The sequence below is a fragment of the Salmo salar genome, chromosome ssa03, assembly GCF_905237065.1.
Source record: "Salmo salar chromosome ssa03, Ssal_v3.1, whole genome shotgun sequence".
NCBI lineage: Eukaryota > Metazoa > Chordata > Actinopteri > Salmoniformes > Salmonidae > Salmo > Salmo salar.
This window is the reverse complement of record NC_059444.1, coordinates 61,126,830-61,269,858: the sequence shown is the minus strand read 5'-3', so window position 1 is coordinate 61,269,858 and position 143,029 is coordinate 61,126,830. Positions and strand designations below refer to the sequence as shown.

Here is a 143,029-nt window from a genome sequence, read left to right as displayed (position 1 = left end):
CAATAATAACCATTCAATGGACAATAACAATGGCAAAGAGGACAGGTTGGTTTGTCTGTCAGAAACTGCCCCTTATTTTATGGTGGGCAGCAATGTAGTGTGCTGCCAACCCACAGCTCTGTACGTCCTCCCCCAACAGCACGGGTAGCCTCTTCTCATCAGAGAGGTCTTTGGAACCTTGAATAATGGCTTCATATTTGGGGAAAGGACAGTGACTATGTGTTTTATGGTGGTTATACAGCCTTTCCTCTACAGGGAGCCAGGTTTTCCTGTGTCTACCCTTCTCAATGGCAACCTTTCTCCTCTCTCTCTCTCTCTCTCTCTCCCTGCATATTCTCTGGCCTCTCACTACGCTATGCAACAAAGAGCCTTTTCATCACCAATTTCTCTTCCCTTTCTCATTGCTCCATGATTACACTTTAGATTTGGTGGCCTTAAAAACATGTGAGCCCTTTTTGGAATATAGGACATCAAACAACCTACTACCATGAAAGTTAAAACAAATGCCAACAAAGTCCTATTATTAAAGTACCACAAAAGAATAGGCCTATTCTTTACATAATTCAACCCTAATCTAGCCTCCCCCATATTCTAACCTACATGGGACACAATGTGCATGAGGAAGAACTAACCTGTTTGTGTATCCTACCATGATAGCACGTCCAGTGACACCATGATACTGTTGGCGTGGGATGAAGGCCCATTGTTTTTTTATTAGTCTCTCTGGGGGTGATTAAATTGTGGCCTTCAGTTAACTCACCCAAGAGATGCTCTCTGAATACTAAACCTACTGAGCACAGAACGTTGGCCAACTATTGCTCAGTCAGGCCCTGGCTAATTGGATTACAGCAAGGGCAGAATGTCTAGCAGTTGTATACAGTACGTACGCTTCGAGATTCAGGTGGCTAGACATTCACAAATGCTTTAGTCAAGATATGGTTAGTGGGTTGTGAGTCAGTTACTTGATAGACTCCATTCTAACGGGTCAGAGAAAGCTTGAACTGTGCTATTAGAGTTTTATTCGGCTGTTTACTGTGTCGATCTACATCCCCTATCTCTCACCCCCTCATTTTCTCTCCCTCCCTCCTTCTCTAGGACATTAGGGATAAGAACAGAATAGGATAGATGGGTCGTTCCACCAATTCGGTGCCTTTTGAGATGCTTAACTTGGTCAACAACAACAAAAAATGTTTGATATCACCGCATTTTAATATTCTGTCATAAAGAAAAACAGGTTCAACTTCCTTAAATAAAAAATGACTATAGTAAGTGCATATTAAGTGCCATATAAAGTAAAAGGGTTGACCATAACAGGTTTGACGATTTCCTCTTAAAATCAGCCCCTTGTGACAGTGAGAATGGAAGCTTGTTGTGTGCAACAGGGAGCGGCAATTGAATGCAAGCTTTGCAAAAAAATGAAATTGTATAAACATTCTAGCTTGTTTGTCAATGGGTAACAGGGTTGACGTGTTATGCTCGACAGGCTCAGTTTTCCACCACTAAACACCAGAAAAGGTCCAAAAAGAACCAGCTCACCTGCTTTTACACTATGATTTGACTATTAGACGTCCAAAGCTTCTTCCGAAAAAAAGAATTAAAAAGGAATAGTTTCACCATATTAAAACGAGGGTTCAGTTCAGGTAACAGGGTTGACTTTAAAATGAGGGACAGGATTTTTTTTCTCCTTAAAACGAATCACTAATAACATTAAATAAATTATATTTATAATAAATTATAAATGATGACTTTGCAACAAAATAAACTAGGGCTTTACAATGATGGTGAAAACTTTGAGAAATGTTGGGGTTAAGTGGGTTAAAATCTAACAAGAAGGACATTTCAAAATGCAGAATTTTGGCACTTTAACAAGTCTTGATTCATATTAAAAATCAGATTTATTAAATTCTCCGTGTGGTCTATAAAGGGCACTTCAGTGAATATAACAGACTTTTAAAATTCAATATTGGTGCACAATTGCAACCTAAAATATCAAAGGGACACAAAAGGCACTCATTTTGTGGAACGACCCAGATAAATATTTTTGCATCCTATACAATTATCTCCCATTTCATGCAATACAATGCAAAAAACACAAAAAGGCTGGTTTATTTAAAACTGTCTCTCTTAGTGGGAGATAGATTTTTGGCTTCTCTATGCAGCAGGCTTCTTCTGTAAATCGGCTTTCTGTGGCCGTGACAGTCATTAGCCTTGGCCCTGGCAGTAATCCTCTGGTTTTCTGTCTCTAATAGAGGCAGAGAGGGTTAGCCCGGCACCACTCACTGCACCGTTCCATAGCCCACCAGGGAGCGGAGGCACAGGCAGGCAGAGCCCGTCCAAGGACTGATGCATGTTATTGAGTTCTTTCTTCATTTTTTTCCTTCTTATTTTTTTATACATAGTTCTGTTCCTTCTTTCTTTCTTTCATACTGATACTGTCTTGAAACATTGTCTCTCTAATTCTCCATGGCATTCCATGCATGTTCTGTTTGCATGCCTACCTGTCCTTCTCTCTGTCAGGCAGTCTGCTTGTCTTTTCTTTGTTCACTTTCTTTTATCCAGATCACCTCTATTCTCTCATCTCCTGGCTCTCTGTGTACCTCTCCTCTCTCTTGGTGAACTCCCTTAATCTCCTTCAGTTCAGCACCGTTGTGAAAAATGTCTGCATCTGTAAAGAATTCTTTGTCAGACTTTGAATGCCATCGGCCAGGTTTGTACAACAGCTTCCAGGCGGGTACAGGACATACAGAGCAAATCACACCCACGCATGCACACACCTACAGACGTAATGGTGGCGGTGAAGATGAGAGAGAGAGATGCAATCACAAACGAAAGAGCTCTAGCTAGAGAGAGAGAACACAAGAGTTCACCTCTTGCCCTGTGTGCCTCAGACGCCCCGCAGTCAAGGCCCACAATTAATCAATCAATTAAAAGCCCACACAAAGCCACACTCCCGTAATCAATCAATCCCAGCCTCCACGGAGGCCCTAGTGAAAGCACACCCTCAGATCTATAAGCTTCAACCCCATGTGTACCAGGCAGCTCAGAGAAAAAGGAGGCTGAGACTGAGTCGTACCAGCACAGGAGAGAGAGAGAGAGAGAGAGAGAGAGAGAGAGAGAGAGAGAGAGAGAGAGAGAGAGAGAGAGAGAGAGAGAGAGAGAAGGGCTGAGACAGTGAGGCTGACTGTCCCACCACAGACTAGGGCAGAGGCCCCACTGGCCTCCATCAGCCCCAGTCAGAGCCTGAATATTCATGTGGAGGATTCGGATGGCGTGGAGGTACTCAGTTATTCATTATCCCTCTGTAAAAAGAAATACACCGTAATCCCACTGCGATGGAATATTAATAGCTGCCATTAATAAAATATCCCCCCTCCTTACTTAAAGCCTTGTCGCAAAGTTTTGGGGCCGTCTCACTTTTCCAGGTACCGGGTTCTCAGGGTGGGACCCATGAAAGGGATGCGGAAGAATTGTGTTAAGGTACAACTGTAGACTAAAGTCCCCAAACCATATGCCACCATCACCAGGTCCATTGGGACTGAGAAGGTACACTCATTGCTCGATTGACCAATGTGTGAAAAGGAGGAGAGGAGAAACGAAAATAGTCCTACACTCAGAGAGGATTAATGTTTAATTCTGAGCTGCCTGAAAGTCTTCTGACATTTCCTCATTGTTTTAAAAGCTGAGTACATGGCACTCTGTCTAGGGTAAAAACTGCCACTGGATCTATGCTCAGCACACAGTGCCTTCATAACCCAATAACCCCATCCCTAGCTATTGCAGTAACTAACAATAAAGTCCTTAGCTTAATCATCATATTAACGTGAATCCTTATCGATGCCCTCACTAAGACAAGCAACACCATGACTCCAGTTCATCCATAACCAAAGCCTTAACCCTAACAGTGACCCATAACCTTAACTGTAATCAATATTTTAGTTTCATCCTCAAATCATACTGACCTTGATTCCGAACCCAACCCTAAGTTAAACTGCATCTTGAGGCTCTAACCTCCACAGTAATACATGCAGAAGTAGAACAGCGACGGTAGACTGCGCACGGAGGCCTGAGAGACAACAACAAAAAACATGTCCTTCGCATGGCTTCCACCCCACGGATGGAAAGGTCAGAGAAAACAGAGTGAATAAACAAACAATGAAAAAGCACTAGCACACCACCATGTCACGGACCAGGAGTCTATTAGATCCCTGACAATACCCAGTGGGCCAGGAGTGGGGAGAGCACTGTGCCTGTGGTGAGTAAGTGAGATGGAGAGGAGCTAAAGAGAAAGGGAGATGGTGAGAGAAATCTTGAGAGAGAGAGAGAGAGAGAGAGAGGTCAACTACCTGTTCCTCCTGTCAAACACTTCCTGTCAGAGCCCAGACGCGGCAGGGTGGTGGCAGTAGCCACGTCTGCTTTCGGGGGCGAGGGGACAGGTGAAGAGTGGATAGTCTTCCTGGCGTTACAGCCTCTGTCATAACACATCCCAGAGGACCTCTAGGACTCTCTGCATCTGCTGCTGTTCAGGGAGAAAAACCACAGCAGTCACAGGCCCAGGAACTACTATTCCGAGGCACAGTCTCAGGGACTACAAGTCTGAGGCACAGTCTCAGGGACTACTAGTCTGAGGCACAGTCTCAGGGACTACAAGTCTGAGGCACAGTCTCAGGGACTACTAGTCTGAGGCACAGTCTCAGGGACTAATATTCCGAGGCACAGTCTCAGGGACTACAAGTCTGAGGCACAGTCTCAGGGACTACAAGTCTGAGGCACAGTCTCAGGGACTACTAGTCTGAGGCACAGTCTCAGGGACTACTATTCCGAGGCACAGTCTCAGGGACTACTATTCCGAGGCACAGTCTCAGGGACTACTATTCCGAGGCACAGTCTCAGGGACTACTATTCCGAGGCACAGTCTCAGGGACTACTATTCCGAGGCACAGTCTCAGGGACTACTATTCCGAGGCACAGTCTCAGGGACTACTATTCCGAGGCACAGTCTCAGGGACTACTAGGAACACTAGACATGTGGGTGAGTGTTTCTTTTTGTGATCCTCATGGAGCACAGTACTTGAACTTGTGCCATATATTCTGCTTGATTACTCACTTTTGAAGATTTTTTTTAATAGAAAACAACAGGTAATTGCACTCCTGTCTATTTGGTGGTGAGTTGAGGTGAGGAGTGTTGTGTTGCTTTACCTTGGTTTCTGTGGCGATGCAGGAGTGAGCAGCATTATCACCCCAGAAACAGGCCTCACCTGCAGGCAGCAGCAGTAGCTAGAGCGAGGGGTGCGACCAGCTCGATCTGGATCAGAGGGAGAGAACAGAGGGAAAAACAGACATGGATGGGGATTTGGAGTTTAGAGAGTTGAGAGAAACATCTGTGTGTCTGAGGAACATGAAGAAACCATGGAGGAAGGAGCTCGAGCATGACCGTTGGAGTTCAGGAGGCCAGAGACAGATACAGACCAGCGATCTGTGACAGAGCTGGCTTTCGCAGAGCTGAGGCCGGAGCATAGCCATGGTAATACACTACACTAAGCCACGCCAACCGACTCATGGAAACAGGATCAGTCTCTCTGGCCCCAAGGGGGGTCCACTGAAGAAGGAAGCATTGCCATGCCTGCATCCAGTATCCCCACCTCGCTCTGGGGTAAGAGCATACAGAGAGATTAGGGATTGAATTGTGCTTTGGTTGGTTTGTTGTTGTTTACATTTTTTTGCCGCCAACCAACTGAGGTTCCAGGCAGGCAGGCAGCATATAGCTAGCTCTCAGAGGTAGTTCCAGGTCCTCTCATCCTTAACCCTCCCCCTGGGGGCGGGCTGGGGGGGGGGGGCAGAAGCACCTGGCACCTCCATCAAACAGGCAGGCAAACTGAAATAGCAGCACCAGGGACTGGGAGTGGGAAAAAAGCACAAGGATATCTACAAAGAATGGTCTGGAATTCCTGGGCTTATTTCCACTCAGAACATGGGCATGTAGGATATGGCAAGGAGGAAGGATGGAAGGGTTGATGTAAGAACTGGTGGTTTGGAAGATAAGAATCTGAATTGGGACCCTTGTCCTAAATCAGCACTATAGAAAAAGAATGGTTATCACAATGTGCAGATTCTCTCTCTGACTTTCTGTCTCTCAGTTCCTTCCCATTCCTAGGGGCCTTAATGTCCATGGGCCATGCTTGCTTGCGACTTGACTTCTATTCTCTAAACTGACTGACAAAGGCTCCGAAAGCCTTGAGATTGAAACTTTTAAAAGGAGAAACCCAATTGCATAGCACTCTCTCTCTCTCTCTGCCTCTATCCCTCATTTTGTTTCTACAAAACGCTTGAGTTGTCACCACAGTCTCCCGGGCCTCTTTAATAAACGCTACAAAACGAAAAATGTCTCGCTTCTGTGTCACCGACTGTGAATGGTTTAAAACTATCGGGATTCTGGTGTAATCCTGTAGACTCAAACTTAACCCAACGTTAAAGTCTTCTGCCTTGTCATTCTGCAGCCAAGTGAGGGAACCTATAGAAGATAAACTAAGTAGCGTGAATAAGCAATGGCAACCGAAAGAACCACAGCACATCGTATCTTTTTCAGAGGCCTACCTCATACATATGGGAGTGGGAGACCCATGTATTTCAGTAAACCTCTATTTATGACATGAATCCTAAAATAGAGTGAAATTTGGGTTACTTCCACTGAGGGGTCTTCTCAAATATGGATGGATCAAGGGAATTGGCAGGCTGTCACGATTTAGGCTTGTTTCAAGTGAACAGGTTGTGCAGGAACCCCAGAGGAAACTCAAGCAACTTCTGACATCAGGGAAAATCTCAGGGAAAATCTCTGATTCATGTCAACCTTGTCTCCGCAATGAGAACAATTCCAGGAACACATTTTACAGTAATTCCAAATTCAGGCTCCTGACCCCTCACATATTGTGGAATGGTCAAATATCTTTTTTTGTTGAACCTCAAAATAAAAACGGAGCAAAATGCTTCTTAGTGGGTCTCAGATATACTAAAACGGCGAAAGAAAATGACTCTATAAACTTTTCTCCTTCTCTTGTTTTTTTATTTTTTTTATTTGTATTAATTTTTTTACCCCCTTTTTCAATCTTCTCATCACTGCAACTCCCCAACAGGCTCGGGAGAGGTGAAGGTCGAGTCATGTGTCCTCCGAAACATGACCCTCTAAACCGCATTCCTTAACACCCATCCACTTTACCCGGAAGCCAGCTGCACCAATATGTCGGAGGAAACACCGTTCAACTGACGACTGCAGTCAGCTTGCGCCCGGCCTGCCACAAGGAGTTGCTAGAGTGTGATGAGCCAAGTAAAGCCCCCCCGGACAATACTCCCCTAACCGGATGACGCTGAGCCAATTGTGCGCCACCCTATGGGACTCCCGGTCACGGCCGGTTGTGACACAGCCTGGGATGGAACCTGCGTCTGTAGTGATGCCTCAAGCAGTACGATGCAGTGCCTTAGACCGCTGCGCCACTCGGGAGGCCTCCTCTTGTTTCATTTTAAACGTATCTTTTAGCAGACAGCTGTCTGAGACAAGATGCTGCTTCCGCTGGAGACCCTGCTCCTTTCGCTCACTCGCCGGCTTGTTGCCATGGAAAAGTCCATAAATGGGGGCAGATAACAGTTCAATGAGGGAGCAGAGACTTTGGAGGGTCTGGAGGGAGGCAGCAAGTTTCCGGGGCCCCTTCTGTCAAACCGTCAATCTCTTTTGATGCATGAAAATGGAAAAAGAGAGAGGAGCTAGAGCGAAATAAAAATAAAATGAGAGTAGGGAATAAGGTAAAGTGGGGGAGAGGTGGAAAAGAAAAACTACGTCAAGTGAGAAACATGTACTATCTCGATGAAGAAAGCTAAATCAAGCTACTTTTTAAGCTCTCTGACTCTGCTGGTGATCCTTCTACATTTTGGAAAACATTAAATACACTGAAGTGTACAAATTATTCTTCTTCCCTGCCTAAGCAAGTTCTGTCTGACTCTGGCATCCTAACGGAGAAGAATGTGATAAGTGATGCTTATAATCATCATTTTATCTCAGCAGGCTTTTTATTTGAGAGAAACGGTAGTTTAATTGACCCTGGTGAGTCAATTGACTGCTTCCCTCAGTCAGCCTCTAGCTGACTCAGCGGTTAACCCGTCAACTTCTAGTGAAACTTTGTTTTCATTTCAAAATGTACTATCTGTGATGTGCTAGATGCCTTGCTTAAGATTGATGTAAAATAAAAAATCCACTGTGGTTGATATGCTTGATATATTTTTGCTGCAGCTCTCTGCCCCCCTGATAGCTGAATCATTAACCCATATGTTTAACCTGATGATTATATCTGGTACTATCACCAAGGTTTGGAAGGCAGCCCATGTACTCCCCCTTCACCAAGGTGTTGACCCTTGTGACCTAAATAATTATCAGCCTATTTCTAAACTTTCTTGCCTCGCTAAAATATTAGAATCCTTGATTAATTCTCAGCTAAGAACTTTCTTATCTTTGAAATGTATTCTAAATGTACATCAGTTGGGTTTTAGACCAGGTCGTAGCACTATCTCTGCTGCATCCCTAGTTATAAATGATGTGGTTAACTGTATGGATAAAAGGCAACATTGAGCTGCCCTCTTCACTGACCTTTTGATACTGTTGATAATTCACTGCTAATTCAGAAGCTTTCCTCAATTGGTCTAGACCAGGCTGAATGTAACTGGTTTAAAAATTACTTGAAATAACTCAATGTATATCTACTGATGGAGCTAAATCAGCTTTCCTGGATACTATGAAAGATGTCCCGCAGGGGTCGATTTTGGTCCTGTACTTTGTACATTAACAATATCTGCACTTGTCTTCTGATGATACTATTGTGTATGCTATTGCCCCCACAGATGACCAGGCTCTATCTATCTGAACTACAGTCTGCCTTCCTTGCATTGCAGAAAAACTTTATTGATCTGAAATTAGTATTGAATGCAGGAATATGTTGTTCTCTAGGGCACATAAAAATAAGTCTAATGACTTATGCATATGCACTTTGGATGTGTCCCTATTTATCTGGGCATCTGGATTGATGAAAACTGTATTTAAAAAGCATATTGATGAGTTAGTAAGAAGCTTCTTCTATAGAAATATAATGGGCTTCTTCTATAGAAATATAATGGGCTTCATCTATAGAAATATAATGGACTTCTTCTATAGAAATATAATGGACTTCTTCTATAGAAATATAATGGGCTTCTTCTATAGAAATATAATGGACTTCTTCTATAGAAATATAATGGGCTTCTTCTATAGAAATATAATGGGCTTCTTCTATAGAAATATAATGGGCTTCTTCTATAGAAATGTAATGGACTTCTTCTATAGAAATATAATGGACTTCTTCTATAGAAATATAATGGGCTTCTTCTATAGAAATATAATGGACTTCTTCTATAGAAATATAATGGGCTTCTTCTATAGAAATATAATGGGCTTCTTCTATAGAAATATAATGGGCTTCTTCTATATAGAAATATAATGGGCTTCTTCTATAGAAATATAATGGGCTTCTTCTATAGAAATATAATGGGCTTCTTCTATAGAAATATAATGGGCTTCTTCTATAGAAATATAATGGGCTTCTTCTAAAGAAATATAATGGGTTTCTTCTATAGAAATATAATGGGCTTCTTCTATAGAAATAGGTCCTGCCTCTCGCTAAATAGTAGAAAGCAGATTCTTCAGTTGACGTTCCAATTGTTCCTAGACTATAGCAACATCATCTACATGAACGCAGCTCCCACTTCATTATAGCCATTAGATACCGTTTAACATAGCGTACTACGCTTTATTACGGGCGACAATTTTAGTACTCATCACTGCATTCTCTACCAAAAAGTTGGTTGGCCCTCTTTGATGTCACATAAGTTGATAAATTGCTATGTTTTAATTTATAACATCATTAATAAACTTTAGACATACGAGTTAGCACACCCGGTCTCAGGGATGGTTAACTCTGGGAATTCCTTTGGTCTCTACTGAGTCAGGTAAATCAGCTTTTAGTTTTCTTGCACCTTATTTCTGGAAAAATCTTCAAAACGTTCTTCAATTGGATGTTCAGGTGCCTCTGGGGCAATTCAGAAAGCTGATTGAGGACCTTATTACTGAAGAATGTGTTTGGTTTTTATGACTGTGTTTTTCTTTCTCCTTGTATTTTGTATTTATATTTTCGATGTCTGTATTTTCTGTAATTTATGTCATTCAGGGCTCTGTAAAAAGAGACCTTGGTCTCAGTATGACTCCCTGATAAAGTAAAGGTTAAAAAAATGTAAAGTGTCAGTTTGTAGTAAGAGTGGATGGGTGTTGGATGATTTTTTGGTTGAGGTGAATGACCTAAGTTGAATCTTGCACTTGTACATTACATTAAGTTGAGATATCAAACAAAATAAATTGTGCAGAAAAAAGTTTGATTCATTCAATGTATTATATCATCAAGACTGTCAGCTTTTCAGGGCAGAAATGAATGAATGACTGACATACATCAACATTTGCCATAATAACGTGTTGTCCTGTGCTGTGCCCCGATACAGTGTATAGCACCAACAACCCTGTGGGGAGGGCTCTGTGATTAACTGTGCTGGACAGTCACTCCGGGCAGAGCAGAACTGGGGCTCTTTCATACCAAACAGCCGTCCACCCAACCATCCAACAAATCAAAATGCAATTTTAAAAAGAAACAGGACAGAAAATATGATGCATCCTGATCCTCTTTTAAGGTCATCAGATTTAGCATCTCAAATGTAACATCTCCCATCCCATCCCCTTCTTCCAAGAAATTGGGAAATACAAAAACACAAATTTCCACTATGAAGGTTGCTGGAAAACCAAGCATAGGAAAAGTAGGAGAGATGAAATATGCAAACAAACAGATGTGGATAAATAAGTAAATACTTACGAGCTTGAAGCTTGTCGACAGATCAGCAGGGGAAATTGTGCTGACACCTCCACCTCGTGTGATGTGAGAAGTTGATCCTCTCTCTTCCATTCTCGTTTCATTGGGGGGCCTTGATGTGGCACTGTCAGGAGAGAGGCCCTCTCTGAGGTGCCTGACTAAAACGCCTGTCTGAAACCCAATCTCTTTTCATTTCTCTGCCTGGTTTTGACTGATGCTGCTGTTGATGAGGGACTCTATTGCCTGTCTGTGACAAACACAACCAGGCAGTGTTGAGTCAGTGTGAAGCGAACACAAATGAATGGCAGCCATTTTGTCCAATTGGATCCTATTTCCAAAGAAAACAAATAGATGCAAATAAAGGGCCAAATCCTAACTCGAGATACACAAGCTTAACTTTTCACTTGAGTCTTCCATTGACATCAATTCATGATAAGTCAGAGTTAAGCATGTGCATCTCAAGTTAGGATCCAGCCCAAAGGCTTTAAAGTTAGGACAGAGAGTGGGTGGAAAAGGAAGGATTATTAGATTAGTCTTTGTCAACCCTATATCAGGCATTTACAGTGGCACAGTGACAGCCTAGCCTAGAACCCATCGGGATAGATCACAAGTACAGCATCTGATTTCATATTTCTCTCATTGTTAAGTAGTAAAAAATGAATTGGTGACATGCTGTTTCTACCACATAGCAGTCAGAACAGCGGCATTGCCCATCAGAGGAAGAGGTCAAAGGGGACAGGCTGTAGAAAAAACATGGCTGACAGATGATGACATCAGAAGAGTGAGGGTGTTTATGAGCAGCATGGAGAGATTAATCCTTTCAGGACGCTGACTGCAGAGAAACAGGCAGGGTTACTGTGGAGGAGACATTTTGGATCCTGACATCCTGCCATCCTGCCCTCCCAGCCCCTCTCCCTCTACCAGGACAGCAGTCGCCGTGATTGACATCATCCCAAGCCCTCTCTGATTACAGCACGTCTCCCTTCCCGCCCATCCGCTATCTGTCTGCTATCAAACCCTGAACAGTAACACAGCTGTCTGACACACGCCCTCGCCACTCAGTCTCTGAGGAGCCAGCCAGAGAAGGATTGTTTTAGGGAGGGGCAGGAGATGTCACCATCAGAGAGGCTGGAGAGATAGAGGGTGTTATTTCATCAGAGAGGCTGGAGAGAAAGAGGGTGTTATTTCATCAGAGAGGCTGGAGAGAAAGAGGGTGTTAATTCATAAGAGAGGCTGGAGAGAAAGAGGGTGTTATTTCATCAGAGAGGCTGGAGAGATAGAGGGTGTTATTTCATCAGAGAGGCTGGAGAGAAAGAGGGTGTTATTTCATCAGAGAGGCTGGAGAGATAGAGGGTGTTAATTCATCAGAGAGGCTGGAGAGAAAGAGGGTGTTAATTCATCGGGAGGCCGTGCCTTGATTTGTCACCATCACCGACAGTATACCCTGACCTGACCTCCAAAACTGAGGTACACTGGTGTATGTTTTGAAGCAAAATAGCCCATGAATACAACAAACATCTTCTGTATGTCCTCCCACTATCTGCCTGCCTCTCGCTCTCTCTACTGTCTGGTATAAGTTTGAGAGCTCCCAAGTGGTGACAGGGAGGGTTAGAGGCAAGATGGACAGAGTGTGTGATGAAAGAGCGAGGAAGAAAAGAGATGATATGAAAATAAAATATCACATTCAACTTTCAGGGGACTCCCAAGCAGTGGCCAGCAGGCCCAATGTTCTATCTGAGAACATGACGGAGTGCAACACTGGCCTCCAAGGAGTAGCAGACTCAGAGGGCAAGTTCAACAGCATGGCTAAATCCCATAAGACACTCCCGCAAAACTCTTCTCCCTGGCCAGTCCAGCCAACAGGCAAGGCTGAGCTATTGACAGAAATAAAGTGTGCATTAGAAACCAGCCACTATCTCTTCCTGGCTTTCACCGTGGTTCTTAATCTTTTTGTGAAGAAAAGGTCAGTCGGTAGCTCCCTCTTCTAAAGACTAAAGGCTGGTAGAGAATGGTATAGTGACTGAAGAGAAAGGGTGAGAGAGGAGCCATTTCAGAGATGCACTGCATTCTGTGTTGAATATAACCTTAACTGGCATCGACCAATGGGAAATCAATGGGCTGACTGATGCTGTGAGTGCCATCCAAAATACACCTACAGTTGAAGTCGGAAGTTTACATACACTTAGGTTGGAGTCATCACAACTCATTTTTCAACCACTCCACAAATTTCTTGTTAACAAACTATAGTTCTGGCAAGTCGGTTAGGACATCTACTTTGTGCATGACACAAGTAATTTTTCCAACAATTGTTTACAGACAGATTATTTCACTTATTATTCACTGCATCACAAGTCCAGTGGGTCAGAAGTTTACATACACTAAGTTGACAGCAAGGAGGAAGCCACTGCTCCAAATCCACCATAAAAAGCCAGACTAGTTTCCAACTGCACATGGGGACAAAGATTGTACTTTTTGGAAAAATGTCCTCTGGTCTGATGAAACAAAAATAGAGCTGTTTGGCCATAATGACCATCGTTATGTTTGGAGGAAAAAGGGGGAGGCTTGCAAGCCGAAGAACACCGTCCCAACCATGAAGCACGGGTGTGGCAGCATCATGTTGTGGGGGTGCTTTGCTGCAGGAGGGACTGGTGCACTTCACAAAACAGATGGCATCATGAGGGAGGAAAATTATGTGGATATATTGAAGAAACATCTGAAGACATCAGTCAGGAAGTTAAAGCTTGGTCGCAAATGGGTCTTCCAAATGGACAATGACCCCAAGCATACTTCCAAAGTTGTGGCAAAATGGCTTAAGGACAACAAAGTCAAGGTATCGGAGTGGCCATCACCACGCCTGACCTCAATCCCATAGAAAACTTGTGGGCAGAACTGAAAAAGTGTGTGGGAGCAAGGAAGCCTACAAACCTGACTCAGTTACACCAGCTCTGTCATGAGGAATGGGCCAAAATTCACCCAACTTATTATGGGAAGCTTGTGGAAGGCTACCAGAAACGTTTGACCCAAGTGAAACAATTTAAAGGCAATGCTACCAAATACTAATTGAGTGTATGTAAACTTCTGACCCACTGGGAATGTGATGAAAGAAATAAAAGTTTAAATAAATCATTCTCTCTACTATTATTCTGACATTTCACATTCTTAAAATAAAGTGGTGATCCTAACTGACCTAAGACAAATCATTTTTACTTGGATTAAATGTCAGGAATTGTGAAAAACTGAGTTTAAATGTATTTGGCTAAGGTGTATGCAAACTTCCAACTTCAACTGTATATTGTCTCTCACACAGGCCAACTAACCCGCACAGCCGACACACAAACAAACACAAGACTTCAATGAAGTAAGAGGAGAAAAAATACAACTGGGTGCGTTTAATTTTATTGCTAGAGTGCCAGTGTTTGTCCCTCCAACTAACCCATGGGACATGTTATTGGGAGTTGAAATGATGCTATCAAGTCTGAAGGTGAAATTTAGGCAAATGGGAAGTTCAAGAAGTTACTTCTTTTGACTTCAAATGAAAGTTCAAGAACATTGGGAAACGGCGGCACTCCGAAAAGTGTTTAAAAAAGACAAAAAGTCTAATTTTGCCATAACTGCGTTTCGGCCTTCATGCCTTCATCAGAGCATCAAGAGATGTGCCAAAGCCATTGTTTTTTTATGCAGGTGCCTAGGTGAAAATCACAATTGCCCCCTCCTGTGCGAGGGCGGTACAGAGTGATAATAAAAACATTAGTGAACCAACGATTGTTAAATACATACACAAATCCACAGAATAAACTCAATAAATAGCATTTAGGTGTCATGAAATGTTGGCTCATTTAATTACTTCCTATTGCACAGTAAAGCATACAAAATAGATACTTTGCAAGCCCCCTCAATCTTTCATTCATTTAAACAGCCTTGATATAGCCATGTCAATGGACAAGAAAGTGAAAGAAAAGAACATAACAATATGTTAACAGCTCACAGGGATATGAATACTGCACCACATTTATAAACATCTCAACAACGTCCTACAGTGTCACTGTGACGTCAAGGATTGGCTGAGTGTGGGTTAGCAGATAACGCCACAAATGACCTTAGAGGGGCTAGTACGGTGGTGTGAGTCATGTTCCTCCAACCCCCTTCTGATATTAACACAATCCATCCCAACAGCTCTCTAACACCCCTCCATCCCCAGGGCAGACCACACTGTCAACAGGGTCCTCCTCCACACCGGAACCGAGAGAGGGAAAAATAGTCGCTTAAAATATTATCATTATAGATACAGACATGAGGGATAGATTGAAGAGGGAGGATGTTGGAGAGAAGAGGAGGAGCACAACCAGAAAGAGACAGGGTGAGCGAGACCCCTTGAAGAATCATTTCTCAGATCTCCAACATGCTCTAAATGCCGGACGAATTCCACTGTGAATCAAGTTAGGCCTTAATTTAGACCGAATTAAACCCAGAAACACTGTATTTTATAGAACTGAGCCCACCGGGGTTATCAGAGAGAGGAGCGGGATCAGGAGAAATTAGTCGCTGCACCTGTGGAACACTTCCCTCTGTAATAACCTGGTGGAAAATAAAAACCTGTGGAACACTTCCCTCTGTAATAACCTGGTGGAAAATAAAAACCTGTGGAACACTTCCCTCTGTAATAACCTGGTGGAAAATAAAAACCTGTGGAACATTTCCCTCTGTAATAACCTGGTGGAAAATAAAAACCTGTGGAACACTTCCCTCTGTAATAACCTGGTGGAAAATAAAAACCTGTGGAACACTTCCCTCTGTAATAACCTGGTGGAAAATAAAAACCTGTGGAACACTTCCCTCTGTAATAACCTGGTGGAAAATAAAAACCTGTGGAACACTTCCCTCTGTAATAACCTGGTGGAAAATAAAAACCTGTGGAACACTTCCCTCTGTAATAACCTGGTGGAAAATAAAAACCTGTGGAACACTTCCCTCTGTAATAACCTGGTGGAAAATAAAAACCTGTGGAACATTTCCCTCTGTAATAACCTGGTGGAAAATAAAAACCTGTGGAACATTTCCCTCTGTAATAACCTGGTGGAAAATAAAAACCTGTGGAACACTTCCCTCTGTAATAACCTGGTGGAAAATAAAAACCTGTGGAACATTTCCCTCTGTAATAACCTGGTGGAAAATAAAAACCTGTGGAACACTTCCCTCTGTAATAACCTGGTGGAAAATAAAAACCTGTGGAACACTTCCCTCTGTAATAACCTGGTGGAAAATAAAAACCTGTGGAACACTTCCCTCTGTAATAACCTGGTGGAAAATAAAAACCTGTGGAACACTTCCCTCTGTAATAACCTGGTGGAAAATAAAAACCTGTACCTTTTTTCATGCACCACATTATTTTCTTTTTCCCCTCCCACTCCAGAGCGCAGGTGGATTAGTGGAAGAACATAGCCCAGGGGGCACTCGGCTATTACACGATGGAGACAGGCCAGAGAGGCAGGCCAGAGAGTGAGAGGGGAACAGGGGGTAAATCAAGATGCATCCCTGGGCTGATAGAGGCTGAATGGAACAGATAGAGTACATGGAGGAAGGTCTGCATTGCTCTGATTCACAGAGCGAGAGAGAGAACAAGGAGCGCCAGGTCAGCCTGTTGGTTGGTGTGCTGCTGCTGCCTCATACACTGTACGGCTGACTGAGGCCATCTGATCTGACAGAAACTGGCACCAATAGTGTTTCCTGGAGAGAGGAAACAGGGACACACCCTTCAGTCACACTGACATACACGGACTACACACAACAATGCTTTTAAAAGAACATTGTATATGTGCATTTGCATTATACACACACACGCACACAGACAACAATTCAACAAGGCATCAGGAAAGGCCTGACATCATAGTTAGAGAATGTTCTGATGTGGCAGTGGCACTTCTCTCTTGCTGATGGGAGGGAGCACTGCTCTGCTCTTGTTTTTAACCAGAGCAAAAAATGATAGCACCGCAACTGTTTGGTGAAGCCCCAGTGCAGCAGTAATGTCACAGGACAAGTAAAGTCACAGGACCAGTAAAGTCACAGGACCAGTAATGTCACAGGACAAGTAAAGTCACAGGACCAGTAAAGTCACAGGACCAGTAATGTCACAGGACCAGTAAAGTCACAGGACCAGTAATGTCACAGGACAAGTAAAGTCACAGGACCAGTAAAGTCACAGGACCAGTAATGTCACAGGACCAGTAAAGTCACAGGACCAGTAATGTCACAGGACCAGTAAAGTCACAGGACCAGTCACAGGACAAGTAAACTAATACAAAATAGAACCTGGTTGTTTTCCGCACTAAAACAGTTTGTCTTTTTTAAACATATGTCACAGGACCAGTAAAGTCACAGGACCAGTAAAGTCACAGGACAAGTCAAGTCACAGGACCAGTAAAGTCACAGGACCAGTAAAGTCGCAGGACCAGTAATGTCAAAGGACCAGTAATGTCACAGGACCAGTAATGTCAGAGGACCAGTAATGTCACAGGACCAGTAATGTCACAGGACCAGTAATGTCACAGGACCAGTAAAGTCAGAGGACCAGTAATGTCAGAGGACCAGTACAGTCACAGGACCAGTAATGTCAGAGGACCAGTAAAGTCACAGGACTAGTAATGTCAGAGGACCAGTAAAGTCAGAGGACAAGTAATGTCAGAGGACCAGTAATGTCACAGGACCAGTAATGTCACAGGACCAGTAATGTCAGAGGACCAGTAAAGTCACAGGACCAGTAATGTCACAGGACCAGTAATGTCACAGGACCAGTAATGTCAGAGGACCAGTAAAGTCAAAGGACCAGTAATGTCAGAGGACCAGTAAAGTCACAGGACTAGTAATGTCAGAGGACCAGTAAAGTCAGAGGACAAGTAATGTCAGAGGACCAGTAATGTCACAGGACCAGTAATGTCACAGGACCAGTAATGTCAGAGGACCAGTAAAGTCACAGGACCAGTAATGTCACAGGACCAGTAATGTCACAGGACCAGTAATGTCAGAGGACCAGTAAAGTCAAAGGACCAGTAATGTCAGAGGACCAGTAAAGTCACAGGACTAGTAATGTCAGAGGACCAGTAAAGTCAGAGGACCAGTAAAGTCAGAGGACCAGTAAAGTCACAGGACTAGTAATGTCAGAGGACCAGTAAAGTCAGAGGACCAGTAAAGTCACAGGACCAGTAATGTCAGAGGACCAGTAAAGTCACAGGACCAGTAATGTCAGAGGACCAGTAAAGTCACAGGTCCAGTAATGTCAGAGGACCAGTAAAGTCACAGAACCAGTAAAGTCACAGGACCAGTAATGTCAGAGGACCAGTAAAGTCACAGGACCAGTAATGTCAGAGGACCAGTAAAGTCAGAGGACCAGTAATGTCACAGGACCAGTAAAGTCAAAGGACCAGTAATGTCAGAGGACCAGTAAAGTCACAGGACCAGTAATGTCAGAGGACCAGTAAAGTCACAGGACTAGTAATGTCAGAGGACCAGTAAAGTCAGAGGACCAGTAAAGTCACAGGACCAGTAATGTCAGAGGACCAGTAAAGTCACAGGACCAGTAATGTCAGAGGACCAGTAAAGTCACAGGACCAGTAATGTCAGAGGACCAGTAAAGTCACAGAACCAGTAAAGTCACAGGACCAGTAAAGTCAGAGGACCAGTAATGTCAGAGGACTAGTAAAGTCACAGGACCAGTAATGTCAGAGGACCAGTAAAGTCACAGGACTAGTAATGTCAGAGGACCAGTAAAGTCAGAGGACCAGTAAAGTCACAGGACCAGTAATGTCACAGGACCAGTAAAGTCAGAGGACCAGTAATGTCAGAGGACTAGTAAAGTCACAGGACCAGTAATGTCAGAGGACCAGTAAAGTCACAGGACTAGTAATGTCACAGGACCAGTAATGTCACAGGACCAGTAAAGTCACAGGACCAGTAATGTCAGAGGACCAGTAAAGTCACAGGACCAGTAATGTCAGAGGACCAGTAAAGTCACAGAACCAGTAAAGTCACAGGACCAGTAATGTCAGAGGACCAGTAAAGTCACAGGACCAGTAATGTCAGAGGACCAGTAAAGTCACAGGACCAGTAAAGTCACAGGACCAGTAAAGTCACAGGACCAGTAATGTCACAGGACCAGTAAAGTCACAGGACCAGTAATGTCACAGGACCAGTAATGTCAGAGGACCACTCCAATCCACAACTGCAACATTCTTAAATCGAATGTGCCATTCCCTGAGCAATTGCGACGCCAATGTCGCACTGTCATCTGAGCAGGACCAATTATCACACAGGCATTCTTAATAGCGCTATAGATTAAACTGCAGAGGAACAAGACGCCAACAGATTAAAAAGACAACGATAGGCAGTGGAAGATAAATGGCTTCCGAACGCCAGGCAATCATGCATAAATTACTAGGATGTGCTTACGTACAATAACCAGCCTCTTTTCATTTCTAAATGATCGCTCACTCTGGGTGCTGTCGTGTAGGAAAGAGGGTGGAGGGGAGGGAGTGATGTTGGAAAAGAGAGGAGATGAGGAGAGGGTCGCTGCTGTCTACTCGATCACATCAGCGTCAAGGGTATTGCCCTGACACTGCCCCACCCCGGCCCACTCCCTATTCCCCCAGCAGCTACACAAATCTCCTGACACCAGAGGACCCTGCCTACACAGCACCACCCACTGTAGCCCTCTGGGGACGTCTCTGTCTCTCTCTATCTCTTGCCCTGGTCTGTTTGCGTTGGTGAGTCGTGACAACAAATGATTATTCAGGAATTAACCGGTCTGTGACGGTAAAAGCCAGCGTTAAGACCTGTAAACTCCTGAACACATCACAGGTCAAAAGGAACACTTGATCTATAGTTTGCCTCCTGGTGCTCAGTAAACATACAGCAGCTTTCAGTTGGTGCTAAAAAAACACCCATTTACAATGCCTTTACTGAAAGGGAATACGCCAGAGAGCGATTACAAAACAGATCAAATACCTCAGATACATGATACATGATTCTCTTCATTGTAATACAGACTATTGTTTTAACAATTTGATTCTCTTCATTGTGATAAGGACTATTGTTTTAACAATTTGATTCTCTTCATTGTGATAAGGACTATTGTTTTAACAATTTGATTCTCTTCATTGTGATAAGGACTATTGTTTTAACAATTTCTCCTACACAGATTATGATTATGAACACTATATCCAAACCCTAACCATACACTACCTTAGTACCCTTAACACCTACATTCTCTGTGCCCTCTACAGTGACCCCAGGGTGAGTGTGTGTGGTGGTGGTGTGCCTGTGATGTACAACCTTGTTTCCTCACCGTGCTGGTCAGTAATTATTCTGACTGGTTATTCTGGAGGGGCCATGCTGTTTGTCCACACGGCTCAGTTCGCCAGGGTCATAGGTGCCATAGCGTGAAACATGCAGAGTTTAGCTTTTACTTCCCTTCTGCTCCCACAGGGTTATGAATGGATATTGTATGGAATTGGCATCCCTGTCTCTACTCTGCTGTAAGAGTTGACAAGACCTGTAAAAGTTTGAATGGACCTTTCTTTGACCTCGGGGACCGGTATCCCCATTCGAATAATAATAACAATAACAATAATAATATACTCTCAACACACCCAATCTTCCACCATCTCCTCCCCCTGGAACAGACACACATCCTCTGAAAACATCTATTTGTTATTCCATAAGATAAATAAGTGGATCTCTATGCTTCTCCCCCCGTCTTTACCCTTCTGCACCCTCACCCCATCTTCCTCCTATGACCTCTGCCCTCTGACCTGCCACATCAGTGCTACTCCCTGCCATCTGTGACAGCCCGATTGGGCAGTAGACCTGGCAGGGGCTCATCAGCCAATCCATGACCTGTACCATTGGGCCTCCCAAGGCGGCCATTTATGGCGACTGGCTGGCATGACATGCAAAGCTGTTGAAGAATGCCAAGGCTTGAGCCAAGTATGAAAATTAGTCTCTCCCCACAGCTCCTGCTCTCTGCTTCATCAGCATCCAATATGTTCCTCACAGGCTACTGCAATGTCTCGTTCCCCTGATACCTCTCACAGGAACGCTTACAGGGCTAGTGTTATAGTAGTGCTATGCTATAGCCGCATCAGGGGTTTAGGACACAACATAAAACAGACATGCCTCAGTTCCCCCTCTCACCCAATGGTACATTCACTACGGCATCACAAACAATTCGAATCAGAAACACACACTCCCACACTCATGTAGGTACACACATAGACACACACGTACGGAACACACACACACACACACACACGAAACACACACACACCTCACTGCTGAATTAATCTGAACTTAAGGAACTCCTAGTACACTCCTCTGAGACTCATTAGAGAGCAGAGAATCAGGAGAAATATAGGTGAATGGGCACAATAAAAAAACACACTGGTTAATATTTACCAAGGCACTTTGTCACCATCATACACGGTGGGGCGATGATTAAAATGATACTCTTTTTTAAGTGCTGAGAGAGGAGAAAGAGAAAGAAAGAAAGAAAGAGAGAGAGAGAGAGAGAGAGAGAGAGAGAGAGAGAGAGAGAGAGAGAGAGAGAGAGAGAGAGAGAGAGAGAGAGAAAGAAAGAAAGAAAGAAAGAAAGAAAGAAAGAAAGAAAGAAAGAAAGAAAGAAAGAAAGAAAGAAAGAAAGAAAGAAAGAAAGAAAGAAAGAAAGAAAGAAAGAAAGAGAAGGATGGGGAGAGGGAAGGGGAGGTGACGATACAGTGGTCTAATAGTCACATGCATCCTTTAATAGCTGCTGTGATCTCCTCCCCTTTATCCAGAACGTATATAGTATATGGAGCAAGCTCTCTCTCTCTCTCACACACACACACACACACACACACACACACACACACACACACACACACACACACACACACACACACACACACACACACACACACACACACACACACACACACACACACACACACACACACACACACACACACACAAGCTTTCTCTCTATCACCAGTCTCCCTCCACCCATTTTATGAGTGCAGGGAAACAGAGTATGGAGAGATAGTTGGTTGTGCAGATGGGGTTTGACTAGTGCATGCTGCGTAGAGCCCATGTCTTGGGGGTTGGAAAGGGCAGGCCTCGTCACTAAATAGCAGGTGGCACAGAGAGAGAGGGAAAGAGAGGAGGACAGTCACTATGCCAGAACAGCCGCAGCCTTAGGGACAGGGCAGAAAGAGCAGGGAACTCACACACAAAAACACTCCTTCTCTTCCTCTCAACTCAAAATACGCACTTACAGAGAGAGAGAGAGAGAGAGAGAGAGAGAGAGAGAGAGAGAGAGAGAGAGAGAGAGAGAGAGAGATCATCTGGTCCAGCCACAGTCAGCAAGCCTGAGTGACATGGAGAGCCCGAGGTCTGTCTTACTGTAGCTTAGCAGCATACCAAGGCCCAGCCAAGTCCAAGCATAGATAATTCATCAGGTCTGCATTCCAGCTGTATCATACACAACCTCATTCTGATGCACTACATAGCAATGGTAAACCTTGGTCCAGTGTCCAACTACACCCAGCATGGACAAAATACCTTGCCTGAAGTCCAAGCTTGGCATAGCGTTATCAGCGGCATGGCTAACGTAAGCTAGCCTAAAGCTCGCCACAGCATGGCTAATCCACCAGACCTGCACACCAAGCGTCTCATGGAGAAGCGGCTAACGCTAACCTGAGAGTCTTAAGCCTGTCCCCAGGGTAGACAATGCACCATGCTCTCCTCGCACACCACCACACAGGCCTAGAATGTGCTATGCAGATGAAAGTAAAGGAAGTCAAAGGGATCTAGGGACCCATGCAGAGGACACACTCTGCAGTACTGTAGGCTACTTGGGAAAAAAGCGCATTTTGTACTCCTACTCTATGGATCTAAATACTCTTTCTTTTCACCACCATAATTGTTCTTTTTCATTTTTGTCTAAGATCTCTTGGCTGGCCACACAATGCAGACACAGAGCGGCGCTCAATGTGGTAGAGGGGGATGGTGTATGAAGGGTGGAGAAGGACCGGGGAGGTAGAGAGAGGATGCCCTGGTACCCTTGTTGAGAGAATGTCCAGAGGGGCTGAATCGATAGATGTGTATGGAGCACGTACGGCCTTGTTTCACACAAACAAATAACAAGGAAGTGAGAGGAGAGAAGGGGTTCAACAATTCACAAATTATTTTATTTGACTCGGCAAGTCAGTTAAGAACAAATTCTTATTTACAATGACGACCTATCCCGGCCAAACCCGGACGACACTGGGCCAATTGTGCGCCACCCTATGGGACTCCCAATCACGGCCAGATGTGATGCAGCCTGGATTGCAGTGACGCCTCTTGCACTGAGATGCAGTGCCTTAGACCGCTGCGCCACTCAGGAGCCCTTGTTCCCCACTCTGTAAAGACGGGGCTTGTTTTTGTTATCTGGGAGGTCCCTTCCACCCACCACCCACTAACCCCCCCCCCCCGCCACACACACACTCAGTCAGCCGTGCTGCAGGCACTAAAGGACAGAGGGGATTCAGCTTCGAAAGGGTGAGCTTGTTAGTACAACGCCGAAGGAGGCAGCGTCGAAAGGGATTGTTTAGCTGTTCAGTTTAGCCTTGCTTTTCACACACGCACAAAACAAAGGCCTACACACACTTCACACACACCCACACACCTCATAAAGACACACACCTCACATACACACACCATCACTCTCTCTGTTAACCCCAGGTCTCCACTTGGTTTCAGTAACGTCGATACAACTCTAGAAGTTAACGTCGTAGGCAACGCCATTTACTCTCCTGCCATTGTCCTTCTCCCCCCGCCCTCCCTCCTGCCCTCCACCCCTCCATCCCATACAAAGAGCCTTTCACTGCTACTTGCTTGTGAGAGGGAGTGGGCTGGAGGATGGCGGGAGGACTGGGAAAGGGGAGAAGAAAAGAAAAACAAAAGCGATTGATATAAACGATCTGCCGGCCACGAGAGCCGGGCAGGGGCAGACGGAGGTCCGCTCGATACAAATTGATCGTGGGAGGCCCAGGCATTCGTCTTAATTCTGACTAATTAGGGCGCGGCTGACTGAGTGGGGGGGGTGGGGGGGGGGAGGGGTGGTGGTGGAGAGAGAGGTGTTAATGCTGGTGGATGGTGTGTGTTAGTGGGTGGTGGGTGGAAGGGGTTGGAGGGACCTCCCAGATAGCAAAAACAAGCCCCCGTCTTTACAGAGTGTGGAACAAGCGGCGGATTAAGGAAATCAGTTTAGGAAACAACAACCGTCGCCACATTAGTGTCACTGCCAAGATAATTCCCCTGCATGCTTTTGCTGCTGCTACTCGCAGCGCTCCCCGACAGGCAGGAGGATAGGAGGGAGTAAATCTCTCTTTCTCTATCGCTCTTCTCTCTCTCTCTTTCGCTCTCGCATCCTTTTCTATTTTTTCTTTCTGTTCTATTGGTGTGAGAGCTGCTGATTATCTCCCACCAATTGATGAGACCCAGGCCTCGAGGAGACAAACCGGGAGGCGGAGCGGAGGAACGTAGAGACGCTGCTTCTTTCCCATTCTCCCCTATTTCCACAGATATATATCACGGGATTTAATTGGCTGGGAAGAAAAGTTGAGTTCGAACACTGGAACGATTGGAAAAAGCATGATTAATACGAGCGCAGTGGGGTAATACCATGTGAAAAATGAACGGATGGAAGACTCCAATGTAGGGATGAGAGGAACAAAGCTGTGGACACTTGAGGCAAATTGCCTCCATGTGCAATAGCAGCCGAGAAAAGAGAGAGAGAGAGAGAGAGAGAGAGAAGGGAGGGGAGAGACAGAGAGAGGGAATGGGGGAGAGAGAGGGAAAAGGGGAGAGAGGAGAGAGAGGGAGAGAGAGGTAGAGGGGGAGAGAGAAGAGACAGAAAGAAAGAAATATAGAGGGAGAAAGAGAGAGAGGGAGAAAGAGAGAGGGGGGAGAGAGATAAAGGTGGGAGTGGGGTTTAGTGGTAAAGCCCTTTTAAGGGATCGCTCTATTATGGAGCAGACAGTGGGGTAGCAGGCTGCAGAGAGGCTGGCTCAGATCTCTATCTCTCTCTGCGGGTGATACAGCGCGTGTCAGGGGTAGTGTTATGGAGACAGAGGGGCATCGGAGGGACTAGCCTAGCCGTCAGCAGATCAGTATCTCAACACACACACAGGTATGCACTCTAAAGCAAATTCACAGGCCACATACACACACACACACACACACACACACACACACCTTTGCCCAAGCGAGTGCGCAGGCCATGGAAACACTATGGTATATTAGCCATTTAAACAAAAGAACGGAAAATATCAGTGTTAAAGTGACAGACAGGAAGCGTATCTATATCTGACAAGACAGAGCTATTGTGAAGGGAACAAAAAAGCCAGACAGACTGTAGTGGCCTGTGACTCTGTCACTCACTCATAAGGCCAGGAGGTGAGAGATACACTGGCATATCAGCCACACACCCTCACACTGTGACGCATAAACCTACCCTAATCCTGGCCTCCCACCCTTGCCCCCCAGCCCCCCCAACCCTGGCTGCCTCCTCTCCTCCACCACCAGCCTCTCAAAGCTGTGCTCCATTAGAACCTCATGTATTAAGAACCAAGCCAACCGGGTCCTGTCTGGAGAACTTACTCAACCCAGCCAGCCTAGCCGACTATAAATAAACGCATCATCGTCTCCCACCACCCTCCCGCCATGTCACTTGGCTCCACTCAAATCAAATTAACCAATCGAAGTGAAGTGTGAAGTTCTAATAACTGCTGGGCCCGGGCTGCCTGCCATCGATAGATACCAGTCCATATGACAGTACGTCCTGAGGGGAACAATTAACCAGAAGGAGGTGGGAGGAGAGAAAACAAGATGTTTTCCCTGATAACATTTGTCACCACTTGGTATCGGAACTAGTAAGCAGTAATTAAGACAACCGTGGCATCACAGTCGTTAATGCCACACTTTTGAAGTTAGACGACAAAACTAGGCTCCCACAAATGTAAAGGCAACAGCGGCTAGGAGAAAGGTCTGGTAGGCAGACACATTCACTCACCCACAGATAGTACATAAAGCAAGGCGATCTTAAAATAAATATCAGACCTTGCACAAAGCAAGTATTGGCTTTAAAAATGGAGCACTGTAGGGGCTAAAAAAAGGTTAGGGTTGATGAATGTAATCGTCTTTGTTAAATGCTCCACTATTAAAATTCAGAGAGAGAGATGAACTTCCCCTCACCAGAGAGCAAACCCTCCTCTCATTGGCTAAGTGCAGTTGACGAGGAAGTAGTGAGGCTGTAGAGACAGATCAGCTCAGATAAAACGTCACCCACAACACAGGTGGTGTGAGACTGCGCAGCGCTGCGTGTGTGTGAGTGACGGCCACCAGTAGCGCAGGGTTGACTGAGCCCGGGAGCAGACGTGACAGACAGGCCAGACTCAGACAGACAATACACTGCAGCATGCACTAACACTCACCACTCACCCAGTGGAACTGTAGACAGAAGCTACATCAATCCCACCTGCTTCTCTTCCAACTCCCTCTTTAACCTTGGGCTCTCCTGTTCTGTCTAGCTGGGAGAGGTTAGAGGGTGAAGGTCTAAGGGTCGTCTGGTCCCTCCCTGTATAGCCCTGGAAGAAGATAGCAGCTTGTTACGAAATAAAATGGAACCATCATAGCACATATCTTCTGTATTGCAAAGTCAAGGTTAAATGACCTCTGATTTGTCTAGCTTCTTCGGGAGGCGTTTCCTACTCGATCATCTTCTCATCCAGGAAACATATTCAGATTCAGATGATGGAAATCTTAAGACCTTAAGGCAGATGCAGGCCCCCGTGGCAGAGCAAAGCTGTGATGTGCAACACATCAGGGTAAATATTTGCACGTGTGTGTAAACAACTGCGGAGTCGTGAGATGTCACCGTGACCCTGTCTGTCTGTGTCTGTTAGCTGCTGTCTTTTTGCGAAGAAAGCACGACGTAAGCAAAATGCATTTAGCAATCCACTGTGCAAAGACAATCACCGTTGTAATGAGTCGGCTTGTGTGTGTTCATGATAAATCAGAGAGGCATTACAGAATGTCAACAGTTTTTTGCGTCCGTAAACTGAACTGATGAGTGTGGCGATGTGTAGTTTTCTCCAGTCATACTCAGATGAGGGACTTGTCTGTCTATCCCTATAGGTGTTTTGAGTCCAGTGGACTACTGAAGTTTAGGTAAACCTGACATTTTGTCTCTTTTGTCATTTTTGTGCAATGTGGAACTTTGGATGCATTCATCAAAGCTTCTTATACCTAAATATTGGCGTTATCAGGGGCTGCACTGTAAATAAAACCGTACATTTTGCACCATATTTTGATCTCTGGCTACTCCGGGTGCTTAAACCCTCCTAACCATTATAGTATAACAATGAGTGTGGAAAATGGTCACCCTTTAGCCTTTTTCTGGACCATACAATTTGGGTGACATTTGCAGAAATCACTTCACCAAAACCCCCTTACCATTATATAAGCACAACCTTTCCCTTCCCGCTCTCCTAGCCTGCCCTTTCCACCTACCCTCTGCCCCATTGCAAGCCAGGTCTTCATTTTAATTCCACATCTGTGGCCTGCTTGAAATATTACCCCCAGAAATGAGATCCGTGACTCTGAATACAGAGTGAGGAGCACCAGGGGAGAGACAGGGGGTACATGGCCTGATCCTTGGCCTACAGGTACACCTCTGCACTGGGAAGGCTGTCTCTACCTGGACCCCCCCACCACCACCACCATCACCCCCAACCCCCTCCTCTTCCAGTGGCAGGGCTAAATATTTGCCCTCTTCCTCTTGGTTATCTAGGTCTAGAAATGTCCACCCTGTTTCCGGCCCCTAGACCCCCAATAGGGGTGCGGTAGGCAGGAGTTCACTTGGCATGGCCAGCGAGGCAGGCTGCCAAAGCCACGACGACAAAAAGTTTCCTCTCACTCTGGGAGGTCACGAAAGTTCACCAACCAGTTCGGGGCGCCACACGCACAAAACGGGAGGGAAGTGCTGTCAACTGGTCTTTATGCGTCCTAATGACTTGAAGAAAGGAAACCTCAGAACTCTAAGAGAGGTCTCCCTGGACGACGTCCAGTTAGTGTTGCATATTCATGATCTATCACTCTCTCTGCTTTCTCTCATGTGATGGGTTTTTAATTGCTATAATTCAGAGTAAAGAGCTAGCTGGAGGGAACCATAGACAAACAGACAGACAGACAGACAGACAGACAGACAGACAGGCAGACAGACAGACAGACAGACAGACAGACAGACAGACAGACAGACAGACAGACAGACAGACAGACAGACAGACAGACAGACAGACAGACAGACAGACAGACAGACAGACAGACAGACAGACAGACAGACAGTGCAGACGTGTCCCTCCAGGGGTGATGGGGGTGGACTGCCAACAACATCAGCCTCAACCTCACAACAACTACTAACAACTGCCCTCATCATCACATACTGTCCTACAGCTAAACGTTCCTGTGAACGTATCTGCTCTAGGCTACCATTTGATCTACCAAAGAGCTACTGAGCCACAGAGCAACAGGACAGGAGTGACACAGCAACCAGCACTGCCTTTCTGTGGCCAATCCAATCAAACCTGCACTATGGTACACCTGTCCTGCAGATAAATGACACTATTCCGCCAAAATCTCGTCTATACCATACCAAAGCACATTTTAAGATCATCACAATAACATGACTAATGTATATCATCTCAAACTAAATCCACAGGCCTATACCACGAAGAACGGAGTAACTTAGCCCATTGGTATGTTATTTACTAATGTTGTAAATTGGCTGTTGTTTTTACCGTTTTTTTTATCGCTTTAGTTACATTTTCACAAGTATATGGTTAATTTTCAGAACTCTTAGAACAAAACTCAAAACAGATCATCAAACAGGCAGTTGTTTCAAACTCTAAGCACATTTTCAACTGACTAAGCACAACACACAAAATCATACGGACACCTTTTCACCAATCTTAATTGGTGTTTCATCTAAAAATACATGTTTCATATTGCTATATATAGTTGAAGTCAGAAGTTTACATACACCTTAGCCAAGGATAATTGAATTCGGAAGTTTACATACACTTAGGTTGGAGTCATTAAAACTCGTTTTCCAACCACTCCACAAATTTCTTGTTAAACTATAGTTTTGGCAAGTCGGTTAGGACATCTACTTTGTGCATGACACAAGTCATTTTTCCAACAATTGTTTAGAGACAGATTTCACTTATAATTCACTGTATCACAATTCCAGTGGGTCAAAACTTTACCTACACTAAGTTGACTGTGTGCCTTTAAACAGCTTGGAAAATTCCAGAAAATTATGTCATGGCTTTAGAAGCTTCTGATAGGCTAATTGACATCATTTGAGTCAATTGGAGGTTTACCTTGTGGATGTATTTCAAGACCTACCTTCAAACTCAGTGCCTCTTTGCTTGACATCATGGGAAAATCTAAAGAAATCAACCAAGACCTCAGAAAAAGAAACTGTAGACCTCCACAAGTCTGGTTCATCCTTGGGAGCAATTTCCAAATGCCTGAAGGTACCACATTCATCTGTACAAACATTAGTACGCAAGTATAAACACCATGGGATCACGCAGCCGGCATACCACTCAGGAAGGAGACGTGTTCTGTCTCCTAGAGATGAACATACTTTGGTGCGAAAAGTGCAAATCAATCCCAGAACAACAGCAAAGGACCTTGTGAAGATGTTGGAGGAAACAAGTACAAAAGTATCTATATCCACAGTAAAACGAGTCCTATATCGACATAATCTGAAAGGCCACTCACTCCTACCCTCCACTGCTCCAAAACCGCCATAAAAAAGCCAGACTACAGTTTGCAACTGCACATGGAGACAAAGATCGTACTTTTTGGAGAAATGTCCTCTGGTCTGATGAAACAAACAAATAACCGTTTGGCCATAATGACCATCATTGTGTTTGGAGGAAAAAGGGGGAGGCTTGCAAGCCGAAGAACACCATCCCAACGGTGAAGCACGGGGATGGCAGCATCATGTTGTGGGGGTGCTTTGCTGCAGGAGGGACTGGTGCACTTCACAAAATAGATGGCATCATGAGGGAGGGAAATTATGTGGATATATTGAAGCAACATCTCAAGACATCAGTCAGGAAGTTAAAGCTTGGTCGCAAATGGGTCTTCCAAATGGACAATGACCCCAAGCATACTTCCAAAGTTGTGGCAAAATGGCTTAAGGACAACAAAGTCAAGGTATTGGAGTGGCCATCAAAGCCCTGACCTCAATCCCATAGAAAATATGTGGGCAGAACTGAAAAAGCTTGTGCGAGCAAGGAGGTCTTATAAACCTGATTACTTGTCATGCACAAAGTAGATGTCCTAACCGACTTGCCAAAACTATAGTTTGTTAACAAGAAATTTGCGGTGTGTAAAGTTTGTGCCTTTCACAATGCAATGCTCCAATTACTTTTGATATGATTCTCTTCTCTTTTGTTAAAATACATTTGCTATTATGTGGCTCTTCATACTCTACCTGCATACAGGTTCAAAATAGCAGATATGGACACTAAGCGCCTAAATTGGAAAGCTGTGGCTGTACAGTAACATGCTATTCATGACGTCAGAGCTCTGGCTCTGCGCTTCATAGTGCTTTTTTCCATTCTGTTTTAACTCAACTTACTCCTGAAAGTTGTAATGGTAGAATGTACAAGGTGCAATTTCGAAATTGGGTAGTGCATCATCAGTTAGCTGCACCACATGACAAAAGTATTAGAATTGCAGGAAATAAGGGGGGGGACTGCACTTAATTGATGATCACTTAAACATTTGGTAAACCTATAGATTCGACATGTATACTGGTTTGTCTACTACAGATTTTGAGAACTACAATAGATAATAAAAAATGTATGTCTCTAAAGTAGAAACATACATAGTATGATATATACTCAAATGTACTACTATGATGATGACTAATGATTTTACGTCACAGTAAATTTCGAAAAAATCTGATATTGATGTATTCAAATCAAAGTGTATTGGTCGCGTACACAGATTAGCATGTTACACCAGGTGCAGCAAAATGCTTTTGTTTCTAGCTCACACTTAACCCTAATTGCTCCAGAGGTGATGTACAATGGTGACCCTGGCCGTGACCCCACTCCCTGCGGGTATCTCAGGGGGAGTTGGGATATGCAAAAATCACATTTCCATTACAGACTGTGTAACAGGACAAATATAAGCACCCCCCAAATTATTATTATATATATTATTATTTACATAGCAGATACTTTAATCCAAAGTGGCAACAGTCAACATATTTTGGTATGTGACCCCAGTGGGAATTGAACCCACATCTCTAGTGTTGCTAATGTCATACTCTTATGAACTGAGCCACATACAGGACCACTACAATACAGAAGTACAACACAATACTGTAAAATACAATACACGATTACAATACAGGTGGAAGATGTACGATTGCGATCTCCATAAACATACCACCCTCCTTCAGGGCATCGGTGAGGCATGAAATAACATCAACCCAGACCTATGTCAGGCTTGGATTCGCCATACCAACATGTTTTTCCCCAGGTGCATGAATAATAAGGATATTTACTACGATTTCGATGACAACCTATGGCCAAATGCTCAAGACAGGCGTGACGCAAAATAGTGCCTGCTAAACATGATGCTTGTCATTTATTTCATTTGTTACATTGGGAAAGATGTCTTTAATGATCACACCTTTGATCACACATGGGATAGAAATGATGGAAATTTGATGTTCAGTCAATTTTAATCGGTAGTGCAAGTGTATTGCCTAATGTGAAAACAGTGTAATGTACTGTAATTTACAGTACTGTAGCATACTACATTCAAATAGCGATTTTGAAACATGTATCTAAAAAATTGCTATTGGATTAACTGGTTGTTAAGATAACTAAATTGTGTTTTGATGATTAAACCAAAGTACTCATTATATTTTGCAGTAAACTTATATTTTGGATCAATGGCTGTGAGGTGAAAGATGTCTCCAAACAAAATGAATGCACAATGAAAGGTTTTGAATGTAAGACTGGCTGCGTATCAAGTGGTAACAGGTTGGGGTATTGTTCTAAGAGTTTTTAAAATGCAACACATACTTAAGAAAATAGTACTAAAATGCTAAATACTGTAGTAGGGGCTGGATTGTGCTGTCACATTGACATCGGGGCAGAGAAGATGTTGGCAGGGAGGACATTGCAAATTATGACCATAGGGCTTTTTTAGGCCGATGGCATTGGGGGGAGGGATGAAGATAGGAGAGTGTGTGCTCGCATGAGTGCGTATGTGTGTGTGTACTTGCCTCCGTGTGCATGCATGTCGGTGTTTGTGCGTGTGTGTGGTGTGTGTGTGGGGTGTCTGTGGAGGGAGTTTGCCTGTGGAGCCGAGCATGTGGGTGCCCACCCACTCAGCGGCTCGCGGCCCTCGTCACTTCGCATCAATCCACAGCCCCTCGATATAAATAGGACAGCCGTCCTTAAGCTACGTGGTACTGTGGAGAGCGGCATGGGCCGACTTTGGGCCTCTCTGGCTCAGATGAGACTGAGACAGTGCCAGTCTGTTGTCATGCCAGCCACGTTGTCATGTCTCCTCTCTCAAAAATACACACTGTTCCATAGCATCTCAATCTCTCTTGACCTTGTCTTCAGTTACAGCACACAAACAACCACAAGTGTATTAACTATAGAACACATAGAACACAACAGTTGCAACAACACACTTGTGTAACCAGTCTACATCAGTGACCTCTCCAAACCAAACCAGACCACAACACTTGCTACTCCCAATTTCCAATAAAAATGCATGTTGCATGTTGAATTTAAACTTCGCTAACATCAATGTCAGGATCTGGCTAAATGTATATAGGCCATGAGGAGATGGATGCAGAGGATGGAAATAAAGGGTGCAGTTGTACATGGCAGCACAGAAGCTTCACACTTCATTATTACAAGACCAGTGACGTGTGAAACCATTATAGAGAAGCAGGGAGAGAAGATAAGGGGCAACTGATACCCCAAACACAGTGAGGCCTCTCTGGATGCAGGGGGAGACCATCCCCTTGGAAACCCTCCTTAATGTATTCAACAGCTGGGAGGCGTTACTTGTCCCACTATCAACAGAGAACAGTACTAGTTAGTGTGACTGGGAGCAGCTACTCATGATCAGGAAATAATGTCCAAAGTCAGGGATACATTTAGATGCACAACAATCTTTCAGCATATCCAGGTGATGGTCAAGCAGGTGAGATAATTTATTTTTTGAGGCAAATATAAACTTTTTTAGGCTGTAGAACTGGAGAAAAAATATACTTGACTAAAAAGTCAGACTATGTCTTATACTCCCACCCAGTGGTGAAAAGTAGAGAATCACATCTGTGTCCACGTCACCTGAGTCAGGGCGGGGGGAGGCTCTTGAATCTCACAGAATACTATGATGAAATCTCATGAACATTTTATTATAGGGGTGTGTTAACTACGTCCGTTTGATTCACGGATATAATTTAAATGTATCAATTGGTCACATAATCAGGCATGAAGATTTTTAAAGAATTCTAACGTCTATGAACGAAAGAATAACATTTCAAATGGATTATGTTGTTGATTAATTATCCCTCCTTAAATGCAATAATGTAAATTATTAATTATTTCCTGGCAATCACTAAAACAAAGTACGAGGCAGCAACCATATTCTGCTAAAGTTTTATCTAGCAGGCAATACACGCAGATAGTCGTAGGGTGTGGAAGACCCCGAACGGCCAAGATGGCGGCGTCCATGGCAGATGCCGGGGAGTTTGAGAAGTGGCTGAATGATCGACTAGACTCCTTGGAAGTGGACCAGGAGGTGTATGGAGCTTATATTTTAGGAATACTTCAAGAGGAGGAGAGTGACGAAGAGAAGGAGGACGCACTGCTAGGAATTCTATCTGCGTTTTTGGTAAATATAGAGGGCAGACATGCCATGCTTGCGCCGCGGTAAGTTAGTCAATAGCTGGCTAACGTGCTCAATGGTTACAAGTGGGTGTTAACTACGCTAACTAACAACTGAGTGACTACAATCGATCTGTTCCCATATAACTAACTGGTAACAACGTTAGCGACATGTGCCAATCTACCATTAGCCATATTTGGAGATGGGGGTTAGGCGAATCAAACCTGAAGTTATCCAGACCCGTTCTATTATTAGCCGGCTAGCCCATGTTGAGACTTCGGTGGAACTCTCCAGACAAACAGATGGTTATGACATACAGCAGGGTGGCCATGTCTCGAGAGCTACTGGGTACCGACCCATTTGCAGGATTTAGTTTTTTTCACTAATCAGCTGCTCGTCAGATTCAGTTGGAGAAAGCCTACATGCTCAGTAGGCTACTCCAAAAGTTGGCAACACCTGACATAACACATTATACTAACTGATGGTTCACTGACACTACGTCCTTACCACTTGCTCTCAAAGGAGAAAGGGGTATCTGCAGCTCAGTGTGGCAGTCTCGAAAGATGAGTAGTGGCCCTCTTTCAGCATTGTGGAACAATGCGCGTGAGCGCCACATCTATTTCTATGGGCACAAGCACTGTTCATGACACAAACTGTTCACCCCTCTTGTTGAGAGAAAATTTGGAAGGTTGAACGTTTATTTCCTTAAATTCTACACATTTTGTCATGACGTGCAGATAATATTTTGCCGTTTTAAAGCTCATTGTCTTGCAATTCTATACATTTTGCCATGTCTAATGTAAATTCAATTGATATTTGAGTGACATACAACATTTATTGGCTAAATACAACCTAGCTAAAAAACGTTTGCTGACATGGGCTAGTACAGGTATTCCCAAACTGGGGTGTACACGCAATGCCGTCAGGGGTATGCCAAATAAAAATGTGATTAATAACATAAAAAAATATCACAGTTGTCTGTAGTTTACATACACCTTAGCCAAATACATTTAAATTCCTGACATTTAATCCTAGTAAACATTCCCTGTTTTAGGTCAGTTAGGATCACCACTTTATTTTAAGAATGTGAAATGTCAGAATAACAGTAGAGAGAATGATTTATTTCAGCTTTTATTTCTTTCCTCACATTCCCAGTGGGTCAGAAGTTTACATACACTCAATTAGTATTTGGTAGCATTGCCTTTAAATTGTTTAACTTGGGTCAAACATTTTGTGCAGCCTTCCACAAGCTTCCCATAATAAGTTGGGTGAATTTTGGCCCATTCCTCCTGACAGAGCTGGTGTAACTGAGTCGGCTTTGTAGACCTCCTTACTCGCACACACTTTTTCAGTTCTGCCCACAAATGTTCTATTGGATTGAGGTCAGAGCTTGTGATGGCCACTCTAATACCTTTGCTTTGCTGTCCTTAAGCCATTTTGCCACAACTTTGGAAGTATGCTTGGGGTCATTGTCCATTTGGAAGACCCATTTGCGACCAAGCTTTAAATCCCTGACTGATGTCTTGAGATGTTGCTTCAATATATCCACATCATTTTTCTCCCTCATGATGCCATCTAGTCCCTCCTGCAGCAAAGCACCACCACAACATGATGCTGCAACCCCTGTTCTTCACGGTTGGGATGGTGTTCTTCGGCTTGCAAGCCTCCCCCTTTTTCCTCCAAAAATAATGATGGTCATTATGGCCAAACAGTTCTATTTTTGTTTAATCAGACCAGAGGACATTTCTCCAAAAAGTACGATCTTTGTCCCCACCTGCAGTTGCAAACCGCAGTCTGGCTTTTTTATGGCAGTTTTGGAGCAGTGGCTTCTTCCTTGCTGAGTGGCCTTTCAGGTTATGTTGATATAGGACTCGTTTTACTGTGGATATAGATACTTTTGTACCTGTTTCCTCCAGCATCTTCACAAGATCCTTTGCTGTTTTTCTGGGATTGATTTGCACTTTTTGCACCAAAGTATGTTAATCTCTAAGAGACAGAACGCGTCTCCTTCCTGAGCGGTATGCCGGCTGTATGGTCCCATGGTGTTTATACTTGTGTACTATTGTTTGTACAGATGAACGTGGTACCTTCAGGCGTTTGCAAATTGCTCCCAAGGATGAACCAGACTTGTGGAATTCTACAAAAAAAAATTCTGAGGTCTTGGCTGATTTCTTTTGATTTTCCCATGATGTCAAGCAAAGAGGCACTGTGTTTGAAGGTAGGCCTTGAAATACATCCACAGGTACGCCTCCAATTGACTCAAATGATGTCAATTAGCCTATTAGACGCTTCTAAAGCCATGACAACATTTTCTGGAATTTTCCAAGCTGTTTAAAGGCACAGTCACCTTAGTGTATGTAAACTTCTGACCCACTGGAATTGTGATACAGTGAAGTAATCAGTCTGTAAACAATTGTTGGAAAAATTACTTGTGTCATGCACAAAGTAGATGTCCTAACCGACTTGCCAAAACTATAGTTTGTTAACAAGAAATGTGTGGAGTGGTTGAAAAACGAGTTTTAATGACTCCAAACTAAGTGTATGTAAACCTCCGACTTCCAGTGTGTGTGTGTGTGTATACACACACACACTCTACCGTTCCAAAGTTTGTGGTCACTTAGAAATGTCCTTTTTTATCCATTAAATTAACATCAAATTTATCAGAAATACAGTGTAGACATTGTTAATGTTGTAAATGACTATTGTAGCTGGAAACAGATTTTTAATAGAATGTACAGCTATGTAGATAGAGGCCTGTTATCAGCAACCATCCCTCCTGTGTTCCAATGGCACATTGTGTTACCTAATCCAAGTTTATCATTTTAAAAGGCTAATTGATTATTAGAAAACCCTTTTGCAATTATGAAAACTGTTGTTCTGATTTAAAGAAGCAATAAAACTGGCTTTCTTTAGACTAGTTGAGTATCTGGAGCATCAGCATTTGTGGGTTCGATTTACAGGCTCAAAATGGCCAGAAACAAAGAACTTTCTTCTGAAACTCATCAGTCGATTCTTGTTCTGAGAAATGAAGGCTATTCCATGCGAGAAATTGCCAAGAAACGGAAGATCTCGTACAACGCTGTGTGCTACTCCCGTCACAGATCAGCGTAAACGGGCTCTAACCAGAACAGAAAGAGGAGTGGGAGGCCCCGGTGCACAACTGAGCAAGAGGACAAGTACATTAGTGTCTAGTTTGAGAAATAGACACCTCACAAGTCCTCAACTGGCAAATGAACCCACAACTGCTGATAGTCTAAAGGCCAGGTTTATTGCTTCTTTAATCAGAACAACAGTTTTCAGCTGTGCTAACATAATTGCAAAAGGGTTTTCTAATAATCAATTAGCCTTTTAAAATGATAAACTAACACGTGCCATTGGAACACAGGAGGGATGGTTGCTGATAATGGGCCTCTGTAAGCCTATGTAGATATTCCATAACAAATCAGCCATTTCCAGCTACAATAGTCATTTACAATATTAACAATGTCTACACTATTTCTGATCAATTTGATGTTATTTTAATGGACAAAAGCTACTTTTTTTCTTTCAAAAACAAGGACATTTCTTAAGTGACCCCAAACCTTTGAACGGTAGTGTATGTAAGATGGCTAAATAAAAAGCTAAATTATTTATTATTATATTATTTGTGCCCTGGTCCTATAAGATCTCTTTGTCACTTCCCACTAGCCGGGTTGTGGCAAACTCACACTCATTCTTTTGTTTAATAAATGTATTGTATAGTGTGTGGCAGGCTTACAATGATGGCAAAAAAACATTTGAGAGTGCACTGACCATGGTGCTAGAGGGGTTACGCATCTGGAAGTTAAATGTCTGAAGGGGTACGGGACTATAAAAAGTTTGAGAACCACTGGGCTAGTTGATCTGGACATTTCTGACAAGTGATAAATATCTCTAATGTATGCAATGACTGACATGACAAGAGGAAAACTGATGATGCACTACCAAATTTATAAATTGCACATTGTACAATCTACTATTACAACTTTCAATAGTATGTTGAAACGCCAGACTGCCGACCTTTTGCGCCCCCCATAGTTTGTGAACCACTAGGTTAGACCATTTGTACCAATCCGGCCCGGGAGCCCATTCAATCTGGCCCGGCGGGAGGTTTGAGTAAAAAAAAATATATATATATATATATATATATATATACTGCTCAAAAAAAATAAAGGGAACACTTAAACACAATGTAACTCCAAGTCAATCACACTTCTGTGAAATCAAACTGTCCACTTAGGAAGCAACACTGATTGACAATAAATTCCACATGCTGTTGTGCAAATGGAATAGACAACAGGTGGAAATTATAGGCAATTAGCAAGACACCCCCAATAAAGGAGTGGTTCTGCAGGTGGTGACCACAGACCACTTCTCAGTTCCTATGCTTCCTGGCTGATGTTTTGGTCACTTTTGAATGCTGGCGGTGCTTTCACTCTAGTGGTAGCATGAGACGGAGTCTACAACCCACACAAGTGGCTCAGGTAGTGCAGCTCATCCAGGATGGCACATCAATGCGAGCTGTGGCAAGAAGGTTTGCTGTGTCTGTCAGCGTAGTGTCCAGAGCATGGAGGTGCTACCAAGAGACAGGCCAGTACATCAGGAGATGTGGAGGAGGCCGTAGGAGGTCAACAACCCAGCAGCAGGACCGCTACCTCCGCCTTTGTGCAAGGAGGAGCAGGAGGAGCACTGCCAGAACCCTGCAAAATGACCTCCAGCAGGCCACAAATGTGCATGTGTCTGCTCAAACGGTCAGAAACACTCCATGAGGGTGGTATGAGGGCCCGACGTCCACAGGTGGGGGTTGTGCTTACAGCCCAACACCGTGCAGGACGTTTGGCATTTGCCAGAGAACACCAAGATTGGCAAATTCGCCACTGGCGCCCTGTACTCTTCATAGATGAAAGCAGGTTCACACTGAGCACGTGAGTCTGGAGACGCCGTGGAGAACGTTCTGCTGCCTGCAACATCCTCCAGCATGACCAGTTTGGCGGTGGGTCAGTTATGGTGTGGGGTGGCATTTCTTTGGGGGGCCGCACAGCCCTCCATGTGCTCGCCAGAGGTAGCCTGACTGCCATTAGGTACCGAGATGAGATCCTCAGACCCCTTGTGAGACCATATGCTGGTCCGGTTGGCCCTGGGTTCCTCCTAATGCAAGACAATGCTAGACCTCATGTGGCTGGAGTGTGTCAGCAGTTCCTGCAAGAGGAAGGCATTGATGCTATGGACTGGCCCGCCCGTTCCCCAGACCTGAATCCAATTGAGCACATCTGGGACATCATGTCTCGCTCCATCCACCAACGCCACGTTGCACCACAGACTGTCCAGGAGTTGGCGGATGCTTTAGTCCAGGTCTGGGAGGAGATCCCTCAGGAGACCATCCGCCACCTCATCAGGAGCATGCCCAGGCATTGTAGGGAGGTCATACAGGCACGTGGAGGCCACACACACTACTGAGCCTCATTTTGACTTGTTTTAAGGACATTACATCAAAGTTGGATCAGCCTATACAAAAAATAGCATTTAGGCTGCTATCCTACTTGAAATAAAATCAGTGGAGGGAATGGCCATGTTATCTACCACCGGCGACACGACCGTGATACAGCTGCCCAGATGGAAGCACTTTAGGTCGGCAGGCTGGTCGATACAACACCTGTACACTGGTCGCCGGCTTATCGACTCGTCGTGCAGCCGTCAGCAACGCAAAATGGTCTTCAGTGGCAACAAATCTGCCCAATTAGCTGATTCACTTTCCATACACCCACTCGTCCATACTAAAGTTGCCATATTGGGCTGCATCTAACCATACTTGTCTCAAAGTAGTGATGTTCAAATTCACTAATTGCATCTCCAAATTCAGTAATTCACTAATTCCATCTCCATACTCCTGTCTTCCATGCACAGGAGGATGAGAAACTTGAAGATGTCTGCAAAGAGATCATTAGTCAGTGGGCTGAGAGCTGTGCCCGGTCGGCAACCAAAAACAAGGAGGATGGTATGAACATAAATCAAAAGCTAGAAACTTAAAATACAGAAAATTATTCTAGCTGTACTTTCAGACATGAGCTAATAGCTGGAGCAGCCATTGTATGAATTATCTGTTGAATTTCCTCTCTCTCTAGCTGAGGTACTGGCCATTGCCAATCTGATAGAGAAGCAGGCACAGATTGTGGTGAAACAGAAGGAAGTATCTCAGGAGTCCAGGAAGAGGAAAGAAGCTAAAGAAGCAGTCCTGGCTCAATATGCCAATATCACAGATGATGAGGAATATCCTTGGCTCAATATATTGCAACTATTGTGTACCCCTACCGTTATGCTTTGCTCCTTGTTAAACCTATACAGCTCTAAAGATCTTAAGTGTTTATTTCTGTAATGTATAATGCAAGCAGTCTCCCAAAATGTTCATTTTTATGTGACTGCAATGAAGAGTACTATTTTTCAAGTTTCCTTGACATCAACACTGAAGCTGAAGAGGAGGAGCAGGCTTTCCCCCCCAGTGGTGATAAATGTATCCTGTCTATGCCTCCTATTGCTCCTCCTATAACTCCTATTGAGGAAAAATGTACTTACTGTGATATGTGGTTGTCCCACCAAGCTATGTTAAGATGAATGCACTAACTGTGTCACTCTGGATAAGAGTGTCTGCTAAATGACTAAAATGGAATGCAAATGTATTGTTTTCTGCATTAAGTAATATTTAACCAGTACTATATTTTTAAAAGACCACTTATGGCACCATCAACTTCGAAACCCAGGTTCTAGTACATGTTGGTCTGTATTTGTAAAGCGCCTTGGAATAAGAGTGCTGATCCAGGATCAAATGATTAAATGTATAGGGGAAACCTGATCCTAGATCAGCACTCCTACTATGAGACGCTTTATGAATAGGGGCACTGGTTTTGCTGTGAAACTCCTTTACTGGTCGCCTCAGCCCTGTTTAAGAACACCAACGTGGAGGAGGTTCTGAGCAGGAAGAAACAGCAGAGGGACCAGGCTAAGGAAGACTCGCATAAGAAGAAAGAGACGGACAAGATGCAGCGTGAGAAGGATAAACTAGCCAGGCAGGACAGGAAGGACAAGGAGAAGAAACGCACACAGAAAGGGGAACGCAAAAGATGAGAAAAACAAATGACACTTTGGGACATTGTCACATTAAATGTTTTGTTACTGGATAAAAAAACTGAAATCAACATTATTTTTACCTATCCCTTATTACCACCCTTATGATTGTAACATACATTGACATTGTAACAAGAACTTGTCTGGACATTAATTGTTTTAACCAATTACCATTTGTTTTCTATTGGTTTCAGTCATCAAGCTTTATCTAAAGCTGGGAAACAGTCCATCTATCTACAATGTGTTCTTTCTCCTCAACTGTGATTAATAAAGTAAATCAGTGACTCTATGAAAAGCCAACATTAATAGTCTATCTCTACTTGCTATGATCAACCTGCACAAGCTCTTGCCTGTATCTGTCATCCTACCATATTGAAACTAAGGAGGCGGATGTTTCTGTATCATTGCTGTCCCTGCCTCCTTTTCAATATGCCTCTACTAATAGGGAGACTGTCTCTGAAAATGAATAGTCATTCACTAGATGTAGCATGCTCTAAAAAAAATGTTCACTCTAAAATGTTTGCCCAGTTTAAGTAATAATTTTCCAAGATAAATGTTTTTAAATGGCATTCAAATGTTCTGCAATTACTATAGGGGATATTGTAGTAAAAGGAAGGGGAAGTGCCCTATGGGATCTTAACTCGCTCAAAGATTGAACCACTGCTAGTATGTGCCAATGTGTTGCAAATGCTTTTCCTCTTTGGAGATGGATTTACTCAAGGCTCACACTCATGTTAGTCATATTAAATACATTCAGTTTGGCACCCCAGTCTTCATGTACTGTCTATGCACTCTCTTGTATGAGAATCAGAACAACGTGGTGGTTGATACTGTATACCTCGATTATATCATATACAATGTTTGCAGAATGGCAATGGGGTTCATTTTCAACATATGTTTTGAATAAATAAATGCCATTTTAAAGAGCTTTATTGTTTTTTTGATTTAATAAAACAAACAATTATCGTGAAACATACAGTTTCAAACAGGAACATTAAAAATACAGGGGTTTGAACATGTTTGCCACCTGTCTTACGAGTGTGTATTATGTCATTGATAGTATGGGTCCAAACTTAATTCTTATGTTTTTGAAATGAGCTGTAATGCAGCGTGATTAACATTCAGAGAACTAAATTCTAAATAAGAATAACATAAAATTTAATTAACATCAATGGATGACCAGTCCAAATTTCTAACCTACTGAGAGTATGTTGCTTTTCAGGTAAACCGAGGAAACACGAGGCTTCAAGTTGACGATTGATTGGTATGTTAACATGGAATATGACAGAAAAGTGGTTCCCATTGCCATATCCACTCAACTTAAGCGGAGGCAATGACCACTTATCCACAATTATTGGTTGTTAAGAAGCATATTAGAGAACTGAATGTCAAATCACATTCAAATAAATAAGTTAAACATTCAGGAAAACATTCAAATGATTGCCATGTTTTAATAATTATAAATAGTGTCTTTAAATAATATTCGGCCTTTCCAAGATTCCCATTATTTTCGATGACCCTAATCACAAAATGTGGTGATTTTGAAGATAAATTAAGCCTTAACACATTTCATATTATGAATTCCCCTAGCCCAAGAGCAACTATCAATCAAATTGTATTAACATTTGTGGCCACTAAGGTAAATTAAACTCATTTTCCTTGCAATGATTACAAGGAACCTAGCTCTAAGGGAGTTGACAATACTGATGAATGTAATACTGTATATTCTCCTACAGTTATCACCACCACCATATCTGATCAGGCTCTGCTCTCTCATGTTCCTAATAGAAGCTCGTTAACGGAATTACTGGGGCTGAAGGGATTATGGGGATTCTCAATTCAACAGCATAATAGAATTGTACTGCCATTTAAAATAAATGCACCCTTGGTTATCCCATTACATTGTTCTGAACCACCTGCTTTAGGATACATTTTCAATAAGACTGATAATCTCCAAAAATAATAAATGTCCTCTATTTGCTCAAACTGAGCCTACATACAAGAATTCCTTCTGTTCTGTCTAATAATGTGATCAAAATGTAATCTGGCCTAATGCTCCTCACTGGTCTTGCTCTCAGCAACATCTATAGCATAAACGTGAGTGAGTGTCACATGTGAACCATAGGGTGGCTCAGTGGCATCAGAACTGGATAAGTGTTCTCCCTGGGCTGGTCTCCTCAGAGGTGCTCTGCTCATCCAGCTTGTCCGTGTTGGACTTGGGTAGGGTCATCTGTAGGGCACACCACAGGGCAGTGCGGGACTTCCTTGTGGTCAAAGACAGATCCCTCAGTGCTGTAGCAAGCAGCAGGATATCTAGCAGGAATACAGGCAAAAAAATAAGACAGTAGTGGTGTAAAGTAATTAAGTAAAAATACTTGAAAGTACTACTTAAGTAGTTTTTTGGGGTATCTGTACTTTACTATTTATATTTTTGACTACTTTTACTTTTACTTCACTACATTCCTAAAACAATGATGTACTTTTTACCCCATACATTTTCCCTGACACCCAAAAGTACTCGTAACATTTTTAATGCTTAGCAGGACAGGAAAATTGTCTAATTCACACTTATCAAGAGAACATTCCTGGTCATCCCTACTGCCTCTGATCTGGCAGACTCACTAAACACATGCTTCCTTTGTAAAATATGTCTTGAGTGTTGGAGCATGCCACTGGCTATCTATTATAAAAAAGAAAATGGTGCCGTCTAGTTTCCTTAATATAAGAAATTTGAAAGGATTTATACTGTTCCTTTTGATACTTAAGTATATTTAAAACGAAATACTTTTAGACTTTTACTCAAGTAGGATTTTTACTGCGTAACTTTCACTTTTATTTGAGTCATTTTCTATTAAGGTATCTTTACTTTTACTCAAGTATGACAATTTCCACCACTGGTTTTTAGGCCTCATCATCAGAGCTGACAAATGCTGCTCATCCCTAACACGAAAAGGCAAACGTAGAAGATAAGCTCTGTTATTTGCTCTTTCAAGGAAATAAAATATAAAAGGCTCTACAGAATAAAAAATGGCAGCCATATTTCCAGAATAAATCTAAAATAAAATTGGAAGACAAGCATAGACAAATGCTTGGGGATTCAGTTGTTTAGAACTTGCTGCGGCTCATTAATGACTTAGTGTTGAGTTACCTCTGTCCTCTCTGAAATGTGCACTGGCCTGTCTCTGACGGTTTGAAGTGTTGACAAATTCCTCCTTGCGTCTGGCCTGGGTAATGTAAATAGCCTCGAGGTGTCTGTCCAGCGCTGAACAAATATTGGCATGGAGGGGGAAGCTACGCAGACACTCCATTTTACCCAGAAGGCTCACCACCTATGATATAAGAGGAAAATAAATTCCATCAAAAATTCTTCAAATGCATTTTGAAACACTTGCAGAACTTGATGGGTGTTCATCTAGCCTAAAGCAACTGGTATTCATGTATTGGTCTTATTTAACTCTTCTATCAACACTCATGCCAACTTGCATGGAATTAGCCATCATCCAATCCTAAAATTCCAAAGTGGACATTTAACCTCCTAGAGTCGATTCACGCACCGGTAAAAAAAATCCCCATTAAAATCTGTCAGTTTAACCTAGAGATATCTGCATTGGATGCGTCTCTTTCCACCACATCTGCCGATGTCGCACTTCCACATTTGCGTTTGGCCTACAAACTAATGCGGCCCCAAGTGTCACGGGACTCGTCTGTAGGAAACTGGTACTGGTTTTAAAAATGTATGGAAATATGATGGTAGTTTTGTGCCTACCCAAAAAAGGGGTTAAAAATGTGTAATAAATATATACAGTTGAAGTCGGAAGTTTACATACACCTTAGACAAATACATTTAAACTCAGTTTTCACAATTCCTGACATTTAATCCTAGTAAAAATTCCCTGTCTTCGGTCAGTTAGGATCACCACTTTATTTTAAAAATGTGAAATGTCAGAATAATAGCAGAGAATAATTTATTTCAGGCTTTTATTTCTTTCATCACATTCCCAGTGGGTCAGTTACACTCAATTAGTATTTGGTAGCATTGCCTTTAGATTGTTTAACTTGGGTCAAACGTTTCGGGTAGCCTTCCACAAGCTTCCCACAATAAGTTGGGTGAATTCTGGCCCATTCCTCACGACAGAGCTGGAGCAACTGAGTCGGGTTTGTAGGCCTCCTTGCTCGCACACACACTTTTTCAGTTCTGCCCACAAATTTTCTATGGGATTGAGGTCAGGGCTTTGTGATGGCCACTCCAAATGCTTGACTTTGTTGTCCTTAAGCCATTTTGCCACAACTTTGGAAGTATGCTTGGGGTCATTGTCCATTTGGAAGACCCATTTGCGACCAAGCTTTAACTTCCTGACTGATGTCTTGAGATGTTGCTTCAATATATCCACATAATTTCCCTCCCTCATGATGCCATCTATTTTGTGAAGTGCACCAGTCCCTCCTGCAGCAAAGCACCACCCCAACATGATGCTGCCACCCCCGTGCTTCACGGTTGGGATGGTGTTCTTCGGCTTGCAAGCCTCCCCCTTTTTCCTCCAAACATAACGATAGTCATTATGGCCAAACAGTTCTATTTTTGTTTCAGCAGCCCAGAGGACATTTCTCCAAAAAGTACGATCTTTGTCCCCATGTGCAGTTGCAAACCGTAGTCTGGCTTTTTTATGGCGGTTTTGGAGCAGTGGCTTCTTACTTGCTGAGTGGCCTTTCAGGTTATGTCGATATAGGACTCATTTTACTGTGGATATAGATACTTTTGTACCTGTTTCCTCCAGCATCTTCACAAGGTCCTTTGCTGTTGTTCTGGGATTGATTTGCACTTTTTGCACCAAAGTATGTTCATCTCTAGGAGACAGAACGCGTCTCCTTCCTGAGCGGTATGACGGCTGTGTGGTCCCATGGTGTTTATACTTGCGTACTAATGTTTGTACAGATGAACATGGTACCTTCAGGCATTTGGAAATTGCTCCCAAGGATGAACCAGACTTACATTTTTTTTTCTGAGGTCTTGGCTGATTTCCTTTGATTTTCCCATGATGTCAAGCAAAGAGGCACTGACTTTGAAGGTAGGCCTTGAAATACATCCACAGGTACACCTCCAATTGACTCAAATGATGTCAATTAGCCTATCAGAAGCTTCTAAAGCCATGACATAATTTTCCAAGCTGTTTAAAGGCACACTCAACTTAGTGTATGTAAACTTCTGACCCACTGGAATTGTGATACAGTGAATTATAAGTGAAATAATCTGTCTGTAAACAATTGTTGGTTAAAATTACTTGTGTCATGCACAAAGTAGATGTCCTAACCGACTTGCCAAAACTATAGTTTTGGCAAACTATAGTTTGTTAACACTCCCAGAGTGCTAAGAGCCTTGGCGTGACCCTGGACAACACCCTGTCGTTCTCCGCTAACATCAAGGCGGTGACCCGATCCTGTAGGTTCATGCTCTACAACATTCGCAGAGTACAACCCTGCCTCACACAGGAAGCGGCGCAGGTCCTAATCCAGGCACTTGTCATCTCCCGTCTGGATTACTGCAACTCGCTGTTGGCGGGGCTCCCTGCCTGTGCCATCAAACCCCTACAACTCATCCAGAACGCCGCAGCCCGTCTGGTGTTCAACCTTCCCAAGTTCTCTCACGTCACCCCGCTCCTCCGCACACTCCACTGGCTTCCAGTTGAAGCTCGCATCTGCTACAAGACCATGGTGCTTGCCTACGGAGCTGTGAGGGGAACGGCACCTCCGTACCTTCAGGCTCTGATCAGTCCCTACACCCAAAGAAGGGCACTGCGTTCATCCACCTCTGGCCTGCTCGCCTCCCTACCTCTGCGGAAGCACAGTTCCCGCTCAGCCCAGTCAAAACTATTCGCTGCTCTGGCACCCCAATGGTGGAACAAGCTCCCTCACGATGCCAGGACAGCGGCGTCAATCACCACCTTCCGGAGACACCTGAAACCCCACCTCTTTAAGGAATACCTGGGATAGGATTAAGTAATCCTTCTAAACCCCTCCACCCTCCCCCCCAAAAAAGATAGATGTACTATTGTAAAGTGGTTGTTCCACTGGATATCATAAGGTGAGTGCACCAATTTGTAAGTCACTCTGGATAAGAGCGTCTGCTAAATGACGTAAATGTAAATGTAAACAAGAAATTTGTGGAGTGGTTGAAAAAAGAGTTTTAATGACTCCAACCTAAGTGTATGTAAACTTCCGACTTCAACTGTATATATATTTCTTGAGCTTTCTTATATCTACTAGATATAGGACAAACACTTCAAAATCTTGTTTCTTATGATTTCTTTTTTGACTGTCTTTTTTGCCATTTACAGTGCATTCGGGAAGTATTCAGACCCCTTGACTTTTTCCACATTTTGTTACGTTAAAGCCTTATTCTAAAATGGATTAAATCGCTTTTTCCCCCTCATCAATCTATACAATACTCCATAATGCCAAAGCATGAAAAGGTTTTTAGAAAGGTTTGCAAATTTATAAATTAAATAAAAAGTTCAAAAATAACATTTACATAAGTATTCAAACCCTTTACTCAGTCCTTGTTGAAGCACCTTTGGCAGCGATTACAGCCTTGAGTCTTCTTGGGTATGACGCTACAAGCTTGGCACACCTGTATTTGGGGAGTTCTTCTCTGCATATCCTCTCAAGCGCTGTCAGGTTGGATGGGGAGCGTTGCTGCACAGCTATTTTCAGGTCTCTCCAGAGATGTTCGATCGGGTTCAAGTCCGGGCTCTGGCTGTGCCACTCAAGGACATTCAGAGACTTGTCCCGAAGCCACTCCTACGTTGTCTTGACTGTGTGCTTAGGGTCGTTGTTTTGTTGGAAGGTGAACCTTTGTCCCAGTCTGAGGTCCTGAGCAGTCTGGAGCAAGTTTTCATCAAGGATCTCTCTGTACCTTGCTCCATTCATCTTTCCCTCGATCCTGACTAGTCTCCTAGTCCCCGCAGCTGAAAAGCATCCCCACAGCATGATGCTGCCTGTCACGCCCTGATCTGTTTCACCTGTCCTTGTGCTTGTCTCCACCCCCCTCCAGGTGTCACCCCTCTTCCCTATTATCCCCTGTGTATTTATACCTGTGTTCTCTGTCTGTTTGTTGCCAGTTCGTCTTGTATGTTTTTCAAGTCAACCAACGTGTTTTCCCGTACTCCTGCTGCTATTCTCTTTTTGCTAGTCCTCCCAGTTTTGACCCTTGCCTGTCCTGACTCTGAGCCCGACTGCCTGACCACTCTGCCTGCCCCTGACCCTGCCTGCCGACCTGTACCTCTGCCTCCCTCTGGATTACCGGCCTCTGCCTGCCTTGACCTGTCTACTGCTTGCCTCTGTTGGAACATTAAACATTGTTACTTCGACAGTCTGCATCTGGGTCTTACCTTGATTCGTGATACTGCCACCACCATGCATCACCGTAGGAATAGTGCCAGGTTTCCTCCAGAAGTGGCACTTGGCATTCAGACCAAAGAGTTCAATATTGGTTTCATTAGGCCAGAGAATCTTGTTTCTCATGGTCTAACAGTCCTTTAGGTGCCTTTTGGCAAACTCCAAGAGGGCTGTCATGTGGCTTTTACTGAGGAGTGGTTTCCGTCTGGCCACTCTACCATAAAGGCCTGATTGCTGGAGTGCTGCAGAGATGGTTGTCCTTCTGGAAGGTTCTCCCATCTCCACAGAGGAACTCTGGAGCTCTGTCAGAGTGACCATCGGGTTCTTGGTTACCTCCCTGACCGAGCCCTTCTCCCCCGATTGTTCAGTTTGGCCGGGCGGCCAGCTCTAGGAAGAGTCTTGGTAGTTCCAAACTTCTTCCATATAAGAATGATGGAGGCCACTGTGTTTTGGGGGACCTTTAATGCTGCTGAAATGTTTTGGTACCCTTCCCCAGATCTGTGCCTCGACACAAGGGTCTGAATACTTATGTAAATAAGGTATTCATGTTTTTTTATTTTTAATCAATTTGCAAACATTTCTAAAAACCTGTTTCTGCTTTGTCATTATGGGGTATTGTGTATAGATTGATGAGGGAACATTTTTTCCCAATCAATTTTAATAAGGCTGTAACATAACAAAATGTGGAAAAAGTCAATGGATCTGAATACTTTCTGAATGTACTGTATGAATGTGATGTGTTATTCAATGCGTATCTATAGTAGTAAAGGCCAAATTCAATATTTTATCAAATCTTTAAAAATATATATATTGATACCTAAAGGGGTCCTAAAATTCTAAATCAAATAGCTAAATGATCCATAGCATGACCATCTTAAAACAATTCCATATGTCATCTTAGAATCCCCTCCCGGCTTAGACTTTTAAGAATGAACATTTCTCACCTTGGCTTGTTCTCGGATCTGGTCCACAATGAGACGGTCCACTCTGGAAGGGTTAGGTGGGATTTTGGGGAGGGCACTGCTGGTCACCACAGAAATCCGCTTTCCAGGATAACTCATGGTAAGGACGTCCTCTGTCTAAAACACATAATATAAAAAAACACTTAATGCCAACCAGTCGAACTATACATTTTAATCCTAGTTTGGGAGTCATTCTTACCAAGTATTGTATTGCAGCATAATCAGATAAATAATAAGGATTTCAAGATGATCACAAGAAACAAAAATATTCCCACTAAATGAACCACTCATTTTTATTGCTCACCTTCTTCCTCTCCTTCTCCAGGACTCTCCACTGCTCATAGCACTCCTCCAGGTGGAAGTGGAGCTGGCTCATGGGTCCTCCCCGGTTCCTCACTATCATCGGGGAGCGGAGGCCTCCCATCATCCCTGGGTAGGGGTTCTCTCCACTGGAGCCCATAATGTCATTGAGGTAAGGGTTGAAAGCTGCAAACTCCCCATCTGGCAGCAGGTCACATAGGTCCATGGGGGGGATGGAACCGCCGTAGGGGAAGGAGGATCTGGAGTTGAATCTGGCAGAGTTCAGAGACATGTGGCAGGAGTTCTGTCTGGGGTCATTCACAGCCTGATACATGCAAGGCAGAAAGGCTGGGTTCTTCCCTGTGTTGACCGTGCCATTTCCTCCGCCGAATCTCTGAGAGCCATACATGCTGCCGAGTAGGTCGAGGTAAGGGTTCTGCAGGAGCCCCTGCTTCTTGTCCCCGTCTCCTGTCATGTGAGTGCTGGTCTGGGGCCTTGTCTTCCCATCCAAGCGCTGAGTGGAGGAGCAGCCATCAGCTACCAGCCCAGCCATGTGCATCCTGCTCTTGTCCAGCTGCATCTCAAAGTCACTGTCGCTGGCTCCCCTCCTCAGCCCACCCATGCCCATCCTGACCTGGTTCTGTCCTGCCCTGCTGCTGTGGAGGCTGGGCCCGTCCCCCTGACTGTAGTCCTGGATGCACGGTGGTGGTCCTCTCTGCATCTGGTGGGAGTGCTGAGGTACAAACTCAGACACAGAATGGGACAGCATATTGGACGGCCTAGAGGATAAACAGTTTCCCATTGGCTGCTGATGCTGCTGCTTGAGTTTGTTCTGCAACTGGTTCTGCTGGCTATAATGGTACTGGTTCAGACTCAGGCCCATAGAGAGGGGTATGCTTCCTTTCTGGACAGCCATCTTGTTTTGGTGAGAAATTGTAGGATTGAAAGACGCTGAGAGTGATTTTGTTTTTTGGAAATACTCAACGTGTTGTGGACCAAATCCAGATAAGTCTTTGGAATCAAAGTCACTCTGTAGCAGCTCTTCGCTCTTCATTCCTCCATCAGTCTCCCTCTGCATGGCTCCATACTCCCCTCCTAGTTCCTTCTTAAACTGCATGGCTTGAGTGCTTTGCCCAGGCATCCTGGTGTTGGAGAAGTTCCTCTGTTCGGCCATGATGTCGTCATACTGCATCTGCACACTCTGCCGGTTCTGGGGCTCCCTACCACATGTGTTGTCCTGCTCACCAACCATCAGAGTCTGGATGTTGCTGGCCAGCTTGTTGACCTCTTGCATGGTGTACTGCTTGGTCCGTCTGGGCTTGGCGCTGATCTGGCCTGGGAACTCTTCATAGTAGTGGTCAAAGCACTGGCTGTTAATCTTGCTCTGGGGGCAGAAGGATGGTGCAAAAGCATCCATGTGGTCAGAAAGAGTGTTCCCAGACCCACAGAACCCTCCAACCTTCTCAGCTGTGTTGTACTCGTGTATACTTGTCCTCGTGTTTGAACGATAGGCGTTCCCCTCATTGGGCAGTGGTAGCCCCGGCGGCTTCGGCAGCTCTTGGGTCTGTAGAGAGTATCTAGTGTCCATGTCTCCATTGCAGGAAGAGAGGAGCCACTGCTGATCACTGGTATCAAAGCCATTGAAACGCTGGTAGAACTCTTCGGAACCTCTGTTCATTGGCCACCCTTGTGCTTTACTGAAAGACTCAGGGTAAACATGGTTCGGCAGAAAGTTGGACTGCACTTTGGACTCTGATTGGAAGTACTGCTGGCAATCGTCGCTCATTGACTTGGGAGACCAGACAGATTTCAGTTGGGATAATGTCCTGAAAGGAGAGTTGAAAAGTTAAAGGTTAAATACAGTTTTTTAAACAAAATTGAAAGTCTCAAAGTCATTACTGGCAAACGTTGCGGTTTCCATTTTCAATTCCCATTAATTTGTCTCCCAATACAATGAAATGAGCTCATATCACTGAAGACAAAAAAATACCCTCCTAATGAATAACTTACTCTTCAGTATAGTAACTCTCCATTTGATCAGCCTCCTCCAAGATATTTGACACCAGCCCATAGAGATCAGCTTCACTTCCACAGTCATTTAGATCTGGGAGATTCCTTGGAGATTTAAAACATAAGCATTTCAAAACACATGAACAAAAAGACCATTTACATTTCAAATGGAGTGGGACATATATGAAATGTCTAGTGGTAATTAGAAGTTCAACTTCATTTCAAATGGACAGTGTATTCATGATCACCTTGTGTCTTAAAATCACCTAAGATTTCAGTACAATAAAATTATAATAAACAAAAATATAAACGCAACATGCAACAATTTCAAATATTTTACTGAGCTACAGTTCATATAAGGAAATCAGTCAATTTAAATAAATTCCTTAGACTCTAAACTATGGATTTCACATGACTGGGAATACAGATATGCATCTGTTGGTCACAGATACTGTACCATAAAAAAAAGTAGGGGAGTGGATCAGAAAACCAGTCTGTATATGGTGTGACCACCATTTGCCTCATGCAGCGCGACAAATCTCCTTCGCATAGAGTTGATCAGGCTGTTGAGTGTGGCCTGTGGAATGTTGTCCCATTACTCTTCAATGGCTGTGCGAAGTTTCTGGATATTGGCAGGAACTGGAAGACACTGTCATACACATTGATCCAGATCATCCCAAACATGCTCAATGGGTGACATGTCTTGTGAGTATGCAGGTCATGGAAGAACTGGGACATTTTCAGCTTTCAGGAATTGTGTACGGGTCCTTGCAATATGGGGCTATGCATTATCATGCTGAAACCTGAGGTGATGGCAGTGAATGAATGGCACAAAAATGGATCTCGTCACGGTATCTCTTTGCAGAACATGGTCCAATTCACACACTTATTAAGAGGACATCCCTGGTCATCCCTACTAGCACTGATCTGGCGGACTCACTAAACACAAATACTTTGTTTGTAAATGATGTCTGAGTGTTGGAGTGTGCTCCTGGCTATCTGTAAATAAATAAAAAACACAGAAATTGTGCCTACTGGTTTGCTTAATATAAGTAATTAGAAATGATTCATACTTTTACTTTTGATACTTAAATACATTTACTTTGATACTTATGTATACTTAAAACCAAATACTTTTAGACTTTTACTCAAGTAGTATTTTACTGGGTGACTTTCTGTCACGTCCTGACCAGTGTAGGGGTTATTTGTGATTGTAGTTTGGTCAGGACGTGGCAGAGGGTATTTGTTTTATGTGGTTCAGGGTGCTGGTTTGTTTAGAAGGGTGTTTGATTTATTATTTACGGGTTTTGGGTTATGTTCTATGTTTTTGTATTTCTATGTTCTTTCTAGTTTAGTATTTCTATGTTAGGTAATTGGGTGTTGGACTCTCAATTGAAGGCAGGTGTTTGTAGTTGCCTTTGATTGAGAGTCCTATATATAGGGATGTGTTTTGTTTGTTAATTGTGGGTAGTTGTTTTTGCATTGCGTTGGTGTAGCCTGCAAAACTGTTTCCTGTCGTCGGTTCGTTGTTTATTGTTTTTTTGGTGTTCACATTCAATAAATATAATGATGAGCACGCAACCCGCTGCGCCTTGGTCCTCTCTTCACGAAGACAGCTGTTACACTTTTACTTGAGTCATTTTCTATTAAGGTAGCATTACTTTTACTAAAGTATGACAATTTGGTACTTTTTCCACCACTGCCATAACCCCACTGCCACCATGGGGCACTCTGTTCACAACATTGACATCATCAAACCGCTCGCCCACACGACGCCATACATGTGGTCTGCGGTTGTGAGGCCGGTTGGAGGTACTGCCAAATTCTCTAAAACAACAGAGACGGCGTATGGTAGAGAAATTAACATGAAATTCTCTGGCAACAGTTCGGGTGGACATTCCTGCAGTCAGCATGCTAATTGCACGCTCCCTCAACTTGAGACACCTGTGGTATTGTGTTTCTCCTGGCAAAGCAGAAATGCTCACTAACAGGGATGTAAACAAATTTGTGCCCAAAATTTGAAAGAGATAAGCTTTTTGTGCATATGGACATTTTCTGGGGTCTTTTATTTCAGCTCATGAAACATGGAACCTACACTTTACATGTTGCGTTTATATTTTTGTTCAGTATAAATTAAGACTTGGTCTTCCTTTTCCCAATACATTCTTCAGACTGTCAATGTTAAATACTGGTATGACAAAACACAGTATGGACCAGGTCAGTATACAATTCTGAGAGTTGCATTTGAAGTAGTTAGTTTAGGTACCTGCTTTTAACATTGTTCTGGGTGCAATTAATGAGTTGGTATGGATCATCCTGTGCAGACCAGGGTGTGTAGGACATGGGAGGTTCTTCTGGCAATGATAATTCGTGTAAGGGGATGTATGGCTGCAAGAGTCTTTCATTGTCCGCAGTTCCACAGGTCTGTGAGACAATAAAAAAGGAAATTCATGAACCCTGGTGAAAACGTCTGCCAGTCACTGGTGAGATATAGCATTCTGATTCTGTTTTGCCTACAATAGACAATTCATACCAATTCATACTTAAAAATACTAGCTACTTAATATAAACCATTAATAAACATACCGCTTGAATTATTTATCATCTATAGCCTACATTGTAATGAACTGCAATCTAGAAAAGTAAAACATTTCTTTTGAATGTCTCACCTGATGCGTATTTGAGGAAAAGAATGAGTCTGAACCTGATGATGCACTCTGGAATCGATCAAACGCCATTCTCACTCCTCTTGAACTTGCACTTATTCTATTCTTCACTGCATTATTAAACTAAACATTACAAAGATATTCATACAAACATTCAACAGAACAATACATTTTCATTGACTAGCTATCTTCATTATTAGATATACAGCTAGCAGGGTAATAACATATTGTATTGCACATGGCTAACTCGGCCCAAGTCAAATTGTAATTAAATGTACGTTAGCTAGCAACAGTAGCGAACGTTAACTAGCTAAGTTAGTTACAAAGATAGAAAGGATGCTCAACAGGTGTCTAGCTAGCTAAGCCAGCTAAACCCAAAACCCCCCACACAAACCACTTTTATGAGTTCAATCAACAACGTATTCTGAAAAACACAGTAATAACAGACAGTTTCACTTTTGTTCTAAGTTAGCTTTTGTGTCCCTTGTCTCCCTCAGTCACACGATTTATGTCTAACTAAATTTAGCTAGCCAACTGGGCTAGCTAGCTAGCTACTTACCTCCATAAATTCACTTGTAAACAACGTTTCTGTAGGGAATTTTCCCAGATTAAATGTTCACGATTTAAAAATCTAACTTAAAAAAAAAAAGAATGAAATCAAACGGACTTTAAACAATGACGGGGGAAATCACTAGTATATTGTGGCTAGCTACAGAATTATTGATCTCGAGCTTGCCAGTTGCTCTTCTCGCTTTTGTAAACTAGTGTCACGAGCAAGACCTTCAGCAGACATCTCACTCAAGATCTTCACATCAACCCCCGCGAATAAAATTCTCTTCTTTTATCACTAACTGTCTCAAAGGTGATGATTGGTCCATAAGAAGCTTTTTCACCCAATGGGTTCCAATAGGGATTGTACACATAAAGGGCATAGCAACCAATAATTTTCAGAAAATTAAAAGATGGGGGAATCCTATTTTACTATCAATGAGGGACCATATCATGAGGCTTTTTCATGCATAGTGAAGGATTCTGTTGAACATGTATTGCTCTTCTTGAATCATCTTCATGGAACTTTTTTTTAATAAGTAAACATGTGGTCGGCTACATCCTAATAAAGTATACAATCATGTGTTACATTAAATACTAATAACTAAGTCATAGCAAAAATAGTGCTTAGTCAAGTCCAGGGCCTCAATTTATTCAACCAACTATGAATAAACTTCCCTTGTACAAGTAGTTGGAGACTGGACATCTTTGGTTGCAAATGCATTGTCCTACAATACCCACAAGATGTCGCTATGTCTATAGTTTTTTTTGCGTTGGCCTTCTAGATAGACTTGATAGATAGATTAATATTGATGTTACATTGAACTGGGTGAATGGAATATGAATGACAGTTATCCAATATGCTGTAATAGAAATAAGGCCATGTCCATAAAAAAAAATTAAAAAAGCCCTTCCTCCTCTTAAACGTCACTAACTGCCACAGCCCTACATAGAGTGGTGAGGATGGCCCAGCACATCACTGGGGGTGAGCTCCCACCCATTCAGGACGTACATACCAGGGGTGTCTGAGAAAGACCCAGCCAATCGAGACATGGACTTTTCTCCATGCTTCCGTCCAGCAGGCGGTACCGGTGCATCAAGGCTCAGACCAACAGACTCCCCCTTACGAAAAAAGATTGCAGTCATACTACACTGTAGTATAACTGTTAGAATGCAGAATAACTGCAGTATGCTGCAAATACTGCATCCAATATCACAATTGTTTTTACTGCAGTAATTTTGCAGTGTAACTGAAGTTACAGTGCAATTACTGCGTCCAAAATACCACAGTTGACTGCAGTTACTGCACTTTTACTGCAATTTCAAAACCACTATCTGTTTTGGTAAGGGCCTAAGCAGTGTCTATCCCCTGGCCATAAGACGGTTACATGGCTACAACTATTACTTCTCTCCCTCTCCCACAGACTATCCACACTGATTCAATTCCCATCCACAGGTCTCTACCCACTCTGACACACACACCTTCACTGTCACTTTTACTCACACTCACACACACACACACACACACACACACACACACACACACACACACACACACACACACACACACACACACACACACACACACACACACACACACACACACACGCACACACTCACATCCACACACTCACAATCATTACTGATGCCACACCCTCACACCTACAGTGCTGCTAAATAATTATTACTACCTACTACCATTACGCTGCGGTTCATTGCTCATTGATTATTGATTGCATCCCCATTAATATCGTCCAATTTATCCTGCTACTGGTCATTATTAATACTGATTACATGTTGATATTACCATTAGTATATTACCATAGTATTTAAATATTCCTGCTACCAGTCACTTTTCAGCCCAGTGTACACTGCTATATTGTTTATTGTTATTAATATTATTATTATTTATCCAGCTACCAATCATGTTTTCCTCATCTATGCCTGCCTACATGTACATATATAGTACTTCATGCCTCGAGTATCCCTGCTCACTGTAAATTTGGTACTGACACTGTTTTTCGTCTTCCATTCTTATCTCTTATTTCTCGTGACAAATAAAACTTGAAACTTGATAGATAGATAGATAGATAGAGAGATAGATAGATAGATAGATAGATAGATAGATAGATAGATAGATAGATAGATAGATAGATAGATAGATAGATAGATAGATAGATAGATAGATAGATAGATAGATAGATAGATAGATAGATAGATAGATAGATAGATAGATAGATAGATAGATAGATAGATAGATAGATAGATAGATAGATAGATAGATAGATAGATAGATAGATAGATAGATATCTGCACATTTTGGAGTTGTGAGCGAGGCTACACTACAATATGGTTCATTCGTGGGGCGCATGTTGTACTGAAGTTACTCAAACTCTCCCAAGTTGATACTGCTCTGCAATTCCATTGGCCAGCAACACACTGGGAAGGGGTGGGAATCTGTTTCCAGAGCCCCCTTATCCCCATCCCTCCTCCTCTCGACATTACTTTGAAACCAAACTACAGAAAGTTGCAGGGGGAACTTGAAACTGTCTGATTGGGCCATCCATGCAAGTTGCACAAAGGAAAAGTCAAGCAGCCTCTTGCAGGCAGGCAAACAGCAACAGTTTTTAGCTCACCGGGACCACTGCATAAGTTTTATCACTTATTCCATTATTTACAGCCAAAATACCGATGTTACGGAATATAAAAAGTATCTGTAAATTGCATTACTTTATCAGGTTAAATAGAGGAGATTTTTTATTGATCAGCTCACAATGAAAATGGATTTTCAAACGAGTTATGCGACTTTTTTCGCACTGATCATGCCGTCATTGATGGTATCAGCGCAAGGGGATAATGGCATTGCTTTCCCGGACCACGGATTTTGCCAGCCTATTTCAATCCCACTATGCACGGACATCGCCTACAATCAAACTATCATGCCCAATCTGGTGGGACATTACAACCAAGAGGACGCAGGACTGGAGGTGCACCAGTTTTACCCCTTGGTAAAGGTACAGTGCTCGCCCGAACTTAAATTCTTCCTATGTTCAATGTATGCGCCTGTTTGTACAGTTTTGGAAAAGGCCATTCCACCCTGTCGCTCAATTTGCGAGAGGGCAAAGCACGGCTGCGAGGCGCTCATGAATAAATTCGGGTTCCAATGGCCAGAACGCCTCCGGTGCGAGAATTTCCCCGTGCTTGGAGACGGGCACATTTGCGTGGGTCAGAATGAATCTACTGCCACTGCCCCGCCCGTACACATGCCAGTCCCTGGAACCCCTGGCGTCCATGTCTACTCCACTTCAGACAGGCCTTTCCGCTGTCCATCTGTGCTCAAAGTCCCCACTTATCTGAATTATTCGTTTCTGGGGGAGCTGGATTGTGGAGCACCATGTGAACACTACAGGAGCAGTGGAGGCTACATGTTCTTCAATGATAAAGAGATTTATTTTGCACGCATATGGATCCTCATCTGGTCGTCTCTGTGCTGTGCCTCCACCCTATTCACCGTCACCACCTACCTAGTGGACATGCAGCGCTTCAAGTACCCGGAGAGGCCCATCATCTTCCTTTCTGGCTGCTACACCATGGTCTCCATAGCCTATATCGCTGGCTACTTTCTGGGGGACAAGGTGGTGTGCAATGACAGCTTCACCCCAGACGGATATAAGACCATAGTCCAGGGGACCAAGAAGGAAGGCTGCACCATCCTCTTCATGATGCTGTATTTCTTCAGCATGGCCAGCTCCATCTGGTGGGTCATCCTGTCTCTCACCTGGTTCCTGGCAGCGGGGATGAAGTGGGGGCATGAGGCTATTGAGGCCAACTCCCAGTACTTCCACCTGGCAGCCTGGGCTGTGCCCGCCGTGAAGACCATCAGCATCCTGGCCATGGGGCAGATCGAGGGGGACGTGCTCAGTGGGGTGTGCTTTGTGGGCCTCAACAGCCTGAACCCCATACGGGGCTTTGTCCTGGCCCCCCTCTTCATCTACCTCTTCATCGGTACCTCCTTCCTTCTGGCCGGCTTCGTGTCCCTGTTCCGCATCCGCACCATCATGAAGCACGACGGCACCAAGACGGAGAAGCTGGAGCGCCTGATGGTGCGCATCGGGGTATTCAGTGTGCTCTACACCGTCCCCGCCACCATCGTCATCGCCTGCTTCTTCTACGAGCAGGCCTTCCGCCACCACTGGGAGAGAAGCTGGGTCAGCCGTAACTGTAAAGGCTTAGCCATCCCCTGCCCCATGCAGTACACCCCCCGCATGACCCCCGACTTCACCGTCTACATGATCAAGTACCTGATGACCCTCATAGTGGGCATCACCTCCGGGTTCTGGATCTGGTCTGGCAAGACACTCCATTCCTGGCGCAAGTTCTATACCAGACTCTCAAATCGTAGGCATGGAGAGACCACTGTCTAGGGAGGGAGGCCAAAACATGGGACTTGTTTTTGGACATTCTTTTGGATGTTTTACAGTGTGTTTTTCTCCCTGCTATTTGTTTACTCACTGTCAGAGACTCAGTGGTACTTTTATACATTGATCATCAGATACTGTCAGTATTTTTATGGAACATTGACAGAATTTTTAAGAAGTCAAATATTGCATGCCAAAAACAAGCATTAAGAGTCCGGGGGCGGGGGTCTTGACCAAAGGACAAACTGTTGCTCACCTGAAGAATGGCCAATCCTCAGAATGAACAAACAACAAAGATGTTCAGTGGATGCCATGTGCTGAAGTGCTCTCTCTCTCTCTTCCCCCACTCTCTTCCTACTCCCTTTTTAAGTTATCAGCCATAAAAACTCTCCAGTGTGAGTGAGAATCCAGCTGGGAATACAGTGAGCGGGGGAAGGAAGGAGGCCTGAAAGGACTGGCTGCCATTTTAAGACTTTATTTTCACTCTGTGAACGTGTGAGATGTAATTAAATGCAACTGTAAATAGGAATTGTAAAATATAAAATTATATATTTGTATTTAAAGAACGGACATGTTTTGTTTTGTCTTCCGACAGCCGTAGTGCCTGGTTAATTCTAGCACCCCTTCTGAAAGGAGCCGTAGATATACACACTGTCTGTCTCTTAGTGCTGTTTTCACTGGCAGTATGACACACACACATTTGAAGTTTCTCCTGTCAAACCCAGATCTGTAATCATTTTCCTTCTGATGTATCAGATCAGGGAAGCTGGGTTGTAGTAAAGTCAGTCTTTGGCTGTGCACTTTCCCTACTTAGCCCTTCTCCTTCCTCTCGTCTCCCCCCCACCAATTAAATCCCTTGGAGCTGAGCTGAGCAGCAAGAGAAGCTGGGTGGTAGGGGTGAAGAGAATGCTGTAAGGACACTGTGGTCATGCCTCCAGGGTGGGAAAGCTAGCCCTAATTGTCAGTACTACGCTGCATTACCAAAAAGTAACACCAAAAAGATCCACTTCTGGAGACTGTTGCTCAAACTGTTCAAATAAAAAAACAAAGTATTTTGAAAAACGGAATCAAAGAAGAATGTGGTATTTTAATGTTGTCACGTGAAAAGTGGTGTGAATCTGGCAACCACTAATTAACAAATGTATCTCACGTGATTTGCTGGGGGGGGTTTGGGGATGGGAAGGTGACGACAAAATAAAAGCCACATGATTTGATATTGTTTTTGTATTGCTGTGTGTGTGTGTGTGTGTGTGTGTGTGTGTGTGTGTGTGTGTGTGTGTGTCCTGTGTTATCTTGACTAGCAGGATTATTTTCTTGAACTTGTCTATTTCGTTTGTCTTTGAATTGAGAAGTGATGTCGTTACCACTACAGTACAGCTCAGAGTGTGCTAATAACATAGTTATAGTATGGAAATGATAACAATACAAATATGGTCGCTGTCTGAAAGTAAGGGTTTGTCGGTGAGGGTTAGAGAAGTGGTTCCCTGTTACTATATTGTTCTATACTACAGCACAAACTATGCGGTGTCATTTCAAGAGCTACTGTTATTTCTTATAACTGAGTGGCAACATGTTAATGCACAAAGATGTAAGTGAAGTTACAAAATGGTGGTCTCTGCCCAAGTTCACCAGGTTCATCATAAATTCCCAGTTCCCTAATTAAATGACCATAAAAAGGATTTCTACATCATGTTATAAAGTTATGGTTCAACAAAAATGTGATAGGGTTGAAACCTGTATGTCTTATGGCCTTGGTTGGAGGGGGCTTAGCTGCTGGGCATTATAAACATCACTGCGCCTCTGTTGAAGAGGGGATCACATTTGGGCTCTAATGTATGTCCTGAGGCCACGCCGTTTTACGGGCTGGACCCAATACAATGGCCTCCTTCACTCCAAAGTCATTCAATTATGATGATGAGGCGCTGTAAGAAGCCCTACTTTAACGTGCACAACGCGTGGCCGTATGTATGTGAGCCTTGTCTGTCGGTAGACTTGCCTGTCTGTCCGCATCTCTCTCTCAGCTATCTCTCTCTTGCTCTCTCATGATGTGTGGCTAAAATAGGCCTACTCAGAGAAGTCTCCATCACGCTGCCCTCGCCAATGTGTTGACAGTTGAGTCATACCTCAACATCTGTTAGCTTTCAGACTGTGTGGCGACTGCCACGAGGATGCATTACCCTGACGTGGCTCTCCAAGGTACAGGGGGTGAGGTAACACTGGATAACTGGAATGATATACCCTTAGATGGAATATAAGCTTCTATGCCAATAAGAATTTGAGTGTGCTACTTTGTGTGTGTGTGTGTGTGTGTGTGTGTGTGTGTGTGTGTGTGTGTGTGTGTATTTCTTTGTGAACATGGTGTTCGTCTCTACATGCGAGTGAAGCAAAGGAAAATAATGGTATTTGGCTTCACAGAGTACTTTATCTTTCAAGAAACTTTTTAAAGTAAACACTTAAAATTGAGCTGGAATCCACCAAGTGATGCATGGCTGAGACTGAACAACCTCTGTGGTGATGTAATGAAATAAATGTAGTGCTGCCCGGAGAAAGTGGATACTCCCCGGATCCCCAACACCTCCAGCACTGAGGCTATGAGGAATACTTCCAAAACATACTGTAAGCATACAGTGCCTTCAGAAAGTATTCACACCACTTGACTTTTTCCTTATTGTATTGTGTTACAGCCGGAATTTAAAAAATTTAATTGGGATTTTGGGTCACACAATTTTGGGTTACACACAATACTCCATAATGTCAAAGTGAAATTATGTTTTTAGAAATGTTTACAAATTAATTAAAAATGTGAAGCTGAAATGTCTTCAGTCAATAAGTATTCAACCCTTGTTATGACAAGCCAAAATAAGTTCAGGAGTAAAAAATGTGCTTAACAAGTCACATAATAAGTTGCATGGGACTCACTCTGTGCAATAATGGCGTTTAACAGGATTTTTAAATGACTACCCCATCTCTGTACCCAACACAAACAATGATCTGTAAGGTCCCTTAGTCGAGCAGTGAATTTCAAGCATGGATTCAACCACAAAGACCAGGGAGGTTTTCCAATGGTTCACAAAGAAGGGCAGCTAGTGGTAGATGTAAAAAAAATAAAAATAAAGAAGCATACATTGAATATCTGTTTGTGAATGGTGAAGTTATTAATTACACATTGGATGGTGTATCAATCCAGTCACTACAAAGATACAGGTGCCCTTCCTAACTCAGTTGCCGAAGAGGAAGGAAACCGCTCAGGGATTTCACCATGAGGCCAATGGTGATTTAAAACAGTTACAGAGTTTAATGGCTGTGATAGGAGATAACTGAGATGGATGAACAACATTGTAGAAGTTACTCCACAATACTAACATAAATCACAGAGTGAAAATAAGGAATCCTGTACAGAATAATCCTGTTTGCAATAAGGCACTAAAGCAATACTTTAGAAAAATGTGGCAATAAATTCACTTTCTGTTCTGAAAACAAAGCTTTATGTTTGGGGAAAATCCAACACATCACTGAGTACCACTCTTAATATTTTCAAGCATGGTGGTTGCTGCATCATGTTATGAGTACGCTTGTCATCGAAAAGGACTAGGGAGTTTTTTTTACGATAAAAATAAATGGAATAGAGCTAAGCACAGGCATAATCCTAGAGGGAAACTTGGTTCAGTCTGATTTCCAACAGACACAGGGAGACAAATTCACCTTTTAGCAGGACAATTACCTGAAACACAAGGCCAAATATACACTGGAGTTGCTTACCAAGACGACATTGAATGTTCCTGAGTGGAATTGTTACAGTTTTGACTTAAATCATCTTGAAAATCTATGGCAATACTTGAAAATGGCTGTCTAGCAATGATCAACAACCAACTTGACAGAGCTTGAAGAATTTCTTAAAGAATAATGGGCAAATATTGTACAATCCAGGTGTGCAAAGCCCTTAGAGACTTACCCAGAAAGACTCACAGCTGTAATCACTGCCAAAGGTGATTCTAACATGTATTGACCGAGAGGGTTGAATACTTATCTAAATCAATACATAGTGTTTTATTTTCCATTAATTAATTAATACATTTTAGAATTTTTATTCCACTTTGACATTATAGAGTATTTTGTTAAGATAGTTGACAAAAAAAGACAATTAAATCCATTTGAATCCCACTTTGTAACAACAAAATGTGGAAAAAGTCACGTGGTATGAATACTTTTTGAACAGCTCCTGCATGTAAGAAAGGGATAGAATTGGATTACCATTTTCTCACCTAATCTACAACAAGAAATCGACAGAGGTAGACTTGACGATATGCAGGGCTTGAACAGTTTGTACTCGCTGAAGACCACTGAATATTTCCCCTTGTTATATAAGATCTATCGTTTGTCTGTCTTGTAGAGAAAGAAGGGGCAGTGTATGGCATGGTACAGTATAAGTACCAGGGTTGTAACAACTGACAGGTACAGTATGTGGGATTTAGGACAGCAAAAGAGACCATGCCTCTACCTCTACCTGATACATAAATATACCTGTTCCACTTATGTTCTGCTCCTCCACACCTCTTTGTGCCTCAGCCCTAGCTCCCCCTGTCTTTCTCCTCCCTGCCCCCCTCTACTCTTCCCCTCTTCACTCAGATGAATGGGGGGAATGCAGTGAGTCAGTGGAGCAGCGCCGGGCCTTGGCCCAGTGACAGTCTCCTGTGAGCTGCCTCACTTCAAAGGGCCGCAGAAACCCGACTAGCTCCTTGTAAACAGGGCTGCCTGGCCTGAAGGCCCGCTTCCTGCGCTTAACTCAACTTAATGGCTGGCTTGTTTGGCTTTTCGCTGAAGCAGAGAGAGAGACGAATGAGGAGAGAGAAAAAAGAGAAGGGGGGAGGTGGGCAGGGTGGGTTGGTGGCAGGTAGAGTCTAAGATCTGTTACAAGGGGTGGGCGGGGAGGGGGTTTGGAAGGTATTTTGGAAAATTCACTTTAATAGGGGTGCTTTTTTCTTCCTCTCAAGGTAAAAAAGAAGGGAATAAAAGGAGTATCAGGATAGGGAAAGATGTTGCTGCCATATTGTAAATCTGTAGAAGAAAAAAAAAAGTGTATTTTCGGAACCTGAAAACTAAACAGAAACAGATGCCCAGATTCACTTTTCAGAATGTTTGAGTTTCGCCAGCAAAGTTCTGTTCACTTGATATTCTCAGTCAGGAAACCTGAAGTCTGATAGCATGACCCAGCAGGGAGACTGTAGACCTTTACATGGTTTATACCTGATAGCTATTGCACATTTGTCCTTTTGTACTATATGTAGAGGTATGATGACTATCACCCTGTACACAGGTCTCACATTTATTGCATAGAGACACATCTGTCAAGCTAAATATATTACCGGGGAAAAAAGTTGCTATCTATGTAGACCAGATATTGTCTGTTTTCTCCGTGCTATTGACCAAGTCTCTTCTAGGTGGTCTCGGCTAAGCTTGTCTATGCTGTGGATTAGCTCTCTCTCTTTGTTGGTCTGAGATCTGCCATGCTGCCATATTCTCTCCTCGAGGGCAAGAAGGGACAAGCAGAGGATTGGGCAGAAAGAGAGAAAGAATGCTCTTCCAGAGAATGTTAATAATGTGATCTCATATCACCCTGATTGAAAGAAGCCCTCAGAGGCTGTTAACAAAGATGGATCATGTTGTTGGTCTGAAAAAAAAGAGACAAGTAAGGGGAGTGAAAAAAGTTGCTCTCTGTGAAAGTTAGCATGAAAAAAGATGAAGGTTAAATTTTTTTTAAAAGACCCAGACTTCGGTCTGTTACTAATCAAGTCTTGCTCTGATCTCAGAGAACAGTATCATGCTCTGAGCGCTTATACTCAGTTAGTCAGACATTAGCCCTGCTAAATCAGGGCAGTTTAGATTTTCCAGCGCTCTCCATATCTTTGGATCTCGTTTTCCCCTCAAAACAGGAAGTCCAATATGTTCCCTCTCCTCCTATGCCCTGCATGGATTGCTTCCCGAGGCCACCGTATAGATTTGGGGGAGGGGAAATCAGAGAGTTGGCAGGAGAAAGGAGGTTAAAATGTGCATTTTCAGTTTCTATGTTACAGAGGCCCTCCGCTACAATATGGTGATATCCTGCTCGGTCACAGTGCTTCTCTTCGGGCAGACCCATTGCAAATGGCCATGAAATGCATTTCAACATGAGTGTTTTTATTGTCCTGTCCTGGTTGTATCAGTATGCTGTGAGAGTCTTTGTGGACATAGTTCTAGATTTATTAGGCAGCAGTTGAAAAGTTCACAGATCCCTTGACTGGACACTATCAGGGGAAAAGATACACAGAAAGAAAAGGGAATGGATATTTGGAAAGCCTACTCTCAACTCCTCGACTTTGGATGATCTTACTAACTGGCCACTCAGTCAAGATAGTCCATGGTCTGTTCTGGGGCTCAGAGGATTTGTAAGTTAACTACAGCAGTAGGGAAGGGAACGGAACAGAAGCAGACAACAACTGTGGTGGCAGAGCCTCTGTTACAGCCAGCCTCACTTGCTCCACCCCCTCCTTGGCTCACTCTCACGCCCCACACACACCATTTGTCTGGGGTTTTATGACCCACAGAGCACACACAGGCCATTCAGAGGTGGCTTCAGTGAGATAGACGGGTGGGGCCCAGGCTAGGCAGGCACACACACACACACACACACACACACACACACACACACACACACACACACACACACACACACACACACACACACACACACACACACACACACACACACACACACACACAGGGGCTAACTATTCTTCTGTGCATGCTTGGAGTAAACCGCTCAGGTCCCAGGCCCTATCGTAGAAAACCATGGGGTGTGTGGTAAAGAGAGAGGGAGTGTTTGTGCTAGAGAGAGAGAGGGAGAGCGAGAGGGAGTCTGGGTGTGTGTGGTAGAGAGCGAGAGGGAGTCTGGGGGTGTGTGGTAGAAAGAGAGAGAGAGCGAGAGGGAGTCTGGGGGTGTGTGGTAGAAAGAGAGAGACAGTGAGAGGGAGTCTGGGAGTGTGTGGTAGAAAGAGAGCGAGAGGGAGTCTGGGTGTGTGTGGTAGAGAGAGAGAGAGAGAGGGAGTCTGGGTGTGTGTGGTAGAGAGAGTGTGAGTCTGGGGGTGTGTGGTAGAGAGCGAGAGGGAGTCTGGGGGTGTGTGGTAGCGCGAGAGAGAGAGGAAGTCTGGGTGTGTGTGGTAGAGAGAGAGAGAGAGTCTGGGTGTGTGTGGTAGAGAGCGAGAGGGAGTCTGGGGGTGTGTGGTAGAAAGAGAGGGAGTCTGGGGGTGTGTGGTAGAGAGAGAGGGAGAGGGAGTCTGGGTTTGTGTGACAGAGAGTGTGTCGAGAGAGAGAGAGAGAGAGAGTCTGGGTGTGTGTGGTAGAGAGAGAGGGAGAGAGAGTCTGGGCGTGTGTGGTAGAGAGGGTCGAGGGAGAGGGAGCGCCCCTGAGCTGCTCCAGCTGTTGCCCAGAGTGGTGCTGACAGCTGCGTTACGGATATTTTGGGAGCCTGGAGTTCGCCTGGGATAATAATGGGCTTGATTTGGAGGAGAGAGGGGGGTTGATACATAGCCAGACACCACACTGTGTACACAACCATGCCACTCCTCGGGCCATGGCACGAGTATAGGGTAACAATCTGGTGATGAGAATACAAACAGAGCACTGGGGGGAATTCTTCTAGTCAATGTCATCATCTTCTATTGTGTTAGTGCAACTGACTGTGAATGATCTCCTATAATAAGAAACTCCGGCAACTGTTGTGCTCCAGGCAGTACATGAAACAGTCGATTACAAATCTAATCCAACCTGTATACGACCCAGCCAGTTCTGTTTGATTAGGTTTCCAGCTATTGTTGTTCTGACTCCCGTGGCACAGAGCCCTTGCTAAGACAAACACATACACCGGTGGTCAGTTAGGTTGAAGGATTGGGGTGAAAGCACTTACTGTCCCACCTCAGTGCACAGGGAGCCCCCTGTCTGACGTAGCTGTGTTCACTGGTTAGAGCTCGCTGCCTGGCCTTCTGAATCAGCCCCGGTCTGTATAGTAGCTGTGTGGTACAGCACAGAGAGCTCCTATGGCAACTCAGCTGACCTGCAGACCTGAAACTGAGAGAGGGCAGGGTTCACGGGCTAGAATAGACCTCCACGACTGATGTTAAGATTTAGTGGTTAGTTAGAACCCTAAGCCTAAACCTACACTCTACAACATAGGAAACTAGCAGCACTAGCCTTAGGGTTCCAAAACATATGAAATGGAGCAAAGAGAAGATATATTTTTTGTTATTGAATATATCCAAATAATTAAATGAGAAAACATAGAAATTTGACATGGTAGTTAAATATCACAATTATAACGCTCATGTCATCTAATCACATTGCTTCCTTGGCATCTCAACTTAGTTGACCTAAGTTGTATACATCTGAAATGAAAGATACAGTATGTTCTATCCGTTCTATTTCTACAGTTCTTCTCCTCTGTGGTTCTGCAGGTTCTGGAACTCTTCAGGCTCCGGGTGATGACTCATTTCTTCGGCTCCTTTCTGGCGAGCGTCAATCCCCGTTTTAATGGGAGCCTTCTTAACTGCTCTTTCAGAGGAATTTACAACCCTGGCCCTCACCGCTCGCGCACTCACTCGGCCCACGAGAGGGGAGGGAGGGGAGCACACTGGCGCATTGTCCTGACACAGCCAGGAGTGGAAATGTACCACCAGAAGCAAGGTGGTGGGACTGGCGGCAGGGCATGTGTTCCTGTGCATGTGATTGCGTGCATGTATGTGTAAGTGAGTGAATGAGTGAGTGAGTGGATAAAGGAGAAGGGCTGGAGCTCTGTAGGTTTTCTCTGTAATTTCTCTCTCCCTGTGCAGCGTAATCACTTCCATCTGAGCCCTGCCCAAAGAGAGAGAGAGAGAGAGAGAGAGAGAGAGAAATGGTGGAGGGGCCTCGTCAAGGAGGTGAGAGTTAAACACACACACCCATATCATATGCACACACTCATAAATAACCCATATTCTAGCAGACACACAACACCCACTAATATACACATCCAGTCTACATATTCTCATTCCAAAAACATACTAACAGTAGAACAGTCATATTCGACAAAGCTTTCAGACAAGCAAGAACACCCTAACAGTCATGTCCAGTCTCGCACCACTCATCAAATCCTTCTGGGACATTATTACATTTGCTACCTCTAGCCCTCTAAACCAGTCATATCAGAAAAAGAAAAAAACATTTCATCTCATTGAAAACTTTAGCCCACACTATCAATAGAAATTGATTGAGCAACTCTTAGCATTGTGTGGTTATGGTAAGGGCATAAGACCGCATTTTCTAATTTCCTTCCTTCAATCCTGAGGTTTTTTCTTCCTCTTTTTGTTGGGGGTGGTTCCATCTGTCCTGCTGCACATGTTGAGCTGTATGTTGGAAGGCCTTGGGGAGAGACAGACAGGCTCTCCAGACCAGACGTTCATGGTCAACGTGCAGCGTAGCTAATAATAATCAAATAAAAAAAACAGGCCCTTCTGCACAGCAAACCCTCTGCCAAGCGGACCGCTCAGCTAGATCTCCGCTGAACCGCTGACCACAGGGGCAACTAAAGTAGGCCAATCCTAATGCCGAATGAGGTCTTATCAGTTCTATGTCGTCCTTTACCATCCTTCAGACCAGAGGCTGAATGAGAAGATGAAAGTAAAAAGAGAAAAATAAAAGGTGAAAGGAGAGATGCCGTGTGATCTTATCAGAGAGAGAGAGAGAGAGAAAAAATTCCTGAAGCGACTGCAGGCCACAGACAGACAGTGAATAGAGGCCCCAAAGGCTTAGATTTAGTGGTGTCTGCTGCCTGCCAGTGCTGCTGGTTTGAACATTTCCTCTGTATCACCAGAAAAAGTATCCTAAATTACACCATGCCCCCTTGGCACACATTACAGTATTAAACATTCTGAGAAGAAGAGGAGAGGAGGTGCATGACTTTACATAAGAGTTCTATCTCTAGTGATCAACATCCTCTGCTGCTCTTCCATCCCCAGTCACTCACACTGGGTTAGCTCACTTCTACATGTCCTGCTATCCTGGGTGACACAGGGCAGCCACTCTGTCATGGTTTTAGCACAGTTACAAATGTCTGCTCGTGCTAAATATTTATTTTCTTCTACTGGGACAATATGTCTAATAACTAATACGGGTCCTGAAATCCTACAAATTGGGGTTGCTGACCTGGATGTTGGCTGAATTAGGGATTGACAACACAATCCTCAATAACAGAAGACTTGCTGGGAGCCCATCTAATTTCCTGGGGATGTTGAGTACTACTACTGACCTAGTTACTGACATTACAGGGGCCGGGGCCGGGCCAGGTATAGGAGCAGGCAGGCCCCACAGCAGACAGGCAGCAGTCTCCTGTCTCCATCGAAGCCAGCCAGAGGCCCAGTGAGCCTGTTTCACTGTAGGCCAGGGAGACCAGCCTTCAGCCCAGCCCGCCGCCATGGGTCCAGCGTCCGGCTGACGTGTTCCATTTTTCCCGGCACCTCAGATACACTTGGATCCACTAACAGGCCGGGTGGGGTGCAGTAAGAGGGCTCGTAAAACACTGGGCATAAAATGTGAGTTTATCAATAAGGCTTGCTGTTCAGATGGGAGGGAATGTGCTTGGATGGAGAGCAATGGAGGTGGTGGAGCTGTAGCCTTAGCTGATCCCAGCTGTCTGAATAAACTCTAATTAGCACCACCATACCCTTATCGCTTGGAGGTGACGGGAGCAAATGTTCCTAGTGAACCACCCAGGAACAACAGCCTAAATAACATGGGACAATGACTGTGTGTGACAGGTGACCGCCTCACCTCCTGGACCAAATGGCCTGGTGAAACATGGCAGACACAGAATGCAGACATTCAAAACCACAACAAAAACAGATCAACTCAACAATGCGTGAATTCAAGCTGCAGTGTTATTCCTACACCCTTGCCTCCACCACCATAAAAATGCTGAACATTCCAGAAAAAAAACAACAACAAAACAACCAATCACTGATAACAATTTAATATTGGGAAAGACAATAGGCTGCACAGGATCTAAACTGCATTATGATGAGAGTCACAGCATTCTCCCCCAATTTACGATAGAATGGCGTGGGCATTGTCTTGACCGAAGCCGTTCCCTCCCTCCTTAACCCAAATTCTCATACACCTCTCTCTTCTTGACATCTCGAAAGAGCTCAATTCCCATGATGCATCCCACTAACTGATAAAATGATAATAACACAGTAAGTACACCGATGCAACATGTGACCTAAGTAGGACACCTGATATGTTGTTTACCTCTATGAGACCCAGAACGATGCAGGCGGCACCCAGCCACACCAGGTTCCTATTCAGGGACTCTTTCATCACCTGCACAAAGCCCTGGAGGGACGACACACACACACACACACACACCCACACACTAGCACAGAGTGTTGTGAATCCTCTCTTCCTGTGACTAAATGAGCTGTTAATGAACTGTCTGGCCTCCAGGGGCCACAGTGTCTGCAGTCAGTCACTCAGAGAACCAGCTGATATATATTGACCGTGTTTAACTTTATCCTCTCAAGTCCCTGCTTGTCTTACTTGCTGAACTGCAGACCGACCAGGATCTGAGCTAAGCATGACTAAAAGCTTGTTATTATAGGTTTTAGTGAAAAGACTCAGGGCATTTTAGATAAAGCCTCATTACTCTTTAGGGCCCTTAAAACCTCTCATCATTGTCACAGCAATTCCCATGTAGGGAATCATGATCACCTTTTTCCTAACCTCATCTAAGGCCTTTGTAACCCTCTCGCCCTTCCCTGTGCTGGTTAACATTGACCCTCTGGTAGATGTCTGTGGTGACGACTTTCACACAGGCCACAGAATCCACATGGCAACAGGAGTGTGGCACAAAACTAATATTCCCATGAGAGCTCTGCAGGAGCCAGTCAGTGTAGTTCTCTGCACCACAACAACGGAACTGAAACGCACATACACTATCAAAGTTTGTTTATCTCACAGAGACCATTCCCCTGGTAAGGAGTGAATAGCATGCTACTTACTGCATGCTGTAGGTCAACGATGGCAACCTTATCCCTGGGGCTGTGCTGCACGGTCACCTCGTTGACTTTCAGTGTGATCCTTCTCTCCACCTGCAGAGGGTGCAGAGGACACACAAAGCATTTTCACCCTTGTCAATCAAGCAATACTAGTTGAATTCCCTGGAAAACACACAGTGATCATCCAAGACTGCAGTAGGTTGAGACAGCCGAGCAGAGTCACGTTTACCTTGTTTCTGAAGACACTACCAGACACTATCTGCAGACTGAGGATCAGCATTAGGAAGTGTGTGAACTACAGAGTACAAAGAACTTAGATGTTACTCTCCAAAAGCGAAATGCAAGTGTGGCAGAGCTCGGACAGGTTATGATTCAGTATGTGAAGATGGAACACGGCATATTAACTGTTCTCCAAAACATAAAGCGCCAAGTTACCATATCTCACACTGTGCTGTACTACCCACCAATCCAAGGAGCAGATGGCTGTCGGACCACGCCCCAATGCTACCCAGGAAGGCCAGCAGGGAGACGATGATGCCCACCACTATGAGGAGGATGGAGGTGTGAGACATGCCCTGGGATGTGTGGGTGAAAGACTCTATTTCTGTGTAGGTGGGCCGAGACATAGCCCCGACCAGGACCAGGGCCAAGCCAGACACCTGGTAGAACATTAACACATGCCATACAAATCACAGGTTAGTCAAACAACTGTAGTTTTCTCAATATAACCTTTTAGACCTTTTTAATGGTTCACTCTAGAGCAATTGGAGTCAGTCAGACACATATGTGTTCTATGAAAGTGCCCCTGGAGTGATCAGGACAGGTAATGGTGTATATTTGAGGACATTGTGCATGTAAGAGGTGAATGTATGACTTACCCAGAATAGAGTGTTTAGGAGGATAAAGAAGAACTTAACCATTCTTCAGAAATATTTTCTTAGTATACAGGAATTTACAGGATCCACATTCAATATTTCTCATTTTATAGTCACTTCTCTATATTTGCATAATTTATAAAACTTTGCCTATACCTACATTTTTTTTTTGTACTAATAGCCTAAAGAAAATATCAGTTAGGGTAGGTACACGGCAACATTTTGTACTTCATTTAGCGTTTTGACCAATATGCATACCAGTATAGATCTAACACACCAAAACCATGAGACTCATCTGAAATGTGTACAAACACCTGGAATTCTTGAATAGGCGGCTCAATTAACACAGCATTTCTATAGCTCCAAATGTCTATATTACTTGTCAGAGAGAGAGAGAGAAGCAAAATAAGTTATCAGCAACACGATTTAGATAAAGCAAGTGGACTGCATCAGCTAGGCCTATCCTTGAAATGATTCCGTTGACATCACTACAATGAACTGTAAAACATACAGGATATGATGGGTGTAGTTTCATGCGTTTACCCAGTTATTGGGATACTGTAACACTGTTACATGTCAGAGAGAGCTCTGAGTCTCGAGACGTTGATCTAATTGAATTGAAAAGAAATAGAAGCAAACGGGAACTAGGAAGGGTATTCACGATTGTTCCCCTCTCTCGTTTAATCTCGGACTGTTATTTATGACGGACTTGTTTTTGTCAACAGTCCATGATGTCCTATCGAAACAAACAGCTTAGGCCGGGTAAAGTTGCCCCTAGACGTTGATCTTGGGCCAGATTCGCATTTCCCCTACTAATGGTTAATGTTAGGATTGGGGAAGGGGAAACTGTTGATCCTACACCAGCGATGTAGCCTACTGAGCGATGCAAAGCGCTTTTAAACAGTTTCACCAGGCACTAAGTAAGTCGGACGCAGAACGGCAGAAAATAACCATACGAGATGCGGTGCGACATTGTTTCTACTTGGGTCACAGTTGTTGCGCGTCATATTCCCCACACACGGAGCAGTACTATTGGTTACATTTTCACTTGGAAATTCCATCCTCTTTCCATTTGGTACAGGGTGGAATTCGGGATCAGAGGCCCTGCCACCTCTGGTGCCTGAGGTTTGGTTCTTTTTCCATCTCTGGCCTATGGCCTATTGGTGATCATGCTCTTTTAAGAGGTTGGTTAAAGCTATTTATTGTATAACACTAACCCCCCTTGTTGCACAATAACATATTCATTTACCAATTCCAAACATATCTTCAAAGTGTTATTTTGGTAAATTCAGGAATTTGTTTGGTAGTGGTATTTGGTTATGTGAGATTTTAAATGAGATCTTCCCCCCTCTTGTTTTATATCCATCTGGCTGGATCCACCACCACTGTCTGGGTTACCAACTCAGTTCTTAATGCCTTCATGCTTCATACCTATTCTCTGAGGGCACCACCTGAAGCCTTCCAGTTTAGTATAGGCCTATCACTTTTTAGTCCAGCCCTCAGAGGCAGGTGCAGCTTGACTTTTTTTCTGCCAAGCAGTCATATCATCAAACAATGGAGAAAGATTGGAGCTGGAAAGAGGCAAGTCAAGTCACATACTACTTGAGTAAAAGTCTAAAAGTATTTGGTTTTAAATATACTTTAGTATCAAAAGTAAATGTAATTGCTAAAATATACTTAAGTATCAAAAGTAAAAGTACAAATCGTTTCAAATTCCTTATAGTAAGCAAATCAGACGGCACCAATTTACAGATAGCAAGGCGCACTCTCCAACACTCAGACATCATTTACAAACGAAGCATGTGTTTAATAAGTCCATCAGATCAGAAGCATTAGGGATGACCAGGCATGTTCCCTTGATAAGTGTGTAAACTAGACAATTTTCCTGTCCTGCTAAGCATTCAAAATGTAACGAGTACTTTTGGGTGTTAGGGAAAATGTATGGAGTAAAGAGCACATTATTTTCTTTAGGAATGTAGCGAAGTAAAAGTTGTCAAAAATATACAGTTGAAGTCAGAATTTTACATACACCTTAGCCAAATACATTTAAACTGTCACGTCCTGACCAGTAAAGGGGTCATTTGTCATTTAATCCTAGTAAACATTCCCCGTCTTCGGTCAGTTAGGATCACCACTTTATTTTAAGAATGTGAAATGTCAGAATTATAGTAGAGTGATTTATTTCAGCTTTTATTTATTTAATCACATTCCCAGTGGGTCAGAAGTTTACATACACTCAATTAGTATTTGGTAGCATTGCCTTTAAATTGTTTAACTTGGGTCAAACCTTTTGTGCAGCCTTCCACAAGCTTCCCACAATAAGTTGGGTAAATTTTGGCCCATTCCTCCTGACAGAGCTGGTGTAACTGAGTCAGGTTTGTAGGCCTCCTTGCTTGCACAAGCATTTTCAGTTCTGCCCACAAATGTTCTATAGGATTGAGGTCAGGGCTTTGTGATGGCCACTCCAAAAGCTTGACTTTGTTGTCCTTAAGCCATTTTGCCACAACTTAGGAAGTATGTTTGGGGTTATTGTCCATTTGGAAGACCCATTTGCGACCAAGCTTTAACTTCCTGACTGATGTCTTGAGATGTTGCTTCAATATATCCACATAATTTCCCTCCCTCATGATGCCATCTATTTTGTGAAGTGCACCAGTCCCTCCTGCAGCAAAGCACCACCACAACATGATGCTGCCACCCCCGTGCTTCACGGTTGGAATGGTGTTCTTCGGCTTGCAAGCCTCCCCCTTTTTCCTCCAAACATAACGATAGTCATTATGGCCAAACAGTTCTATTTTTGTTTCATCAGACCAGAGGACATTTCTTCAAAAAGTACGATCTTTGTCCCCATCTGCAGTTGCAAACCGTAGTCTGGCTTTGTTATGGCTGTTTTGGAGCAGTGGCTTCTTCCTTGCTGAGCGGCCTTTCAGGTTATGTCGATATAGGACTCGTTTTACTGTGGATATAGATACTTTTGTACCTATTTCCTCCAGCATCTTCACAAGGTTCTTTGCTGTTGTTCTGGGATTGATTTGCACTTTTTCGCACCAAAGTACATTCATCTCTAGGAGACAGAACACGTCTCCTTCCTGAGCGGTGTGACGGCTGCGTGGTCCCATGGTGTTTATACTTGCGTACTATTGTTTGTACAGATGAACGTTGTACCTTCAGGTGTTTGGAAATTGCTCCCAAGGATGACCCAGACTTGTGGAGGTCTACCATTTTTTTTCTGAGGTCTTGGCTGATTTCTTTTGATTTTCCCATGATGTCAAGCAAAGAGGCACAGAGTTTGAAGGTAGGCCTTGAAATACATCCACAGGTACAACTCCAATTGACTCAAATGATGTCAATTAGCCTATCAGAAGCTTCTACAGCCATGACATAATTTTCTGGAATTTTCCAAGCTGTTTAAAGGCACAGTCAACTTAGTGTATGTAAACTTCTGACCCACTGGAATTGTGATTTAGTGAATTTATGGAGGTTTTAGAAAAATCTTACAAATCTTAAGTCCAGACATCTCTGTTCATTGCACTATGTTCAACTTTCGCTCCAGAAATATGTCCAGCTGTGGGCCTGGTGAATAAACGGGTCACCATGTCTATATTTTGGGATGGTTCTTAATGGCTTCAGGGGGGTGATGGAGCACACTATAGGCGCCCCCCCCCCTGGGATTGTCCACAAGAGGGCGCCACTGGACATTTTAAGTTGATTTAAAGTATCAATGTAAGTTATTATAAGTGAAATAATCTGTCTGTAAACAATTGTTGGAACAATTACTTGTGTCATGCACAAAGTACATGTCCTAACCGACTTGCCAAAACAATAGTTTGTTAACAAGAAAGTTGTGGATTGGTTGAAAAACAAGTTTTAATGACTCCAACCTAAATGTATGTAAACTTTCGACTTCAACTGTGAAGTACAGCTACCCCAAAAAATGTCTTATAGTATGTTGAAGTATTTTTACTTCAGTACTTTACACCATTGAGGTTTACTTTGCTAGTGACATTGGAGGGTTTTGTTCTCTCATGAGGCCCAGAAGAAGGTGTCAAGGTTCCTAGTGAAGCTGAGGCTGAAGAGTCCTTCTCGGAGCTCTGATGACAGGTCCAGTTTGGAGTCAGAGCGAGCTAACGCTGAAGTCCACCAGGGGGCAGTCATGCAGTCTTCGGGAGAGGGCAAAGCTCTCCGCAGCTTGCATGGAACTATCCATAATAACTCACCGCAGCACTCCCCACCCACTGGCACTAATAAGAGTTGCAGAGGGGCAGAGGGATCTACGTCCCCAGATAACATTGACAGCGGCAGGAAGAAGATCAAGTTCCCACTCCTCTTCACCAAGACAGCTGTGGCTGTGACCACCACCAACCCCCTTCTCACTCAGAATGACTGGCCCAGCGTGAAGCTTTCTGCCGAGGCAGAAAAGGCACATAAGACTGTGAGGGTGGCCGGTATCCCAGAGGAGATTGGTGTTGGAGCTAAGGTCATGCAGAAAAACTTACCGGCCATACCCAAGTTCAGCTGGTCATGGCCCAGTCCAAGTGAAGAAGATGACAAAGTCCAGGGCAAAGTCAAAGACTTCCGCAAGACCAAACTAGGTAAACAGAAAGAAGATAACATCCCGCCAATAGCCAAAGAACCCTGGAGAAAAGGGTCCTTCCATGGAGCAGAACAAGGCAGAGGCAGGGACTATAGCAGGAGGAAGGCGCCCCTCTCCTACGACATCCAGCGCAGACTCAACCAAGCCATGACAGATTCAGACAGACTCAAAGCTAGAGAGGTCACCAAGAGAAGCGGAACCATCCGCTTTGAGAATCTCCAGCAAAGGCCTAACCGACAGATGCCAGAGTTGGAGCAATTCAGACCCAGGGATATCACCAAGAGGAGGGGCATCATTCCCTGTGATGAGCTGCAGCAAAGGCCCAACCAGCCAATGCCAAAGCTAGATAAAGCTGCCCTGGTTAAACTCCCGACGATTCCACGGCGGAGGGGCTCCATCTCATATGAGGAGTACCAGAAGCTGAACCAGAAGATGCCAGACAGCACCATCAACACAGAGCACCTGGAGGAGTTCCTATACTCACTGTCAGTACCTACCCTCTGCTATATACTTACCATTCATACCTGTTCTATTCCCCACAACTGTCACTGTTGTTCCCTAACACCACTATCTGCTTGTGCCTGTTTGCCTGTAGGGGCATTACTCGTATTGAAGACCTGGCAACTATGGTACCTGACGATCCCCTGATCGATGCCCAGTCTGATGGTAAGTAGCATGCACACAGTTAGCCTGTCTTATATTGTGAACTAATACTACCTACCAATACAAAACCAAAATGTTATAAATTGATTTGCATTTTAATGAGGGAAATAAGTATTTGACCCCCTCTCAATCAGAAAGATTTCTGGCTCCCAGGTGTCTTTTATACAGGTAACGAGCTGGGATTAGGAGCACGCTCTTAAAGGGAGTGCTCCTAATCTCAGCTTGTTACCTGTATAAAAGACACCTGTCCACAGAAGCAATCAATCAGATTCCAAACTCTCCACCATGGCCAAGGCCAAAGAGCTCTCCAAGGATGTCAGGGACAAGATTTTAGACCTACACAAGGCTGGAATGGCCTACAAGACCATGGCCAAGCAGCTTGGTGAGAAGGTGACAACAGTTGGTGCGATTATTCGCAAATGGAAGAAACACAAAAGAACTGTCAATCTCCCTCGGCCTGGGGCTCCATGCAAGATCTCACCTCGTGGAGTTGCAATGATCATGAGAACGGTGAGGAATCAGCCCAGAACTACACGGGTGTCATAGGCGTCGAAAGGGACAGACCAAGGCGCAGCGGGTATAGTGCTCATCTTCTTACTTTATTTTGATTAAAGTGAACACTTAAACAAAAATACTAACAAATGACAAAACGACAGTTCCGTAAGGTACAAGACTATAATGGAAAACAACCACCCACAAACCCAAAGGAAAAAACAGGCGGGAGGATCTTGTCAATGATCTCAAGGCAGCTGGGACCATAGTCACCAAGAAAACAATTGGTAACACACTACGCCGTGAAGGACTGAAATCCTGCAGCGCCAGCAAGGTCTCCCTGCTCAAGAAAGCACATATACATGCCCGTCTGAAGTTTGCCAATGAACATCTGAATGATTCAGAGGACTACTGGTGAAAGTGTTGTGGTCAGATGAGACCAAAATGGAGCTCTTTGGCATCAACTCAACTCGCTGTGTTTGGAGGAATGCTGCCTATGACCCCAAGAACATCATCCCCACCGTCAAACATGGAGGTGGAAACATTATGCTTTGGGGGTGTTTTTCTGCTAAGGGGACAGGACAACTTCACCACATCAAAGGGACGATGGACGGGGCCATGTAGCGTCAGATCTTGGGTGAGAACCTCCTTCCCTCAGCCAGGGCATTGACAATGGGTCGTGGTTGGGTATTCCAGCATGACAATGACCCAAAACACAGCCAGTCTCCAGACCTTAATCCCATAGAAAATCTGTGGAGGGAGCTGAAGGTTCGAGTTGCCAGACGTCAGCCTCGAAACCTTAATGACTTGGAGAAGATCTGCAAAGAGGAGTGGGACAAAATCACTCCTGAGATGTGTGCAAACCTGGTGGTGAACTACAAGAAATGTCTGACCTCTGTGATTGCCAACAAGAGTTTTGCCACCAAGTACTAAGTCATGTTTTGCAGAGGGGTCAAATACTTATTTCCCTCAATAAAATGCAAATCAATTTATAACATTTTTGACATGCTTTTTTCTGGATTTTTTTGTTGTTATTCTGTCTCTCACTGTTCAAATAAACCTACCATTAAAATGATAGACTGATCCTTTCTTTGTCAGTGGGCAAACGTACAAAATCAGCAGGGGATCAAATACTTTTTTCCCTCACTGTATATGTGTGTGTTGCCTGGATGTTGTGTCCAAACAGTCATTTCCAATAACTCCCACGTCAAGAGCCACTTCTCCCCTCTAGACATTCCACATTGACATCAGTCTATGTCTAAATCTAAGGGTCCTACAAGGCCAAGGAATGGAGCCTAGGAGGAGAGCCAGAACTACTCATCCCCTTGGCCTTCCCCAACTGGTTGGGTTACACTATAGTCTGCTGATTAAGTCCCTGACGGGTCCAGGTCCTGATAGGGTTGAGGACCCTGATATCAGGCCCAATTGAGGAAGGGATCAGTGCTGGTCTGATCCATTCATTATGAACAGTCTCAGTCTGATGTTAACCAGACATGCCTGAGACACACACAGAGACATAGTGTACGTTAGCCCTCCGCCTGGCTCCCATTAAGAAGATGACGGGTAATAAAATAAACCACAGTGAAACAGGGAGCTCTGTTGTTAAAGCTGTTGTGCTTGAATGTGTCTGTGCATTTGGCGATATCATAAATTAGCAGTGACACTGTTTACTCAAACTAAGCATACTTGGCCTGATGGCCCCTGTCATCCTGTAAACCAGATGCTTTAGCCTCAGCAGTTTCCCTTTCCTCTCTTCTGTATGCTGAGACCAGATAAGCGCTATTGTGGCAAATACAACAGTTTGGGCTCGATATTTTCTCAGCTAATTGGATAGTAGGACATTGGTCCTGCCTGGGACCATTTTTTTCTTATTTTTCTCCAAACAAATCTATCATTATTTGGAAATGTTAAACTAGGTAAGGCTGGCCTGTGTCTGTTTCTCTGGATGTCATGGGGAAAGAGAGAGGGCCCCCTAGTGCCTTTGACTGGTTCCTAAAGGATTATTGTTGTTTGACTGAGACCGCCTCTTCAGATGGTTTACCACAAGGTGGTGCCAGTGTATCAGCCCTTATTGTCTGGTTCAGTCGCTTCACTTCCTCAGATACGCTCGTTGACTTGATAATGACTTACATTTTTCTCTGTCTTGTTATAAAGAAGATATACATTTTAGGTATAATGAATCTACACTTTAGTATAGTAGTTTATTACTGTTGATATGAAGTAATAATATACTGTAGTAGTAGTCCTCAAAGCTCTTTAAAATGCAACGCTTCATCAAACTCCTGATGTCAGATCTGTCAATATAATTTTTTTATATTTCACTTTTATTTAACCAGGTAGGCCAGTTGAGAACAAGTTCTCAGTTACAACTGCGACCTGGCCAAGACAAAGCAAAGCAAAGCAGTGCGACAAAAACAACAACACAGAGTTACACATAAACAAACGTACAGCCAATAACACAAAAGAAAATAAAAATAGAAAAAATCAATGTACAGTGTGTGCAAATGTAGAAGAGTAGTGAGGTAGGCAATAAATAAGCCCTAGAGGCGAAAATAATTACAATTTAGCATTAATACTGGAGTGATAGATGTGCAGATGATGATGTGCAAGTAGAGATACTGGGGTGCAAAAGAGCAACAGGGTAAGTAATAATATGGGGTTGAGGTAGTCGGGTGTGCTATTTACAGATTGGCTGTATACAGGTACAGTGATCGGTAAGCTGCTCAGACAGCTGATGCTTCAAGTTAGAGAGGGAGATATAAAACTCCAGCTTCAGAGATTTTTGCATTTCGTTCCAGTCATTGGCAGCAGAGAACTAGAAGGAAAGGCGGCCAAAGGAAGTGTTAGCTTTGGGGATAACCAGTGCAATATACCTGCTGGAGCGTGTGCTACGGGTGGGTGTTGCTATGGTGACCATTGAGTTGAGATAAGGCGGGGCTTTACCTAGCAAAGACTTATAGATGACCTGGAGCCAGTGGGTTTGGCGGCGGATATGTAGTGAGGGCCAGCCAACGAGAGCATACAGGTCGCAGTGGTGGGTAGTATATGGGGCTTTGGCGATAAAACGGATGGCACTGTGATAGACTACATCCAGTTTGCTGAGTAGAGTGTTGGGGGTTTTGTAAATGACATTGCCGAAGTCAAGGCTCGGTAGGATAGTCAATTTTACGAGGGTATGTTTGGCGGCATGAGTGAAGGAGGCTTTTTTTGAGAAATAGGAAGCCGATTCTAGATTTAATTTTGGATTGGAGATGCTTAAGTCTAACCAGACACCTAGGTATTTGTAGTTGTCCACATATTCTAGGTCAGAACCATCCAGAGTAGTGATGCTAGTCGGGCGGGAGGGTGCGGGCAGCAATCGGTTGAAGAGCATGCAATTAGTTTTACTAGCATTTAAAAGCAGTTGGAGGCCACGGAAGGAGTGTTGTATACTGTTGAAGCTCGTTTGGAAGTTAGTTAACACAGTGTCCAAAGAAGGGCCAGAGGTATACAGAATGGTGTCGTCTGCGTTGAGGTGGATCAGAGAATCACCAGCAGCAAGAGCGACATCATTGATATATACAGAGACAAGAGTCAGCCCGAGAATTGAACCCTGTGGCAACCCCATAGAGATTGCCAGAGGTCTGGACAACAGGCCCTCCGATTTGACACACTGAACTCTATTTGAGAAGTAGTTGGTGAACCAGACGAGGAAGTCATTTGAGAAGTCAAGGCTATTGAGTGTGCCGATAAGAATGTGGTGATTGACAGAGTCGAAAGCCTTGGCCAGGTCGATGAAGACAGCTGCACAGTACTGTCTTTTATCGATGGCGGTTATGATATCATTTAGGACCTTGAGCGTGGCTGAGGTGCACCCATGACCAGCTTGGAAACCAGATTGCATAGTGGAGAAGGTACGGTGGGATTCGAAATGGTCGGTGATCTGTTTATTAACTTGGCTTTCAAAGATTTTAGAAAGGCAGGGCAGGATGGATATAGGTCTATAACAGTTTGGGTCTAGAGTGTTTCCCCCTTAGTAGAGGGGTGACCGTGGCAGCTTTCCAATCTTTGGGGATCTCAGACGATATGAAATAGAGGTTGAATAGGCTAGTAATGGGGGTTGCAACAATTTCGGCTTTTATGTTTAGAAAGAGAGGGTCCATATTGTCTAGCCCAGCTGATTTGTAGGGATCCAGATTTTGCAGTTCTTTCAGAACACCAGCTGTCTGGATTTGGGTGAAGGAGAAGCGAGGGGGGGCAAGTTGCTGCAGGGGGTGCTGAGATGTTGTCCCTAAGGTAGGGGTAGCCAGGTGGAAAGCATGGCCAGCCGTGGAAAAAGGCTTATTGAAATGATTGATTATCGTAGATTTATCGGTGGTGACAGTGTTTCCAAGTCTCAGTGCAGTGGGCAGCTGGGAGGAGATGCTCTTATTCTCCATGGACTTTACAGAGTCCCAAAACTTTTTGTAAATAGTGCTACAGGTAGAAATTTTCTGTTTGAAAAAGCTAGCCTTAGCTAGCTAACTGACTGGGTATATTGGTTCCTGACTTCCCTGAAAAGTTGCATATCGCGCAGGGTATTCGATGCTAATGCAGAACGCCACAGGATGTTTTTGTGCTGGTCAAGGGCAGTCAAGTCTGGGGTGAACCAAGGGCTATATCTGTTCTTAGTTCTACATTTTTTGAAAGGGGCATGCTTATTTAAGATGGAGAGGAAAGCACTTTTGAAGAGCAACCAGGAATCCTCTACTGACGGGATGAGGTCAATATCCTTCCAGGATACCCGGGCCAGGTCGATTAGAAAGGCCTGCGCGCAGAAGTGTTTTAGGGAGCGTTTGACAGTGATGAGGGGTGGTTGTTTGACCGCGGACCCAGTACGCACACAGGCAATGAGGCAGTAATCGCTGAGATCCTGGTTGAAGACAGCAGAGGTGTATTTAGAGGGCAGATTTGTCAGGATGATATCTAAGAGGGTGCCCGTGGTTACGGATTTAGGGCTGTACCTGGTAGGTTCCTTGATGATTTGTGTGAGATTGAGGGCATCTAGCTTAGATTGTAGGATGTTTGTAACAGGATCTTAATGTTGTCAATGATGTTCACACCAGGCTGTTGGCTTCTGAAACCACTTCCTTATCCTCACCAGATGTTATTTCCACAGAGGAAACTTCTATTGATATGGTGTTCAGTAATCAGAGGAGAAGTCCAAGCAACAGCACCATTGTGTCATTCTTCCGGCTATTCATCGGTCCTTTCTCAGCTTTCATTATTACACTCTGTAGGGAGGAAGGTTTCAGATCTTTAGTATTATTCTGTTTCTCTCATTTTCAGTTCTCAGTTCTCTCTCTGTACCTATTTAGTTAGCTCATTTTTTTTTGGTGGGTGTTCCATGACTTAGTAAATGGCGACGACGTATATCAGGTACACATTTCCAAAAATGTGAAAATGACATGAAGGCTATTACCCGATTCTTAACCTCAGCTGCATATCTGGCATCTCTCTTTAGAGACGTTCCTTTCAAAGTGACTGAAAGCATCTCCAGCTGCATGTTTATCTCCAGCCACATCTAGAGGATGTTTAGACTGAGGAGTCACACTCAGCCACCCCAGGAGAGATATAAAGGCCATTTAGACGTATCACTGGAACCCTACATTTAGAGTGAACGTTAAGACCCCGCGTGCCAGGTGGGTGAGACAGAGTAGGCCTCACTAAGGACAAACACAACAAATGTAAACCATTTAAGTCATTCAGTCAATTGGTGTCATTGGTGCTGTAAAGTTTATATTGTCTGTATGGATGTGGTTCCTCCCATGAATCACCCAGGAGCTTCTCTGTCCTGTCTGTCGTTAGAGGCTCCCGCTGATGAATGAAGCATTATCACCCTGTTTCCTCGTAACGAGCTGCTCTCAGCATGACTTGCCAAATGTTTATCCAACTCTGTACTGTATGCTGTCCGTCTGTCAACACTGCTCTGATTCAAACTCCTGTGTAGGCTTTTGTTAGGCAGTACAAATAGTTTTTTGGGGGCGGGATTCTGTCCTGCATAATAGGGCCTATTTGAATGGTCCTGTGTTAGCAAAATTGAGCACTTCTCGCTCTAGCGTCTATTTCGGATGCCAAATTAGACGTGTGGGTGTGTGCACGGTCTACTCTGGTGTGTGTGTGTGTGTGTGTGTGTGTGTGTGTGTGTGTGTGTGTGTGTGTGTGTGTGTGTGTGTGTGTGTGTGTGTGTGTGTGTGTGTGTGTGGCCTCATACTGAGTGTGTTGTAGCTGTGTTGTTGTTGGACGAGGTAATAGGTTTAGGCATGAGGTTACCTTATGGATTTATCAAAGAGCCCCTATTACCTGGTTGACTCACACTCTGGAATCTGCCTGCAATCTGGACTCAGGGGTAGACGTAACATAGTAAATGAAAATCCGGGACACTCAAATTAATATGATATGTTACATTTGGTATGGTAAGTATTCATTTGTTGATGTCCATCATCCATTTCATATTATATGTTCCGAATTACAATTCATATTATATGTTTCCGAATTGCAATACATATATGTTACGAATTCCAATTTGTTGTTGCTAATGTTATCTAGGTGGGTAGGTGGCTTACACTGATGTTAGCTAGGCTAGGGTTTAGGGTTAAGGTTAGGAGTTAGGTTAAAAGTTAGGGTTAGGGGAAGGGTTAGCTAACATTCTAAGTAGTTGCAAAGTAGCTATAAACTAGTAAATAGTTGCAAAGTTGCTAATTAGCTAAAATGCTAATGTCCGTGATGAGATTCAAACACGCAACCTTTGAGTTACTAGACGTTAGCGTTATATGCCAAACCATCCACCCTCCTTTTGTTTTTCCTTAAGTAACCTTCTGTCTTATGTAGCCACACCAAACATAACAAATCATACTAATTTTAGTGTCTCGGATTTTCGTTAGTCTATTAGACCAGCCTGGGAATCTTTAGTGTCCTTCTAGTAAAGCGTCTCAGCTTCATCCTCAAGTTGGCTTGTGAAATAAAACGACAGACTGCCTTATCTATGAGGACACAGTGCTGAGTAATGCCATTCACATTCATCTTGTAAGTCTTAAGTCTAAGTCCTAGTGGAATCCACCTGCCTGTACACATGGTCGGTTTTTATTACAGCGCTGTCATTCTAGTAGAAATGTGATGGTTAACAGAGTAGTTTAGCATGCACCTCCTAGTAGCGCACCTTGAAACATGCAGACCATCCATAGTCTCTGCTTTATTTCAGTTACTGAACCAATGAGTTGTTGCAATATGACATGCATTGCAAGTGGTGTAATTCCAATTTGTCTTAAATTGTCAAAGTGTAATCTAGCAAGAATGTACTTATATCATGTCACGAACCGGCGCGAAGTTCATAACAAAAAGGGAGACAAAGTGGAGATAAGGAATAACAAAACATATTTATTAACTAAAGTAAACTAAATACAATTAACAATGGTGTGTGTAGTCAGTAGTGTGAGTGTTTGCGTGCATAAATGTGATAATGAGGGGCGTTGAAAGGGGCCAAAGCAAGCAAGCAAGCAAACAAACAAACAAACAAACAAACAGCCACAAAAATGCCACAAAAATGCCACATCCAAAATCTATAAGTGTCTGCACGGAGAGAGTCTCCTCAATGAATGGGGAAGAGGTGTATTTATACTGGGACACACCTGGGCCCAGGTGTGTCCCATGTCGCTGACGACCCTCCCGGCTCCGCCCACTGGCGTCCTAATAAGAAAAACAAGAGCAAAGAGAAAGAATACGGCAGACAGAGTGGGAGGGTCATCACAATCACAACATGGTAGCTAAACAACACCTCACAATGTTTATCTCTCTCGCTAATGTATTTGCTTTGATAATTATTATCCCAGATTCTACAGAAACCCAAACAGCCCATCTCACATCAGACCTTGAACATGGCAGTCGTTCTGTGTGGTTAATGTGGAATTTGGGAGGGCTGGAGCAGGAGCAGGGATGGAAAGTGAGGGGAGCAGAGTGATATTGAGTGAATGATCTACTACAGTAGTACTTGAAATCAGGGCAGTGAAACACAAATGCTCTGTGTGTGAGAGGGATGCAGAGGCATTAAGCTAGGTATTAATAAGTAACTATCAGTAAAGGTATCAACAGTTCAGTGAACAGTTTCAATAACTCTGATAGACAAACATCTAGTGTATTTGTTGGTGCCAGTGCAGTACACTGCTTCACTAGACTGGAACACAAGACTTACTGTTGTCAGGTTGACATATCGTGCTGTAGTTTACTGGCTTACTGTGCTGTGTGAGAGAACTGACTAGACCTACATAGGTCATACTACTATTACCAGGGATGCTCATAGTAATAGTGTCCGTACAGTAAATGTACAGTAAGGCTTCTTCTCTACTGAGCCTGAGGGAAGGGAACGCACCCACAGAGCTGCTGGTTGCTGCAGTAGCAGCAACAGTTCTACGGTCTGTGTTACCATGGACACGGCTCACTGTAGAAAGATTTATAGTGGCTGTCTCTCTGGGATTTATGTTAACTGTTATGGGGTTGTGGCTGTTGTGTTCAATGCTCTCACCTACTGGTGTTAAATTATACATACAGTACGTAACAGAGATGCCACACACATCCAAAGTTCAGTCTCGACACTGATAAGTGAGCACTCAAACAGTAAGACAGGTGAATGTGAACAAATCAAACACTTGACAAAGCAACCTTTGGCTGTGTTTGTGTATGGATAATCTCTCTCGTTCTGTATATGTGTGTGTGTTTCTATTAGCTGTGGGGTTAGTGAGCGTAGGGGGTGGGTGGGTGTGAGAAGGGGACAGAGATACACAGACACACTGAAAGGGACAAAGTGAAAGGGAGGAAGAGATCGGGGCACGAGGGAGGAGACTCTCTCTAACTATGAGTTGGCTGTGAGTGTGAGAGAGCAACAGTGACCGAGAGAGGGAGAGGATGTTTGATAAGCGGCTTGGGAAATGACTGTTTAAGTTTGTGCGTTGAATGCAGAGACATTGTGGAGCCGGACATGAGCAGTGACAGCAGCCCCAAGAAGCGCTATGTATCAACCCTCAGGATGTACATCGGACCCACCAACACTTCCCCTGGGCAGGGAAAAAACGTCTTGGCAGCCAGTATCACTTCTGCTGCTGCTACTAGGACTGGGATAGACACAGCCTCTAGTACAGGTAAGAGAGTGTGTGAGTGTGTTCAGTGTGTGTGCGTAATGTCTGTCAGCGTGTAATGGTGTAGTGTGTGGTGGTGATGGGGGGGGGTCTAAGAGTGTAACTATTGGCATTGCTTTCTAGTTGTTCAGGTCAACATTGTAATAGACAAGTTAGAACAGACATTGCTTGTTTTACATGACAATGATATTTATTGGTTTTGTTTCTGCTTACCAGTTTGATATTGTAGATGTTAACATCTCGTATTGGTGTTTGGACTCTGTACTTCTTTAGTACTGGCTTTTGTTTTGTCGTTGCTTATAGTTACAGTGCAAAACGTCCACTGCCATCCACCTAACAAAATATTTGAACATGTATCTATTAAGATTTATTGTGTTTACTTCCTTGTACGTGCACCATCAAAGCGCATAGCATGTAGTGTTTCATGTATTTTCAGATTTCCCTAATTTGCATTGGCTTTATGCCCATCACCTGAGAAGTGAAGGGTGCAGGAATCTACATGTCCAGTTGTTGTTTGGGAGTGCATTTAAAGGCCATGTGGTTCTTGTTTTGAACAACCCGAGGAAGGGGTTTGGAGAAAAAACATTAGTCCCCCCGCCCTCAGCCTCCTGTGTACATGTTTTGTGACGGTGTTTCTCTCAGAGTGCAGTATCCTAAACACCTGTAGAGTAGGATGACATTACTGTGACAGTTCCATCCACACTGGAAAGTAAAAGAGGCGTGTAAGCAGCATGTGAATTATATCGTGACATTAGGGGGGATAAAAAAAAAATTACATTCATGGATGATGTGACAATCACAGCTAAGTCAGTTCTAGAAGGCAGATGGATTTTGGAAGATCTGGAAGAGCTCACCAAATGGTCCAGAATGGAGTTCAAGCCTGAAAAAGGGAAGTGTCCAGGAATGGTACCGATTCAAGATTGGAGAGGAGACCATCCCCACCGTCAGGATGGTTATGGTCCTAGGGAAGTGCTAAAGTTCTCAGGTCTAGAGGCACCAAGGTAGTCCACCTCGAGCCTGGGGAAGTGTGAAGAGCTTGGGGAAGTGGTACAGGGCCGAGCTCAATGACAGAGTGTGAAGGAGATGCTCTTGCAAGCTGACAATGATGCTGGCTATGATGCTGCGGGACAGCAAGGATGAGAGGGTTTGCCAGGCAGAGATCGAAGTCAGGAAAAAAACAGGGCAGCTGGACATGATGGAAGAGCGTGCAAGAGAGGGCACTCACCTGGCAAGACATCTGGAACATGGAAGGGCAGCGGATTAAGTTTCTGCTTTTCTCTGTGTGTGATGTGTTGCACACACCAACAACCCTCCACACATGGGGGTTGACAGAGAGCCCCAGCTGCACACTATATGGATGACCGGCCAACCTGGAGCACGTGTCATCTTGACAAGCAGCTCTGACCAATGGAAAGTTCAGGTGTCAGCATGACCAAATACTGACTCGGGACTGGCCGCGGGACTGGTTGCGGGAATGGAGCAGGCAAGGAGAAAGCCCAAACAACTCAACCAGGGCCCCTGTTTCATCCACTTCCTCAGGCCAGGAGACAGCGCAGCAAAGGGAACAAGGACCAAAGGGATCCTTGACACAGCAGGTGACTGGGAGATGTGGGCCAACTTCAAGAAGCAGCTCCAATTCCCAGAGAAGATAGCCAGCACAAGCCTCAGACCAGATATCGTTCTCTGGTCTAGAGGACCAAGCAGGTGGTCCTCATCGAGCTCACAGTGCCCTGGGAGGAGAGGATAGAGGTGGCACATGAGTGGAAGCTCGAGAAATACCAGTCCCTCATCCTTGAGTCAGAAGAATGGATGGAGAGCCTGGAATCTACCAATTGAGGTCGGCTGCAGGAGCGTCGCAGGCCAATCACTCTAGAGAACCCAGGGGGTGCTCAGCATCGAAGGAGTGGCAAGGAAGAAGCTAGTGGCTGACGTCAGCAAGCAGACAGTGTCATCCCGTTGGATCTGGCTGAAGATTAATGCCAGGGATGAAAATAAAGATAAAAGTTTAGTTGTTGTCAATAAATATGTATTGTTGCATAACAAACAGATTTACAATTTAGATACTGTGAGATGTTTTAGTGCCAAGATGTTGGCTGTGTGCTACTGCTGTCTTTATACTAATTTGGTGGTCTGGTGGAGAAACACAGAGGAAGTGTCTCAGTGTTTCTGTTGCAGATGTTTTGGTTCAGGCTTATTTTCCCAATATACATGTGTGGGTTTGGGCTATTTGTGTCTGTGTTGTAGACAATATAGTAGGTGTCAAGGTTTGCTGGAGTCTTTCCTGTAAGAGGGAGAGCTGATAAATACTTTGCTAGATGAGAGATGTGGTTAGCACATTAGAGCAGAGGAAGAACAGAAATGCAAAAGCAGCGATAAGGGAACGTTGTCAGTAATGCAAGATGACAGGCTAGGCAGAACACCCCGCTGTCAGTGTCGGCAGGCTGACCAAAAGTGTTTTAGCCGTTGTTTCCCCCCAGGGTGAGAAAACAGAGTGGCCAAATTCCACCCAAATTAGTAGGCCTACCGGCATCAAAGTGCTATAGTACATCTACAAATGACCTCGACTAACCTGTACCTCCGCACATTGACTCAGTACCGGTACCCCCTGTATATAGCCTCATTATTGTTATTTTATTGTGTTACTTTTTATAATTTTTTACTTTAGTTTATTTGGTAAATATTTTCTTAACTCTTCTTGAACTACACGGTTTGTTAATGGGCTTGTAAGTAAGCATTTCACGGTAAGGTCTACACTTGTTGTATTCGGCGCCTGTGACAAATAAAGTTTGATTTGAGTGTTGATTGATTCATTTCAGAGCACATGCACAAAGACGTTACATGTACGTGTGGTTGTTTCATGTGCCAAAGCAACACAGCTATAGGAGCCTGCTTATCAGGCTGTCATAGAACAGATGGCCCGCTGTATGAATTTCAAATGTGCTTATGATACTCTCTGTCCCCTGACCCCCGTCCCACTCACCCCCTGTTACCCTGTCTCTCACCCCACCTGCACCTGCATCTCATCCAGCGGACAGCTGCCACACACTAACCCCCCTCAGAAGTCTGGATCCACCCCTGTTCACAGAGCCTTTGGAGGACTGCTCGGCGGATGAAGGAAGTGACATCACACTCCGAGGGGTTATCACAGGAAGTCAGCCAATCAGTGTGTCCTGGCTGCACAATGGTGAGCTGAGGACAGGCCTTATTCTCCATGTCCTGCACAATTTGGCTCTATTCCATTAGAATTCAACTTTATGAATTTGACTTGGAATTTGAATAGAAAATGTCTTCATTAAAATCAATGTCCACTGTGACATTTTATATCCATTGCCAAATGGACTTGAACGCCCAAACAACAAGGTAAATAAAAAGCACATTTGCGTCACTCTGCTGCCCATGTTTCAAATTAGTACTACCTTGTGATGTTTTTTAGTTCTTTATATATCGCCACGTTAGAAGGATAAGAAACTACTTCCAAGTGATACTGCTCACACTCCTCCGTTAACACCTTAATTACATTTTAATTTTAGGACAGTGGGTGTTCACCCTCCCACATACTCAGTTTCCGTTTCTATGCCGGTCTCTCTCTTTCACATTCACACTCTCTAAGACGAACAGACACACACCCTGAAGCTGAGAACTAGTGTCAGTGGCCTGAGCTCTGAGAGAGTTTCATGTTGCTGTATATGGGTGTTCCCGTGGGCAGGTGAGGCAGTGTTTTTTGGGAAGCCCCTCTTCGATGGCAGTGAGACTAGGCTGGTGGTGAGGGAATGCCTACCTGAGGACGCGGGTGCCTACACCTGTGTGGCAGAGAACCGAGCGGGCAAGACCTCCAGCAGCGCAGCTGTGTGTGTGAGAGGTAAGACAACACACACACACACACACACACACACACACACACACACACACACACACCACACGATGCTGAAGTGTGCTCAGATCACTGGCGTACCACACGCAGATCAGTGAAACTGCAGTATGCCACTGGCTTTTTGCATGAACACCAACAACACAAAGGGTTAACTGCACTGCAGTAAGAGTTTAGATTCTGATGTTGTTTTTTTCTTTTGTCCCTTCTGTTACGGGATACAAAACTGAAATTGTCCCCTGATGGAAACAATGCAGACTTTGAGACTATCTGCAGAGTCCTGAACGCAACTTCACACACTTCCCCTCCCCTCAACAACAACATTATGGAAAACAGAGGCTCAAAGTTACTACTGTCATCCAACAATGACAGTGTCTTCAGACAATCCAGCTCCCCAATAAGCTCTAACACCCCGAGCCCAGGAGGACCCCGAAAAGGTAAAACATGAACTCATTATAGACTCTCTTATTCGCTGAGTGTACAAAACATTAGGAACACTTTCCTAAAATTGAGTTTCACCCCCTTTTGCTCTCAGAACTGCCTCAATTTGTTGGGTCATTGACTCTACAAGGTTTTGAAAGCGTTCCACAGAGATGCTGGCCCATGTTGACTCCAATGCTTCCCACAGTTGTCAAGTTAACTGGATGTCCTTTGGGTGGTGGACCATTCTTGATACCCACAGGAAACTGTTGAGCGTGAAAAACCCAGCAGTGTTGCAGTTCTTGACACATTCAAACCGGTGCGCCTGGCACCTACTACCATACCCCGTTCAAAGGCACTTAAATATTTTGTCTTGCCCATTTATCCTCTGAATGACACACATACACAATCCATGTCTCAATTGTCTCATGGCTTAAAAATCCTCTTTACCTGTCTCCTCCCCTTCATCTACACTGATTGAAGTGGATTTAACAAGTGACATCAATAAGGTATCATAGCTCACCTGGATTCACCTGGTCAGTCTATGTTATGAAAAGAGCAGGTGTTCTTAATGTTTTGGACACTCAGTGTATGTCTATTTCATATTGTATACAACTCTTTAAAGCAGGCAAAGTTATTTTTGCAAAAATGCTACATTTACTTTTGGCTCATTTCGAAAGACATTAATATGCTTTCTGTCCAACACACTATGGGTTATTATGGATACCTGGTTATTTTCTCTTCATTCAGATGAACCAAATCAGTCATATTTGGCATTAATCACTTCAACCAATCAATGCTTAGTTCAACAACAGTGTCTGCATGGAAGTCTCATCCAGCCTTTGTACCGTTTCCCTTGTTCTGTATTACAATGCTGCTTTGATCTGCTCTCTCACTGCTCTCTGTCCAGCACCATGTAGGGGAAGATACAGTCCACTGTAGCATAGTTAAACCTAGAAACAGTGGGTGTGTCCAAATACCCATGCTAGCGTACTACAAACTAAATTGATCTGCTGTACCAAAATGAACAAATGACAAGAGTCAACACAATCGCGCATTAGATGATGAAATTTCACATACTATAAAACATTCTTTTTTTTGCATACTATTTAGTACGCTGGTATTCAGACAATTTTGTGAACAAAAACTGTAATGGTTAATTTACTACGTGAGGCATATATGATCGAATAGAAGTTTTGCAGTTGTTAGGTTGTTACGAATGCTCTGATAAGTGGACACGTGGCATTTTCGGCAACTTATCCCAAAAATACTTTATATCGGAGTTGTTCCTGTTGTCATAGAGATAAAACCCATTTTAGCATGGACGTTGCCATTGAGGGCTTCCACCATTTTAAATTAGTCAACTGGGTGGAGATTCCTATGAGTTGGGAGCAATCAGCCAATGATGAAGGAAATGGACTACTTTAAAATGGAGAAGCCCATGCTGTCACAGACACTATAATGGCACAGATAAAAATATGAGCCCTCTATTTATCTCTATGGCCTGGTGTTCACACGCGTATCTGCCCTCTCATTGGCTAGAATGGTCCGACCTGATCTTGCCTCCTCCTGCCTGCCTTCCATATTTGAGGACATGTATTTCCATTGTTAGAGCTTTCACTCGAATATCTTGTCAATATAATAGACAATCTTTGGTTATGGTCCAGAGAGAGCTTAGCCACGCCCTCCCACACCCCTATCACTAACTACCTGCACCTGTGATCTCATTTCACATCGCCTCTGTTCCACCAGTCTCCACAGAAGTCAGGCCAAAGAAGAGAGCCAGCTCCGGGACAGGTAAGATACACACTAGTCTCTCTCCCTTCCTCTGTGAACAAGCCAAGAGCTGCAACTGTCTTTCTTTCAATGCATTTATTCTGTATAACATTTCCAGTTGTTGTCCTTGCTTTCATCTATTGTGTTTTTATCAACCCACAGGTTTTGAATCATATTGTCGTCCAGCCTCAGATACTAGAGCTACACATTTAGTTTGACCCTTTGTACTCTTCTGTATTGTCAGTGTGTATTGTGCTGTTGTAGTGAGGGACTTTGCTCTGGGTAAGGCTAGAGTGTTATTGTGTATGAACTGGGTAAGTGTGTTACCAGGTAGAACCATAAAAGGATGTATAGTTCATGTGGGCCACCAGTTGCCTACTTTTGTGTAGATAACTTGTAACTTTGTCAATAGATGGTGTAGGTTTACATCGTTCAGTGGATTGCCCAGAAGCTGATTTGTCATGACTTAATGTATGCTGGCTGCCCAGTCTTATCAGTTGCCTCTAATCTGTGTGTAAGAAAGAGGAAAGTTGTTTTATAAGTAGGCCGGTAAATACATTTATTCAATTTGAAATGGAGTGATTTAAAATAGGGCTATTTTGTTAGGCTAGACGGGCATCAGTTGAATGCATTCCAGGGAAGGTTTTTTGACGTCAGTCCTTCTTCTACACTCACACCAATTAGAACAGAAGTGCAGCTTTATCACAGTGGTTTTAGTCAAATGTACCATACTGCCATACTGATTTGACTACTGACCAGAAAGAGGCTGTGTCCACAAAGCCCTTTGGGGCTTTGCTCTTAAAAGGATTTCTCCAATGTAATGTCAGGGTTATAAGGAAGTCATCTGTACGTGGTTATAAATGATATCTAACCATTTCTATCTTCAGCATACTTGATAACAGTATTGGCAATTCATTTACATTGAAAATGATTGTTTGGTCTGAATGCTTGACCATGTTAGGTACTGGTGTGTGTAGGCGTTTGTAGTTGTTGGATACTGTTGGTTTCATAAGGACTGCTGCTACTTGTGCGGTATGTCATCTATGTTTGGTCATAAAATCCTGCCTGCAGACACGCACACAAACACAACAGCCGTACAAACAAACAGAACCACTCATACACACACTAACACTTACATGTACAAAAACAAACGCAGTTCTCACACACAGTTAATGTTTTGTAAACAAATAATTGTGGCCCCTTGAGGCCTCTAGTGGACTCTAGTCAAAAGTCAGAAGTTTGTTTTACCCTGTCTTTCACAGCCTCGTTGCAGTTTAAGGATCCCCCATCCCACATTGAGGCACGACTAGGAGAGACAGCCCGTCTGACGTGTGCGTTCAGTGGAAGTCCCCCTGTGGTGTCCTGCTGGATACGAAATAAAGAACCAGTACCAATATATATATTTTTAATAATATTATTTTCTAACGAGTGAACAAATATCACTAGCCTTCTTTTCATAGCCTTCTGAGCATGTGAGTGTATAGTTTTGTCTATCTTTGTCAAACTCACTCTCTCTGTAGGTTGTAGATGGGTCTGAGTTGTGGGTAGAGAGCAGTGATCAGAGCAGTACATTGGTGATCGCAGAGCCAGGACCTGAGCACTCAGGACGCTACACCGTTGTAGTACGAGACCGCAAGAGCTCGGCGCAGCACAGCCTCACTCTTTCTGTCATAGGTAAATAACGCTTGCAAAACATTTCTGTGCTTTGTGTGTTTTTGTGCCGAACCTGTTTGTAACCTGTACCGTGTCTTCCTGGTCCCAGAGCGGCCCCAGTCCCCAGCCTCCAGCCCCGTGGTGTCTCTCCTCTCTGTCTCTCCTCTCTGTTTGGTCCTGTCCTGGTCTGGGCCCTGCTACGACGGAGGCAGTGCTGTCCTAGGCTACGTGGTGGAGGTGAGGAGAAAAGGCCCCGCTGAGTCTGGGGACTGGAGTGAGCTCACAGCCCGTTGCAAGAGTACTTCTTACAAGGTGCGCTCCGGGCTTGAGCCTCAGGGGGAGTACTGCTTCCGGGTGAGGGCCTACAACGTGGTGGGGGTGAGCGAGCCCAGTGAGGAGTCTCCGCTTATCAAGATGGAGCAGAGAGGTGAGACATGTTGGTGTCTAGTTGATTGGTTCCAGCAGGAGTCGTATACTGTGAACTTCATCATGTGTGGCTGTATACCGTGTGGCTCAGTTGGTAGAGCATGGTGCTTGCAATGCCAGGGTTGTGGGTTCAATTCCCACTGGGGACCAGTACAGGAAAAAGTATCCACTCACTACTGTAAGTTGCTCTGGATAAGAGCGTTTGCTAAATGATTAAAATGTAAAATCTTAATCTATCTTATTTATCACATGGACTTCATGCCTTCAGCTGCAGAGAGGAACACATTTCAACAATATTTTTCAACTCAATCTGTTTCCAGTAGATTTGTATCAATAGCGTGCATTCGGTGCATCGTTTGACGCGGCCTATCTGATGACTGACAGCTCATATGTCTGTCTCTGTGTGTGATCTGTAGCTGAGCCACAAGAGGAGGAGTCTCCTCGGACATATGAGGACGTCACCATCAACTCCACCCACAAGGTCACCGATCACTACAATATACTGGAGAAACTGGGAGTGTGAGTATCTCCCATGAAACAATACACAAAAAAACACACACATGCCTGTGTGTAATGCAGTGTAGATGACAAAATGAGTTCAACTCACTGCCACCAGATCAGCAGGTTAGCGATAATCTCTCTTATCCTCTGGTAGGTTCATTGACATGAACAAAGATGTCTGTTCATCTACAGATAAGGGACACTCACTATCTGGTTTCATTCCAACTCTTGGTTCATGCCAGCTCTTGTTCACAAGGTCTTTCAAGCCAAAAAAATGGTTCCCTCCCCTCTGAAATGTCAAAGACATGGCTGATCTAGCCTTGACAAACACTTGTTGATTCAGTGTTTAGTCAACAGAGAGGGGAATATTGAGTCACAGAGCATAGATGAGAGAAGTGTTCAGACAGACAGAGCATAGAGGAGAGAAGTGTTCAAACAGACAGAGCATAGAGGAGAGAAGTGTTCAGACAGACAGAGCATAGAGGAGAGAAGTGTTCAGACAGAGGAGAGAAGTGTTCAAACAGACAGAGCATAGAGGAGAGAAGTGTTCAGACAGACAGAGCATAGAGGAGAGAAGTGTTCCAGACAGAGCATAGAGGAGAGAAGTGTTCAAACAGACAGAGCATAGAGGAGAGAAGTGTTCAAACAGACAGAGCATAGAGGAGAGAAGTGTTCAAACAGACAGAGCATAGAGGAGAGAAGTGTTCAGACAGAGGAGAGAAGTGTTCAGACAGAGGAGAGAAGTGTTCAGACAGAGGAGAGAAGTGTTCAGACAGAGGAGAGAAGTGTTCAGACAGAGGAGAGAAGTGTTCAGACAGAGGAGAGAAGTGTTCAGACAGAGGAGAGAAGTGTTCAGACAGAAGTGTTCAGACAGACGGAGCGTAGAGGAGAGAAGTGTTCAGACAGACGGAGCGTGTAGCAACCCTGATCCTCTCCATTTAGTCAGAATAAGGGACGTGCATTAATTTTCTGACTCACTCACTCTACCATATCTTTTACACGTGTATGTATCTCTACTAACACCTCTCCCTCCTCTGAACTTGTACAGTATGAAGGCAGAGAGTTGTCTCAGTGATTTTAGTGGTTAGGACCATAAAATAGAATCTCTAAATTCTAGTACTGTAGTTAGGACACTGAGATTTTCCTGACCATGACCTGACCAGGAAATCTCCGGTGAAAACCCCAGGGTTTTTCCTGGTTAGGTCACATGGTCAGGGATAACTCAGAGACAGCAACCCTTCTTTTACATTCCTGGTCAGATCTAGGTCAGATCTCTATCTCAGCTCTCCAGATGGAGAAAGCTGTTCTGGAGCCATGATTATACAGACGGTTTAGCACCGATTACCATTGCATTATGGTCCATGGGGTTCACAGGTCTGTGTGTCTATGTATGTCTAAAGCAGGGGTGGGAAAAATACAGATCTGGCCTGCGGGAGGTTTGAGTATTTATACATTTTTTGGGGAAATGATTATTGTAGGTAAAAAACAAACACTCCAGGCTACTCTTGAACGTCTAAAACTAGATAGAAAGTTGTAGAAATTATAATGGACCGATATATTTTTAAGTAACTGTCCTTTTTTTGGCCCGCAAATGTATTTTGACAAACAAATCGGTTCCCCAAAAATTCTGTGTGGCCCTCTGAATTTCTAAATCCAGATGTGGCCCTTGAGACAATGTTTGCCCACCCCTCCACACACATTCATGTGATCATAGACTGAATCTGATTTGTATGGACAATAAGTGTCTCATCAATCCATTGTGTGGATGGCAATATTAATGCAAACTTGACTAGCTCTGTGTGTGTAAAGCAGTTAAACTACTCTGTTGGCCATACTTATTCTTCCGCTGCCACCTGTAGGGCCAAAACCGTAAAAGCTACCGACACCAAACAACTTTCAAATGTGCAGGCTGACCCTCCGCAGTGCGCTTGGAAAAAACCTTTTGATACCGCTTATACTTTTCAGATACATAGGCTTGAATTGGAAGTATTTGGCTACGCTACTGCTCTTGAACCATTAAAACTACCAACACCAAAACAACTAACACTTGCAGTGGTACTGTTGGTAAAAAAAATTAAGTTTTGATACTACTTGTACGTTTCACACTACCATAATATTTGCATGAATCCCAATGGATTTCAAGGGTAATAGAATTGAATGGGAAAAGTGACTACTAGTCCTCCACCGTTTAAGCTAGAAACGCCATTCAAAGTTTAAAACGTGCAGACCGGTCTGGAATAGGTTGCTTGTATACTGACAACAACCCCGCAACTACTGTCCACCGCTACAAACCCCACCCCGACGTTGACATGTGCAGACTGACTCAATTTAGATAGCAACAAGTTGTGTTGAAGGTATCAGTCCTACTTCATAAACTATAAAGCTGGTTGTATCCCCATTAATTTCAGTGGCGGAAGGCAGGCTTCAACATTAAACTGAAATCAGTGCCACAACTTTTAGACAAAACATTGGGAGAGCTTAAAAACACTTTATATGGCTTATGGTGATATACTGTAGTGCTCCCTCTATCCTACTATACCAGCCCACAATAACCCATTATAGTAACTCCACACTTACAGCCAATCCAAAATGGGTCACTATCACTAACCTGTAGCCTATGAAAAACCTTTTACAACCATTATTACTATAGCCGCCACTACCACTTCTTTTAATACCATGAAAAACACCTAAAGAGGAGCAAGAAAACAAAATGTTCTTCATTTGTGCTATGAAGAGGAGCAAGCAAACCACACTCTTGATTTGTGCTATGGGACAATACTAAATGCGTTCTCTGCCACCACTAGACCTCCCCTGGGGACATCAGACCACAATGTTGTCTACCTCAGGCCAACCTACTGTCGCCTCCTGGAGAGGGAGAAACCCACAGTTAAAACTGTCCAGATCTGGAACGACAACGCTATCACTTGTCTCCAGGGGTGTTTTGACTGAACTATGTGGGAGGTATTTGAGGACAGCAGCTCTGTTCTTGATGAACTCACAGATGTTGTTTCAGACTATGTAAACTTCTGTGTTGAGTCAGTTGTGCCTACTAAAACCTGTAAAATCTTCCCTAACAATAAGCCTTGGGTATCAAAACATCTAAAATCACTACTTGATAGGAAGAAGGCAGTTTATGCTGAGGGTGATAGACAGGCTTTAAGAGATGTACAACGTGAGATCAAAAGACAGATACTGGTGGACAAGGAGGCATACAAGTAAAGGGTGGAGAGGACCCTCTCCTCAGGAAACGCAAGGATGGCCTGCCAAGGGATTAAATCCATGGCTAGTGCCCCCCACACAGGCAGGGGAAAAACCAGTGCTGACCTTGTGAACATGAGGGCCTGAACATGGCTAATGAACTGAATGTTTTCTTCTCAAGATTTGAATTAGACAACCTTGTGTCGGAGGTAAAACAAATGGAAGCATCATTACAAATGTTTGAGAGGGTTGTTGTTAAACAGGCTGTTTAGAAGTTGTTCAGGGAATGTAACACACTAAAGCCCAGGCCCAGACAAAATAAGTGAACATGTGTTAAAGTACTGTGCTGAACAATTGGAAAATGTCTGTAAAAACACCAGCCCATCTTTGCTTGACCAGCAACACGTACCACTCAATAATTATACCAATTCCTAAAGCATCTAATCCCTCTGTGCTGAATGACAACTGCCATGTCGCCTTGACATCCTTAGTAATGAAATGCCTTGAGACACTTGTGAAAAGACATCATATTCTCAGCGTCACCCAGATGTTCATCGACCCATTTCAGTTTGCCTATCAGCCCAGCTGAGGAGTTGATGATGCCATTCTTACTCTCCTCAACATGATCTACAGACATCTAGAGGGTGTACTCTCCTTAACATGGTCTATAGACATCTAGAGGGTGTACTCTCCTCAACATGGTCTATAGACATCTAGAGGGTGTACTCTCCTCAACATGGTCTATAGACATCTAGAGGGTGTACTCTCCTCAACATGGTCTATAGACATCTAGAGGGTGTACTCTCCTCAACATGGTCTATAGACATCTAGAGGGTGTACTCTCCTTAACATGGTCTATAGACATCTAGAGGGTGTACTCTCCTTAACATGGTCTATAGACATCTAGAGGGTGTACTCTCCTTAACATGGTCTATAGACATCTAGAGGGTGTACTCTCCTCAACATGGTCTACAGACATCTAGAGGGTGTACTCTCCTCAACATGGTCTACAGACATCTAGAGGGTGTACTCTCCTCAACATGCTCTACAGACATCTAGAGGGTGTACTCTCCTCAACATGGTCTACAGACATCTAGTTGGTGCCAAATCCCATGTCAGGGTTTTGTTTGTTGACTTTTCTTCTGCCTTCAAGACAATCCAGCCTTACATTCTGGCACAGAGACTCATTTGAGACTTCTCCTTAGATGGGGGGCTGGTTATGTGGCTGTTGGACTTCCTGAGCCAACCCTTACAGCGGGTTAAAATATGTCCCCCACGAGTCGAACATGCACAACACCAAGACAGGCTCTCCTCAGGGATGTGTTGTGTCCCCACTCCTGTACATCTTGTACACTAATAGTTGTACTAGTTCTCATCCTGACAGACACCTCTAAGTTCGCTGATGACCCTTCCTTGATCAGCCTGTAGCATGATGATGAACACCATGGCCCGGTCCTAAATGACTTTGTAGAGTGGTGTGACGAGTCACACTTGGTCCTCAATACCAATAAGACCAAAGAGATGTTCATAGACTTCAGGAAGCATACAACACCTACCTCTGCAACATCTATCAGAGGTCAGAACATAGAGATTGTAGAGGTATACAAATACCTGGGTGTCCTTTTGGACAATAGGTTTCAGTGGAGTAAAGGTATAGACCGGATCTACAAAAAGAGCCAACAGAGACTGTACTTCCTCAAAGACCTGGGATCTTTTAATGTAGACTACTATACTGACTCTGTTTTACAAGTCTTTCATTGAGAGTATTTTATGGCCAAACAGTTCTATTTTTGTTTCATCAGACTGGAGGACATTTCTCCAAAAAGTACGATCTTTGTCCCCATCTGCAGTTGCAAACCGTAGTCTGGCTTTTTTTATGGCGGTATTGGAGCAGTGGCTTCTTCCTTGCTGAGTGGCCTTTCAGGTTATGTTGATATAGGACTCGTTTTACTGTGGATATAGATACTTTTGTACCTGTTTCCTCCAGCTTCTTCACAAGGTCCTTTGCTGTTGTTCTGGGATTGATTAGCACTTTTCGCAGCAAAGTACGTTCATCTCTAGGAGACAGAACGCGTCTCCTTCCTGAGCGGTATGATGGCTGTGTGGTCCCATGGTGTTTATACTTGCGTACTATTGTTTGTGTAGATGAACGTGGTACCTTCAGGCGTTTGGAAATTGTTCATCCTTGGAAGCCAGATTTGTGAAGGTCTACAATTTTTTTTCTGAGGTTTTGGCTGATTTCTTTTCATTTTCCCATGATGTCAAGCAAAGAGGCACTGAGTTTGAAGGTAGGCCTTGAAATGCATCCGCAGGTACACCTCAAATGATGTCAATTAGCCAATCAGAAGCTTCTAAAGCCATTACATACATTTCTGGAATTTTCCAAACTGTTTAAAGGCACAGTCAATTTAGTGTATGTAAACTTCTGACCCACTGGAATTGTGATAATCTGTCTGTAAACAATTGTTGGAAAAATGACTTGTGTCATGCACAAAGTAGATGTCCTAACCGACTTGCCAAAACCATAGTTTAACAACAAATTTGTGGAGTGGTTGAAAAACAAGATTTAATGACTCCAACCTAAGTGTATGTGAACTTCCGACTTCAACGGTATGTAACTGTTATCAAAGTTGTTTTTGTTATTTAAACGCCACTTTAAACATGTACATGACACTGCAACAAAATTTCCCCATGGGGACAATAAAGTCAGTTATTAATGACATCTATTTCCTGTGACACTCCACAGGGGGAAGTTTGGCCAGGTGTTCAAACTGACTCACAAGGAGACCGGCCGTGTGTGTGCCGGAAAGTTCTACAAGGGCCGGCGGGCCAAGGAGAGGGAGGCGGCCCGTAAAGAGATAGAGCTGATGAACTTCCTGCACCACCCCAAACTGGTCCAGTGTCTGGGGGCCTATGATCTCAAGCCAGAAATGGTCATGGTCATGGAGTTGTAAGTATAGAATCTAGACAACAATCATTGACCACAATACATGGCAGTGGAAGCCATAGAGCCCTGTAGAAGTAAATGCATGAGGTCCGCTGTCACTAATGTGAATGGAGTTGAATTGAATCAAATTGAAAATACAACCTTGATCCTGTGATTGTTTGTGTATGTGTGCAGCATTGCCGGAGGTGAGCTGTTTGAGCGTATAGTGGACGACAGCTTTGTGCACACAGAGCCGGCCAGTGTGCGCTACATGCAGCAGATCGTGGAGGGGATCGGCTACATGCACCAGCAGAACATCATCCACCTGGACCTGAAGCCTGAAAACATAGTGTGTGTTGACCACACTGGCACACGAATTAAGATCATTGACTTTGGCCTGGCCAGCAAGCTGGGTGAGTGTGGGGCTGGCTGAGGGACAGAGCCAAGGGTGTTGAATGGTGCTGCATGTTTTGGAAACATTGTTGGTTTGCATTGCAACACCTGGAAAATAAATGATGTCTGCCTCTGTGTTCACTGTGATATATGGTTGTGTCTTAAATGGTACCCTATTACCTATATAGGGAATAACTTTTGATCAGGGCCCATAGGGCTGTGTTTTAAAAAGGCCCTGGTCAAAATTAGTGCACTGTGTAGGGAATAGGGTGTCATTTGGGACGCATCCTCATTACCCTGAGTTGTTGTCCTCCAGACCCCTCCACTCCCCTGAAGGTGATGCACGGGACACCAGAGTTTGTGGCTCCAGAGGTGATTGGCTATGAGCCTGTTAGCTTAGCTACAGACATGTGGAGCATTGGAGTCATCTGCTACATATTGTGAGTACTAAGGCAATATTCTGTTTAATTCATTCTCAATTAGATACATTCTTCTCTGCCTACAACAGGGCTTGACAAAATGTTGCTTTTCTGCCACCTAGTGGCCATACATTGCTATTGCTCATAGATCAAGTTCAAATGTGTCTGCGTGCGTGTGTGTTCAGACTGAGTGGCGAGTCTCCCTTCCAGGGTAACAGTGAGGCAGAAACCCTGGCCTTGGTGACTGGTGCTCAGTGGGAGTTTGACGAGGAGAGCTTCGAAGAGATCACTGACCAGGCCAAAGAATTCATCAGCTCCCTGCTCAACAAGGAACCAAGGTCTGGGACAACACCATAATCCATAGAGAGATTATATATATATATATATATATATATATATATATCTCTGAGTGACTGTCTATGGATGAGCCTAGCTCTGTCTGTCCTCTAACCCGATGTCTGTCCCTACCCAGGCGCAGGATATCCTGTGAGGAGGCTCTAGGCCACTCCTGGATAGCTGAGCCCATCTCAGCAGACCCCAGCACCACCAAGTGTCTCTCCAAGGAGAAGATGAAGAGGTACCTTGCCAGGCAGAAGTGGAAGGTAGGTAGTGGGTTCCCCACCAAGATGACACTTTGTATTTTACTACATTTCAGTTCTTTAATTATTTCATCATCCCCCAGTTAGTGTGTGAAACTGAAGCCTCTGTGTATCTCCTGTAGAAAACAGGGAAAGCCCTGCTGGCGCTGAAGAGGATGGCTTTGCTGTCTAAAGCCGATGGGCCTGGCTCCTCCACCACCCCTGTAGAAGGTGAGACCTCCCTCCATACTTCCAAAACCTGCCATACTCAATACAAACCATGTCAGTTTCTCATAACCCTACCATTCCTCATGTGATATACAGGGGTGCAACTTTTCATTCTGAAATTGCATTTTTGTCCCCCCCACAGTTTTAGAATTGGAATGTGATACAAAACCAGGCAGCGGTGTGCTTTAGGACCACGCGGACCCACTTCTAAAACCAAAGTAGCGCCCCTAGTGATATGACCCTGTTAGACCTGTCAACCAGATGAGCGCTACGCATACCATTGGTTGACTTGTCCTCAGTCTGGCTGACCAGGCTATGACTCTGATGTGAGCCTTGACCCTGTGTCTGACCCCTGACAGACAGCCCCCTGAGTCCTGAGGCAGAGCAGGCCCTGCAGTCTCTAGAGGTCAAACTCCAGGGGGGGCCCCAGTTCTCCCTGACCCTAACGGACCAGACTGCCTCCCAGGGCTCTACCGCCCGCCTCTCCTGTCACCTCAGAGGTACCTACCTATACACTGCATTACACTACAAACAGCTTCCATCTCAATCGCTTTGTTAGACATGTTTGGTTGACCGAATTACACCTTTTCACTGAGTTTCAGCTGGTGCTTGTAAAGATTTTAAATGCTTTGTTTTAAAGTTGGACATTGATTAAGAGCAATCATGCCTAACTAAGTCCCTTGCTCAAGGCCACACAGCTGCATCCTGCTGTGTAATACATGTTAAGCTTTTCAAGTGTGTAACTGTTACATTCCAATGACAAGAGCTCAGGAAAATGGATGTTTCCTCTCTCTCACCGCTCTGACCTCTCCTTTCAGGGTATCCTGACCCAGAGGTGGTGTGGTTGAGGGGGGAGGAGCCTCTGGAGGAGTCATCCCGGGTGCAGATAGAGTATGAAGAGGATGGGCTCTGCACCCTGGTCCTGGCCCAAATTGGGCCAGGGGACTCGGATGTTTACACCTGTAGGGCCACCAACGACCAGGGGAAGGCACAGTGTTCAGCCAAACTCATAGTAAAGGAATAGGTTTGTTCAGAACTGTGAATACGTATTTGAAACACAAACAAGCAGATGTGCAGAAATTCAGACGCCCATGATTGTGAAATGTCTTTCAAACGTTCCAGAAAATGTTGTACAGCGCTTGAACCACTGAACTCTGTACGTTACGGTTCTTGTGGAACAACTCTTTGATTTCCGATTGAAAACCTCTAAGTCCTATTAGTTATTTTGGACATGCGTACGGGTTTGAAAATAATTCTCCTGTGAATTAAGACTGTCAATAGAGTGTCTTAATAATAAAGGAATCTTTTTGCACCTAGTATGGTTGTTAAACATTTGACAGATGTAACTTTCATGTGCATGTATTTTAACCGCTGTGAATTTTGAATTATTTTTATTTTTCTCAGTGAACCGTTACTGTACAAAAATGTTATAGTTGCCTCTAAGACCAATGGCTTTTTATTTTTACAGTTATGTACACCAGATGACAGCATAATCTTTTGAAAAAGAGTTTGTCTTGTGGTGGAACAGCAGCCTTGTGGAAAGTGTGACAATAAAAGCCAGGAAGCATATAATTCCACAGCGTTATAACCCCACTGTGTGCTACAGATGACTATTTTATGTATACTAACTTAAGGGCTGGATTCAATCCATATCGCTGGAAATGTGCATGGAGCGTGCTTGAAATTTAAACGTAAATTCCAATTGAGCCGGTTTGCTGTAAATGCAGTTGCCACTGACATTGACGCTTAAAGGCAATCGGTCTACAACGCTGAACTTCTGCGATTATGGAGTGAACACAACCCTTATATAAAAATAAAGTAATTTCAACCATTTAGCTGTTGAAATGTGTTCAATGTTTATATGGGGAAGAGCAGGAAGCCGCTGAAGGTGTTGTAGTTCATTTTGTCATCATGGACCAGCCTGTTAGCCTGTAACTCAACATAGACATTATCTCCCACCTCCAGAGGAATGACCACTGCGTTGCTGCCGCTGTCGTGGGCATCAGATCCTACAGTGTCCCAGACAGACACCAGCCTCTGGCCATTCTTGGTCAAGCACACCACAGAATTAGGAGGTGTGTTCAGGTTGTTCATCATTGTGAAACGGAAGTAGTACATTCCTTTGACCATGGCAGTGAAGATACCTGTAGGGACATAGCTTTTAGTTTCCGTACACACACACACACACACACAGAGAGAGAGTATATCTAGTACCTGTGGCAGGGTTGTAGGAGCTGCCGGTGTTTGAGAAGACCTTCTTGTACTGCAGGGGAATGGAAGTGGTGAAAGGTCCAGTGTTCCCAGCGGCATCGCCTGTGTCCCAGAGAGCTGCGGAGAAGGCCACCTGAGGCCGGCCTGCGAGAGATACAGGATGGATGAGATTATCTATATTGAACTGTCAGTTGTCATAATGTATTCAAAGATCAGAGGCTGTTAGTAAGTGAAATATAGGATAATCCCTGTAACAGACAGAGAAGCAATGGGTGGATAGGAGGTTGGTGACACGTGAAAAGCGCTATCTTACCTCCAGTTAGTCTCTTCAGCTCCTCCACTTCATTCTCACTGGTTTGTAACCGGGTCTCCATGAGTCTCAGGTTATCCCCCATAGTTCCCAGTTTCTCCCCCATGGCTCCTAGTTTCTCTCCTATAGATGTCAGTTCTTTCATCAGAGAGCAAGTGTCAGATGGGCAGCATGTTTTCTGGTCCTCGTGGTCTCCCTGACCCTGTGTCCCAGACAGACAGCAGCATAGTGCCAGCAAAAAGACTGCAATACCCTTCGTTCTCAAAGCCTTCTGAAACCTTTCCTGCAGCATAGTTTTGTATTTTTCCTCAGCCCAGTCTTCCTCTTTATATTGTGCACTTGTCAAATATTGCACAAGATGCTGGAAACTTTTGGGTGGTTAACAGAGAGGGAAAATACAGACTTGCGCAAAAAGACAAATAAATGGACCTGCTTTGAAAAAAATAGAGTAAAGAGAAGCAATGAAGTTAAAAACAGAAGATAAAAGACAACAGGGCATTTAAAGGTCATTTAAGAAATGTAAAAGTGTTTAGCTTCTAACAATCATAAACCATGCAGACCTCTATGCTTTATGTGCCCCCAAGACCTCTGCCTCTCCCTGAATTACTGTTCTTCCATAATGATACATGGGAAACACTTATTTCAGATCTGAAACCCCTGTCCACAACTAACTTTTATGTTGAATGTATGATTGAAATGAAGACCCTGTCAATTGCAGTGGTGTAAAGTACTTATGTAAAACTACTTTACTATTTCAATTTTTTACTACTTTTACTTCATTACATTCCTAAAGAAAATAATGTACTTTTTACTCCATACATTTTCCCTGACACCCAAAAGTACTTGTTACATTTTGACAGGAAAATGGGTGAATTCGTTCACTTATCAAGGGAAAATCCCTGGTCATCCCTATGGCCTCTGATCTGGCAAGCTCACTAAACACAATTTTATTTTTTTGTAAATGATGTCTGAGTGTTGGAGTGTGACCCTGGCTGACCGTAAATAAAATACACATTTTAAAATAGTGCCGTCTGGTTTGCTTAATATAAGGAATTTGAAATGACTTATGACTTTTACTTTTGATACTTAAGTATATTTAAAACCAAATACTTTTAGACTTTTACTCAATTAGTATATTACTGGATGACTTTCACTTTTACTTGAGTCATTTTCTATTAAGGTATCTTTACTTTTACTCAAGTATGACAATTGAGTACTTTTCCCACCACTGGTCAACTGAAACTCATGATTACAGGACATGATTTGATTTTTATGTGTCACTTATTTACATACACATTAAATGTGTCTGACATGGTCTTTATAAATAGAGTTTACTTTGTCAGTATCTTGGGAAATCCATTTTGAAATGCATGTATCTTCCTTTCAAATGTACCTCACCATGATCAATATAATAGCCAGTTCACTTAGGCAGACTTAAGTTATGGCACTTAGGAGTAGGACTACTCTGCACATACTAAGTGTAACGGCCGTCGAAGGGAGTAGACCAAGGCGCAGCGGGTTGAGTGCTCATTTTTAACTTTTATTGAACACGTAAACAAAACAAGAAACGAACGACAGCTTAACAGTTCCGTCAGGTACAAAACACTAGACTGAAAACAACCACCCACAAACACAAGCTGAAAAACCTCTACTAAATAGGACCTCCAATCAGAGACAACAAGAAACAGCTGCCTCCAATTGAAGGTCAAACAAAACCCCTAAACATAGAAATAGAAAAACTATACACGGACATAGAAATATACTAACATAGAACATATACCAAAACCTCCGAAACACATAAAACAAACACCCCCTGCCACACCCTGACCAAACTACAATAACAAACAACCTCTTTTACTGGTCAGGACGTGACACTAAGAGTAAGTATCTGAATAGTAAAGGAATGTTTTTTCATGAATGGTTAAAAGTTTATTGACAGATGTAAGTTAATTTACATATAGTAAAGGTTATTACATTTTTTCACTTCAGTGAAGCATTACCGTACAAAAATGTTCAGTTACATCTAGGATCAATATATGATGTATTTATTTATACAGTTACATGTCCACCTGATGACAACATACTCTTATACATTATTGCACTGCATTATAACCTCACAGTGTGCTATGAAGCACAGATTACTATTTTATGTCTACTAAAGAAAATAAAGTAATTTCAACCATTTAGCTGTTGAAATGTGTTCCATGTTTACATCGTGAAGAGCAGGAAGCCGCTGAAGGTGTTGTAGTTCATGCCATCATCATAAACCAGCCTGTTAGCCTGTAACTCAACATAGACATTATCTCCCACCTCCAGAGGAATGACCACTGCATTGCTACCACTGTCGTTGGCATCAGATCCTACAGTGTCCCAGACAGACACCAGCCTCTGGCCATTCTTGGTCAAGCACACCACAGAATTAGGAGGTGCATTCAAGTTGTTCATCATTGAGAAACGGAAGTAGTACATTCCTTTGACCATGGCAGTGAAGATACCTGTAGGGACATAGCTTTTAGTTTCTGCACGCACGCACGCACGCACGCACGCACGCACGCACGCACGCACGCACGCACGCAGACAGACAGACAGACAGACAGACAGACAGACAGACAGACAGACAGACAGACAGACAGACAGACAGACAGACAGACAGACAGACAGACAGACAGACAGACAGACAGACAGACAGACAGACAGACAGACAGACAGAGAGAGAGAGAGGGAGAATATCTAGTACCTGTGGCAGGGTTGTAGGAGCTGCCGGTGTTTGAGAAGACCTTCTTGTACTGCAGGGGAATGGAAGTGGTGAAAGGTCCAGTGTTCCCAGCAGCATCGCCTGTGTCCCAGAGAGTTGCAGAGAAGGCCACCTGAGGACGGCCTGCGAGAGATACAGGATGGATGAGATTATCTATATTAAAAAGTAGTGTACAAAACATTAGGAACATCTTCCTAATATTGAGTTACACCCCCTTGGACTCTATAAGGTGTCGAAAGCTTTCCTCAGGAATGCTGGCCCATGTTGTCTCCAATGCTTCCCACAGTTGTGTCAAGTTGGCTAGATGTCCCTTGGGAGGTGGACCATTCTTGATACAAACGGGAAACTGTTGAGCGTGAAAAACCCAGCAGTGTTGCTGTTCTTGCCACATTCAAACCCGTGCGCCTGGCACCTACTACCATACCTCGTTCAAAGGCACTTAAATATTTTGTCTTACCTGTTCACCCTCTGAATAGCACACATACACAAACCCTCTCTTAATTGTCTCAAGGCTTAAAAATCCTTATTTAACCTGTCTCCTCCCCTTATTCTATATGAAGTGGATTTAACAAGTGACATCAATAACGGATCATAGCTCACCTGGATTCAACTGGTCAGTCTGTCATGGAAAGAGCAGGTGTTCCTAATGGTTTGTACACTCAGTGTATATCATATCAGTTGTATACAATAATGTATTCAAAGATCAGAGGCTGTTAGAAAGTGAAATATAGGATAATCCCTATAACAGACAGAGAAGCAATGGGTGGATAGGAGGTTGGTGACACGTGAAAAGCGCTATCTTACCTCCAGTTAGTCTCTTCAGCTCCTCCACTTCATTCTCACTGGTTTGTAACCGGGTCTCCATGAGTCTCAGGTTATCCCCCATAGTTCCCAGTTTCTCCCCCATGGCTCCTAGTTTCTCTCCTATAGATGTCAGTTCTTTCATCAGAGAGCAAGTGTCAGATGGGCAGCATGTTTTCTGGTCCTCGTGGTCTCCCTGACCCTGTGTCCCAGACAGACAGCAGCATAGTGCCAGCAAAAAGACTACAATACCCTTCATTCTCAAACTCATGTTCTTCTGAAACCTTTCCTGCAGTATGGTTCTGCATTTTTTCTGTCTTCCTCTTTATAAATATGCCATCAGGAAGTAGGAACTATTTATCTGAGAAGTGCTGAACACACTTTCCTTTGCCCTTGCAAGGGCAAGGTCAAAGGAAATGTAGAGGGGCTCATAGAGGAAGATAGTTCAGCTCTCAGTTAAAATGGAAAAAGGTCAAACAGAGTCTTTTTTTCCTGGATATTTATGCTCTTGAGTGTCAATCTTTCTGCATTGGATATCTTTGGTAAAATCATTTTAGGACAAAATAATACAGCCCATGCTGTGATAATATAATTTACTTGCCTTTTATGATGCATACTATAATTATAGCATCAACAAATAGCGAAGACATATAAAAGAGGGTTAACCATGTTAGGGTATATTGATAGTTGTAGTTAGTATTTATTGGGCCATTGTGTAACGATTGATTGAAATAACTTTTCATTAGATAAGTTGAATGTTTTGATGGAAGTAGTTGATTTTGTGTCATGTATTTAATCGTTTGATGGAAGTAGTAGATATTGTGTCATGTATTTAATCGTTTGATGGAAGTAGTAGATATTGTGTCATGTATTTAATCGTTTGATGGAAGTAGTTAATTTTGTGTCATGTATTTAATGTTTTGATGGAAGTAGTAGATATTGTGTCATGTATTTAATCGTTTGATGGAAGTAGTTAATTTTGTGTCATGTATTTAATGTTTTTATGGAAGTAGTTGATTTTGTGTTATGTATTTAATATTTTGATTCTTAATGCATTTAATGCACCATGATCATTATGTCCACCAGGGAGCAGCCTTTTCATTGGAGGAAGAGAAGTCAAAGTGGGGCTTTTTCATTGGCTTGATATGACATATTGGTTGAGAAAAGTGGATTCTAACAGTACTTTACTTGATGGTGTAGAACTGCATAATGTTCTTGGAACCAGTTATGAAAGGATGAATGAATGGGTAAGGCTACCACTACATTTATTTTGATCATGCACACCTGTTGGGAGGAGACAAGGCATCTTGGTTGGGGGGGCAAAAATATGTTTTCACTTTGTTATTATGGGGTATTCTGTGTAGATGGGTAAGAATTATTATTTTTTATTCAGGTTGTAACAACAAAATGTGGAATAAGTCAAGGGGTATGAATATTTTCTGAAGGCACTCTAAATAGGGCACAATTTCCATATTGATACAGAATGTCTAAAAAGTGAGTTTAAAAAAGTCAGTTTAAACCAGTTGGGTTGTGGAGACGACATACACTATGACCTTCCTTGCCTCATGCAACTTCACAGCTTTTTAAAATATGCGGCTGGGCCATGTCTCATCTTTTGTCTGTTCTTTTACGTGGAGGAGTATCCCACCATTCGGGTGTGTTAAATTAATACCTTGCTAATTATATAAAGACACTTGGGTAGGGAGGGTGTGATGCTTGTGATAAATCTGAGCTAGGAGCAGCTGACTGTGACTGAGGCACTGGTCTGGCTCACTACCAGCCTGGGTGTCCATGTCTCTGCCAGCTGACATGGAGGGGAGACCTAACACTAACAGGGGGCCGGTTCGTGGCATTCCTAAATCACGAGCAGTAGACTCACTGATATCAAGTTGTATTACTTTTTCCAAGGACTAAAAAAATAAAAAAAATAAGAGTATAACCTTCAGTTACCCCCAGATCACTTTCTCAACTGGAAAATAACCCAACTGCCAAGGCAAGCCAGTATCCACATTCACAACAGCAGAAAGCCTTTTCTTAAAATGTTCCTAAATCTTGATTGGCTGTGGTTTAACAGTGAGGAAGCAGGAGGGAGGAGTTGACCCTGCCTTCATGTCTTTTGTGTTGTGTTCCTTCCTGGCTCTTACACAACTAATCCTCAAGTCATGTGCCTTCCTGGAACTGTCCTGATGGAACAGAACATTGGTAGACAGTAGGAGAACAGGTCTACTACAGGACAACTTTCTGTTACTGGAGCTGCGTTCTCTTGGCTGTTGAAACAATGCTTTCTACACATCTGTGATCCTACCAACTTTCACCTAGCTCCGTCTTGACCATTCCAGTAATCAACAATGAACAGAAGACACAGTTGACAACACATACAAAATAAACGCATGAGGTACAAAGAGTATCAAAATGAGCTTTGTTTAATTTTCCATTCAGACAAAAAAAATATTATTGTATTAGTGCCAGGAAGAAAAAGCTGACCTCTCAGATGTTTTTGAACACCACAAAGGAGTCACTTCGTCTTCTGTAACTTAAATAAGAAGGTCCCTTTCAAACATCAACATTTGACAACAAAACATCCACTTCCATCCCAAATAAAAAAATAGTATGTACATTCAAGTAAATAAATTCAAGTTTCTGTAATACAAATAAATAGGTGCTTTTGTGTACACAAGAACAAAACCCAAAAGAGAAGACCCAGTCTCCTGCATAAGACATGGTGAAATGGAGTTGTGAGGGGTTTCAGGTGGGGATGGTGGTAGGGAGTGGGTCTTATTTCAGTCCGTGTCAGTGAGTGGGGGTCTTCTCATGCTGCTTGTCTCCTCGCTGGCGCCTCCTGGAAGGGGCGTGGTGCCCCCTGTATATTTTGGCTGCCCGCGACTCAAAGGCATTCACCATCTGCTTCACCACCTCGTCAAAGAACAGGGTGGCCAGCTGGGAGTGCAGCAGAGACCTGAACTCGAAGGACACCTGAAGAGTGAAGGGGAGAAAATAAGTACACTCAAATTCCATAACCATGCTGCTGACAAGTGTACCTATCCATCTGAAGAATATTGTTTCCTTTGAGGGCAGTCCTCATATCGAAACGAGGGACCACCATCTGTATTCCTGATTTAACGGCTGGCTGACAGACAGACAACGAACTCATTCAATTCCACACTATTGATTATTCCTGCAAAGTCATCCTAAGGCCTTTCTTAATGAGGCTGTCCATCTCCCAAATCCCTCACCCCATTTCCACTACAGGTAACCTGTCCCAATATTTGGGTGACAAAGTTCCTGACAGGGAGTAGAGAGGGAGAGATATCACTATGACCTCTCTGGCCAGCTATGTGAAGAGGCTAGGAACACTAACAACTGTACTGGATATAAATAAAAACCTAAATTGGCTTTACTCAACCTCTTCCTTCCAAAAATAAAGTATCTATAGAGGTTGAGAGAAATGCAAGGCCTGGTGTAAAACTACCCCCATGGCAGGCAATTTGATCTCAAGCCCTAAAGTTAATTAGTAATCACTTACGTTCCTGTGAGTAGACCTATGTAACATTCATATATGTTAACTACACTAAGACGGTGTACTTCAGTGGGCTATTATCTAACCTTGCTGACTTTTAGTCTCAGGCTGACGCCAAATGAAAGTGAACTGTTCTGGTGGACAAAATGGTGGTACTCACGTGGAAGTCGATGTTGCAGGAGTCGGGTTGGTCCTCGGCTGCAGGGGCAAACCTCCATATCGTCTCCAGGTGGCTGAAGAGGGATCCGTCTGTACACACGGCCTGGGAGACAACATGCACACGCATCATTACACACTGCTCTTGTCCGGGACATGGCCCCAGACAAAGCCTCTCTAATCCTTGCTCTATGGACGTAGGAGCACAATGTTAGCAGCTAGGTGATCAAATAAAACGACTTAGTATTTATCCCCTAGGAGGATCTAATCAATGTATTACAGACGATTTAACCCATTCATCCGGTCCTATAGTACATTTGAATCCCACAAGTTACAGTACTGAAATTCCAGATGATATGCCTTCTGAAAGTATTCACACCCCTTGACTGTTTCCACATTTTGTTGTGTTACAGCCTGAATTTAAAATGGATTACATTGGGATTGTGTCACTGGCCAACACACAATAATACCCCATAATGTAAAAGTAGAATTGTTTTTTGAAATGTGTACAAATTAAAAAAAACATAACGCTGAAATGTCTTGACCCTTTTGTTATGGCAAGCCTAAATAAGTTCAGGAGTAAAAATGTTGCTAAACAAGTCACATAATAAGTTGCACGGACTCACACTGTGCCATAGTGTTTAAGGGCACCTATTGGTAGATGGGTAAAAAAAAGAAGAAAAAAAGCAGACATCGAATATCCCTTTGAGCATGGTGAAGTTATTAATTACATTTTGGATGGTGTATCAATACACCCAGTCACTACAAAGATAGAGGCATCCTTCCTAACTCAGTTGCCAGAGAGGAAGAAAAACGCTCAGGGATTTCACCATGAGTCTAATGGTGACATTAAAACAAAGAGTTTAATGGCTGTGATAGGAGAAAACAGAGCATGGATCAACAACAGTGTAGTTACTCCACAATATTAACCTAATTGACAGAGTAAAAATAAGGAAGCCTGTACAAAATAAAAATATTCCAAAACTTGCATCCTGTTTGCAATAAGGCACTAAAGTAAAACTGCAAAGTGGCAAAGAAATTAAGTTTATGTCCTGAATACAAACTTATGTTTGGGGGCAAATCCAAAGCACGTCACTGTGTACCACTCTGCTTATTTTCAAGCATGGTGGTGGCTGCATTATGTTATGAGTATGCTTGTCATTGGCAAGGACTAGTGAGTTTTTTTAGGATAAAAAGAAACAATTGAGCTAAGCACAGGCAAAATCCTACAGGAAAACCTGGTTGTCTACTTCCCGAAAGACAAAGAAAGATTCCCTGTTCAGCATGACAATGGCATAAAACGCAAGGCCAAAGAAGACAGTGAATACTCCCGAGTGGCCGAGTTACAGTTTTGACTTAAAAATGGGCTTGAAAATCTATGGCAAAACTTGGAAATGGCTATCTAGCAATGATCAACAACCAACTTCACTTTGTTATTATGGGGTATTCTATGTTGATGGATAAGAATTATTATTTTTATCCGTTTTGAATTCAGGTTGTAACAACAAAATGTGGAATAAGTCAAGGGGTATGAATATTTTCTGAAGGCACTCTAAATAGGGCACAATGTCCATATTGATACAGGATGTCTACCCTCTCCTTGCTATAAACCGTGTTGTACAATGTTATCGGGGCTTACCCTGACTTGGTGGTTTGGGACAACCGTGACCTCCGAGGTGTAACGCTCCACGATGGGAGGGAACCCAATCTCCAGCTGGGCCCGGACATCCCCGTTCCTTCCCTTCACAACCCGGGACTTCTTACACCAAGGGACAAAGTGCTGGTACTGGTCCACACTGGCCACCACACTGTACATCTGCTCTGGAGTGTACCTGGATGGGGAAGGAGAGGGGGATCCATCAATAAGATGCTCATAGGACTACTCATGTACACTTAAAAAAGAAAAAGTCAGGAGTAAAAATTGGCCTGTGATATAGGAAAGATACAATATGCTCCGGTCTATTTCAATCCAACCACATGTTAACTGAAGGGTATTGAAGTTGAGAATAGGAAAGTGGGGCTTTAGAATCACCTCTGGTCAACAGGGGCTGACAAGACAGAGGGGCAGAGAGGAGTTGTGTGTGTGATGAAGTCTCACCCTAGTGTGCGGCTCTCAGAGTACTCCATCCTGTGGGCAGTGATGGAGGCAGCCAGGTTAATGAAGCTGCGGGAGGGTGTGGTCCGGAGGGGGGAAGACAGGGGAAGGGTGGCACGCCGTGCTGACAGGACCCCACAGCTGCCCAGGTGTCTGGGAGGAGGAGAAGAGAGAGAAAATGTGAATCTCTGGTAAAGCACACTGGTTTTATGCTCACATAGGTTTAACCACCTGCTGTGGAGACTTTTTTGTTTGATAGTCAATGTTTCCAAACTCCAGAAGAAAATAAGTTTTAAAGTATCATAACAAAGACGATCTACATTATTTTGTCCCAGTTTGGTGAAAATAGCTTGGTTGTGTATTTAAATCCCAGACTTAAAACAATGAGATCAGACCCTTTCAAAAGCTCTATAACTTCCACTGTGTAGTAGGCTGATCTAAAATGGTTACTAAACTCAAAGACGAATTTGATGGTTAAAGTAAGACACCTGAGGGTTATGAACAGAGCACGTTAACAGACGTTTTGGAGCTTACTGCCTGGCATTCAGAGAAACAGACATTTTCTAATTCTGTAGCCTAATGTACGCCAATATAGGACAAACCGTTATCAATCGCGAGATGTACATCTTGTCACCTCGCAATATAAACTTTCTCCAGTTGGAAAAATTTCATTTTTTCTTTATAATTCTTAACATGTTCAATTGTACTGCACTATGTTCCAAATTAGCTCAGGATTTACCAACCTTAATTGGATCCGGAAATCTAGCTTCATTTTCTCAACATCCTAGGCCTACATTTTATACAAACGTCTCAGACTTAAGACATATTTTTTAATGTAATTTTTATTTTATTGCCGTTGTATTCAACCATTGTGAAAAATATATAAGCCACATGCTACAGTTGGGGAATTATCAAAATAGCCTACACGCCGGTTGTTGCAAACTTGCTGGAGGATCGCTCACCGGCATTTTTGCTCTTACCTGATATTTGCTCTGATGGGATTTCCTCGTACAACTTTTGAAGAGTGTACTTCAGACATCTCAACCAGTGCCCGGAAAAGAAGAGGGGTGATTTTGCTGGCCATGTTCGACGGTGGTAAAGCAAATTCTCAAAGTTTGAAGAGAAGTGTTAACTCCCTGCGTAGCCTGGCTTTGTCCGAGGTCTGCTATAAAATCATGTGGCACTCTGGTTGCATAAAATGGACCAATAATGTGTGACGTGGAGAGGGGGGTCTATGTCAGACAACCAATCGGAACGAAAGATAGGAGTGTTATAGGCTATTGAGTATTCAGTTAGATGAATCATCATCAAGCTGTACATTCCCATACAGACCATTCATTATTTTGGGGAGTTTCCGTTTTTTTCTGTTCGGCATAGATAACTATATCTCTCTCTCTCTCGCACACACACGCGCACGCACTCTCATTCAGTTACCAACTGCAGATATGAAAACTATATCATGCTGTGTATTACCTCATTGACTTGACATTCAGGGCGGGCGGCATCTTGCCGGGGGCTGCACGGAGCGCAGGGAAGGTCTCCCACTCAGAAGTACGAGATGGGGAGGGGGGCGGGGGTAGGTTGACCTCAGGTCTCCCCACTGGAAGCCGGAGGTATGGGAAGCGGGGGAATCTATTAAATAGCGCACCTCTAACTTTGTACAGTACTAATGCAATTAGTAAAATCAGTCACACTACGAAATGCTACCAAATAAACAAATAAATAATAATACATTCATTCATAATACTGTAAATATATAGTTTCACAGGGAGCCATACAAGCCAGAACCATCACTGGGCTGGACATAAGTAAAAGTGGCTGGGCCAAAATCCCCCCCCCCCAACATATTTAAGTGAAAATTTGTGCAATCACATTGCATAATTTAACACACAACACAGGATAAATGTGACCAGGAAACACCACAAATTTCCCTTGACAAACGAGCCCGTTATTACTGCAAAGTAGTCAGTGCAAGTGCACAACTGTGCAACTACACAACCGCTTACAACATCCAGCATCCTCAACAGAGATATGATAGTGATCACATGGGGCCAGCAGTGATTATTTCAGTGCATAAGCCCTAGACCCTGGCAGGCAGGCCACTGATTGCGAAACAACATTAGATCCCAGGAACCAGACTGGCCCTGCCATGGCTTTGCCTCAAATTCCAATGCAGTGTCCTTAACACTGTCACAGTGATGCTTTTGTGGAGAGTCAAAGTCCAAACCCACCATCCATGATGTGGGTGGTTGTTTCATGATGGAGGGGATGACTGAGACAGGAAGACAACATGTCTGGTTATGATGCAAACCTGGACTTTGGGACACTGCCTGGTACACTATCTCCAACTGTGGGTTCAAACAAACTCAGGGCAACTTGCAAATTATAGCACGTTGACATGGGTCACATGACATGACCTACTGTACTGCAGGCTAGAAAAAACATCCATATTGGTATTACCAATTTCAAAGTCCATAGGCCTATGTGCTATAAGTGGCATTCGGAATAACATTGCTTTAATCCACTATTTGATTAAAATAATTGTGGCTATGCTGTAATTAGGCTACTATAAGGCCAGCTTAGGCTACTATAAGGCCAGCTATAAAACTGTTAGGTAATTCATAATTAAATGGTTGGTGGTAACATAGCCATAAGTGGAACAATTAGGTCACATACAGGATCATCAGGCCAGTATTAGGCCAGCTTACCAAACAGCGATCAGAGATGGCATATGTTGTACATATACATAACTCAGAGGCTGGCTCGCTCTGTGCTGTAATGGTAGGTTCTTAGACTAGTGTTTGGCTCTTGGGTGTTAGAACCTCACACTGTACTTTACATAACCCACAGAGTGTCAAATAAGACCTAGTTTGCTCTGTTGAGAGTGGTGCCATTTTGTGTCAGCTTTTTGTGCCAGGTTGGGATGGAATGAAACAGGAGCCTCAAGTGAGAGATATATTTGTCTTGAACTTTTTTCATAGGCTTTTAGAATTACAGTGTACGTCATTGTTTTCATTAGACTCAAATTCAACGTTTAAAAAAAAAAAAACGATTTGACCATTGTCCTCAACTATATATGGCCTTCACAAAGGAGACAAAACAAACCGCCACTTACAGTGACATCTTTACGCTTTAGAGACATTATCATCAGTCACCTGACTGTATGTTTTACGTAGTTGTGACAATTATTTAACTTTATAGGCTTACCCCTCATTCAAATCAGGAACTTTATCAACAAGCCAACATGATAGACAGGATGACAGTACATGCCACCTGGTGGACAAAATTAAAAACATCTGTGGACTCATGTTGGATCATGTGAGAAACACAAATATTTACAGTAAATCAGTGAGTAACACAGCTAATGACACATAAACAGGTTAAACAGGGATGTTGATTAGTAGCTTGTATGCGGTCTCTTGGAGGTTGAAATCTCCTCCTTCAAACTGAAATAATGGTCATCAGTTTTCATGAGTCACAACATGGACCTTAACCAGGACCACAGAGACCGAAATGTACCTCGTTAGGAACAAAACATTATGTGTGTGTGTGTGTGTGTGTGTGTGTGTGCGTGAGCGCGCGCGCACAGACATTCATATGCTTGTTTTGTTCAGCTGTTTGTCACTTTGTAGCAATGTTTGGAGAGGAAGGCCAGAGAACCTCTTCTGTTTTTCCTCTGGGTTAGAGGTATTTCAAACATGTCCATGAAACAGGTCACAGAGCTAGAAAATCACATGAGGGAGAAAGTCTGTACATAGTTCAATGTCAGAACATTGTGAACTGGCAGGGAAAACATACTGTGTTGTGGAGAAGTGAGCTACACTTAGTTCAACTAGTTCAAACTACATTTTGCAGTAGCTGGGTGGTAGTTGAACTTAATTTAAATATTGGTGGTGTTATTGACTGCTTTTTACCATGTGGTGGTGTAGCAACTGGAACTACTGAAACTACACACTACTTCTTTTGCAAAAATGAAATTATATATGGGTGAAGTAGGCAAGAATTTCCTTTGTTTTTCGACATCAGACCTGTCTAATTTTTACTTGAAACATAGTTTTGTGTTTAATACACTAAATTAGACATTCTGTTGTGACCCTAGAGTGATCTGCTCTTGCAATTTGTCATCTATGACATTTAGATATGATAATTTATCACAAAGTAGTTTGGATGTAGTGAACTACTTTTTCGAAGTAACTTTTGTTAAGTAAAATACATTTTTGTAAAGGGTGGCTTAACTTCTTCCAGTGTGAAGTAATTGTTTGCTCAACACTACTAATGATTGACACAAACAATGAAACACAACAACAGTTTCTCTCATACGGGCAGAACATGATAAATGCCTTGCTTGTCAAACCAATCATTGTCTTGGAATGAAATCTCTCCCTGACATCTCGCTCTTCCCCGTGATAATCATCAATAGAAAGAAATGATGTTCAAAGGGAATATTGTGCAAGTGAAATGTTGGTACGTTTAGACGAGTGGCAGACAGACAGGGCCTGATAATCTGATCTGAGTCCTTGAGTTAGCCTTATCTCAATGCCTGGCAGCTGACTGGGGGGTAGTCTGTCACAGCCGGAGTAGGGCTGGTTGAACTGAACACACACACACACAGACATGGGGGCACACACGGTGGGCACACACAGGCATACGGGCATACACACATTTGTGAGAGAGTGACCCAAGAAGTAAATTGTTGGGTTGGAATAATACCCATGACAGTTTCCTGTCCCTGCCATGCCCTTGAGAATTTTATCACGCCATGAAACACCAGTCAGCAACAGAGGCTTGTGGGAGGGAACAGTACCAGCAATGTGTGCCATAATAAAAGATATGAACCCAAACACAAATACAGTATAAGTGCAAAATATTATTATATATATATATATTTTGATTTAAACATCTAATCCTGGAGTCAGAGGTAAAAAAAAAAAGAAACAAATGAAGAGTTTCATTCCAAAACGCTATATACCATTTTCATAAATGTTGGTAAATTAGCTTTTATTGTTTAGAGAAATTATAAAATAGATTGGTGTGATTTTTCACTATCTAATCATGTCATGGGGTTGCTCAATGACAGACATGAATTTGTTTAAAATCTATTTAATAATTTAATTTCAGAGAGCAGGGCAATCCTTGTCCGGCAGGGAAATTTCATTTTTATAGTTGAAAAAAGGGAATTTTGTTTCAATATTTGATCTTAAAAATTACATTTAGTGGAATTCTATTGGGGAAAATATGTGTTCTTGTAATTTTCCAAACATTTTAAATTGTATTCATTTCCATGTCGGCTCTCTGGCCGGAAATGCCCTTGTCTGACGCAAAGGATCACAATTTCAAACTCCACCAAAAAGTTTACAAATTCTAATAACTGGCAAAAATGTATATTAACTGAAAAGTATCACATGTAGTTTCTTGCAATAGCCATCTCTGACTTTAAGGAATATTTCTCTAAAAACTGTGATTCCTACAAAATGTGTCCAGAGTTTTGGTCATCTCCATCAGATTTGTCTAAAATCCTAAATGAATCAGAATTTAACAGAGTCAGCTATACCATGATATTCCCTTCCTCATCTCCTGATTAACTGCAGTGTGGCAAGACCACCCATGATCTGAAAGTTCTCTAGTTTGATAGATTTAAACAAACAATATTGATATCACCATGGTCACAACCATAACCTGTCAACTCCATCTACATTATATATTAAGATAGAATATGAATTTTGGTTGAAATACGTAGGTTTTAGAGTCATAAAGTAACTGAGAAAAAACAAAATTGGTATTTTGTATAACACTTGAATGAAGAAGAAGCCATAACTCCATAAAACGTCCATTCTGTCATATTTCTGTCAAACATCAACTCTGCCAGAGTGCTGAAATGGTAGAATGGTTATATTTTGTTGTGCATTGTTAAATAAATGATTTACTGTATTTTTACAAATGTTTGTATTTAACTTGTATTTTTAAAGACAAGAATATGTCTGTTTTGAGTTTCTGTTGTCAACTCTGTCAGTGGCTTGTCAACTCCGTCACTGATTGCTAACCCCCTTCATCTATGTCCTGCAATGTATGTCAACTATTGAAGTACAGTACTTGCTGTGCTAGACATGCTTTATAAATCTTGTTTTATGTTCTGAATTTAGAAAAACGTGCCAAAACGCTAACAAAATGAGCCCTGGAACATTATACAGTAGTATAAAACAAAACAAAAATACATTTGAAGATTTGTATTACATATTTGAATAATCTAAGGTTAGAATGAAACAACCAATGTCCTTAAACGCTTGTTGGACAATAAATATACAAATAAAATGCTTTTTATGGTGTCTGACTAAGTTGAGATAAATCCAGTTAGGTGCATTTTATGAAAAAGGTTTTAGTTAGGAGGTTGTTCCTTTACGTTGTGTGGTAGCTGATACTTTGGTTTATAAACATTTATATTTCAAATGTTGTTAATATTAAGAAAAATATTTGTAAAAGAAAAAGTTGGGATTGTCCCGTCTTTCAAGAATCCCTGAGAGACAAATTCACCTCACTCTCAGATAAATGACTAGTACTGCTAGGTTTTACACAGTCAAATGTAAAAATAACCACATTTTTAATAAAGAACTGTATGAATGATACATTTGTGACATCAATATTTTAAATATATATTTGAAAAAGCAGTCATACAGTCATATAAGATGTACATATTTTACATTTTAATAATTTAGCAGATGCTCTTATCTAGAGCGATTTACAGTAAAAGTGCATTCATCTTAAGATGGCTAGGTGAGACAACCACACATCACAGTCAAATATACAGGATACAATCATTTAATTCCATGCTAAACAATGGATATATCGAGATTTGCAAAAAAATACACATTTTTATACATTGACATTTTAGTCATTTAGCAGACGCTCTTATCCAGAGCGACTTACAGTAGTGAATGCATACATTTCATTTCGTGCATTTATTTTTTTGTATTTTTTTTTTTGTACTGGCCCCCTGTGGGAATCAAACCCACAACCCTGGCGTTGCACACACCATGCTGGCGTTGCAAACACCATGCTCTACCAACTGAGCCACGGGGAATGCCTACACATACAATAAAATCTAAGAACAGCAATATCTTACACACACATGAAGGTACACATTAGCAATAATTTCTGATGAAAAACATTGGTGGATATAGAGTTTTGGAAATAAACTCTTCAAATGTATAAGAAAGTTGTGACATGATAGCAAAACCTCCACCTTGAAGTTGGTGGTTGAACATTGTGTGTAAAGAAGACGATTTTGGCTATCTATGTTGTTTGCTGAAATTATGTCCTTGTGTGTGGCTCCAATGCAAATCATGTGTATAACCTTTATACAGCCTATGTACAGTCCAAAGTTTGGCCACACCAACTCATTCAAGGGATCTTCTTTATTTTTACTATTGTCTACATTGTAAAATAATAGTGAAGACATCAAACTATGAAATAACACACATGGAATCATGTAGTAACAAAAAAAGTATTAAACAAATCTAAATATATTTTATATTTGAGATTCTTCAAAGTAGCCACCCTTTGCCTTGATGACAGCTTTGCACACTCTTGGCATTCTCTCAACCAGCTTAATGAGGTAGTCACCTGGAATACACATCAATTAACAGGTGTGCCTTGTTAAAAGTTAATTTGTGGAATTTCTTTCCTTCTTATTGCATTTGAACCAATCAGTTGTGTTGTGACAAGGTAGGGATGGTATACAGAAGATAGTCCTATTTGGTAAAATACCAAGTCCATATTATGGCAAGAACAGCTCAAATAAGCAAAGAGAAACGACAGTCCATCATTACTTTAAGACATGAAGGTCAGTCAATGCGGAACATTTCAAAAACTTTGAAACGTTTCTTCATGTGCAATCGCAAAAACCATCAAGCACTATTATGAAATTGGCTCTCATGAGGACCGCCACAGGAAAGGAAGATCCAGAGTTACCTCTGCTGCAGAGGATACGTTCATTAGAGTTACCAGCCTCAGAAATTGCAGCCCAAATAAATGCTTCATAGAGTTCAAGTAACAGACCCATCTCAACATCAACTGTGCCTTCATGGTCAAATTGCTGCGAAGAAACCACTGCTAAAGGACATCAATAAGAAGAAGAGACTTGCTTGGGCAAAGAACCACGAGCAATGGACATTTGACTGGTGGAAATCTGTCTTTTGGTCTGATGAGTCCAAATTAGTGATTTTTGGTTCCAACCTCCGTGTCTTTGTGAGACGCAGAGCAGGTGAACAGATAATCTCCGCATGTGTGGTTCCCACCGTGAAGCATGGAGGAGGAGGTGTGATGGTGTGAGGGTATTTTGCTGGTGACACTGTCAGTGATTCATTTAGAATTCAAGGCACACTTAATCAGCATGGCTACAACAGCAATCTGCAACGATACGCTATCCCATCTGGTTTGCGCTTAGTGAGACTATCATTTGTTTTTCAACAGACCTCCAGGCTGTGTAAGGGCTATTTGACCAAGTTGAGTGATGGAGTGCTGCATCAAATGACCTGGCCTCCACAATCACCCAACCTCAACCCAATTGAGATGGTTTGGGATGAGTTGGACCGCAGAGTGAAGGAAAAGCAGCCAACAAGTGCTCAGCATATGTGGGAACTCCTTCAAGACTGTTGGAAAAGCATTCCACATGAAGCTAGTTGAGAGAATGCCAAGAGTGTGCAAAGCTGTCATCAAGGCAAAGGGTGGCTACTTTGAAGAATCTCAAATATAAAGTATATTTTGATTTGTTTAACACCTTTTTGGTTACTACATGATTCCATATGTGTCATTTCATAGTTTTGATGTCTTCACTATAATTATACAATGTAGAAAATAGTAAAAATAAAGAAAAACCCTTGAATGAGTAGGTGTTCTAAAAATGTTGACTGGTACTGTATGTATAAAGTAAAGGGTTATATTACATTCCATAGTTTGATGGCTATTTTTGTTCCCCTTTCCCATTGGTTGAGAAGATGATATTGCTCATATTTCTGATGTACTGGGACCCGTCCAGTGCTGAGATCTTAGGGCTGCTGAGCGGAATGAGGGCATTGTTGGTGTAGTATCTGAATGCAGGGTTCGATGACTGGATGGCATCCAGAAATACCTGTTTTGAGAGGGGTCCAGCTATTAAATCTACTCAACAGTACTACTTACACTTCCATAGAAAATCTATAAATATCTAGTATCATATACATACGTATGTACATGCAGTATGCTCTGGAGACAGGGAGGAGCACCTTTATCAGATCAGCTAAATAACTAATAGATGTCAAGTAAGCGTACCTTCACAATATCATCTGTGTCCTGAGCTGCGTTCTGGAACACCATCCCACAGTGTTGCAGGTACGTGTCATAGAGGCTGCGTGTGTGGGCGTCGACCTGCTGCAGCGAAGTGTCCCCTGGCTCTGCCCTCTGCAGGTTGTCCAGGAAATCCGTGTTGACAGGGCCACACTCAATAAGACTCACACTGCATGATGGTGGATGGAGTCAATCAGTACCAACACAGTGCACATCCAAAATGAAACACTAACAAAGGGATACATGAGCTGATGGCCTCTGTCTGGACTCACTGGATGTTGAAGTGCTGCAGGAGAATGGCCAAACTCTCACAGGCGCCCTCTACTGCAAACTTACTGGCACAGTATACCTCATTAAAGGGGAGTCCTACAATACAATAACACACAGAGATATGTGATTATCATGGCAATAAATACTAAACAAACCCCAAAATCTGACCTCAGAGCAGTGTCTAAAGGCAATTTCATTCCACTCCCCCTCCTGTCACCCCAGCCCTGCTCTCTGTCTCTCACCCTGTAGCCCACCGATGCTGCCAGTGACCAGGATGCGTCCATGGCCCTGGGCCTTCATCCCTGGTAGGAAGGCCTGGATGGTGCTGATGGTGCCCAGGAGGTTGACCTCCAGGATCTGCCTCATGGTGGCCAGGGACTGGGCCTCCAGCGGCCCCATCAACCCCACACCAGCATTACACACTGCCAACATGAATACCACAGATAAACAGAAAGCCAGAGCACATGACATACTGTATGCTGTACACATGTAAAGAAATTGTCGTTGATGTAAAAATATGAAGGACATCTGTTCTTCTGTTTCGCACACACAACACACACACACACACACACACACTATATAACACTATTATTGTAAGTCATGACTCTGGTCATACCCAGAATGTTCACCCTCTTCTCCCTGACCCTGTCCCTGGCATCCAGAATGGACCGCTGATCAGTGATGTCCATCTGGAGGATGTCCAGGGTGTCCTTGTGCAGGCCCTTCACACAGTCCAGCAGACGCTCCTTCTTGGCAAGATTCCTCATGGTGGCATAGACTAAACAGAGTTGATATCAGTGGTCAAGGACATCAGAGATTTCGCCATCAAAGATTTACCATTAAACATGTACGAAACAAAACAGATGAAATACAGGGCTTGACATTGACATTATATTGTCACTATAGTTTACAAAACTAGAATTTTCTGTAATTAAATTGTGATGCAGATAAACCAACCAAAACCTGTTTCTAATATGTGGATGCCATGTAGTAAACAGGCATACATTTCAGACAGCTTACTGCTCAAAGCCCTTATGCAACAAACATATCACGTATTGTACCCACACTGTTTATTGCATGATCTTACGGGACACTGAATAAAATAAACGCTTTCTGTACAGTGATGCCCTTGCAAGTCAGTAACTGCTTACCTTTGTACATTTTCGCTGGATCCGAGGCCAGCCGGACGGCCAGACTGAGGCCTATCCCTGAGGAGCATCCTGTGATCAGCACCACTGTCTGCTCCATTGGGCTGCTGGTCTACACGTCCTCTGGGTCTGGTAGCTAACAGAGAGATGATGTCTGAGGGATGGAGACGAGGAGATACACGGAGCAGCTCTGTAGGGCTTGATGAGGGGTGTGAGATGAGATGGTATGGGAAGAGATAGAGTTTGTGTTGTTTGTTGATGCTCAAAGTCATGTTTTCACTGTCATCCCTATCACAAGGTCCCCTGAATGTAAACATGATCTCATTTCCCAGCCCAGGATTAAGTTTTGCTAGGCCAGGTGTTCCCGCGAGGTCTGTCTGTGGCCATCAACCCATCACCCGAGCCCTTTCACTCCCTATTTGGTTCAAAATATTCTCTAAGACCTAAACCTCAACTGGAGTTGTGGAGCATTGAGCAAGTTGAGGAAGCTACACTTCTAGGTTTAACATTGGATGGTCACTTATCACGATCAAATCATATTGACAAAGTTGTTGTGAAGTTGGGGAGGGGTATGTCTGTTCTTAACAGATGTTCTGTGTTTTTGACACAAAAATCAACTGTACTAGTTGTTCAGGCTCTGGTCTTGTCTTATCTTGTTTACTGTCTGGTAATATGGTCAAGTGCAGCAAAGAAAGACCCAGCAAAGCTGTAGCTGGCTCCCAACAGAACAGCAGGCCTTGCCCTTAACTGCACATACAGAACTAACATCAACAACATGCATTCCAGTCTTTCCTGGTTGAGGGTTGACGAGAGGTTAACTGCTTCTCTTCTAGTTTTTATGAGAAATATTACAGTGATGAAAATTCCTGATTGTCTGCATAATCAAATAACATTCAACTCAGACACCCATATGTACCCCACTAGACATAACACCAGGGGTCTCTTCACAGTCCCCAAGTCCAAAATGAATTCACGGCAACGCACAGTATTATACAGCGCCATGATTGCATGGAACTCCCTTTCATCTCCAATTACTCAAGCAAACAACAAAATGACCTTTAAAAGACAAATTAAAACAACATCTCATGGAACGGCAGGGACTGTGAGGGGACAGACACACGCACGCGCACACACAGACACAATCTAACACACACATTCTTTTTTAGTTGTATTGTTTTGTATTCTTTTTGTTGTTGTATGGTGTGTATATAGTTGTATTTAAAATGTGTGTGACTGTCCTTGTCTATCAGTCTATCAGTGTTTTGTTACTTGTCATGTTCTGTGTTTTTTGTGGACCCTGGGAAGAGCAGCTGCTGCTTCTGCAAAAGCTAATGGGGATCCAAACAAACAAATAAAAATAAATATGACCCACTGATAGAGACTGGAGCGTTGATTTTGTCCTCATTGTCAGCCAAACTATCACATAATTTGGAAAAAAAACTCCCAAATCTGAGGAAAATGATTTGGAACAATAAAGATCCCTACAGCAGTTAGTTACTTTATCCAGGAGATGGAAGCACTGTCATTATCAATGTGTGCAGCACAGGAGCCCTAGTCACTGGGCCCTCTGGTCAGTATCTGGTCACACTCAAACCCACACATTCTCCTAGAATACACAGTGGACCACTAACACTCCACCTAAAACAATAATGTTGAGAACAGCCAGTGATGAACACAAAATGATCTTGGATAAAAGGAAGAATAGAGACATTTTGAGTATAATTAGTCTCTCGTTGGCTATACTGGCCAACTGACACCCACAATTACCAGAAATGCATTGGCTGAAATTACTACATAGCCAGTAAACCCCTGGTAGGATAGTTATAGGGCTCGTAGTGAGTGTTATGTAGATGCTCTTTGTTTTGGAAAGCTGAAGTCTAGTGCTATGGTAGAGTAGGCTGAAACATTGTTTCAAATCCATCCTAAGAACTGTGCCATTTAAGTCCAGACCTCTAGCCAGAGGAACTAAGTTATAGCACAAATGTTAGTATATAAGCCTATGCATTCTCTTGCTGGAATAGATAGCAGAGGCCAGTGAAGAAAGCTTGACATTTGACTTCTGAGAACTTATGCCACAGGTTAGGAGAATTAGGTTAAGTTTAGGAAAAGGGTTAGGGTCAGTTCGAAAAAATTGAAATTCTGCATCGGAGTGGCGCACTGCAGCTCAGTACTAGAGGCGTCACTACAGACCCTGGTTTGATCCCAGGCTGTATCACAACTGGCCGTAATCGGGAGTCCCATAGGGCGGGGCACAATTGGCTCAGCGTCGTCTGGTTAGGGGAGGGTTTAGCCGGGGTAGGCCGTCATTGTAAAATAAGAATTTGTTCTTAGACTTGCCTAGTAGACTTGTTAGCGGCCATGAATGAATTCAAACCTGAGTTGGTTTTGGGGTGTGGTTTGATGTGGGTGTCGCTTGTGTGTGTTCGCAGGTGGGAAGAGTTAGACAAATTATTTCACCAAGTAGCTTCAGCTGGCTGGTGTGCGACCTGTGGCAAAATTGGTTTCCCTTTGGATAGCCTATCTCCGGGGCTAGTTCCGGACATCAATAAATGACACAATGTAAATGATACAAAATGTTCATGTTGCACACCTTTTAGTCTTTTCATTAAATGCTTTCAATATTTGTATATGAATTTCTACAATTTAAAGTTGGTTTGAGGTTTTAAAGTAATTGAAATTTGGAGCTATTGGAAATTTTTAACATATTGTCTCATGTACGTTGTGTAATTTACCGATGGTCCCTAACTAGCCCCATTTGGATATCCAAAGTCAACCCAAATTTACTATAGGCATTACGATTGGGTCCATGCAGTTGCACTCCGAATTGATGATTACTTATGTGCTACCAGCTGTGGCATGTGGGTAGGTTTGAAAAAACCCAACCTTCATGAACATTATGTGAAGTCAGGTACACAAGTCTCACAAAACTCAGTTTTGGACGAGACTGATATAGTTTGAGGGTTCTTTCAATGGTGGATGGATGACCCTCTATGTGGATACAAATAGGATGGAGACTGATTACTCTTTTGTAGATTTAATCATCAGGTGACCATTGTTACAGCTACTGAGGTATAAAGAACTGGAGACTGCATCCCAAGATGTCCGACCGTTGTTTTCAACTTGACGTATGCACATTCGCATACCCCGATTCATGGACCTTCTATATACAGGTTGCATCCGGTTTACATGGTCCGACTTCCCATGCGCACTAGCACTTAGTGAGCATAGGGAACAGCACTAGCAGTGACAATGTCTTCACGTCATCCAAAAACATTGCAGACATTGGATGAATATAAAATGTTAACGTCTTTGGCTGCAAGTAATGAAAAAAATAACTGTTTCAGTGACAATTTAAATAATTCAATGGATGTTAAGTGCACAAATGTGATGACTAAAGTGTCTCGTCTATGGACATTTTCTTTCTGGGCCGGGTGTCAGTTAAACTGCAATTCCCCAAAAAAGACTGTAGGAGCAGTTGAAACTGTGTTTCTAGAACCAGAACCCTGGCAACTTGCTTACAGCCTGAGCTGAGCTATGTCCTGTACTCTTTACAAGTAACAAACATCTGACCAATCAGAATATAACAAAGTAGGGGACAGGTAGAAAATCTATCATTCCTATTCCAAACAACTGGTTCACCATATTTTAGAACTAACAACAGTGGTTTGAAAATAATATTTATCATAAAATAATCCTACACTGACTTTATGATCCTATATACACATTGTAGTCAATTTTGACAGTAGAATCCATGTTTCTGACTCATATCAATGCCACATATAGGCTGTTTTCTAAGTGAGAAGTTGTTTTTTAGGGCAGTTGTTTAATCATTTTGAGTATTCACAATAATCGTAGGCCTATTATTTTAACTGACTATGTGCCTGCGTCAGGTCCAGTGGCGGTTCTGACCAAGCTGGGGCCAGTTGTACTGTTAGAGGGGCCAGTTACATTAGATGTTATTGTTGTCATATCGTTTTCTTCACTGCATTGCAGGCATTAGCAGGCAAAAGACCATGTTCATAATCATCATTGTTGTCACTGTCTAATAACGGATGTAAAAAAAGAACGATAGCAAAAATGAGTCATGTCAAAATTATTTCATACTCCACATTTAGGGGGGCCACAAGGGGGTATAGGTCAGTATTAAATATGGTATTCAGATCAGTTGCGCCTGGCCGAGTAATAATATAACAAAAGTGCACTATTATTATTCAATGCAAATAAACCAGGGGCTTAATCCATCATGCAAATATTCGCATGGTGGTGACGGTGACCTCATCCACAATGGCCGTCTCCAGTCAACTCCTCTGGGTAAAAGAGAAATGGGGTTTGTTCATCTGCCAAGAAGGCGTCTGTCCAGACAGCCCTTGATTTCCTCCGATATAGATCTCTTCCCCCCAGGGCCAGTGGCGGTTCTAGACCATTTCAACTGGGGGGGCCAAGCTGGGGCCAGTTGTACTGTTAGAGGGGCCAGTTACATTAGACATTATTGTTGTCATATCGTTTTCTTCACTGAACCAGGGGCACTGCTCCCCCCCCCCCACCCCCAGAACCGGTTGTGCCCAGAGTGATTTATAGTCAGTGCATTCACCTAAGATTGATAAACAACACATATCACCGTCATAGCAAGGAACCGTTACTGAGAATGTTGTTACTGTTCGGGCTGGCTACTTGAAAATGTATTTCTTTATTTTAAAATAAAAAATATGTGTATTTTAAATACATTTCAAAATACTTGTATTTTGTAGTTTATTTTGATACATTGATCTTTTTTGGTATTTTGTCATTTTTGCCCATCCCTGTTTGTCTGCCAGCAACAAGAGGGCCCCAGTGATACAGAGGGTCTATTATTAGGCTACTATGCTGTTCTGTGCATGCTTTGTGGTGTAGAGTGAGTCCTAAGGTTTGTAGGCCTAATAGATGCATCAGGTCATGCATAGTGTGTAGTGTGTGTTTAGAAAGACCTCCCATGGAGTGCTTGCATAGTGGTGTTTGTGTCCCAATTACTGAACAAACACACAGTGTGATTTGCCCTCGAAACTGTCACAGGCTTTCTCCTCACCTTCATGAGAAAAGCCTGGGAGCCGAGACTAGGTTTGCCCAATGTTCAGTATTGTCTGTCTCTGTCTGTGTGTATTATGTCTGTGTGGTCCTACCATAGACTTCATAAATACTCACTAGGTGGTGATAAAGCCTCAGTTTCCAATACAGTATTTATTTTCTTTCAGTGGATAGACCTACCTGGTTGCCCCATTTTCAAGAATAAACCTTTTTTTACGATTATGATCCATGTTTGTGGCTGGCTGATTGAAGATTAGATTGCACTGTGTCATTTGTAAGGATTTGTTTTCCATATAGTTAGAATCAGATGATGCTACAGCCTGGTGTTTCTGTACGTGTCCTCTCCCCCTGCCCACAGCGGGTTCAGGAGGGTATGGAGGTCTGGAAAATACCCCTCCTCGGCCCACCTCCACAACCAGACACAACACAAAATACACACCTCCTTCAGGAGGCCCTATGGGCTGCTTAGAGACAGAACGGTTTCCCCATGTGTTAGGCTCTGTGTATGGGTGTTTCTCTCAGTAGAAATTTGAGTGAATTTGGAGGATGTTTTGGAGATGAACAATAAATGTCTGTCTGGCATACTGAGGAAAGAGTCACTGTCATTGGTCTATGAGCAGTATGGAGATGGGCTAAGCCACAGAGTTTGGCTAATCAAACGAAGCTAAAGGCATTGAATATGTAGACTAAAGTGAAAAGTCTACATTTAAAGACAGCAGCACATGCTCAATAGGATGTCCCATGTGAGAAAGATGAGCAGAAGTGAAACAACTGCAGACGTGTTGTGGTGACTGAGGTTGAACTGAAATGTCACGTTACCAAACCTTTATAGATATCAGTGAGAGTCTGATTCTCATCTGCACTCTCACAGTGAGAGGTTTCTTAAGGTGAGACTGAACAAACATTCTTGCACTGCAACTAATTCGAAATGTCAAATGGCCTGTGAGGAAGTCCTCATGCTATATTGATTCTTATTGCATTGTCTCTCTTCCTAATCCTTTATATCTTTAAGGTCCCTAAATCTCTTTCCTAAACAGTGAAGATGCTGGTGGCACCACTGACCATAAGTTTAAGAACACCGACAATCAAGAAAGTGTTGAATTTTTTTGGTACTGAACAGAAGCTAACTGTGTGATAGTAAAAAATAAATAAATGAAAAATATGTTTTATTGCAACGTGCAGTGAAATGTGTTGTTTTACAGGGTCAGCCATAGTAGTACAGCACCTACGGAGAAAATTAGGGTTAAGTGCCTCACTCAAGGGTATATCGACAGATTTTTAACCTTGTCGCATTGAGTATTCAAACCAGCGACCTTTCGGTTACTGGCCGAACATTCTAACTGCTAGGCTAGTCGTTCGATCTCTAAAACATTTGTAAAAATATGACCTTGATTTTCCTCTGATTATGACAAGGTAATAGGCACAGTATGGCACAGTACAGACATTGAATGCAAGGTCCAGACATTACTTTTTGAGTTTAGATAAACATATACAACCTATATCAATATGAAGATTTTAGAATTAAGAATTCATCCCCGTATGATGCATTTTGCATCACATCAAGCTGCGTTTTGCATCATATGGGTATGATTTCTGTATTTTGAAAATGACATATCTTGAAAACTTGCTGACAAGCAAAACGCGCTGGGACAATGTCAACAATGGACTAATGAAACAAATACCAAAATATAGTTTTGGGTGGAATTTTCCGTTAACTTTTGCTCATTTTTGTAATAAGAAAATGACCTCGGATTTGTCTCATCCGGTTGAGATGTTATCCTCTCGTGATGTTTACTGAAACTGACAGACAGAGGAGGGCATGCAGGTTACCTTTTGTCTCTGGTATCGTAAATAAAGTTATCTGACCATGCTGGACCAGCATACACACACAAAAAAGGTTCTTTACTGCTGTGATGGTTGTGAAGACTCATCCTGTTCTTTCATTCTCTACCATGTTTTCCTTTTATGGCATTAAATGCTACACTGTTAAAAAGTTCCTGTAATTGAACGGTACACTACAGGCTACTGGTTGCAGTGAAAGTAAGGTAAACAACAAGTTACAGCATTTGTACAGCTGAATGAAGGTGTTATTGCTGTAAAAGGATAGTATGCAGCTGAATGCTGGTTACTTGAGACTATACATTTCTTGGGATTTGAACTCAGAACTGTTGATTGACCTGAATTTCCTGCTATGCCACCAGGTCTGTGGGCATGATAGAGATTGTAGACAGATTAAATGGCATGATTACAGTTCTGCACTTCACTAAAAGTTGCCCAGATTCAAGTAAAAAATGATCTGATTATTCGACAACAACGTAAAAAGAAAAGCAGTGCTCGGGGACACTTGATGTAAAGTGTGCATAAATGCTTTGGGGATTTGAACTTGAAAGCTTTTGGGTGGAAGTTTCAAGTTTGAAACTTTATTCGCCACCCACATAGGATACAGGTGAAAAACTGTACTGTTAAACTCTTACCTTGAGAGCACTTTCCCAACAATGCAGTGAATAATAATAATAATATAGATTATAATAGAAAATTGAATACAAAATAAAATACAAATAAAAAACACAAGAACTATGATGTGAATAAGAAACACGAGAATGCAAGTATATACAGGTCACTGCCAGTCCCTTACTCCATGTCCAGGGGTACTGGAGTGGTAGTATATACAGGTCACTGCCAGTCCCTTACTCCATGTCCAGGAGTACTGGAGTGGTAGTATATACAGGTCACTGCCAGTCCCTTACTCCATGTCCAGGGGTACTGGAGTGGTTGAGGTGAGTTTATACATAAAAAGTGACTGGTAGTAGGATATACATATAAACAGGAGTAATAGTGACCAGTAGCAGGATAAATAGATTAATACTAATGGCAATCAATAATCAATGGACAGCAGTGTACTGGAGTAATACATCTAATCAATAATAATTTTAGCAGCAGTGTATGTTGTGTCTGAGTGGGTAGAGACCAGTGGATGGTGCATTAATGTTTCAGCAGTGCCACCAGGTACATTTTCATTACCAATAACATATATCCACACACTCAAACTTAGGGTACAGTTAGGGTACAATGTGGTTCCCAGGAGTACAAAAAGGTCAAAGGGAAACAAAGTACCCTCAAAGGTACACATAGGAACTCACATGATACTGGTCAGTTCCTTTTAGGGTACATGTGCAGATAATCTAGTATAAGGTACAATGATCACTGTGCTTTGAAATGTAGGTGGGGCCAATGTACTGGGTTGGTTCATTAGTATATTTGGGGGCAAGGTCTAATATATCTGTATCTGTGCCAACCGTCACTGGAAGTGTTGTACCAGTTTAAGTGGTTGATGGTTTTGCTGTCAAAGGTTGAGCACCTTTTTTTAATTATTATTATTATTATTATTTTTTTTTTTTAATTAACACTGGCTGTTCTGTAATTGTTGTAAGATCATGTGACATTAAAGAGCTGCACTGTTAAGTGGTTATTGTGCATTTCACAGTAACCTAATGGAAGTCAGTAGCCAGGAAGTTGCTATACATTTTTGTGTTAGTGAATTGGCAACCAGCTGTCAGTAAGTTATTGTAAAATTCACAGTAACTTAATAGCCAGTTACTGATAGTATCTCACTGGCAACTAACTGCTGGTAACATACTAGCAGAGGTGGGACCAAGTCACTATTATTTGAGTCACAAGCAAGTTGCGAATCACAAAGTTCGAGTCTCAAGTCGACTCCCAAGTAGAACGGGTCGAGTTTTTTGAGTCAAGTCCAGTCAAGTCGTGCATTCTAAGAGCAAGTCGAGTCAAGTTTTTTCAAGTCAAGTCTAGAGTCAAGTAAAATAAAAATGGATACATGCAAACAACTTGTTTGACTACAAAGCTTTGTTTATTTATTGAGGGACCTTGTAGCAGGCATAAGGGCATGAAATCAGCAGAACGCACGGAAGGTTGACGTGCTCAGTCTGTAGATTTATTTACTGATGACCCAATGTTGAAAGTGTAATATCATAAAAAATATACAAGTAGATTTAGAAAATATACACAGGATATAGCCCAAAAGAAATAGCATCTGTGTCAGGCTTAATCTATCTGAATGGACGCAAGTAGAGGGAAAGACCGGGCAACTTCCCCCTTGATAAACCCAATCGAATCTGTCAAACAGGAGCTCAAACAAGTACACACTGTATATGCACAATGCGCTGTATATGCACAATGTTGTGCAGAGTGTTCGATTTGGCTGCTGGGGGGAAATGAGACCTCCAGCGCCGATAAAACCATTGACAATACGTGCTGTTTTCAAAGGATTGTTAAATAACTGTTATATAAACACTATTTGTTTTTAATATCATCATCTCTTGAAGAGCATAGTCAAAACTATACATTTCCAATTTTTCCACATTTAGCTCTATTATCAGAGTTATGAAGCAAATAACTGCATGCTTTTCATAATCAGTAAATATCAATTGATCATGTAATTTCAGATATGTGAGGGCAGCATATCCATTTGGCATGTTGCTAGCTAAGCAAACAACACGTGTAATTTAGCTATATTTAACTGGCTTGCTTCCACAGAGATTAGGCTTTTGGAAAGAGCATGACATCAGCAAGTCCTCGTCCTGGTAAAGTTGTCAGTCGGACTTCTGTCATCACCACTATAGATGGCAAGCAAATCAAATAATATTTTGATATAGCCATCTAGTTTATCCCCTGAAAGTTAACTTGTTAACTAGCAATATTGACGTGATTTGTTATTAGCTAGCTAGCCAATTTGATGTGGTGCGTCAATCAATGTAGCCTATCATGTCTGTCAACAATCTTAAAACAACGTTAAAAAGGGGATGATGTTAGCTAACTTCGCTAGGTAGGCCTACATTGGTTGGAGAAAAAAGTACATTAGGTCTACTTACCACTATGTGTAGCCAACTGAACAAAGTTTTTACCGGTAGATTGCAAAGTTAACATTATCAACTAACAGTACATTGGTACATAACAGTACTACTCCTCCCTTGTAAGGTAAAAACAACAAGTCATTTTACAACAATAACACCTTAATGCAACTGTAAAAATACTGTATTTTTACTGCTACCCGGTCGGTAACTTAATGTCAAATTACAGGTAATTTTTAACAGTGTGTGTCATAAGCACATCTGATATATCGCATAAGTATAACTGAACTGGTAATACATTTTACCTGGAACCAGAGGGTTCTTCATGAGAGGGTTATAAATGGAACTCAAAAGTCTTTCCCTACCTACAGAGACAAATCAAAGGGTTCTATGTGGCACCCAAAAGGGTTCCCCTAGGATGTCTATTGGTTTTAATTTTTTAACAATTATATCACACCCACAGATCCAGTGGTGTAGCAGGAAATTTGCTGGTCTGCAAAACCACGCTCATCATGATCATATTTCCCAGCATGCTGTATTGCAGTTTGATTTTTAGAAATGTTTTTTTCAATATCTGTGTTTTTACATGTACATTGATTGATTTATTAATCAATTAATTTATCTTACACTACACAAATATAAATAACATTCATTTTCCTAAACTAATCCAATCCGTTACTGAAATGGTAGTTCCAGTTTAGATGGTTTAGCTACAGTGGTCTCATATCTTAACTTTTCTTTAATCCTGGCAGTTATTCTGAATGCAGATTGTGGGAATCCACTCTGGCTGGATTCCAATAGGCTTTAAACAACCCTTTGCAAGCCATCATAATGTGATTTGACACTGGTTTGGCTTTAGCTTACGCTGGTCACCAGTGTCCAAAACGAAAAACATAAAGCGAAAAACACAACAAAGGCTGGTCACCAGTGAAAACACAATTAAGGCTGGTCTGCCAGGATAACCAGCTAGACCATGCTGGTTAGACCAGCATGACCAGCTAGACCATGCTATTCAGACCAGCATCCAACCAGCACTGACCAGCTTGAAATCTATGCTGGTCTATGCTGTTTTCTTTACACAGGGAATGGTACCACACCATAGAAATAAAAGTGTTTATTATTATAGAATAATGATAACCCTGATGACAATGATGATGATTACTGGAAGGTGTTTCCCTTACAGTTTGTGAATGAGACTAGTGGCCTTGCCGTGTGATTGATAGAGAGCTGATGAGAGATACGATATGTGACTCGTTTCAGGAAACTAGACGTATGTCGCATGTCACTACTTCACAGGAGCGGCAGAAATGCCTTTTGGAACATGTGCACTTTCATGTGCCTTAATAACAAACTTGTATTCCATCCATAAATACAAATACAATTGTTAAATTACGAGCCTAGTTGGTTTTGCCACGGAAAAAGACAGGAGCCTTCCCGCTAGCCATGATTGGCTGAGATAATGGATGGGCTGGACATGCCAAGAGATGAGTTTGGATTGGTCTGCCATGTAGCATGATTCTGTCTCTAACACGTGTTGACAGGCCTTTCTACCATGCCGTTTTTGAAAGATATAACGTTAGCCATTGAAAACTACAAAAGTTTTGCTACTTTCTCAACACCATTGATGGCCTGAATTTAGCAGGCGCTATCGACAGTTCAGTTGGAAAAAGTGATGGGCTACCTTCTGCACATACCACGGTCAGTGTGAACTGGAGTGACTTGACACAACACTGGCCAAACAAGATGCAGCTACAAACAAAATTGAGTTCAATGGTTCCAGTCTTCCATGAAGCGTTCATCCATGTATACAGATAAGATTCTAGCTACATTTTCAGATATAAGTTTAAATGTTGTCAGAAAGTTGTTTTCATTGCACGTTAAAGCGTACTTTTAGTTAGCTAACAAACGTTAGCTTGCTGGCTCGCTAGCTAATGTTACGTGTATGATCTGTGTAGTACTATCATTCGAATCAGAAGCCCATTTGCATTGCTAGTTATAGCCTAATGTTCGCTTGCTAACATTGAACCTAGATTGTTAGCTTTAGCTACCTGCAGATTCATACTACAGCTATGACAATGTTTTGTATTGTTAATAGTATGACTTGGGATTATGCCGGTTCATTCTTTAGCTAGCTAGCTACATGTCTAAACAAAAGACTCCACTTCGGCCAGATTATTACATAACCCATCAAATTAGCCAGGTGTGTCTGGGGGTGATTACGCCCCTTGTGTATTTCATGAACATGTGTACATGTCTAGACAATAGAGACCCATCCACTTAGCTAGATGTGGCTGGGGGGTGGTTATAGCATTTCCTTCACATGACCCATCAATTTGGACAAGTGTGTTGGGTAGGCATCATCTAATAATGATAAAATATTTATACAATATTTTTATCTGGACATGTTCTCTTTTTGATATTGCTACTATGCATTTGTGAATCCTCACATGTGAATCCTTAGAGAGATGGATGGGGCTAAGGCTTACGAGGGTGTGAACGATGTTGAATGGGTGTCGACAAAGAAGAGCTCTCCAGTAGGTGTACCAAATTATTCAAGGGCCATTTTCTCAAAAGTGGGGTTACAAGTTTAACTTTCAAAGCAAAATTACTTTCCCACTGTTTCTCAACTACAGTGTATGACATACCATTTTCTAGCTCTGAGTCTCTACTTTTATCCAATGTAAAAAACACAATTTCAAATGTTGCTACATAGGCCTGAATCGAGGCGGTCGGTCACATATTGTAGATTTTGGTGTGATATATGGTAAAAATGAAAGTTATTTCTCCATTCTGTGAAACTCATCAGGTCAGCAGGGACAGTGGTGGGAGATTTAAAGAAATCCCCCCTTTGAGAGAATTTGATCCAAAATGGTAAAAACCAAGGAGCTATAACTTTATATGCCTGCTTCGTGCTTCTAAACCACAAACAGGTGGGAAACGTGGAGAGTAGGAATATTTTCATTCTTGGAGTAGATGGAATGAGAGAGAAGAGAGAGAAGAGAGAGCCTGAGAAATGCACAGCACATTTTTCACAAGCTGGCACGGAGGGAGCAGCTTTCACTCCTCTCTGGTAAAGTCATCAAGGTCCAAACACAAGAGGAAGTGTGGAAAGAACGGATCGCTCTGAGCTAACAGACTCACTTCGAAGCACAATCAGCACTTTTATACTGTGCACTTTTTACATTAGATGAAATGGAATTAGTTAAGTTCACATGTTTTCGAAATTACTCACTTGACAAAACAATAAAAATGGTTGAGGGAACATACCATACTGAAGTGATAATGCATGATAATAAATACGGCTGTAATGAAATACACTTTCAGAACATTGATAATCTTATTGGTATTTGAAGCCGTGCCGTGGCACCGCTAATATCAATAATCTGAGAACTGGACAAATAAATGATCAATTGTACAGCTCATTGCAACTGCATTTCCAGGAAAAACATATTCGACATTCAATGGCTCCAGCAATAGTCCCCAGGGAAGCCACAGGCCAATCATATGCCACAGCATAAAGTTAAAGGTCACTCAGATCCTGTCACGGCCATGGAGCAGAGGGTTATATATTATGAATGTGTATTTTCCCAGGGAGCCTTGGTGCAGGTCTGCAGAGTGATGTATGGGGCAATGGTGGGTATGGAAGTGTCCTTTACGGGATCAGAGTCTCAGTGCGTCAGTTTTAACCCTCAGGGCCACCACAGCACCCGGCAGTTTGGCATTCCACTAGTCCTGTTTCTGTGTAGAGTCCCAGCATTCCAGGAAATGCCGGGGATTGTGTCGTGGGAAATTTCCCCCATCTACTTGAAAAGACGGCCAGCCATTCTTTATTTTCGGTTATGTTGGGGACATCCTGTTCCCGGCTTCTCTTTTAGTCCGGCAGCTCTTGAGTTTGCTCTAGGCCCGGGGCAAGCCTGTTTTCAGCCCTGAGGTCTTGGCTGTTGACTAAGTCATGGTCTGGGTCAGTGGAGGACAGAGCTAGTGGGGATACATGACCTGGCTATGCAGCTGAAGCATCATGGTGGCTTTTGTAATGAATGAGTCTGTCAGATTGACAGGCATAAAAAATAAATGTCAGAATTAACAGGGCTAATACGTATCTTCCCTGTTCATTCATTACAGTGAGATCTGTCATGCTGGATGTTATACAGGGAACGACAAGCCATTTTACTTTCTGCATAGATTCATTACATCATTAAATCACAGGTCAGATCAGGTAAACCCCATACATTTGAAAATAAGGGAGAGCCGCACACTCTAGGAGCTCAGATGCAAAAATGTAATGTCCAACGTTTCGACAGCCAAGCTGTCTTCATCAGGGTATGATCACAAACACTGCGAGATGACTCGTTTATATAGTGTCAAAAGACTGTAATCATGGCCAAGTGTGGCCTAATATCATTGGTTAATTCTCAAATATAAAAATGGCATACAAAGAACAGCATGCAAAAAACCAATGGATAGCATACGATCATAAATTCATTTTAGACTACACAAGCTTACAAATAATTACAATGGCAAAGTCACAATAATCACAAGAATGGTTTAAGATCAAAGTCTATGTTGAGACCGAAGGGTGCAAGGGTCTTTAAATTAAAGATCAAGGCAGCCTCTCGTTTTGACAATAAATTATCAAGGTCACCCCCTCTCCTAGGGAGGGTGACATGTTCGATGCCAATATAACGCAGAGACGAAATCGAGTGGTTTACTTCGAAAAAGTGGGCCGCAACTGGGTAAGTCAAGTTTTTGCACCTAAGGGTGCTACGATGCTCTGAGATACGTACTTTTAATTCACTATTTGTTTTACCCACATCATTTTTACCACATGGACAAGTTATAAGATAAATAACTGCCTTAGTGGAGCACGTAATAACACCTTTGATTGGGATCGATTTCCCTGTTTGTGGGTGTTTGAAGGATCTACATTTAGAAGTGCCATTGCATTGAGCACAGCCATTACACTTGCAATTTCCATCCAATAGGGGCGCAAATAGACGTTGTTCAGGAATATCTTGGGGTGGTAAATCAGAGTGTACCAATTGGTCTCTGAGATTTCTTCCCCGCGAGAATACGACCAAGGGAAGGTCCGAAAACACATTACCAAGACTATCATCGTATTTTAGAATGTGCCAATGTTTGTGAACGATTCCCTTAATTTGTTCAGAGCGCTTTGAATAGCGGGTAGTTAGAATGCAAGAATGCGTCTTTTTGCGAAACCCCATACATTTAACATAAGTTTACAAGTATGACATAATTCAAACCATTGTTGTTTGAGTGCATGAGACATGTACGTCAACCGTGAAAACAAGTTAGCAATAAGAGGACCCTGGCTCCATACTCAGAAGCTAATTGGAACGTTTGATGTACAGTATCACAAATTCCAGTTAATGTGCCAGTAAACTAAATTCCAGAGCGCTTTATCTTTTCCTCTCTGGCACAGTGTACCTAGCCCCAGGTGCTGCTGGGTGAGACTGCTAGGGAGCGCTCTGCCTGCTCACCTGTGATGTGGGAAGCTATAGTGACAGGGGGAACGCAGGCACAGCAGGTGAGTCAACCATACAGATATGCACCTAATTGTTCCCTGCAGTTTAACCAGACACATTTCCACCCCACTGCAGAGCGCTCAGATAGGTTCACACCTCAACCAGTGCTTTCTCAACCTGCTACAGCCTCTTCCTGTCTCTATTCTTGTTCTCTCTCTTTCTTTTCTTCTTTCTCTTCCTATAGTACTGTATATGTCCTTCTGGAAATTTGATCCTTCCTCCGTTCCCTCTCTCACTCCCACACACTCACTATCGATCTCTCCATCTCTAACTCTGACATACTCCATCTCTCGATCCGCCCCCTCATTGTTTCAGTACAGCTGCCTGCTGCCTGGCGTGATTGTCTGTGCTCTCTCATCTATAGATAGAGCTGATGAGCTGTGTGGACCCGAGGGCAGTGGAGTGCTCTTTCACCACCCTCTGTCCCTCTCTGTTTTCAGCTGACTCAGTGTGTAGGCATGGTGAAGTGGGTTGTGGAGGTGGTTGTGACTGTCTGTAGGACAACAGAGTGCCTGTAGAGGTAAAGGTAACATGGGCCCTGACACACACACACAAACATATTACTTTTGCATGTTTTGGCAAAACGTGTCTCTGACTTCTCTTGTCTGAGGTTCTTTCCTGTGTTCTCTCTCGGTGAGTTGCAACACTTTGTTGCTAAGACCCACTTCCTCAGCCACTCTAACACAGGACACAGAACAGAAAACAAACACCACATCATTCTACAATGAAATATGCTTGTGATTAGGCTTTGGCTCTGTACAATACTACAATACAATACTACTGTTACATGAGTTACAGAGATTTTGTTGCATCATCTCTTATTTTGTTGCTTCTTTTTTTATTTTTGTTAAAATATATGTTATCTTTATTACACATTTCAAAATCAAATCAAATTTTATTGGTCACATGCGCAGAACACAACAGGTGTAGACTTTACAGTGAAATGCTTACTTACGAGCCTGTTCCCAAGTTAAAAAGTACACCTAAATACAGTATCTCTTTGGTACTATTTTCACAAGTATATGGTATAATTTCACAACCCTTAGTTCAAAACTCAAAACAGATAATCAAAAAGACAGTTTTTCCAAAACTTTAAGCACAATTTCAATTGACTAAGTACAACACACAAAATCACACAGTAACTTTTTCACCAAACCTAATCAGTGTTTCATCTAGAAATACCTTTCATATAGTCATTGCCTTTCCCAATGCAATGCTCACAATACTTTTCATCTGATTCGCTTCTCATTTAATTACATTTGACCATAACTTAATCCAACTGCGCTTAATGGGTTAATTACTTAACCGTTTGGTAAACCTATAGATTTAATGGGTTAATTACTTAACCGTTTGGTAAACCTATAGATTTAATGGGTTAATTACTTAACCGTT

General features: G+C 43.0%; 8 protein-coding genes across 15 annotated transcripts; 3 read left to right on the top strand and 5 right to left on the bottom strand.

The window, feature by feature from the left end:
• The first annotated feature begins 33,673 nt into the window (after positions 1–33,673).
• On the top strand, positions 33,674–42,002 carry LOC106601037 (coiled-coil domain-containing protein 43). The gene is made up of 5 exons (XM_014192907.2): positions 33,674–33,944; positions 39,861–39,951; positions 40,079–40,223; positions 40,418–40,464; positions 40,888–42,002. The coding sequence occupies exons 1-5, from the start codon at positions 33,771–33,773 to the stop codon at positions 41,073–41,075; spliced, it is 645 nt and encodes a 214-aa protein (XP_014048382.1). The 5' UTR covers positions 33,674–33,770; the 3' UTR covers positions 41,076–42,002.
• A 647-nt stretch (positions 42,003–42,649) lies between these two features.
• LOC106601036 (meiosis-specific coiled-coil domain-containing protein MEIOC) lies at positions 42,650–74,371 on the bottom strand. Of its 5 annotated transcripts, none has more exons than XM_045715021.1 (8): positions 71,432–74,371; positions 67,312–70,766; positions 54,006–54,163; positions 51,740–51,844; positions 49,734–51,555; positions 49,412–49,546; positions 44,224–44,404; positions 42,650–43,388 (listed from the first exon to the last, which is right to left on the bottom strand). In XM_045715021.1, exons 3-8 carry the CDS (start codon positions 54,080–54,082, stop codon positions 43,216–43,218), a joined length of 2,493 nt encoding a protein of 830 aa, XP_045570977.1. In that variant the 5' UTR covers positions 54,083–54,163; positions 67,312–70,766; positions 71,432–74,371; the 3' UTR covers positions 42,650–43,215. The 5 variants fall into 5 exon arrangements, with proteins under 5 accessions (XP_045570977.1, XP_014048379.2, XP_014048381.2 ...); XM_014192904.2 differs by lacking the exons at positions 67,312–70,766; positions 71,432–74,371 and adding exons at positions 54,409–54,528; positions 54,965–55,230; XM_014192906.2 differs by lacking the exons at positions 67,312–70,766; positions 71,432–74,371 and adding exons at positions 54,409–54,456; positions 54,965–55,230.
• LOC106601035 (frizzled-2) lies at positions 57,488–60,586 on the top strand. Its single transcript, XM_014192903.2, has one exon. The coding sequence runs from the start codon at positions 57,729–57,731 to the stop codon at positions 59,376–59,378; it is 1,650 nt and encodes a 549-aa protein (XP_014048378.1). The 5' UTR covers positions 57,488–57,728; the 3' UTR covers positions 59,379–60,586.
• Positions 71,155–72,348, bottom strand: LOC106600980 (tetraspanin-36-like). The gene is made up of 5 exons (XM_014192798.1): positions 72,307–72,348; positions 71,893–72,087; positions 71,658–71,723; positions 71,432–71,521; positions 71,155–71,349 (listed from the first exon to the last, which is right to left on the bottom strand). Exons 1-5 carry the CDS (start codon positions 72,346–72,348, stop codon positions 71,155–71,157), a joined length of 588 nt encoding a protein of 195 aa, XP_014048273.1.
• Positions 74,372–77,541: 3,170 nt separating the features above from the next.
• LOC106601032 (myosin light chain kinase, smooth muscle) lies at positions 77,542–105,419 on the top strand. Of its 2 annotated transcripts, XM_014192896.2 has the most exons (18): positions 77,542–77,563; positions 87,023–87,201; positions 90,227–90,382; positions 90,905–91,057; positions 91,324–91,503; positions 93,239–93,283; positions 94,525–94,649; positions 94,783–94,936; positions 95,025–95,342; positions 95,758–95,860; positions 101,787–101,990; positions 102,162–102,379; positions 102,676–102,799; positions 102,964–103,116; positions 103,251–103,380; positions 103,500–103,587; positions 103,944–104,084; positions 104,403–105,419. In XM_014192896.2, exons 2-18 carry the CDS (start codon positions 87,042–87,044, stop codon positions 104,606–104,608), a joined length of 2,658 nt encoding a protein of 885 aa, XP_014048371.2. In that variant the 5' UTR covers positions 77,542–77,563; positions 87,023–87,041; the 3' UTR covers positions 104,609–105,419. The 2 variants fall into 2 exon arrangements, with proteins under 2 accessions (XP_014048371.2, XP_045570974.1); XM_045715018.1 differs by lacking the exon at positions 77,542–77,563 and having other exon boundaries at positions 86,876–87,201.
• LOC106601034 (complement C1q-like protein 2) lies at positions 105,025–109,961 on the bottom strand. Of its 3 annotated transcripts, XM_045715019.1 has the most exons (4): positions 109,863–109,961; positions 106,109–106,306; positions 105,799–105,939; positions 105,025–105,728 (listed from the first exon to the last, which is right to left on the bottom strand). In XM_045715019.1, exons 1-4 carry the CDS (start codon positions 109,930–109,932, stop codon positions 105,442–105,444), a joined length of 696 nt encoding a protein of 231 aa, XP_045570975.1. In that variant the 5' UTR covers positions 109,933–109,961; the 3' UTR covers positions 105,025–105,441. The 3 variants fall into 3 exon arrangements, with proteins under 3 accessions (XP_045570975.1, XP_014048376.1, XP_014048377.2); XM_014192901.2 differs by lacking the exon at positions 109,863–109,961 and having other exon boundaries at positions 106,109–106,423; XM_014192902.2 differs by lacking the exons at positions 105,025–105,728; positions 105,799–105,939; positions 106,109–106,306 and adding exons at positions 107,664–108,600; positions 108,843–108,983 and having other exon boundaries at positions 109,665–109,961.
• A 2,107-nt stretch (positions 109,962–112,068) lies between these two features.
• Positions 112,069–116,672, bottom strand: LOC106601031 (coenzyme Q-binding protein COQ10 homolog, mitochondrial). Its single transcript, XM_014192895.2, has 5 exons — positions 116,410–116,672; positions 115,433–115,582; positions 114,974–115,166; positions 113,339–113,440; positions 112,069–112,634 (listed from the first exon to the last, which is right to left on the bottom strand). The coding sequence occupies exons 1-5, from the start codon at positions 116,511–116,513 to the stop codon at positions 112,452–112,454; spliced, it is 732 nt and encodes a 243-aa protein (XP_014048370.2). The 5' UTR covers positions 116,514–116,672; the 3' UTR covers positions 112,069–112,451.
• Positions 116,673–124,318: 7,646 nt separating this feature from the next.
• Positions 124,319–126,375, bottom strand: LOC106601030 (estradiol 17-beta-dehydrogenase 1). Its single transcript, XM_014192894.2, has 6 exons — positions 126,169–126,375; positions 125,634–125,795; positions 125,260–125,439; positions 125,020–125,113; positions 124,733–124,916; positions 124,319–124,553 (listed from the first exon to the last, which is right to left on the bottom strand). The coding sequence occupies exons 1-6, from the start codon at positions 126,263–126,265 to the stop codon at positions 124,386–124,388; spliced, it is 885 nt and encodes a 294-aa protein (XP_014048369.1). The 5' UTR covers positions 126,266–126,375; the 3' UTR covers positions 124,319–124,385.
• Between the last annotated feature and the right edge of the window lie 16,654 nt (positions 126,376–143,029).

What these genes read in the sequence shown, in the direction of transcription:
- LOC106601032 (XM_014192896.2), top strand. Translation starts at nt 87,042, where the DNA reads ATGAGCAGTGACAGCAGCCCCAAGAAGCGCTATGTATCAACCCTCAGG. An exon ending in TGTGTCCTGGCTGCACAATG is followed by an intron (nt 90,383 to 90,904) that starts GTGAGCTGAGGA and finishes TCCCGTGGGCAG; the next exon opens with GTGAGGCAGTGTTTTTTGGG. An exon ending in CCCAGGAGGACCCCGAAAAG is followed by an intron (nt 91,504 to 93,238) that starts GTAAAACATGAA and finishes CTGTTCCACCAG; the next exon opens with TCTCCACAGAAGTCAGGCCA.
- LOC106601037 (XM_014192907.2), top strand. Translation starts at nt 33,771, where the DNA reads ATGGCGGCGTCCATGGCAGATGCCGGGGAGTTTGAGAAGTGGCTGAAT. An exon ending in GAATTCTATCTGCGTTTTTG is followed by an intron (nt 33,945 to 39,860) that starts GTAAATATAGAG and finishes TTCCATGCACAG; the next exon opens with GAGGATGAGAAACTTGAAGA. An exon ending in AACCAAAAACAAGGAGGATG is followed by an intron (nt 39,952 to 40,078) that starts GTATGAACATAA and finishes CTCTCTCTCTAG; the next exon opens with CTGAGGTACTGGCCATTGCC.
- LOC106601035 (XM_014192903.2), top strand. Translation starts at nt 57,729, where the DNA reads ATGAAAATGGATTTTCAAACGAGTTATGCGACTTTTTTCGCACTGATC.
- LOC106600980 (XM_014192798.1), bottom strand. Translation starts at nt 72,348, where the DNA reads ATGGTTAAGTTCTTCTTTATCCTCCTAAACACTCTATTCTGG. An exon ending in TCCTAAACACTCTATTCTGG is followed by an intron (nt 72,088 to 72,306) that starts GTAAGTCATACA and finishes ATGTTCTACCAG; the next exon opens with GTGTCTGGCTTGGCCCTGGT. An exon ending in TCGTTGACCTACAGCATGCA is followed by an intron (nt 71,350 to 71,431) that starts GTAAGTAGCATG and finishes TGTGCGTTTCAG; the next exon opens with TTCCGTTGTTGTGGTGCAGA.
- LOC106601034 (XM_014192901.2), bottom strand. Translation starts at nt 106,397, where the DNA reads ATGCTGCAGGAAAGGTTTCAGAAGGCTTTGAGAACGAAGGGTATTGCA. An exon ending in GCTGAAGAGACTAACTGGAG is followed by an intron (nt 105,940 to 106,108) that starts GTAAGATAGCGC and finishes TATCTCTCGCAG; the next exon opens with GCCGGCCTCAGGTGGCCTTC. An exon ending in CTCCTACAACCCTGCCACAG is followed by an intron (nt 105,729 to 105,798) that starts GTACTAGATATA and finishes ATGTCCCTACAG; the next exon opens with GTATCTTCACTGCCATGGTC.
- LOC106601030 (XM_014192894.2), bottom strand. Translation starts at nt 126,265, where the DNA reads ATGGAGCAGACAGTGGTGCTGATCACAGGATGCTCCTCAGGGATAGGC. An exon ending in GAAGAGGGTGAACATTCTGG is followed by an intron (nt 125,440 to 125,633) that starts GTATGACCAGAG and finishes TCATGTTGGCAG; the next exon opens with TGTGTAATGCTGGTGTGGGG. An exon ending in CAGCATCGGTGGGCTACAGG is followed by an intron (nt 125,114 to 125,259) that starts GTGAGAGACAGA and finishes ATTGTATTGTAG; the next exon opens with GACTCCCCTTTAATGAGGTA.
- LOC106601031 (XM_014192895.2), bottom strand. Translation starts at nt 116,513, where the DNA reads ATGGCCAGCAAAATCACCCCTCTTCTTTTCCGGGCACTGGTTGAGATG. An exon ending in TCTGAGAGCCGCACACTAGG is followed by an intron (nt 115,167 to 115,432) that starts GTGAGACTTCAT and finishes TTCCCCATCCAG; the next exon opens with GTACACTCCAGAGCAGATGT. An exon ending in CCTGCAACATCGACTTCCAC is followed by an intron (nt 112,635 to 113,338) that starts GTGAGTACCACC and finishes TTCACTCTTCAG; the next exon opens with GTGTCCTTCGAGTTCAGGTC.
- LOC106601036 (XM_014192904.2), bottom strand. An exon ending in TGGAGAAGGAGAGGAAGAAG is followed by an intron (nt 49,547 to 49,733) that starts GTGAGCAATAAA and finishes TATGTGTTTTAG; the next exon opens with ACAGAGGACGTCCTTACCAT. An exon ending in AGATCCGAGAACAAGCCAAG is followed by an intron (nt 44,405 to 49,411) that starts GTGAGAAATGTT and finishes CTTATATCATAG; the next exon opens with GTGGTGAGCCTTCTGGGTAA.